We start from the raw sequence: 144,179 nt of genomic DNA, 5'->3' as shown, positions 1-144,179 counted from the left end.
GTTACACCTGAGGAAGGATCTGCAGAGGCAGACCTAACCAGTCTCCCTGAAAAAGAATTCAAAATAAAAATCATAAACATGCTGACAGAGCTGCAGAGAAATATGCAAAAGCTAAGGGATGAAGTCAGGAGGGAGATCACAGATGTCCAGAGGGAGATTACATAAGTGAAACAAACTCTGGAAGGATTTATAAGCAGAATGGATAAGATTCAAGAGGCCATTAATGGAATAGAAACCAGAGAATAGGAACATGTAGAAACTGATGCAGAGAGAGATAAAAGGTTCTCCAGGAATGAAACAATATTAAGAGAACTGTGTGACCAATCCAAAAGGAACCATATCCTCATTATAGGGGTACCAGAGGAAGAAGAGAGAGAAAAAGGGATAGAAAGTGTCTATGAAGAAATAACTGCTGAGAACTTACCCAAACTGGGGGAGGAAATAGTTGCTCAGACTATGGAGGCACACAGAACTCCTGAGAGACAGGATCCAAAGAGGTCAACACCAAGACACATAATAATTAAAATGGCAAACATCAAGGACAGGGACAGAGTATTAAAGACAGCCAGAGAGAGTAAAAGGGTCACCTACAAAGGAAAACCCATCAGGCTATCATCAGACTTCTCAACAGAAACCTTACAGGCCAGAAGAGAATGGCGTGATATATTTAATGCAATGAAACAGAAGAGCCTTGAACCAAGGATACTGTATCCAGCATGATTATCATTTAAATATGAAGGACGAATTAAACAGTTCCCAGACAAGCAAAAGTTGAGGGAATTTGCCTCCCACAAACCACCTCTACAGGGTATCTTAGAGGGACTGCTCTAGGTGGGAGCACTCCTAAAAAGAGCACAGAAAAAAACACCCAACATATGAAGAATGGAGGAGGAGGAAAAAGAAGGGAAAGAAATAATCATCAGACTGTGTTTATAACAGCTCAATAAGCGAGTGAGGTCAGACAGTAAGGTGGTAAACAAGCTAACCTTGAACCTTTGGTAACCACAAATCTAAAGCCAGCAATGGCAATAAGTACATATCTTTCAATAATCACCCTAAATGTAAATGGACTGAATGCACCAATCAAAAGACACAGAGTAACAGAATGGATAAAAAAGCAAGACCCATCTATATGCTGCTTACAAGAGACTCACGTCAAACCCAAAGATATGCACAGATTAAAAGTAAAGGGTTGGAGAAAGGTATTTCATGCAAACAACAGAGAGAAAAAAGCAGGTGCTGCAATACTAGTATCAGACAAAATAGACTTCAAAATAAAGAAAGTAACAAGAGATAAAGAAGGACATTACATAATGATAAACGGCTCAGTCCAACAAGAGGATATAACCATTATAAACATATATGTACCCAATACAGGAGCACCAATATATGTGAAACAAATACTAACAGAATTAAAGGAGGAAATGGAATGCAATGCATTCATTTTGGGAGACTTTAACACACCACTCACCCCAAAGGACAGATCCACCAGAGAGAAAATAAGTAAGGACACAGAGGCACTGAACAACATGCTAGAACAGACGGTCCTAATAGACATCTATAGAACTCTACATCCAAAAGCAACAGGATACACATTCTTCTCAAGTGCACATGGAACATTCTCCAGAATAGACCACATACAAGGCCACAAGAAGAACCTCAGTAAATTCCAAAAGACTGAAATCATACCAGCCAACTTTTCAGACCACAAAGGTATAAAACTAGAAATAAATTGTACAAAGAAAGTAAAAAGGCTCACAAACACATGGAGGCTTAAGAACATGCTCCTAAATAATCAATGGATCAATGACCAAATTAAAATGGAGATCCAGCAATACATGGAAACAAATGACAACAATAACACAAAGCCCCAAATTCTGTGGGACGCAGCAAAAGCAGTCTTAAGAGAAAAGTATATAGCAATCCAGGCATATTTAAAGAAGGAAGAACAATCCCAAATGAATAGTCTAAAGTCACAATTATTGAAATTGGAAAAAGAAGAACATATGAGGCCTAAAGTCAGCAGAAGGAGGGACATAATAAAGATCAGAGAAGAAATAAATAAAATTGAGAAGAATAAAACAATAGAAAAAATCAATGAAACCAAGAGCTGGTTCTTTGAGAAAATAAACAAAACAGATAAGCCTCTAGCCAGACTTATTAAGAGAAAAAGAGAGTCAACACACATCAACAAGAATTAGAAATGAGAAAGGAAAAATCACGACGGACCCCACAGAAATACGAAGAATTATTAGAGAATACTATGAAAACCTATATGCTAACAAGCTGGAAAACCTAGGAGAAATGGACAACTTCTTAGAAAAATACAACCTTCCAAGACTGACCCAGAAAGAAACAGAAAATCTAAACAGACCAATTACCAGCAATGAAATTGAATTGGTAATAAAAAAACTACCCAAGAACAAAACCCCCGGGCCAGATGGATTTACTTCGAAATTTTATCAAACATACAGAGAAGACATAATACCCATTCTCCTTAAAGTTTTCCAAAAAATAGAAGAGGAGGGAATACTCCCAAACTCATTCTATGAAGCCAACATCACCCTATTACCAAAACCAGGCAAAGACCCCACCAAAAAAGAAAATTACAGACCAATATCCCTGATGAACATAGATGCAAAAATACTCAACAAAATATTAGCAAACCGAATTAAAAAATACATCAAAAGGATCATACACCATGACCAAATGGGATTCATCCCAGGGATGCAAGGATGGTACAACATTCGAAAATTCATCAACATCATCCACCACATCAACAAAAAGAAAGACAAAAACCACATGATCATCTCCATAGATGCTGAAAAAGCATTTGACAAAATTCAACATCCATTCATGATAAAAACTCTCAACAAAATGGGCATAGAGGGCAAGTACCTCAACATAATAAAGGCCATATATGATAAACCCACAGCTAACATCATACTGAACAGCAAAAGGCTGAAAACTTTTCCTCTGAGATTGGGAACAAGACAGGGATGCCCACTCTCCCCACTGTTATTCAACGTGGTACTGGAGGTCCTAGCCACGGCAATCAGACAAAACAAAGAAATACAAGGAATCCAGATTGGTAAAGAAGAAGTCAAACTGTCACTATTTGCAGATGACATGGTATTGTACATAAAAAACCCTGAAGACTCCACTGCAAAACTAATATCGGAATTCAGCAAAGTTGCAGGATACAAAATTAACACACAGAAATATGTAGCTTTCCTATACACTAACAATGAATTAATAGAAAGAGAAATCAGGAAAACAATTCCATTCACAATAGCATCAAAAAGAATAAAATACCTAGGAATAAATCTAACCAAGGAAATGAAAGACCTATACCCTGAACACTACAAGACACTCTTAAGAGAAATTAAAGAGGTCACTAACAAATGGAAACTCATCCCATGCTCCTGGCTAGGAAGAATTCATATCATCAAAATGGCCATCCTGCCCAAAGCATTATACAGATTCGATGCAATCCCTATCAAATTACCAACAGCATTCTTCAATGAACTGGAACAAATTGTTCAAAAATTCATATGGAACCGTCAAAGACCCCGAATAGCCAACACAATCCTGAGAAGGAAGAATAAAGTGGGGGGATCTCGCTCCCCAACTTCAAGCTCTACTACAAAGCCACAGTAATCAAGACAATTTGGTACTGGCACAAGAACAGAGCCACAGACCAGTGGAACAGAATAGAGACTCCAGACATTAACCCAAACATATATGGCCAATTAATATTTGATAAAGGAGCCATGAACATACAATGGGGAAATGACAGTCTCTTCAACAGATGGTGCTGGCAAAACTGGACAGCTACATGTAAGAGAATGAAACTGGATCAGTGTCTAACCCCATACACAAAAGTAAACTCCAAATGGATCAAAGACCTGAATGTAAGTCATGAAACCATAAAACTCTTAGAAAAAAACATAGGCAAAAATCTCATGAACATATACATGAGTGACTTCTTCATGAACATATCTCCCTGGGCAAGGGAAACAAAGGCAAAAATGAACAAGTGGGACTATATTAAGCTAAAAAGCTTCTGTACAGCAAAGGACACCATCAATCGAACAAAAAGGTATCCTACAGTGTGGGGGAACATATTCATAAATGACAGATCCGATAAAGGATTGACATCCAAAATATATAAAGAGCTCACACACCTCAACAAACAAAAAGCAAATAATCCAATTAAAAAATGGGCAGAGGAGCTGAATAGACAGTTCTCTAAAGAAGAAATCCAGATGGCCAACAGGCACATGAAAAGATGCTCCACATCGCTAATCATCAGAGAAATGCAAATTAAAACCACAATGAGATATCACCTCACACCAGTAAGGATCGCCATCATCGAAAAGACAAACGACAACAAATGTTGGCAAGGTTGTGGAGAAAGGGGAACCCTCCTACACTGCTGGTGGGAATGTAAACTAGTTCAACCATTGTGGAAAGCAGTATGGAGGTTCCTCAGAATGCTCAAAATAAAAATACCATTTGACCCAGCAATTCCACTTCTCAGAATTTACCCTAAGAATGCAGCAGCCCAGTTTGAAAAAGACAGATGCACCCCTATGTTTATCACTGCACTGTTTACAATAGCCAAGATACGGAAGCAACCTAAATGTCCATCAGTAGATGAATGGATAAAGAAGATGTGGTACATATACACAATGGAATATTACTCAGCCATAAGAAAAAACAGATCCTACCATTCGTAACAACATGGATGGAGCTAGAGGGTATTATGCTCAGTGAAATAAGCCAAGCGGAGAAGCACAAGTACCAAATGATTTCACTCCTATGTGGAGTATAAGAACAAAGGAAAACTGAAGGAACAAAACAGCAGCAGAATCACAGAACCCAAGAATGGACTAATAGTTACCAAAGGGAAAGGGACTGGGGATGATGGGTGAAAAAGGAGGGATGGTGGGGGGGAATAAAGAGGGCATTACGATTAGCGTGTATAGTGCGTGGGGGACATGGGGAGGGCTGTGCAACACAGAGAAGACAAGTAGTGATTTTACAGCATCTTACTACGTAGATGGACAGTGACTGTGAAGGGATATGTGGGGGGTACTTGGTGAAGAGGGGAACCTAGTAAACATAATGTTCTTTCTGTAATTGTAGATTAATGATACCAAAATAAGAAAAAAACAAAACAAAAAAAAAGAGAAAGCATTAGTAAAGAGGTAATAAAGAAATAAAATGGAAAATAGCTAAAATAGTTCATTGAAAGATAGGTGACCAAAAAAATGAAGGAAAATATAATATGTGAGAAAAATAGAAAAGTAGTAGACTTAAGAACAACTCTGTCAGTTACCATATTAAATATGTGGCAGGGGAATTCCTGTTTCAGCTCAGATATGTCAAGAGAAGTTGTCACTCCCATCCTTTGAAAAAAAGATCAGGATAAACTAAAATTCAACAATTTTTCTGAGTCCATCATAGAACTAGGTAGGGTTGCAGGTCAAACCAGCGCTTTGAAATCATAGAATCCTAGCTGAGATCTGCTTCTGGAGGAGAAACTCTTGAAGTCATAAATTTTAGAAACACAAATGGTAATTTTGATAAATGGCTGAAGTTTAATGAACAAGCCACTCCTAGTGGCTAGAGTCTTAGAGAAAGCCTCACATTACCTTGAGTTTGATCTTTATCTTTATCATAAGCTCATATAAGAAAGAAAGACTGTTAGAAAAGGAATAATTGAATAATAATGAATTAGCCAATAAATGTTTTCTTACGTCTTTGGCAGGTTAGGAGTAGAGTAGCCATAGTGAGATATGCCCAGAATCTCCTTTTCCTTGGCCTAATCTCCAAGGAAAAGACTTTATTAAACCTCATATCTAGAGGAACAATGTTTCTCCCACTCCAGGCCTTGTCTAACCTTCCCTTCTGACCTAAAGGTGGGGATAAAAAGCTAAGAATCACTTTTGATGTCACAGAATAGGGACACTAGCCCATTTAAATACTTCAATTATTCAAAAAATTATAGAACTCTTTCCTGTTTTAACACCTTTACCCACAGAGCTCCAGTAAAATAATGGTGCATTACAACCTAAAGAGCTACAAAAACAGACTCTGAGTAGATCTTATAGAAAGTCAGAGGTAACAGGATGCACAAAACAAGGACATTAGAGGAATTCAAGGCTCTGTCAACTATAGCTAAATTCAACATTAAATATAATATATCAAATATAGCCAAGTTACCATAAATTTTCAAAATAAAGACCTATTTATATTGGTTCTCAGTACCTGACACAAAATGTCTATATTTTAACAAAAAAGAAGGCACACTAAAAGGCAATAAAAATACATTCTGAATAGATAAATCAATCTTCACAACCAAACACAGATATGAAAAAATATTGGTAGCACTGTACAATACACCTAAAGCACCCTATGATTAATATGCTGAGTCAACATGGCCAAGGGGGAAAAAACCAGTGAACTTGCAGGTAGGTCAACGGAAATGTCCTAAACTGAAATGAAAAGACAAGAGAATCATTTAAAAACAAAAATAGACCAAGACTGTGAGAAATGTTCAAAAGGTGTGATATATAACTAAAATACCACGAAGAGAAAAAAGAAAGGAACAGACAAAATATTGGAAATAACACCCCCCTAAGGATTTTCCAAAAATAACGAAAGACACCATAGTACCTGTCAAGGAAACTTAGAGAACACTAAGCTAGACAAATACAAAAACTCTACACCTATGCATATCAAAATGAAAATGCAGTAATTGCAGACAAAGGGAAAGTATTGACAGGAACCAGAGGGAAAAGCACCTCATCTATAGAGAAACAAGAATAAGAATTTCATTGTACCTCTTTTCAGAAATTACACAAGTAAGAGAGTAAATATTTCAAACTTTAAAGAAGTAATACCACTAGAATTCTATAGTCAGTGAAATCGTTCTTCAGTAGTGAAGGAATAGTTATTTCTCCAACAAAAATTGAGGGAATATATTGCCAACAGCATTGCCTTGCATGATATTTTAAAACAAGTTCTTCATAGAGAAAGAAAATTATGTAGGTCATACGCTCATGTAAGAAAGGAAGAGTGTTAGAAAAGGAATAATTGATCTTTTATCCTTAGTGATTCCAAAAATTTGTGATTCTTAATTGACATGAGTTAACTTATTTTCATAATTATGGGTCTCCAAATTTATTGTCTTCCTTTTCTCCCTTGTTTTTTGTTTTTTAATATTTCTTTCATAAGGGAGAAAATAGCAGCAGACTCACAGACTCCAAGAAGGGACTAGCAGTTACCAAAGGGAAGGGGTTGGGAAGGGTGGGTGGGAGGGAGGGAGAAGGGGATTGAGGGGTATCATAATTAGTGCACATGGTTTGGGGGAGGTCATGGGGAAGACAGTGCAGCACAGAGAAGACAAGTAGGGACTCTGTGGCGTCTTACTACACTGACGGACAGTGACTGCAATGGGGTATGGGAAGACTCGATAGCAAGGATGAATGTAGTAACCACATTGTTTTTCTTATGAAACCTTCATAAGATTGTATATCAATGATACCTTAATAAAAAAAAATCTCTTTCATATAGTTGTCCCACTCCCACCACCTACCCTTGTCAATCGCCAATCTGTTTTGTTCTATCAATGAGCTTGGTAAGAGAGAGCATACAGTTTTTATCTTTCTTTCACTTATTTCATTTACTATAATTTCTTGAGGTCTATCCATGATATCACAGATGGCAACATTTCACTATTTTAATAATAATATTCCATTGTGTATGTATGTGTATATGTATGTATATACACACACATATAAACACACACCCCACAGTTTCTTTAGCCAGTCATTCATCAATGGACACTTAGGTTGTTTCCATATCTTGGCTATTATAAATAATGCTGCAATGAACATGGGGTAATGTTTATCTTTTCAAGTTAGTATTTTGTTTTTCAGAAAAATATCCAGGAGCTAAATTCCTGGATCATATGGTAGTTCTATTTTAAATTTTTTTAAGAACCCCATACTATTATCCATAGCAGCCACTGCACCAATTTACATGCCCACCAACAGTATACATGTGCTCCCTTGTCTCCACATCCTCATTAACAATGGTTATTTTTTCTTTTTAATAACAACCATTCTAACAGGTGTGGGGTAGTACCTCATTGTGGTGTTGATTCACATTTCCCTGATGACTAATGATGTTGGGCACTTTTTCATGTACTTGTTGGTCATCTTTTGTCTTCTTTGGAAAAAAATTGTCTCTTCAGGTCTTCTGCTCATTTTTAAATTGTATTGTTTGATTTTTTTGGCTATTAAATTATATAAGATTTTTATACAAGATTTTTATATAAGTTGTGTAAGTGGTTAGATATTAACCACTTATCGGATATATGGTTTGAAAATAACTTCTCTCATTCAGTGGGTTACTTTTTAATTTTGTTGATGGTTGCCTTTGCTATACAGAGTCCCAGCTCCTAACAGCATTCAATCCAACACCAGGGTAGAAAATTTTTAATTCTTAATTAATTTGAATTAAAAAATTCTTAACTGATCTGAAAAATATCTGTTTAAAGTATTAATAGTGACAATGTAATGCAAATATTAACAATGCCATCTGATATAATTGTAGCATATAGACAATTAAAGTGAGTGATAGAAATGTCACAACAGAAAAGAGGGAAGAATTGGGAACAGTCTCTTCTGATATAAGACATCTATCATACACATGAAACTGTACAGTGTTATTTGAAGGCGAATTTAAATTAGTAAGAACTGTATATTGCAGATTATAGAGCAACCACTAATTTTTTTTAAAGGAGTATAATTGGAATGCTGAGGGGATAAATGGGACCCCATGAAATTCTCAATTAAAAATTGAAAAGGCATAAAAAATCAGGAAAACGCAACAAAGAACAATTACAAAGAATAGAGAACAGCTTCAAATATGGTAGATACTGATTTAACTAAAGCAATAATCATTTTAAATGCAAATGGCCTAAAATCAGAGGCTGTCAGAGTGAGTAAAAACACAGGATCCAGTTACACCTGTTCTAATAGAAACCCATTTTTAATACAAATATTTAGTTAGGTCCAAAGTAAAAAGATGGAGGAAGATATTCCATGCTTTCCATAACCAAAAGAAAGCTGAAAGTTTATTTCAGACTAAGCAGACTTTAGAACAAGGAAAACTATGAGGGATCCAGAGGGGCATTCCATAGAATCAAATAGCAAATGCTCTAGGAACACATAACCAGCCTAAATGTGACATCAGTGGCTAGGTGCATGCAAAGTAATTGTCAGTGGCCCCACTCTACACTGCTCAGGGACCTCCAATGAACTCGCTACAGTGCCAGCCAGCATACCAGGTGCGCAATCTACACAGGTGACATTCCTGCACAAGGCCACTCCTTCAAAACGGGAGCGGGAGTTATTTTGCCTCATTCATAGAAAGAAACACAGGAAATAAAACAGAATGAGAACAGAGCAATACACTTCAAAAGAAAAAAATCAGACACTTCACAAAAAAATTTAAATGAAGCAGAGTTAAGCAATCTACCTGATAGAATTCAAAGTAAAGGCCATAAAGATGTTGACTAGACTAGAGAGAAGAATGGATGAACTCAGTGAGATGTCAACAAGATATAAAATATGAAAAAGAACCAGAGTTAAAGAATACAGTAACTGAAATGAAAAGTACACTGGAGGGAATAAACAGATTAGAGGCTACAGAATACTGGATTAATGATCTGGAGGTCAAGGTGAATGGCAGAAACAAAAAAGAATTTTAAAATTTCAGATAGGAAAGGGAACTGTAGAACAACATCAAGTGGAGTAACAGGGGTCCCAGAAGGAGAAGACATAGAAAAAGGGGCAGGAAACATATTTTAAGAACAGCTGAAACTTCCCTAACCTGGGGAAGGAAACAGACATCCAGACCCATGAAGTACAGAGTCCCCCCAAAAGATTAACACAACGAAGTCCACACTAAGACACATAAAAAAAAAAATCAGTTATATATACGGAAGTGCCATAAGTCTATCAGCTGATTTTTCAATAGAAACTTTACAGGCCAGAAAGAAGTATCATGATATATTTTAAATGGTGAAAGGAATAAACCCACAAACAAGAGGATTCTACAGGGCAAAGTTATCATTCAGGATGAAGGAGATATATATAACTTCATGGACAAAAGTTAAAGGACTTCATCACCACTAAACTGGTCTTACAAGAAAGACTAAGGGGACTTTTCAAGCTGAAAAGAAAAGGCCATAAATTTAAAAAAAAATTATGAAAGGAAAAAACTTACAGTAAAAGCAAACATACAGAAAAGGTAATAGATCAATCACTTTAGTATGAAGGCTGAAAGACAAAAACAGTAAAATTAATTATATCTGAAAAATTAGTAGGGATTCACAAGATAAAAGATGCAAAATATGTTATCATATACATGATACATCTCATGGTGAGTAAAAATGCTGTGCTTTTAGAGTGTCTGAACCTAAGCAACCATCAGGTTAATATAGACTACTATATACTTAGGATGTTGTAAATGAACCTCATGATAACCACAAACCAAAAACCTGAAAGAGATATACAAAAAAAATGAAGAGAAAGTAACCCAAGCTTAACACTAAAGAAAGTTATCAATCACAAGGGAAGAGATAGAGAGAAGAAAGGAACAGAAAGCTACAAAAACAAGCAGAAAACATTAAAGAAAATGGTGATAAGTACATACCTACTGATAATTTCTTTAAAGTAAATGGACTAAATGCAATCAAAAGACATAGGGTGACTGAATGGATTTTTTAAAAAAGGACCTATCCATATGCTGCCCACAAGAGAGTCACTTCAGACCTAAAGACACATGTAGTCTCAAAAGGAAGGGATGGAAAAAAATATTCCATGCAAATGGAAGCAAAAAAGTAAAAAATAAATCTGGGATGGCAATGCCTGTATTAGAAAAAGTAGACTTTAAAACAAAGCCTGTAACAAAAGACAAAGAAGGCTATTACATAATGATAAAGGGATCAAACCAAAAAGAACATATAACAATTGTAAATATCTATGCACTCAATATAGAAGCTCCTAAATGAAGCAAATATTGAGACACAAAGGAAGAAATTGACAGTAATACAGTAATAGTAGGGAACCCCACTTACATCAAGCATAGATCACCCAGAAAGAAAATCAATAAGGCAACAGTAAGTTTTAGTGACTCCTGAGACCAAATGACCTTAGATATTTACAGAACATTCCATCCAAAGAGAGAATGCACATTCTTGTCAAGTACACATGGAACATTCTTCATAACAGATCACATGGCAGACCACAAAACAAGTCTCAAAAAAATTTAAGATTGAAATCATATCAAGCATCTTTTCTAACCACAATGTTATGAAACTAGATAATACAAGAAAAAAAACTGGACAAAACCTAAACATGTGGAGGTTAAACCGTATATTATAAAATAATCAAGGGTCAAGAAGGAAATCAGAGGAAATATTAAAAATACTTGGATACAAATGAAAACAGAAACAAAATGGATTAAAATCTTTGGGACACAGCAAAGGCAGTTCTAAGAGGGAAGTTTAAGCAATACAGACCTACATCAAGAAACAAGAAAAATCTCAAATAAGCAATCTTAACTCACACCTGAAAGAACTAGAAAAAGAAGAACAAAGGGCAAAGTAAGTAGAAGGAAAGAAATATAGATCAAAGCAGAAATAAATGACTTAGAGACTATAAAACAGTAGGAAAGATCAATGAAACCAAGAAATGGTACCTTGAAAAAATCAAGAAAATTAAAAAACCTTTAGCCAAACTCATCAAGAAAAAAAGAGATTGAACTCAAAATCAGAAATGAAAGAGAAATTACAACTGACACCACAGAAATACAAAGAATTATAAGAAATTACTTTAAAAAATTGTATGCCAACAAATTGTAAAACCTAGAAGAAATGGATAAATTCACAGAAACATACAATCTTCTATGACTGAAAAAGAAAGAAATAGAAAATCTGAGCAGACTAATTGCTAATACCAGAATTAAATCAGTAATCAAAAAACTCCCAACAAACAAAAATCCAGGACCAGATGTTTTCATAGGTGAATTTTATCAAACATTTAAAGAAGAGTTCGTCCCTATTCTTTCAAGCTATTCCAAAAAATACAAGAGGAAGGAAAGCCTCCAAATTCATTCTACAGGTCACCATCATCCTGATATAAAAACCAAACAAAGACATTACATAACAAAAAAATAACTGACCAATATATTTGATGAGCATACATGCAAAAATCCTCAACAAAATATTAGCAAACTGAATTAAAAATAACACATTAAGAGGATCATTCTCCATGTCCAAGTGGGATTTATTCAAGGGATGTAAGGATGGTTCAATATCCAGAAATCAATGCAATCTACCACATAAAGGGAAGGATAAAAATGATGCAATCATCTCAATAGATGCAAAAAATGTTCTGAAAAAAATCAATGTTCATTCATGATAAAAACTCTCAGCAAAGTACTTATAAAGGGAACATACCCCAACACAATAAAGGTCATATATGACAAATGCACAGCTAACATCATACTCAATGGTGAAAATCTGAAAACTTTTCCTCTAAGATCAGGGATAAGACAAGATATCCACTCTCACTACTTTCATTCACATAGTACTGAAAGTTCTAGCATCAGCATTCACAGAGTAAATAAAGGCATCAAAATTGATAAGGAAATAGTAAAACTGTTACTATTTGTAGATGACATGATCCTATGTAAATATACTATATATCCATAAGTAAAAAAATGAACTCACAGATCTTATACCTTTCATAAAATTTAACTCAAATGGATCCCATAACTAAATGTAAAATACAAAACTATATAAAACTTCTGATAGAAAACAGGACAAAATCTACATGAACTTGGGTGTGGTGATGAGTTTTGGGATATAAAACTAAGAGCACAATTCATTAGAGAAAAAAATATTAAGTTTGATTCTATGAAAAGAAAAGTCATATACTGTGACAAAATATTTGTGAAGTATGTACAATAAAGTTTTACGCAAACTATACTGCCATAAAACTCAAAAATAAAAATTAACCATATTTTAAAAATAAGAAAAACATCTGAAAAGACACCTCATTAGAGTCCAAAAAGATAACAAATAAATGTACAAGGACATTAAAAATAATTTGGCATTAGGCAAATGCAAATTCTGCCACCACAGCAACTGTGGATGGCAGTTTGTTTCTTCCAGTGTTAAACAGTCTTAGCACGTTTCAACAATCACACTCAAACCAGCTGATTTGAAAACTTAGGTCCACACAAAACCTGCATACTAATGTTTACATGTTATATTCATAATTAAAAAAAAATTCGAAGTCAACAGATTGTCCTTCAATATGTGAATGGATTGTCAAAAACTATGGTACATCCATACAATGAAATACTATGACTACTAAAAAGTAACAGAGCATTAAAAAAAAAAAAGTAAGAACAAAACGGCAAACCATAGGTACCTGAGAGACATGAAAACAAAAGAAAATGTACTAATTTTTTAAAGGCCCATTTAAAAGCTTGGATAAAGCCTCAACAGGCATTTCTCAAGGTTACCAACTGATCAAAAAGCAAAAAGGTAGGAATACCATTAATCACCAGATACAAATCATTAACACAATGTAATACAACTATGCACCCAACAAAAATGACTAATACTAAAAGGTCTGACAATGCAAAGTGTTGTCACTGTGCTGTTAAATAGCTAGTAAATTGGTATTGTCATTTGGAAAACCATGTCAGTTTCTAGAACATTGAATACTGTATTTTCTATGACCCAGAAATAGTACTACTGAGTATAAATTCAACAATAATCATTCTTATGTTCTTAATAAAAAATGTATACAAAATGTTCAAATCTTTTTTCCTACAACAGTCTAAGTTTAGAATAACACAGATGTCTATATTTGAATAGAATAGAATAGATACACACACACTCGCATATAACTTGTATATTTAGACATTAAGAAGTGAAACATAAAAATGCTAAAAATTATTCTCTGGCAAGTTATGAGTAATTTTGAAAAATTAAATTTCTTTGTTTTTTTCTGTTCCCTAAACTTTCTGCTGTAAGCATGTATTATTCTTTAAAATTTGAAACATATATACAAATCAAAAGCTATCAAAAAAGCAAACAAACAGAAATAGTGAGGTGATGCTTTCTTTAAAAAACTCTTGACCTCATCAGTTTCAGAAGCCTTCATGAAACAAGAAATGACATCCAGAAATGAAGAACATTGCACTTCTTAATTAGCATATGCAATTTCCTCAGCTTTGGGTAAAATAAAAGACCCTAAAGGATTTTTACAGACATTCTTCAAGCCTTTGAGGACAGCCTCAAGCCCAGTGAAGCTTGAGGCTTTTAATGTCAGGGTGTAGTCACACTAAGTTAATTTAGACCCATACTAATAGATGACCGCTAAAATTAGAGTCTTCCCTTCGGAGATGACACAATGACAGACTAAGTGAATTTTGCTCCCTCTTGACAAAATGTTAGGGACAAGCTACCATCTGGTAGTTTTATGTACACATGTCAGTGCATAAGAATTCATCGTGTCCTTCTGAGAATAAAGTGGCTGCAAAACCAAAAATTCTCATTTTGAACAGTGCATTTCACAGGTTTGTTGACTTTACGTAAAATATTCTATTATTTTCAGGAATAAAGGACAATAGGCTACAGAATATATTTCACAACACTCCAAATAATCATGATGATAAATTAGAGTAAAAATTGCACACATCTTGAAGTATTAAATGGAGTCTACTTTTGGGTGGCCAGACATATTTCCAAATATGTTTGACATTTTCTTATAGCAAGGTGATGAAGGTTGATGTATTATTTTAAAGTTATTTATTTTCCATAGAAAAATAAAAAGAATTATTTTTATGTACAAATAATTTATAGAGCATTTGACTACCTATATTTTCCCTCCATTGTAAATATTTATATATATAAATGGCATATATAGAAATACATATATACATATAGTTATACATTCCAAGCTCTTTATGAATGTAGCAATATCCTAACAAAGTGGAAAACAGTAAACTAAAACCAACTATTTAAAATGAATAATAAGGAAGCTTGCAATCATGACAGTTTAGCATTAGAAAATTAATATACTCCACCAAATTAAGAGAATACAATGGAAAATCTCCTGATGTTAATATATTTAGAAAAACAATTTAATAAAATTCAGTATATTTCATGATTTTTTTTTAAGTAGAAAAGCTTGGAATGTCTTGATAATTTTGTAAACAAATTTTTCTTTGAGATTTCTTCTTCCAAGTAGAATTTGGCTGCAGGCCAAAGCTCCTATTGTATCAACAAAATAAAGCCAAATGTATTAAGAATAATATCTTTTTAAAGGTACCACAGGACATATGCAATGCAATGAAGATGGAGATGCAATTAGGACAAATAACATTTCATATCAGGCAGGACCTTTCTGAGGTGAGGGGATAACTGACAGCTGGCAAGCTGATTTTCTTCCTGTTGCTGTTTTTTCCCTTTGGAGGTTTTGTTCATTCTGGGCTAAGGTTGAGGCTCTGGTTTATCCCAGGCAGATGTTGCAAACATCTTATGTTGGAAACTGCGTAAGTTTCAATGAGAATGTGGGGCTAGAGAGGCAAACTGAAAAACTGGAGCCTAAAATTCATGGCTTGTTTTCTGCGGGGGGGTGCGTGTTTTCCACATTTGGGGAGCGCATGGGAGGCTGGGGAGCATGGACCAAAGCAGAGTGGCATCTCTGGCATTTTCACCATGCCTACAAGTTGAAGAATTATTGAGGCTTGACTCAAGCTCCCAATATATCCCGCTTTCAAGATACTCACCAAATTGTTGAAGCTATATAGGGCTAAAGGCTAAGGAGCTTATTTCAAACCCTCTAATTGCTAAATGGTATTTCCTGTTTTGTTTTGTTTTTTTAATTTCAGAGACACAGACCTGCCACACTCCCAAAAAAAAGCTAGAGGGTATGGGGATGAGTGGCACATGCTCAGAATAGGAATATCACAGAATTTAGGGTAGAGACTACTGATCAGGATAGAAGGATGATTTGATGGAAGGAGAAGAGTAGGGGACTCTAACACATTTTCGGTATTGTGTTTCTTGATAGTATCTTGATGAGTATTAACTTTTTAATTACACATTCATGTTCGGTGCATTTCTATGTGGTCAAAATGTCACAATACAAAGTAAAAACAACCTAAGTTAGAATATAAATCATATACAAAGTCAATCTCAAGCCACTTGCCCCCTTTCAGGTAACCTAAGATGACTGAAAAATATATGAGAATTCTTTCCATTTTGCAGATAAAAATACAAAATTTTAACATTGGCTTGTGGTTTCGCAATATTTTGGTTCGTATTTTTTCCCCCAAAATGACTTTCAAAACAAAAGACAACCTGAGAACAATATTGTCCTATCACTTAATTATGATCTAACAAAATAAATATAAAACAGTTATTCATAAGAATAGTTTCTGCTCATTATCAGCCCAGCTGTGCCTTTATACATAGCCTAAAGTTAATTGGCGTTGCCAAGTATCTTAGTCTGCCTGTGTTGCCATAACAAAATGCCAGGGCTGGATTGGGTGACTTAAACAAAAGAAATATTTTCTCATAGTTCTGGAGGCTGGAAGTCCTAGATTAAGGTCTAACAAGTCAGTTTCAGGTGAAAATGCTCTCCCTGGCTTGCAAATGGCTATGTTGTCCCACATGGCCTCTAAGCAAGCTGGGAGAGAGAAAACATATTTCTCTGTTTCTCTCTATAAGGACTCTAATCCTATTGGCTCAGAGCTCCACCCTTCTGAGTCTCATTTAACTTTACTGCTTCCCTAGAGGCCATATCTCCATATCCAACACTATGCGCTAGTACTTCTACATGTGCACTTGCGGGTTTTGCAAACATTGAGACCATGACAGCAAAGCATTTCTTTCCTTTTTACAAAAAATGAGTATACCAACAAATAAGGGTTAAAATCTTTAGGCCAAAGTATCAGTTGACGTTTTATAAATAACTGGTTGCATGTCTGTCTGGAAGAAGGATGAGTGATATTTGGACTTCTCTTCAGTTTCATTTTTGGTGAAGAGTATTTCTCACTTCTCTTTTTTTGATAAATATATTGGGAGAAATTTGGTTTCATAGTATTTAGAATACTGTGAAAAAAAAAGTTGTATTGGATCTTGTTATGAATCCATAGTTCAAACAATAGCTTTCCCAGATAGCAAAGCCTGCCAGGGCCTTGCATGCACAAGTTTGACAAATCATTATTCTTTCCCTCCAGCAAATGTGGTGCCAGCTGGAAGTCCTTGAATGTCCAGATAATTCAAGATGCCTACCTTCAAGGAGAGATTCAAAAGCTATACAATATGTGGAAAGAAAATGGGCCATTCTAATTGATAAGGCATGGGGGTCCTGTGAAACCTTTTGTCCACTCTGTCTTATGGAGTCCTGAAATTGCTGTCTCACTGCAATTACAATGAGCCAACGTATGGCCTCTTCAATGTCCAGACACCCCTAATGTAAGGGTGGGGTCTCAATGATGGTTTTCTGGAATTTAAGTCTTTTTTTTTTTTAATTCTCCTTGCTTATTTTACTGCTCAAGATGAATGCAAAGAGGGTTATAAATTTCATGTCCTGGCAATGTGCTTTTATTTCGTGTCTTGTGGTTTTGTTCAAAGTGAAGGAAGAGAAAGAGAGAAAGGAGATTGTGACTTTACCATATGAATGAAAAGTCAACCCATGTTTAAATATCTTTTTTTCCTCCCTTAAACTCTCAACCATTTTGGAATTTCCAATTCAATCTTTAAACTCTGAAAAATGCTTTAGGTAATTTGGATGGTCAGTGGAAACACTGAAATTTTCAAATGATGTTTAAAAGGCTCTATAATTTTAAACTTTAAAATTAAACTATTAATTTTAGTCTCACTGTTTAGAATGGCAATTAAGCATGTCATATGTTAGCTAACCTGCAAAGAATAAATCTGTGATCATTTGTGGAATTTCCCTCCTCCAGATTTCTATTCCAAGCCTAACTTAAGTAAAGAAGTATCTTGTGAGTTACAGTTGCTACACTTTCTTTCTAGGGGCTGAATTTTGAAGGTCTCAGTGTAATTGCATTAGCATAAGAGGATTTGGTTCATGGAAGGGAAGGGAGACCTAGGGATGATAACATCCTTATCCCCTTTTCATCGATAATAAAAAAAAGCCTTTCCTAAGTATCTTTAACTCACTGAATAGGAATAAGTGTACTACATAGTTTTACCTTAAAGAAATGTATCACCACAAACAGCCACAAATTGAAGTAATAGGTGCATGGAAGAAAAGTCTAGACTAGAAGAGTTAAGAGAAGGGGAAAAATCACACCTTTGCAGCTCATCTTCCCTCCTTTGGGCAAACTATTTTCAAGACCCCACTTAATGTTACTTCCTCCATATATACTTTCCCTGGTCTACCCTGGGCCTGCCCCATGCCCATAGACAGATGGAAATCTTCCTTCCTCTGCTGTTACAGCACTTAGCAGAGATTGGTAGAACTTCATGTTCTGAGCTTTTCCTTTCATTCTATACCTAGAGGATTACAACTCACCAAAAGTGTTTCCTTATTTTATAATTTCCAAAATATACAGGAAAGTGTTGCCCCTTTTTTGCAGGTAAGTGATGTTGGTTGTGAAGTCTAAGGAAAAGGAGGATGGGAGGACAAGAGGTCATTGGACCAAGTTCAGGAGAGAATGTATATCTATCTTGATGCTTAGAGATTAAAATGATATATTAGAAAATTTGCTATGCACTTATGAATCAGGCTATCTCTAATGTTCTCCAAAATATGTTAAGAAAGAAGAGAATCATCCTTTAATTAAAATTTGGTTTTAAATCATGCTGCAAAATAGTAATAGTTCCTAGAGATTAAATCATATGGGTCATGGATTCATAACCACATAGTCACGACTTTATGGACATAAAACATTTGAATGTTATACATTTCACCATACAGTGACAAAATCTATTTAAATTTGTGTAAATTTTGATATGACAACTTCTGGAGCTCTCTTTCCCTATGAAATATCTATCCCTCCATCCACTTTTTATATGGCTGTTCACATTAAAACAGATCAGAGGGATGAAGCAAATGCACAGTAAAAGGGTACAAAACAAAAACACTTGGAGAGAACTTAAACTTGAAAGCAAAAGGTTATAGTATGAATGAAAATGCTAATTTAGAATTCCAAAGGCTAAGCACTGAGAGGAAAAGTTTATACCATAAACAAATATTTGAAAGAAAATACAGATAAGTCTGCCCTCACCCCTAAGTCCTGGGAGTGGTTCTCAATAAGGTTAGAGAATTTCAAGGGACCCTGTACAAAGATAACATGGACCCTCCAGGAGCACGCTCGCAGACTCATTGGCCCAGGAGCCAATGGGGGAGCTGCAGCGTGCCCACAGGCACATCAGTGAACGCCATCTAATGCCTGTATGGAGGTTATAGTCCTTCTGAGATGCGCTGACATTAACAGGCTCACCAGAAAGGTTGTGCACTCTGCCAGTCCTTGTCCAAATTATTCCTTGTCAACAAGGTCCTGCCTTTTTCTAATTGTGCAGAACACCAAAAACATCAATGCAAATAAAGCAGTCCCCAAAAAGTTATAAAAAATCAGTAGAAAATTACTGTCTTTGTTTCCCTGAATTATAAAAGTAATACTTTTTCATTAAAGACTGTATGGAGAGTACAGAAATGTAGGGAAAAAATAAATAAATAGAATACTAGAATACAGGTGGTAATTTGAGAGTAGAAACCCTCAGTTGTACACATATGTGGGATTGTAAGGAATCTGAAACTTTGACCTCTCTTAATAATTCTCAACCAGGGACAACTTCATCCCTTCTACCTGGAGAGATGTGACTCTTTCCAGAGACATTTTTGGTCATCAAACCTTGGGGTGGGGTTGTGCTATTGACATCTAGTGGGTAGGCTCTGATGATGCTGGTACATATCCTAAAATGCACAGAAGAATCTTCCTACAACCAAGAATTATTCAATTATCTGGCCCAAAATGTCACTAGTGCAAAGTTTAAATACAGGCCTAGAGTATGGCCTGGAGTAAAATTAACTTTGTTATGCCTACTTTACATTGGACCATGACTTCCTGAAGGATGCATAAGAAATGTTATTTATCTTTGTCTAGAAACTAAGATGAGTGGTATAGAAGAATATTCTCTGCAAGTGAGAATGAAAACTCCCAGATGATTTTCTTTAAATTCTTCATAAAAATTACCATTATACTATTTTCTTTTATTAAAATATAATGCCTATGAGGAGATACTCTTATCCCTATGTATTATAATAAAATTATTTTTTCCTGAATAACAAATCACACCAAAATTCGAAGGCTGAAAGCCACAGACTCATTTTCTCACACTTGGAGTGAGTTAGGATTCGGTGAGTGGCTTAGCTGGGTCCCTCTGACACAAAGGTGTCTCATAAGGTTACAAACAAGTTGTCAGCCAGACTGCAGACATATCAAGGCTTAACTGGGACTAAAGGATCCACATACAAGAACTCTCATATGATTATCAGTCTTCAATTCTTACAGTCTCAGTTCCTAGTTGTGTAATATGGGCCTCTTCCTATGAGGGGGACGGGGGTGGCTGGGGACTTAAGATGGAAACCATAGTCTTTAATAACCTAGTATCAGAAGTGACATCATATCTGTACCATCCTATTCATTAGAGTAGAAGGGAAGCAACAATTTCAGTCCACACTCAAGGGGAGAAATACCCAACGGCAAGACGGAGAAGTTACTGAGGGAACTGCACACCCTATTTCATTGATTAGGACACTGAGTTTCAGTAAGGTGCAATGAGTTTCTATCACTGTGAAAAATAGATTTGATGTTTGAGCCCAGCATTCTAGGACTATGTAATGAGCTCTTTCTTCTTATAAGTAACTTATTGAAATAATTTGAGTGCTATTTATGAAGTCACAAATGTTATTACTTTAAATTGTACACAACATTATTTTGATGTGTTTTCTACATCTATACTTTGGTTTAGGATTCTCTGAATATACAAGTAACAACATCTAAAGCAATAATTCCCTAAACAAGAGAGACATTTTTTTTTTCTTTTTCACATATAAGAAGTCTGGAGGCAGACAAGCCAGGACAGGTAAAAAGGCTCCACACTACAGTTCAGGACCCCAGGCTCCTATTGTGCTGCTTCCATTCTCAAGGTCACCTCATGGCCCAAGATGGCTGCTGAAATTCTAAAAATTCATTGTGAGACAAAGGAAAACAGAAGATGGAAGGGAAAAAGTATTTTTCTCAGCTGAACTTAGCTCCTAATGAACCATCCTTCTGGAAATTTCACACAATATTTACCTTTCCATTTTGTTCACAATAGCTAAGTCCTATGACCATACATAAATGTAAGGCACATAGGGAAATATAGCCTTTTGTTCTGTGCAACAAGATATTCTGATTTTTTTTTTCAAAAAATTATAATCCTAAAAAGGAAGGGGAAAATGGATATTGAGATAGGCAACTGACTGTCTTTGCTTCCCTGAATTATAAAAGTGGTGCTTTCTCACTAAAGACTATGTAAGGAAAAAAAAGGAGAAAATGTTACCCATAATCCCATTTCTTCCAAATAAGAACTTCTTTACATCATTGTATTTTCTTCCCTTGCTTTCTTCAATATACAGTTTATAGGCTGCTCCTTTTTTAAATTTCACATAGGACATGAGGATTTGCAAAAGTGAGTATAAAAAGAGTGTTTAAGGGGTTCAGACAGTAAAGCTAGATTAGTTGTAAAGATTTATACAACAAAAATAGTTAATAAAGCCCTAGAAAAAAGGAAAGTAAATAGGGCCATTTCTTGCATTCAGTAGGATGCTTTAGGAGTTCTTTCACAAAATACATCTGAAGATGTATTTTAGGAAATTCAATTGGAAGTTCAGAATATGCTAAAGAAAGAAAAGATTAGAAATAAAAAGTTTCACAGTGCAGTCCAATCATGAGATAACAACATCTTAAGGAATGATACATAAAGTACAATGGGAGAATAAGGCAAAGTAACATGCAAAAATAAGACATGATGCAAAGTGTATAAACTAGATAAATAGTTGACTATAAGATTTCTTACACTTGTTTTAGAGTATGGATGTAATAAAATGAGTGGTAAAGTATGACCACAGAAGGAGAAATATAAGCCATAATTTAAGTGTAAGGTGATTAGGGGATCATAAAAGTTGTAAAAACCAGAAGTAGCATTTTCACTCGAGGTGGGAAATTTTTTTGTTTTGATTTGCTTTAATACTTTTTGTCTGGTAAGAACTAGTGTCATGATGAAGACTACTTGGAAAATTACTGCAACATTCTGGGAAGTGAGACATTAGGTGTCTGATGTAGGTAGAAGCAAGGGTGAGAAAACTGAATTAGCAAGTATATTATTTTATTTATGCAGAATATTGTCTTCATTTTTTGAAATGTTCTTTCAAGCCCCTAGCATTTCTCAATAGTTAAATGAATGGATTTTTTTCCCCTGCCAAATGCCAGATGGCTGGTGTCTTATTTGTGGAATTAAAAATAATTGAGTAAATCACCCGCTAATTGTTTTGTCCCATTCTCTAACCCACAAGTATTTCTAGATCTTTATTTCAGACAATGGCTAAACAAATGCTAAAGTTTTGCATGTCCTTGCTTAAACTCCAAACCTGGGATCAAAATTTGAGCCTAAGATTCCAAAAAAAGTTCTTAGGCAGCTGTTGAAGAGTTGGCCTTTTTCATTACTATTAGGGGAGTGATGGACAGAAAATATGATTATTTCATTCTTAGAAATATACCTTTTTTTCCTTGATATATTCTAGGAGTTTGAAAATAAACTGAGTTGGAGTTCTAATTCTTCCAAATGAAAAATTATATTGGTATCTGACTCATGAAGTTTGGGGGAGAATTAAAGTAAAACATATACAAAGCTTATTGTATAGCTCACACTGACTGATCTGACCAGTAAAACCTAGTAGTTCTTCGTAACTCTGGTAGGCCAAATTGGCAATCTGGTATTTATCATATTTTTTCATAGACCTGAAAAAATAGGCTATGCAACCCCTACTCTACAAATTAGAAATGAATGAATAGTGTGATAAAGTAAAATTCCCATGATAACATAGCTAGTGAGAGGAGAATTGAGATTCTATCCAACTTCAAAGAAATTGCTTATTTCAACATGAAATTATACCTCATTTTAGACCTGCCTTCTAAACTTCCCTTTTATTAACATTAATGCCTGTTAAAGCTATAATCCTAAATTCTTAACTTTAAGTAATTGCTTAACATGTCAAGAAAAAATACTAATTATATAATACTTTATTATTTTCATGTCTATTATTACCAAAATAACAGATCCTTCCAAATTAGTATCAAGCACCTATATATGTGTTAGGCTCACTAGAAATGAAGACAAAATTCTGTAGTATACAGTAAAAATGAAGACAAAATTTCTTAAATTTCCTGATTTTAAAAGCATGATGAATTCAAATATTGGTACAGTTACAACAAAAACAGTAATATAATTCAAGATTGCTAGGATTATAAATTAGCAAAATAACTTTGGACAATAACTAGGTGTCATCTCCTATCACAGAAAATTGTGAATTCCTGATCTCAGTTTAGGTTTGTTATCCAGATATTCCTTTGCATATGTGGAAGGAAACATGTTCAAAGATATTTAATGCAATAGTATTTGCAGTAGGAAAAAAAGGCAACATGTTAAAGTTCAATAAAAGTGTCAGTAGCAATTATGGCATATCTATGCTTTGGAATAGTATGGAGCTGTTACAGAGATAAGAGAGATTTACGTATACTTTTCCATGCTAAGAAACCATACAGAGAAAAATGTTTCAGGAAAAGTATGCAACATTTGTTTTAAACACACAGAAAATTATTTTTACTTCCCTTGTTTTGCAAGATGAAACTATCTGCATAGAGAGATTAAATAATTTCCAAAGGTCAAGAAAATCCTGAAAATCTTAGATCTACCTGGCACATAGAGAACATACCCCTGGCTCCAAGGATCACTTATTAGATATGGAGAAAACCTCAAAGATTGTCAAGTTCAGAGGCTTGTTCCATATGTTCTGAAGGGCTTGAGAGGGACTGTGAGGTTAGTAAGAAGAGACATCCTTGGCTCGCTCTTCCCCACCACCACTGCCCCTTCCACTTCAACTCCAAATTTTTTATTGTTTTTTATTGAAGATTTCAATGGAGAAAAATAATTTTTAAGTGTCCTATTGTAGCACCCATGTGAATCCAAATACCTCAAATCAAAAATAAGGAAACTGGAGTCCAGAGAGGGAAACCAGGTTGTCCAGTCACAAAGCAAAGAGCCAGAAATCAGAATTCTGCTCCTGGAGTCTAGGAGGCTCTCCAGTGTGCCATGCTGACTCTTTGTGTCCTCAGAGCTAAACTGGGTGCCTCCCTGAACTGTGAGCAAAAGTCACTACTGGAATATGTGACAGGCAGGAAATCGTAGGGAGCAACCGAAGACCAAACAAACAAGGCGGGCTTGAGGAGGGAACATCGAAGCTGCAGATGGATGAGAAGGGGTGAGGAAACTTTCTTCAAAACATTTTTGCTTTCAACATACATTTCCAGAGGTTCTGCTTTTCTCCTGGAGCTGGACTAAATTTTCAAAGGGGCCTAATTGCACTCTTTTAGGGGAAAAAAAAAGTAATTGCTTCTCAGTTTAATTGAATGAGGATAGATTAGTTTCCGCCAATGGTTTATTTGTCTTCTTTTAGTAATGGAGACTCACTGAAAATCAGCAGCCGATGAGCAGAGGAAACCAGCTCTTAGGGCCCAAGATGATGGTGCCCAGAATATAAAAACTGGTCTCATTTTCTCTGTTGAATTTTTGGGACATATTTGGCTTCCTTTGCACATTCTTCATCAGTACTTCCGGTGGTTTGCACCCATCAATAAGAACTCCAAACTCAGAAATACATTTTTTTATAGCAAAACTGTATGAAAATATTGGGCTAGAAATCAGAACACCTACTTAAATAAACTTGAAAAAATACCTTTTAATCCCACAATATCTCCTTTTTGCCATCTATAATTAGAGCTAAAGAAAATGAATTCATTTCAAGAATATTTATTGATTAGTATTTAGGTAGTAATTCTTCTCTCTCACTTTAGATATTTCCTTCCACATGAAAGAGACTCAGTTAATATACCTGTTGGCTTCTCTCTCCCTTTTTACCTACAGACCCTTGGAAGCAAAGTAACTTTATGTGATTTAGAGTAAGTTAGAAGCATCAACCAGCCAGGTTCAGTTTAGTTCCTTCTTTATTCATTGTAAGCCAGGAGTCTTATCAGATCCTCTGGAGTATATTGCTTTGCATCAGTCCAGTCCCAGTCTGGTATTGCCTGAGATAGGGAGAGAGGGTGACTTACTTCTTAAGTTAGTTGACCTACTGCTTTCTCATCCTAGCTTATAGCAAGTAATATACATAATGCTTTGACCTCCATTTGTCACACTTTTCAATTCTCTCTCTCTGTCCCCTACTGTGGAACACATGTGGAAAAGGTCTCTCAGAGACCTTGACACCTTTGGATTCAGTTACTCTTCTATATCTGGGGATATAATGGTTACATTAACAGATAAAGAATAAAGATGATATATGACAAACCCACAGCTGACATCATAGTCAATTGTGAAAAGCTGAAAGTGTTTCTCTAAGATCAGATACAAGACAAGTTGTGCACTCTCACCGTATTTATTCAACATAGTACTGGCAGTTCTAGACATGGCAATCAGAAAAGAATAGAAATAAAAAGCATACAGATTGGTAAGGAAGTAGTAAAATTATCTCTATTTGCAGATGATATGAAACTATATAGAGAAAAATCCTAAAGATTCCACCAAAAATCAGAACTAATAAATTAATTCAGTAAAGTTGTAGGATAAAAAATCAATGCTTAGAAATCTGTCATTTCTATATGATAGTAATAAATGAAGAAAGAGAAATTAAGAAAGCAATCCATTTATAATTGCTTTAAGAAGAATCATAGGAATGAATCTTACCAAAGAGGTAAAGACGTGTACTCTGAAAATTATCAGACATTGATGAAACTGAAGATGACACAAATAAATGGAAAGCTATCCCATTCTTATGGATTCGAAGAACTAGTATTGTTAAAATGGCCATACTACCCAAAGTAATCTTCATATTCAATGCAATCCCTATCAAAATACCAGTGGCATTTTTCACAGAACTACAACAAAGAATCCTAAAATTCTATGGAGCCATAGAAGATCTCAAATAGCCAAAGCATCTTGAGAAAAAAGGACACAGCTGGAGGTATTATGCTCCTTGATTGCAAACTATACTATGAAGTTATAATAATCAAAACAGTATGGTACTCACATAAAATATATATACATAGGTCAATAGAACAGAATGTAGAGCCCAGAAATAAACGCACACTTGTATGATCAATTAATCTATGACAAAGGAGAAAAGAGTATACAATAGGGCAAATACAGTCTCTCCATTAAATGGTTATGGGAAAACTAGACAACTACATACAAAAGAGTAAAACTGGACCACTGACTTACATCATACACAAAAATAAACTCAAAGTGGATTAAAGACCTAAATATAAGACCTGATACCATAAAACTCCTAGAAGAAAACATAACAGTAAACTCTTAAACATTGGTATTAGCATTTTTTTCTAGATATGTCTTCTCAGGCAAGGGAAATAAAAGCAAAAATAAACAAGTAGGACTACATTAAACTAAAAACTTCTGCACAGCAAAAGGCAACATACTGAATGAGAGTATCTGAAAATGATTTATCTGATATGGGGATAATATCAAAAACATAATCATCAGGGAAATGCAAATCAAATGCAAATCATCAGGAAAATGTAAATCATCAGGGAAATGCAAATCAAAACCATAAGGAGATATCACTTCCTACCAGTTAGAATGACTAGTATTATTAAAAAAGAAAGGAAGGAAGGAAAGAAGGAAGGAAGAAATGAAAGAAAGAAAGAAAGAAAGAAGAAAGAAAGAAAGAAAGAAAGAAAGAAAGAAAGAAAGAAAGAAAGAAAGAAAGAAAGAAAGAAAGAAAGAAAGAAAGGAAAGAAAGAAAGAAAGAAAGAAAGAAAGAAAGGAAAGAAAGAAAGAAAGGAAAGAAAGAGAAAGAATAATAAGTATTGGGGAGTATGTAGAGAAAAGAGAAATTTGTACACTGTTGGTGAGAATCTAAATTGGTATAGCCACTGTGGAAAACAATATGGAGGTTTCTTCCAAAAATTAAAAGTAGAAATAGCATATAATTCAATAATTCCACTTCAGGGAATTTACCTGAAGAAAACAAAAACATTAATTTGAAAAGATATATGCACCCCTATGTTCAATGCACAATTATTTACAATAGCCAACATATGGAGGCAACTTAAGTGTTGATCAATAGATGAATGGATATTAAAGTATTATTGACTATTATTCTCTATGTTATAACTACATTAGTTGGAGTGAGCATTTAATAATGTAGATAACTGTTGAATTACTATGTTGTACACTTGAAAGTAATATAATATTATGTATCAACTACACTTGAATAAAAAGATTAGGAAACAATAAAAAATAAATGAAAGGATAACGATGGTTAGTATATACACACAATGGAGTATCACTCAGCCATAAAAGGGAATGAAATATTGCTTTTGTGACAACATGGATGCAAAGTGAAAAAAGAGAAAGTACCATATGATTTCACTTATAAGTGCATTCTAAAAAAATAAGCTATTCACAAATAGACTCATAAACACAGAGAAGAAACCAGTGGTTGCCATAGGAGAGGGTGGTGGGAGGATGGGAGGATGTGGCAAGCACTTTGTAATGTATATAATTGTCAAATCACCTGAACGATATCAATTATACTTCAATAGAAAAACAATAAACAATATAAGATAATTGTTCTATGATAATGTTGAAAGACAATAACTGGGGGGGTTTATACTTCAGATTGAGTAATAATGGACAGTTGAACTGGGCCTGAATAAAAATTGGGGGTAATAATATTTCCTGCTTAGGAAGAGTAAGTGGAAAATATCTTGGCATGTTTAAGGTACAGGAAAATAATCCAAATATGACTAGAGAAGGTGATAGATGGGAGAAAATTTAGGCAAATAAGAACAATGTGATAGGCAGAAATTTATCTGTTCAAATAAAAGAAATGAAAGATCCATTATTTGAAAAAATAATCACAGGCATGTTTAAATGTAATCATAAGGAAATAGATACTCAGATCTTTTAAGTGAATTTTAAAAGCTTTTGATAAACAAAGAGTTTGATTACTGAAAGATTTAAGTTGCTGCTTTGTTTTACTTATTTTTTTCATGCTCAACCACTCTTCATTTTCAATGTCCCATCTTCCTATGATTATGTAAGGAGCTTATCTGTGACATTTTGTCACCTTACTATAATATACAACCCGAGAGAACCTATTGGAAATTTTAAAGAGATAAAAAACTGACAGCGAAAAGTTGCATCTGGGTTGTTTTAAATTTATCTCTGCCATCAATTGTAGATTTGAATAAACTTTCTTGATCTTAAGTTCTTCATTAAGTAAAAAGCAGGAGAATCCAAACTCTTCCTTTCTCACAGCTACACAATGGAATTAAATCCTTTCAAATCAGTCTCCAAAACATTTCATAAATTATTGTTCTCCTTTCATCCCCATGTTAACTAAACAGAATCTTTCTGATCTTCCTCCTTTCTTTTAATAATATTTGCCTCTTCCTCCATTTTCTTTCACAATTGCGGAGGTTTCACAACAACGTGACAACACCAGCAGAGTGCAAACAGCAATGAAAACGAGCAAGGTTAACAGATGCGTCTCATAGTACAATGCTCCCGTGAGAATTTATTCATCCTAGGAACAGCAGGTTGAGAAAGGTGGAGTAAACAGACTTAAATCTGCAGCTTTGGCATTGAATGGGAGTCGGGGCATTGAGCTATTTAAAAAAGCAGACCATATATGGATAACATAAGAAATATCTTATGTGGCCCACACAGTTTTGTTTTTTCCAAGATATTAGAAGCTAAGATTTAAATTAGAGGAAATTTTTCACAACAGTAAAATATTTAGCCTCTAAAATTTGGAAGATCTGGCAATATATGGTCTACATTTTGCAGGGCAACAATTACCTGATACTAAGACACTGTTCCAGGAAAAAAAAATGCATACTTGTAACTTTGTTCATCTTTACCCTGCTCACTTCATGAATTGTATTACCTGCCTTACTCCTGGAAGCAGGGGGATTTATGTCCCATGACTTAAGCCAAAATAGCAAGATGATTAGATATGGCAGACATGGCTTTGTATACTTGCTCTTTACCTTAACTTGCTGTCACCAGGCACAAACCACAGATATGCTTAGGTTTCCTCATCTGAAATATGAAGATAATATTTACCTCACAATGCCGATGTGTAAATGAAGTGTTTTAAAGTATTTGAAAGCACAGTGAAAAGCAACTTTGACGTTGCTTGACAGGAATTGGAGGAGCAGCGCTGGAGTGTCTAGGTAAGAACTGGTGATCTGGAGTCAAACCTGCCTTCAACAGTGGAATGGGCATCTATTTGGTCATATTCCAGGAACCCAAATACCTTCTTTTGATCTGTTTTTTCCACTGGAGGTCAAACTCCTGCGTAATAACTCTCTGTTTGATTTGGTTCTGATGGTACTGGCTTCACCACTGCCTGTAGGTGTGATGATGTCACCGAGATTTGACCAATTTAAAACATGGCAACCTTCTGCCTCTGCCCTGCCTAGTCAGTTCAAGAATGGGATTGTAGCCAAGCCAGAACTAGCGAGGTAGATGAGGTAGTCACAGGATTTGGTGGAGATGATTAAAAGAATCTTTCTCTCCTTGTCTTATAATTTTGGACTGTCTGAGGCCACCTAGTGGAGAGAACTTGAAACAAAGTGGATCTCGCTCAAGCCAAAACTGGATGAAAAATGGTTTAAAAGACCACATGATATTATTTGAACACAGATTAAGCTGTTTCTGAAACTAGCCCTTCACCTGCACATTCCAGTTTGAATCCTCCTCCCCAGCTCCCTGCTTAGTTTTATGAATATATTTGAAATGTGTTTTAGCTAACTGTAAACAGATTGCTGATTAATCTTTACACTGATTGCCTACAGAACTGGTCATTTCAACATCATTGTCTATTAAGTGTGGATTATTTCTAACTGACCCACTTTATTTCTGAGCATGTTGTTATCACCTGTCTCCAAGATGTAGGAATTTTCATTTTAGTATTCTATTTAATTTTAACATCCACCTGAACTATTGGGGGAGGGAGCAAGTTAATAGATATTAAACAGTCCAGGTCCTTCTCTCACTCAAAGGCACTGAAGTTCCTAGAGCAATTCAAAATGTCCAAAAATCTTTGAGGACACCCCAGTCTTTGCCACCTCAACTTCAGGGAATTACATCACCAATCAGCCCATTTTTTGAACATCTGGGAAAATTTTAATATGGGTTCTATATTTGACATAGAGTTATTAATATTGCTATATTAATATTGAAATAGTAACAGTCTATTGATTAAATAGACAATGATCTTGATTCTTAGGTGGTGAATATGGGAGCTTTTAGAGCTGAAGTGATACGATGTGTGCAAACTATTTTCAGTTTTTAAGTATTTACACCCACACTGATGACAGTGCCTTTCACTTTGGGAAGTTACTCTTCCACCACAATGAATTCTTACATTCAGTTTTCGAGCTCCAGAAGGGCTGGACACAGACCTGACTATGTACCGCCCTCTAGTCCACCCTGAATGGCTCGAGGTGGACATGAGACTGAAGATCAATGAGACATATTCTCAGGACTTTGACTGGCTGTGCTTTGAGTCTGAGTCAGGAGACTCAGAGAAACTGCCAACAACAATTTCAGCAGTTTATAGTGTGAGCCTGCATGAAAATGAAGTCAATACAGAAGAAAGTGTAATAGAGAAATAGAGACTGAAATTGATTCTATGGATCCAGCCATGCCCAGTATCTGCCCCGAATCTTTCGTGTATATCAAGTCAATAAATTCATGTTTTTATTTCATCTAATTTGATCTGGATATTCTCATTTGCAGCAGCAGGATTTCTTAGAATACACTACAGCAGTAACACTTTGCCTTGACAGTTGGCCTTTAATTTTATAGTCCATTATATTATCTATGAATCACTCATGTGAATTGATTAGTTTTGCCTAATTTAGCCAAAAGTGCAAGTTCTCTAGAAGCATAGACCATCCATGCCTTACACCCCTAAAATATCTCCCACTGGATCTTCATTATTATGTAGTAGACACTAAGGAGATGGTGATTCTAATAAATATTTGTTGATTGATGGGGAATAACCATGGATGGTTGCTCTTTGTTAAAGTACATTTGGTGGGTAAACTTGTAACACAAGAGGAGAAAGCTGCCCCTGGTGGGTGCGTAAGGGGGAATTAAATATCTTCCATCTGTACCAGCATTATTCAAAAGTCTAATTTGGTTTATTTCATATTGTTTGTACTCAAGGAGCACTAACATTCACAGCAATTGCCTAAGAATAGTAATGATACTGATAAAAGTTAGCTAACATTAACTGAACATGTTCTATATGACAAATACTCTGCTGGCTACTTCAAATGCACCCTTTTATGTAATAATATAACAATCCTATAAGGTATATAACTTACTATTGTCCTCATTTTACAGATAAGGAACTTGAGGCTGATCATAATTAAAGGCTTTTCTGATGTCTTACAATGGTGGTACTGGTACTCAAACCCTGATATATTTCAAAGACTGCTTTGCAGAAAGTTCCTGAAAATTTTTAGAAGAGAACAGGAATTCAATCAGCAAAGACTTACACTTTATCAGGTAAGAAGGTGCTCTTTGAACTCAAATCATTCCAAATGATCTCCCATTTGTTAAAAATCTGTCCAGCACTTTTTGCATGGTCTAGTAATAGAGAAACACTAAAACCTAATTTTTATTTATATATTACTTGTCAGGAAAACAGCCTAAAGAAAACAGGACTTTTCTGGCTCTGTATACTGTTTTGGCAAAAATTAAGAAGACATAGTTTTTTAGAAAAGAGTGTCCTGGCTAAATGATTCAAAGACTAATGGTTCTTGATTTCTGCAGAGCACCACACTGGCCTTATGTCCTTTACAGGGCATGGACTTGGCGGAGTGAGAGTTCATTAGTTTTCTGATGAATTAGAAACATCTGTGATGCTGATAGACCACTCATGTACAAAGGACAGAGTGAAATACTATTAATTCTTTATTAACAAAAAAGAAGTAGCAACATTCCCAGAAAAACTGTTACATTTGTCCAGCTAACAGAAGGTTTATATTCACTAAATATATTGAATGTTATTTATGAGATTTAATTTATGCCTCTGTGATTGGCTTTTAGAAATAAGTAAACATCGTTTCATGTACTAACATCTAAGTATAGAATTATTTTGGGGGTAATTTAGTTCATTTCCCTACTACGTATCAGTTACTAGACCTTGGAGAATGAATATATACAGAAATCAAAAATATTTTGAAATCACTGGAAAAAGAAAAATGAAAGACTTATAAACCCAGGAGAGTTTATTCTGAGATATTTCAAAAGTTAAGTGTTTTCCTTCAACTTCTTTAAAGAATACTTGGTTCTTGAAACAGAAAAGTAAAAATATGGCCTAAAACCTTTCTGAATCTTAAAAGGTCAAACTTGATTGTATGGAGTTATTTTTAGCTCTCGTTTGTAATATCTTTAGCACTCAAGAAGATAGATTTATACTTCTACTTTTATCTCAGGCAATACAAAGACCAAAACCTGGTATTAAATTTTTATTATTAATTACAGTGTGTGTATTTATAAGGTTTCTTCTCCAACAGGCATTCAAAATGAAAGTGATTTCCAGAGCCCAAATAAAAGAGGCAAACATGAAAAATATTAGCGGAAAATGATCTGTAATCTGTTTAACTTGTTATTTTAAATGGACTTTCCTACTGCAATACCAAAGTAAAGACTTTCTTAATAAAGCTTAAGCAGATTATGGATTCTTTATGTAATTAAACCTATTTCATAATCTAAGGTCTGAGTGAAAAAGCTAGACTCTGGTACAATATAAAACAGTCAACATTTTAGTAAGGGTGAAGGCCATAGAAAATCTGATTAAAGGAGGCTTTTAAAACATTGATTTTAAAACTTCATAGCACATGAAGCATATGTCAAAATAAGTCCTGTGAGTGTGAGCCTTGAATAACAGGATTATGACTTATGTGCCATTGGTATTTAGGTGGGTTTTTCTGAATAAGAACACATTATGTCTTTACATGGAATAGCATTACAAAGAGATCTGTGTTCTTTCAAAAAACTTTTGAATATCTTCATAAGATGACAAGGCTCCAGATTCATGATCTTAAATATAAGAAAATCTAATATCAGTTAAAATGAAACCTAAGAGTTGAAAGCAAAACAAAGTAAAAGTAATTCTACAAAACAAGTACTCTTAATAGCTAAATCCCTTAACACCACATTCTTAAAGTAGACTTACACAGAACACATATACACAAATTTTCAGAATTAAGTCTATTATCTAAAAACTGCTAGTAATAAGCAGTGTTGATATTGGAAGATGACAGGTTTGGAGCACATTTTTAAAAAATGTTACTCCCGACATTTAGAAAGAAGACATCTGGGAACTTAATTTGAAGAAGTTTTTCCATCACCTAGTGAATAGATGCAGAAATTGTGGTATATCCAAGCAGTGGAATGCCACTGACAAATAAAAAGGAATGAGCTACTGATATACGTAACACTATGGATGAATTTCAGAAACATCACACTAAGTTAAAGAAGGTAGACACAGAAGATTATGTATGATATGACTTCATTTATATGAAGTACAGAAAAGTCAAGGCTATAGTAACAAATGCAGATCAGTGATGGCCAGGAGTCTGAGGTAGGGGAAATTTTTCTGAAGAGGGCCAGGAAGGAAACTTCAGGGATTTTCCTGAGTATGGTGATAGTTATATGACAGTGTTTCTCTCTGGTTAAGTGTATATACATTCACACAAACACTGATCGAAATATTCACTTACACTGGTGAATTTTACTAAATGTAAATTCAACCATAATAAAGCTGACTTTTTAACAAAAATCCAAACTCCAACTTAACTACATCTTATTCAGGGAATTAACTGGATTTTACAGTCAAAAATTTAAGATGGTACTTCAACATTTTATTTTAATATTAATACTCTCCATTTCAATAAATGTTTAAGAAGGCACTATGACTTATTAGGAATGTTCCAAAATTTTAGATGATATTTTATATAGAAAAATGTTTTTCCCTCAGAGTTGCATTAATAGTCATTATAGCTATTCTTATTTGGATAGCTACATAATGTATATGATAATGATATATACAGATGATGCCAGAAGTTAATGCGATTTATCTTCCTACTTATCAGTATGATTCATTCAACAAGGTAGGATTTCCAGAAATGATTATATCCATCTTATAAATGAAGTAACAGTTTTACAACTATACATAGAGTCCAAAACCTAATGTCTGTTCAGAAATAGGTATTCAATGAAAATAGTCACTTGCCATTTGGACACACCAGGGTGACTGAGTATTTGATTAAATATTTAGGTTAAGAACATTTGTTTTCTAACTTGATTATTTGATAGCTATTAAGTACAGGAGAATGGAGGTTCCTCCACCATTTTATTTGTATTAGTTAATCTCCTTGCTACCATTTCTTTTCAGTTCTGATTAAAGAAAGTGTTCTGACTTTGATAAGAGGGATGGCAAGGTAAATATTTCATTTCCCCTTTTGAAATAATGGGCTTTATTATCCTATATCTCTAAAGTTAAATGAATTGCAGTTCTTTTAGTTCAGCATGCTAGAAGTAGATGACTTTGTGTTTTCACATTCATCTTTAAGGGTAAACTTTATTTTATATTATCAGACCAAAGATTTCCCTGTATATCAAAAGGAATGTTACAAGATAACACATAAAAGAATTATTTTCTGCCATTTTGATATTCTGGTTCCTTCTGATAAGTGTAGAAAATGAAAAGACATTCTTGATAAAATCCGTATTTTAAGTAGTGAATTATCAACTCTTTTTTCATAAACTAACAAATATAAGATTGTTATTGTGTGCATTTCTTTAAAGCGTAGAATGTAAATGAATGCTTTTCTTTTCCTGGGAACTTTTGGGTTCTGCTAAAAGCTCTGGAGCAATTATGCACTCCTAGTCTGACGTCATACTTGTCTTGCCAATGAATGACTTAAATTGAAGCTGGGGAAGTCCGTCTCTTTGCATCCGTTGACCCTTGACATCACTGGAGCATCATCAAGGCCTATGAAATGGTTATTTCTCAAAAGAAGGAATCTAAATAGCAAATTTAAGAGAATTCTGAGTAATTTTTTAATGTAGTTAATAGCAATGCATACTTAGGATACAGATTTCTTTATTCCTATTCCAGTAAAGTGTCTATGATTTCCTAAAATCTTTTGTCTTTTCTGAAAAAAAAAATACAACTTTGCTAAGAAAACAGGACCAATGTTCTCAGTAGAATGGATGTCTGTGTCTAGCCTGCCAAAGACTTATATTCACTAAGTGCATTCAGGGCTTTTTCTGAGATACAATGACTTTGTTAGTGAAATGAGCATTTTTATTAACATCTAAGTATACATTTTTCTTACATGGATTGAGTTATATTTTTCTACTGATGTGAACCAGTTGGGAGGTCTTGAAGAATAAATTGTGCCCTATACCCTAAAAAAAATCAAACTTGATAGTAAGGAGTTATTTTAGTAATTAAAGGAGAAACAAAATAAGATTTCAATCATGTATCTTAAAATCATAAATTTATATTTAAACATTTTTAAATTTCTATTTCATCTTCTGATAGACATTCAACTTGCTTCTGCACTTTGGCTATTAATAATGGTGCTGCAATGGACATTAGAGTGCTAATAGCAGTAGTCCCTTACAATATCTTTTTTTTTTTTTGTAGATAATTATTTTTTATTGAAGGGTAGACAATATCTTAATGGCTATTTTTTTTTATACGAAATAGAAAACATAATTCTAAAATTCATATGGAACCACAAAAGACTCTTAGGAGCCAAGACAGTTTTAACAACAAAGCTGAAGGCATTATGCTCACTGACTTCAAAATACGTTACAAAGCAAGGGTAATTATAAAGTGCAGGACTGGAATAAAAAGCAACATATAGACCGACCAGTGGAACAGAACAGAGGGCCTGGACATAAACCAACACATGTATAGTCTTCTAATCTTCAAAAGTTGCCAAGAACACATGATGGTGAAAGGAAAGTCCCTTTGATAAATGGTATTGAGAAAACTGCATACCCACATGCAGGAAGATGAAACTGGAGCTATACATCATACACTGAACCTTACACCACCAAAAGAAACTCAGAATGCACTAAATACAAATGAAAGACCTGACACTGGAGAATTCTTGGAAGAAAACATAGGGGTAAAGCCCCATGACATTGGTCTTGGCAATGCGTTCATGAGTATGACAACAAAAACATAAATGAACAAGGGAGATTTCATAAAACTACAAAGCTTTCACATAGCAAAGATGATCAACAGTGTGGAAACTATCCTACAGATTGGGAGAAGATATTTGCAAATAGTATATTGGATAAGGGGTTAATTTCCAAAATTCATAAGGAACTCCAACTTAATAACAAAAACAATTCAAAACAAAAATCTAATCAAAGCCCAAGACTTTAATAGACATTTCTTTAAAGAAGACATACAAATGGCCAATAGGTGTGTGCTCAATACCACTAATCAGGGAAACAGAAATCAAAACCACAGTGAACTACCACCTCATACCGGTTAAGACAGCTATGATATAAAACAAAGACAAGTATTAGCCATTATGTGGATAAATTGGAACCTTGGTGTACTGTTGGTGGGAATATAAAATGGTACAGACATCATGGCAAACAGTATGGAGATTCGTCAACATAATGAAAAATAGAACTATCATATGATCTAGCAATTCCACTTCTGGGTATTTATCTTAAAAAGCTGAAATCAGAATCTTGAGAGGATATTAGCACTCCAATGTTCACTGCAGCGCTAGTGAATTCTACTTTATGAATTTTGAGACATTATTACATGCACATAAATCCGGCATTGTTATGTTTCCCTGTTGAATTCACCCTTTTCTTTCCATTATGGAAAATTCTTTGTACTTACAATATTTTTTTGCCTTAAATTCTCTTTTATCCGAAATTACCATAATGAAGCAATTATTCAGCTTTCAGTGCTTTAAAGGTAAACTTACATCGTCTGCCTTACATCCTTTCAAAATGCTGCTGTGGGTTGCTCCTTTGAAGGTTTGTGTCCTTTTCTACCCCAACTCTATCACTTTAGATTTCAGAAATTTTAACATGTTATGCCCAGGTGTTCTTTTCTTTGTGTTTATGTTACTCAGGGTATTTAGAGATTTTTAATTATGTGGGTGCATCTTATTAGTTTTAAAAAACAGAAGCTCTTCAAATATTATCTCAATGCATCCACTTTCTTTTTAATTCATGACTTTACAATTTAAATGTATATGGATTCTATATTTATTTCAACATTAAAAAAGCATGAGATACTTTCCCATGTTCTAAAATATGTTAACTCTCTTTCTTGTGTTTTTTCATCATTTTACTCCTTTCTAGGCTTCAATCTGGAAATTTTCTACAGGCCTAACTTTCAGGCAACTTATTTTTTTCTGACATGTCTAAGGAGCTATTAAAATTGTTCATTGCATTTTAACTTCAATATAATTATTCTTTCTTTCTATACTCTCCTTCTAATGCTTAGTGTTTACTTAGATGTTTAGTCATTTTAGCCTCAAAAGCCTCTCATTTTCATAAAATGGGAAGTAAAAAAATGTCTAAGTTTATGCTATTGATTCCAACAGGATGTATTTTCCTTAAATTCTAACTAGAATTTGATATAATTCTAATCAATAAAAGATGAGCTTTCCAAACTGAATGGAAATAAGTTCAGGGTGCAGGTGATATTTATCTTTTCCCTGCTCTATTTCTAGCACCCCAAAGAATGCTTGGCACAGAGTAAGTCCTCTCTATTTTCTGAATTGGATAAATGAATCCATGAATCAAAGTAGAGTTCAGATAAGCAACTCCTATTTTACCCTCACATTGAACAAGATATCACAATAAATTAATCTGTGGGAGCCATTTATAATCAATATAAATAGTGACATTAAAAAATATTGTAACATATGAATGATCTTGATATAATTAGTATCAATAAAGATTTTATGATAAGGAATATTACCAGAGATAAAAATGGCTTTTCCTAATGATAAAAATCAATTCATGTAGAAAATATAAGGTGGAATATGCATGTATTTAGAGAGAGATTCAAAATATATGACTGAACTTGATAAAACTAAAGGAGGAAATAGAAAAATAGACAATCATAGGTGGAGATTTTAATAGCATTTCTTAGTGTATGATATATATATATACAAGAAAACACCCAAAATAATATTGAAGATTTGAAAAACACCTACCAATTTGTCCTGACACTTTAGAACACCACACTGATCTGTAGGACACACATTCTTTTCAAATGCATAGGTAATATTTTCTAATATAGACCATAAGGTGGGCAATTAAACAATTCTCAATGTATTTTAAAGGGTTAAAATAAAGCAAATATATTATCCTGCTAAAATGATATTAAGTTAGAAATCAACAATTACATACCTTTAGAAGTCTCCATATATCTTGAAATTAAATAATACACTTCCAAATAATCCATTGTTCTATGAAGATATCACAAAGGACATTTTTTAAACTTATGTTCCGGGTATTACTAAAGCTGTAGTATTGAACTGATGTCAGTTTGGAGCCATGTATATTCCTTTCATGGCTTCCATTTGTTCCATGAAATGAACTTCAGCAACCTTCTCCAGTACTTGTTAAAAAAAGGAAAGAGGACTAGGATTACAATGAGAATTGCAAAGATCTAGGGAAAAACATAAATAGGAAGTAGCCTGAATGAAAAAACTGTCCACTTGAGTAACATATATGCCATCAGAAAAGGGTCATGACTACTCAATACCAGCCAAAGAAGGTTTGTCTTGCAGAGATATTTGAAAGACACTTTCCAACTGCATTATTTAGAAATACTCTGTGAGGGTAAACAATATATATAGGTGACCTCGCAGTTGATGATCTGTAATAGAGCATGTCATCACCATCAACATAAACTCTTCACAAAATGTATCAACAATAAATCTTGCAAGGGAATTCAAAACGTTTTTGGAAAAGACACTTTTTGATTTACATTATTGGAAAATAACAAGAATTTCATACCAGCTGAAGACATTTCTGAAGTTAATGTTTATTTACAGGATTAGTATTTGCCCCTCCAATTAAATCAATGGATTTTATTTCTCCCTGATCTGCTTTAGTGACCTGGCATTGGTTTATTTTTTTTCTGGATATCCCAAGGCTCAAAAAATACCATCTTTTTACAGGCCCTTTCCTGACACTGCGTAGGTGGAATTGATGGTTATTTACCATGTGTTCAACAAATGCTCTCCACTCTGTTATAATTTATTTCACCAGAAACAAAATATGAGGCTCTACTAGGTATTTTAGTTGTATTCACATTTAATATTCCCCAAAACTCGCATGATACATAGTATTGTAGCATTTATACTTTATCCCAAAGAGAACATGAAGCACATATCCTAATTTGTAATGAGCAATAAGGCCCATGGATAGGATTTTAAACCAGAAGACTGAGTTCAGAACTGATGCTCTTCTCCACACCACATGAACCATGTACTCATCTATATGTTAGAGAAAGTAAATGCACATATTTACAGCAATTATAAGAAATGAAAACATAAGTATATTGTTACCTATATATTTTTTTATTCTTTCAATCACACCCATCTCCAATCTCCAAATTCTCTAATATTTTCCATCTGATTCTCTCACTAATTCTTTTGTCCAGAACAGCATCCATCCCCCCAGAAGAACCCCTTGCGATTTCCGTCTAACTGACAGCTTTGCTTCTGCTCTTGCTCTCAGGTAATCTATTTTGCACACACCACCAAAAAGGGACCCTCTAAAATACAAACTGTATTATGTCATCTCAAGTTCACAGAGGTCAATGGCATGCCACTGCGCTTTATGTACGATCTGACTCAGTCACATTTTCCAGCATCATCCTGCACTGCATAAACCCTCACTCAATATTCTCCTGAAATTCTGGCCTCCTTTCTTTCCCAAAGATTCCAAGAGTCCCCCCTTCCTCCAACTGCTACTGTCCTTTCTGCCTGAAACATGATCACGTTCAAAATGACTGACTCCTCCAACTCGCACACTCAGATCCACAAATGACTATTTCCTCTTCCTCATTCAGATCTAAAGTTACCTACTATCTCCTCAAAGGCTTACATTGGTTTCCCCATCACAGAGCTACGTGCAGTTTCTCGAACAAATGCGTTAAACCAGCAGGCGTTTGCAGGGCGTCCCTGCCCTCAGGCAGAGGTCCACACGCATGGAACCAACCCCTGGGGACTCCAATTCCCTCCCATGGACCGGCGGTGGGCCTTTCTCCTGCAGATGCCCCTTTCCCAAGATGCAACCTCCAGCTACCTCAGCAATTGTTCGTTCCCACCTCGAGATTTCTGAGGTGAAATCTAAAACAGATCCCCATACACAGAGGATGAGGAGAGACTGAAAAACAAGCAGACCACTCTGGATTGGTAGGCAGAGGGCTGAATAAGCAAGGGAACTTACGGAGGAGGCTGGTCTCTGAGGGCTGCAGGACAAGATCTCCGTGCCTGCCCACCAGGATCTGAAGTTGCTACAGAGGCCTTAATGGACATTAGTCACGTATAGCATCCTGATGGTCTCAATGACACATTGCTCCTTCACGCTGCGTCTTTGAAATGGCTTCAGCTGTGGGAATGGTGTGCCACAAACACTCCAAGGACAGGGAGAGGGCGGGGAGTCTCCGATTATCTGGGTCAGCTGGAGGTCATGTCCTCTGAATTATCTCCAACACAATAGCACTCCTCGACATTTATGGCAGAAAAATGAAACCCTATTTCCACTCAAAACCCTTACAAGATTGTTATACAACTATATGTAATAGTAAAACAATAATAACTGAAATGGTGCCTACAATATCTCAAGTAAACAGTGATACATCCATTATTGGAAGCGTACTTAGCAAGAAAAATGAACAAATTATTTATCTTGTGCAAAGGGAAAAAAACACAACCTCAAAAGGTCAAATGCTCTATGATTTCATTTATATAATAACCTCAAAATTCCAAAACTGTAGAGAGGAAAGCAGATTAGTGGTTACCATGGGTTAGGGATAGTGAAGTGGAGGGGTTGGATGTGACTATAAAAGGCTAGTACCAGGAGCATCTTTGTGGGGCTGAAAAAGTTCTATATGTTGATTGTAGTGGTGGTTAGACTAATTACACATGTGAAAAATGATATAGAACTGTATACACATGTTTCAGTAATGTCAGCTCCCTGGTCTTAATATGGTACTACTATGATGTAAATATTAGGGACACAGGACCTCTTTGTGCTATTTTTCAGTTTTCTGGGAATCTATATTTGTTTCAAAATTTAAAAAGAATTAGGATACATGCACTATATGAAAAATGCTGAAACATTTAACAAGCAAATTGACAACATTCCGGGGGTATTGAGTCATGCCATTAAGATTTGTGTAACCTTCAACACTCAGAAATCCTATGATGTTTTCTAGCAAGAGCAACAAAGGATTACTTTTTCTAAAATTGTGGTTGTGGTTATATTTGCAGGTGGGAGTACAGGTGTTGGGGTTTGAATACCATTATCATTTCATGAGTAATTCATTTTAATAAACTCAAAAGACCTACATTTTCCTCCCAGATATTTAATTTTCTAATACATGTCCACTGAACCTCTAAAATGAGTAGTATTTGATTAAAGATGTTCAGTAACACAATCTTATTAAATTCAAAGTTAACATCACAAGACATACTGTAATTTATTGAGGGCAGTGTAATGGTTACTTAGTAGCATGAAATTTTGGTGAAAAAAAGTGATAGAAGAGGACAAATTAAGCTATTATGAGACAAGAAAAAAACTAATTAAAATCTAGCATAGCTGAAAGTAGTTTAATTAATACCAGCTTATCTACTGTGTGTTTTAGCTCCAAGTAAATTTCCAATGACTTTTTAATACACCATTTTCTAGTTTAGTAATTCTTCCATCTGCACTTAAATTTATTATACACTTTTGACCAGATATCCCCTGGACATTTGAAACTGGAGTTTCCTTGTACTTGATATTGAATAATCATTCAATCTTTAAAATTATATTTACTCATTTAGGATATCATTAGTTATTCCAAATAAAATTTAATGTTCCTACAAAACATCAGGAACACAATAATAACTAAAATAGGCTTGGCTTGTGACCTCAAGTGGTTTACAGTCCAGTAGAGAAAGACAGATTTAAAAGGCAATTACCTTGTAGTACGATCAGAATTAAGCCGGGGAAGTACGGGGTACCACAGGATGTCGTAGAAGGTCAGTTGACAAAGGTTGGCAGTAGGAGAGGAGAGGGGTGATACCTGAGCTCTAATCAAAAGTGAAGTTTTCCTTATGGAGACTATTGTAGAAAGGATTTCAGGCTGAGGGAAAGCCTGTGTCAGGGTCCAAGGCCAAAGCCTGACCTTCAGTGGGGACTTAGAATGCTCTGCAGAGAGGGGTGAAATCTGGTTGGTGTGGAGTTTAGAAAGAACAGTATCCATGGAGCTTTGCCTGGAGAAGACAAGGTCAGCCTCACTGCGTGGAGTCAGAAGGCTCTGCAGACTAGGAAGGATGATTGCAGTGGGAATACAGAGAAGTACATGACTTTGTAAGATGATTTGGAAAGAATCAACAAGACATCAGTAATGCTTAGGTATGGTTGAAGAGGCTTGAAAGGTTTCAAGGATGAAGTCCAGGTTTTTGTTATGGTATCTATTATGCCAACTGGTTTGATGATCAAACTAAGAGTATTTATGGAAAAAGAAGTAACAATCACATTTGGAAATAACTAAGCAAACAGTGGTGTGTATGTGTGTGTGTACACACACATGCATGGGACAGAGAGAGGGGGAAAGAGTCAAAGAGGGTAGGGAGTAAGAGAGAGAGAAGGAGAAGGAGAAAAAGAGGGGAGGGAGAGAGAGAGGAAGTTTGTTATTAAACTATAGCAAATAATTGGAAAATATGAAATGCAAATGAAGGCTGTGGGAGGGTTTATAGAAGAACAGCTTTGTCCTTTCTAAATGATCTTGTCCCCTCAATCAAAAATGGCAGTAAAGCTGAGTTTTCAATCTGAGAATGTTCACTGGCTGTAGGACTGCAGAGTCTGGACCCAGAACCTGCTGGAACTGCTTAGGAAGTTCGTGCCCCACACGGTCCGCTCAACCAATGAGGCACAGAGCTAGTGGGAAAATAAGCCAGCTCCTTCACTTTTCCATCATTCTATGGCCAGCTGTGCATAGTCGTCCAGGGTGTGCCCAACAGAACTGAGCCCGCCACCCACATTAAGAACCCACTCATTAGTATACCCTTTATTGAGGTTTCCCTCTTCCTTGCCTCATTTCACCCTTTTGTCATATATCCTTAGATCATATCTCAAGTAAATCGCTTGCAACTAAATCCTTGCATTAGTTTCTATTTCTGTAATTTTGTATATATGTTGTCTGATATTTTCTATTTATTTAAAAATAACAGATTTTCTTGGATTAGAAAACAAACAAGTATACGTAGATAGGAAGCCACAGTTAGGGTAATTCACTAGGTTTCTTCTTTCAGAAGTAACTGCTGGAGAGTGAAGTACAGTATCTTTAATGGGCAATATTTCATTTGGTTGAGAATATTTGGTATATCATTTGACTTGTGATTCACTTTCATTCTGCAGGAACATTTTTTATTCTAAACTTTTAATACAGTATGTATTTTTCGAGTGCCTACATTGTTCATACACCAAGGGAATACCAGTGAAGTAAAGGACTTAGTATATAGCCATGTAAAGACTCAAGACTCGCCTGTGAGATAATTAGGATACCATCCCAGTGTGATTTAATTAGAGCCAAACGTCCAGCCCAGACCAAAGGCAAACATAAAACATTTCTACCGTCTAAGAGAAGGCATTTACTTCTTAAGTTTTCTTTTTCCTTTTTGAAGATTATAATGGCAGGTACGTCCAGTATGGGATTAGAACTGTGTGAATTCTGTGTCCCAGGAGTCTGTCACCTCCCTTTATTCACTCGTACCTCACTTTGGTGCTGCAGGAATTTTGATTTCCTTCCACTACCCATTCTGCTCATTCCCTTTACCCCCAAGTCTCTAGGATAGGTCTAATCCTCCTTCAGAATCCTACTCTTTCAAAACAGTCATTTCTGGGTCTGACCAATGTCAGGCCCCTTTCTGTTGATTTCTCTGTAGCTTGTGTTCTGATCCCCTGGTGTCTTGGATTTGTTATTAGTTCCCCACGCAGCTGGCACTTTTTTCTGGAAGTACTTTCACCTGCTTTCCACCATCAGTGGCCCCACTCAGTGTAGGCTCCACAGCAGGCTGTACCTTGGGCATTTATCTTCCTACTTCCGTGAAAATCGGGAGTAGTAGCACTCTTTGTAATTTAATTATACTGCATGAATGGGCTTATTACACTGCATGAATGGGTTCTTTGTTTTTGTTTTTGTTTGGAATCTCTTATAGTATGGTTATTGAAAAACATTTTAATTTAATTAGCTGACATTATCCTATGAACCTGAAATCCCGCTTTTAAGAATTTTGTTGCTTAGCTAACTGGGGCATCAAAGAACAGACAATATCAATATCACTGGAAAAAAATATAATCGGATACCTCTTAGTATCAAAAATGACAGCAATAGTAACAAGCTCATTTTTCCAATTTCTCTTTATGTTTCCTCATTTGATTATTAGAATGGGTAAAAAATGTCATGGTGGGAGAGGTCTGGGAAAAAATTTTGTGAACATTTTTGACTAATAAATATTGTCACTTGATGAAAACTGTATTTCTCCCTTTACTAGCTGTATAACCTGGGCAAGTTACTAACCTCTCTGTTTTTGTAACATCACAAGTTATTGAGAAATAAATTAGGTAAGTTATACACATTCTTTGAAGCAGCCGCAGTACCTGGTAAGAGTTCAAAATTTAGTAGTTATTACTGCATCATATGAAAATCAGAAATAAATTATTAAATTATATTTGAGTAAGAATCTGAGTAAATTGTCTGCTTAATCTCAGGTTTCTTCCATTTTCTTTATCTAGCTATGATTCTTCTGGCACTGTCTCTAAGTGATCCAGAAAAATGCAGTTGGCTCTTTGTTCAACTAATATGCCTGAAGAGGTCCTCTTCCCATGTACAGCAGAACCATAGTGTGTAGGCTCTGAGATGCATGCATTAAAACAAAAAGGAAGACACTTCACTGTCACATGGACAGAGAAAGGACAGAGAATGCATGTGTTTTGATTTTTAAGGTTCAGTATGTTTTGTAGTGCTGTGAAAATGACTACTTCTGAGGCTTGTCAAGTTAAACCCAGTTAGGCCAAATATTGCCAGAGCTCCTCCTAATGGAGGTAACTATGAAGGCGGGACACTTAGTAAAATCTAATGTGAGCAATTCTAAGTGAATAACTAGTAAAAATTTATTTCTTTTCCTATTTGCGGTCAGTGGAATAGTTCAAAACAAGACAAATTTCCTTGTAATATTAGATAAAACAGTTCTGGTTCTCACAATGAAGAAAACTGTCCAGTTTTATCTCTGGATGTAGAAGCACAATTGCTTTGAACAGAAAGAGAGCTGATCGAATGCCATCTTAAGATAATCATGGACATTTTTATCAGCGGACTCTGTCATCCCACAGCAGTTCGTGTATAAGATATTCCTTTGCAAAGTAAAAAAAAAGTCTGTAAGCACACATTCATTTTAAACCATAAAAGACTGTCCTGTTAAATTTGATGTAGGGCTCATACTAAAATTTCAGGATTTCCTGTCCTACTTCAGGTCAGATGTTGCATTCTTTTTTCCACTGTTGCCTCTTATAGAGGGGCAAACACAGGCTTAAGTTGAGCAACTATTTCTTTTCCAGACAAACATCAGGCATATTGTTTATAATTAGTGAAATGGTGTACCTAGACTTCCATCTTTGTAGAAGATGATTATTTATTCCCCTATTCAGATGCTTTTGTTTTTCTCCTTCTGAAAAGGAAAGAGAGTCATCTTGAAATACTTTCTGAATAAATCCCTCTAGGGAAATAAAAAGAAGAGTGAATTACAATCTTATGAAATATTTTGAAATGTCTATTCCTGTTAGATGTATGCAAAAGGACACAAAATAAGTGACAATCATTTATATTATACAGGATGGAAACATAAGCATTTAACCCAAAATATCATAATAATTGTTGTTTTCTTTCTCATATGCAAAGAAAACAAAATGTTGGCCTTAATTCCAGAATCAAAAGGGACACCATCATTTAGGAACAAGGACTTTATATCTGGAAATTCTATGGAGAAATGCTAAGGCCTGCATTTAGCTATACTTTACTTTAGAAAGGACTTATCTGATTGGTTCTAATTGAGGATAAAGTTTTCTTCTTAAGGATAAACACCCACATAAAATTGGAAATAATCAATCCATTTCCTCTTTAATCAAGAATCTTGAACCAGCCTTTTAACTGAGTTTCTAAATTTCAAAATGAAAATACTACGTATTTTCTATGGTATAATACAGTATTTGAGAACATAGATTATGTGCCTTGCAGTTAGACCAGGTTTGAAGCCAAATTTTGCTACATACCAGCTATACCACTTGGGCAAGTTACAGGGCATCTTTCTGTATTTGGTTTCCCCCTAATACTATGGGAATGATGATACACATACCTGATAGATATTTTGAGGATTAAATTCGTTTTTCTGTCTTTCAAATGAGAGTCTGGTAAATATCAGTGCTTCACAGTGCTTGTTAAATGTAAAAAAATGTAAAAATTAACTTAATTGAAATAAAAAATGGCTGTAAAGCCAAGTAGAAACTATGTAGAAAGTAGGTGCTATCCTCAATAATCTCATGATATTCCTATTTTTATGTCTCATTAATTTTATCCTTAGATTCTGTGCTTTATACTAAACTACTTTTAGTTACTATAAAATTTCAATATTGTTCTCAGTGTCTGGCCTCATTACTTGTTCCCACTATCTGTAATCTTTTCCTCTCTATATTCTTTTGCCTCCATCCTTACTGCTCACTATTGTCACCATATATTACATATTATTATTATCATTATTACTTGGCTTGAACTTTGCCCTCACTTTCTCCAGGAAGTCTTGCCTGTCCCGTTTGAGGTTGCCATGGCAGTCCTCCCTCTACGTCCCCGTGGTACCCTATGCTGGCTCTGTCATAACACTTCCCACATTCTCTACTGCAATTGATTTCCTCTTCTCCTCCCTGCTGTTTCTCCTTAGCTACACGTATTTCACAAAATATTCCCTCTCCCTAGCCCTATCACCAAGGGTTAGTTCCTGACTAGTTCCTGACACAAAGCATTTTTTTTCTGTGTGCGTATCGAGTAAATGGGATCTTGCTCTCTTAGTTGATTGACACCAAAGTCTAGATCACTGGTTCCCAAAAGGTGGTGTGTGGAAGTATGTTCTCAGTAGTGAACAAAGTAAGAAAATGTGGTCAGTTTTCACAGAGGTAAATTTAATTCATTTTTTTAAAGTTCTGAATTTATGCCCTTCCTATTTTTCATGATAAAATTATTTCTTTTATTAGAGGAAAGCAAAAATAAATAAATTGATTTATTTGTGTTCTCTTCACTTAGAAAACTAAAAAGCTGGCAACTTATCCCTACTGGGATCTCTGTTTTAATTTAGCTTATCCATGAGATCCAAAATTCTGGTGTAAAGGAAATGGGGCATAGAAATAAAGACGTAAGTGGATAATGCAGGAAAATGTGATAGTGAAGAGGCTTTAAAAATGGTACAGATATGGGATATCATTTTTTTCATAGTATTGCTTAGAATTAGTGGAAATTTTGTGACAGCCATGTATGTTAAGCTTTTCATTGTAATCTAAGTGAATATTCTATTTTTGTACCTGTCCCAAAACCTAGGTTTCATAGACCAGAAGTCATAGTGCTTCTGCATTTCACTAAGGCATTTGACAGAGTTCTAAGATACATTATTGGACCAGGTCTAGAAATATTTCACACCTAATAAAGGGGAGGGATGGAGTCACAGCCTACAAATGATGAATGTAGGACAACATCAACTTGAAATATTATGGAATTGTTTTTGGCTATTGCATATTCAAAAGTTTATTAGTGACTTGAAGACACTGATAGCTTGCCTATCTAATTTTGAGGTGACAGGTATTATAAACAAAAATGACTGATTATAGTATCAGATACAAAAAAGTCCTTGAGAGGTTGAAATAATTATCCATTTTAAAAAGAAAAAAAATTAAGTGGCAATACAAACATAAGCTCTCTTGCCAAAAGGAAATTCACAAGAACATTAAGCTAGTTATCCATTAAAATAAAAGTAGAAGAGTTGTATGAGTCTTAATTCAATATGAGCTGATAGTGGAAAATACCTAATAGCTGTGATATCCTTTTGTATTAATAAATGAAATAATAGGGTAAGCAGAAGGGAGAAAACAATTCTTTGGTTTCGAGTAGTGGATAGAAACCACATCCCAAGATTATTCGATAAAGGAAATGCATGTATAGATGAGCTACAAATATAGAGGAGAATTAACATGAAGAGAAAATTCAGGAGAATTTTATCTACATTTTCCAAAGTTTATTTGATTTAACTTTATTCTGAGGAGCATGTGCATGCATGTGTGTTTGTACATGTGTGTTTATATTTTGTCCAAATTTAGGGATTATAGAGAGCTATCTGTGAAAAAAAATGTTTTTCATTTATTTGTAAAAATATTGCAGATTATGTAATGTCAAAGTAAATGGTTATAGAAATAGTCTATTACAGAGAAATGTAATAATGAAGTCATTTCCCTGCAGTTGAAGGTCAGAAAAAATATTTTATTTCCTCCCAAGAGGCTGTTGAGAAATGTAATTACCATTCATACTTATTTAAATATTGCGAGCTGTGAAATATACATCCATTGTAATAAACTTGCATTTGATTTTGAAATAATGTAAGTGAAGGTTTGAGCCATATTTAGAAGACAGTAGTTCAGATTTGAATACTTTTATACATTTCTGCCTCGGAAAGTGCATTTTATTCATGACAACTAAATAGAGCAAGTAATAGAGAGCTGAAAAAATGACTTTATAAAATATGTTTGTATTTGGTTAGTATTGACTGCAAATTCAGACTGGCAACTGAAGAAGAAAAAGAGGTACAGTAATAATCTGTATGTTTCTCCAGACATTTTCTTTAACCCAGAAATTGTCTTCCTTATTGTTCCCATTTATTGTAATAGTTTCATGGGATTAAACAGGTATACTGGTAAATGTGGAGTTACTATAGTAGGATACTCTCTAACTCTAATAAATAGACTTTCTCTCTTTTTTGCAACTTTTTGTTTACTATGGATGTCACACCTTATTGGTTCACCCTACAGGAAATGTGGCACCGTGATGAATGCCACCCACTTCTATGAAGCAATGCAGTCTAGGAACAAAAGGGTTCCATTACAAGCTGTAATTCATTTCTGATTTTAAAATAAATTGGTTGAATGACCTTGAGTAAATTAAGTCATGTCCGCATATTGGAGTTTTTACTACATCCTTGCCTGCTTCATATATACCCAATGTATTGCCTATGGTATCCTTTCAACATGAAGAGTAAAGGTTGTCAATAAGACAGTAGCAATTTCGCACTATGTTATAGCTAGCAGTGCTGATTTCCTGACTTCATCTTAATAGCTAGTTTCTCTACCAAGATTACAGGAATGCTTTTTTTCCTATCTGTATGTTTATGTATTTATTTACACCAAAAAAATTTTCTTTTCTTTTATTGAGCTATATGAGGTATAATTGACAAATAAAATTGTAAGATACTTAAAGTAAATCTCCCACCCCACCACCACCAATGCTTCCTGCTAGAGAAATTCACCATCTATGAATATACAATATGTCTACAAATGTGTGTATATTTCTTTATTAATTTCAGTGGTATTCAGCTCTACCTGGTCTTACACAACTTGTTTATTTTCACTTAATAAATAATATATCTTTGAGATTATCTCATATCAAGATCATGTAGATAAGCTTTATTCTTTTAATGACTACATATTCTTTAACTGTTATATCATAATTTATTTAATCAATTCCATAGTGGTGGACATTCAGATTTTTACAATATTTTGTGTTTATAAACTATCCTGGAAAAATATTCTTTTTTTAATTTCTTTATCCTCTAGCTTAAAAAAATTTTTTTTATTGAAGTATAGTTGATATACAAATTATATTGGTTTCAAGTATACATAGTTATTCAACAGTTGTACACATTATTAAATCCTACTCCCAACTAGTGTAGTTACTATCTGTCAACATCAAAAGATGTTACAGAACCTATTGGAGATATTCTCTATGCTGTCTTTTCATCTCAGTGACTATTTTATACTATCATGGAGATTTTGTGCTTCTTTATCCCCTTCACCTATTTCCCCCATCCACCCCAACTCCTCCCCCATGATAACCTCCAGTCAGTTCTCAGTGTCTATGAGTCTATTACTGTTCTGATCATTTTTTTTTTAGATTCCACATATTAGTGAAATCATGTGCTTTTTGTCTTTCTCTGCCTAGCTTATTCCACTTAGCATGATACCCTCTCAGTCCATCCATGTTGTTGCAAATGGTAGGATTTCTGCAAAGAATATTCTTGATAAATATATACATATATATTATTTTTAAAAATTGTTAGGAGTGGGATTGCTAGGTCAATATGTACATTTTCCATTATGAATGATATTGCAAATTCTTCTCTAAAAATTATATAAATTCATCTTCCACTAAAAATGTTTGAAAATACCATTCCTCTTACACTTATTAATAGATATTTGAAGACACTAATTGAAGACATTTTAAAAAATTCTTATGAACTTACCATCCCTTAGTATTACTATAAAAATAAATTTTATTTGAAAATAATACAAAGAATATTTTAAAATATAAAAATAGTTCATAACTTTGTTTCATTTATGTATACTTTCCCATTATATATACAGTATAGTGATGAAAAATTAAATAAAAATTACATTGAGGTCTTTGGCTTTTTAATCTGACCACACACTAGTAAATGCAAACTTAAGGATAATAGTCATCATTTCAATACTTTGAAAAGCAAAGTAGCCAGGTTGCTGGTGTTGCAAATCTAAAGGTCATTGTTAAATAATTCATTTTAGGTGTGTGAAACCCTCACTGCATTTTCTTAAAAAATTTATGGAGAAAAAGGAATTAGCCACCTTACAGAATGTCATTTAAATATACTTCTGGGACTTTTTATGTGTTCGTGTGAGAATCTCTGGCCTTTGAACAATTGGTAGAACTGATATTGTGGCCTGGTAAGGCTCAAAAGAGGGGAAAATAGTGTGTGGTTAATTTCCCTCATCAGCGTAGTAGTAGTTAAGTTAGTTGCCTTTTTAGTTACTTAGCTTCAATCTTGTTTCAATAGCCAGGAATAATGCCACCAACTGTAATTCTCAAATCTTCTCTTTATATATTTAGAGGTATTGAATTGAATAATTATGATTCCATGTGTATACAACATTGATAAAGAGTTCTGAATCAAGAGTTTGACAATTATAATGTAAATTTTATCTCAGCCTCTGACCTCATATGTAACTTTTGTCAATTCATTTAACAGAATCTCTGCCTTCTCATTTGTAAAATTGGTGTGCGGAGGATTAAATGAGACAGCAAAGTAATTAGCACAGTTTCTATTAAGTGCTTACCATCACTGACCCATTTTACAGATGAAGATATGAAGATCAGAAATATAAAGTTGAATCCATGGAGAATAAGTCAAGAAGTCCAATTAAAGTTAACAGGAAAATCCAGTTGTAATTATTTTTAAAAAGGAGTAGAAATAATACCTGAAACTAAAGTGAGATATTATTCTAAAATTAGGTTTTAGTTCTAAAAGAACCCTACCTGATAATTTTTATTTCTTCGTATTTATTTAGTTGTGTAATAGGAATTTAAATTTATATCTAACTCCTGAATCCATCTGTTTGGATATTATACCATCTAGTATATAACCAGGAAAATGTATTTAATAATTTGGAATAGTAGAAAGAAGAAATATTTGATAAGACAATTGCCATTATTTTTTAGTCATTCCAACTAAAATAAATAAGTTGGGAAAGGGAAAAAAATAACATTTCCAAAGAATAAAACAGAGTAATGTGAAAGTCTTACAAACTTACAGAAAGCCTAAGAATTAGAATTAGATTTAGTTGCAAGGTAGTGACACACATTACTGTATGTTATCAGTTATATGATACCAGACACCAAAATTCTAGAAACAGAGTACAATGGTGGTTAACGGAGGCAGGGGCAGATGGGAGAGAAGTAGGGGGGCAGATGCTCTTCAAAGAATACAAACTTACAATTAGAATATGATTAAGTTATGTGAATCTAATACACAGCATTGCAGTTACAGTTAACAATAATACATGATATACTTGAAAGGCACTAAGAATAGATCTTAAATGTTCTTATCACACACACAAAAAAAAGGTAGTTATGTGACATGATAGAGGTGTTAGCTAATAGTATGGTGGTAATTATAATGCAGTATATAAAGGTATCAAATTAAAGGTGTATAAATTACACCTCTAATTTATACAATGTTATATGTCATTTATATCTCAATAAAGCTGGGGGCAGGGGACAAAAAATAAAAAAACGTTCTGAGTTTTCAAGCTAGACAGAATTTTTTTAATGCTTTCAATAAAATGGAGAGATGACATACAAAATGTACCAAGCACAATGCATGATAAGTGGCCCTCAGTAAATAGTAGTGATCATTAATTCTAGACATAAGGTACAGACTTATATAATTACAACCTCAGTGGTACAATCTATAAAAGACTGGTAATTTAATAATGGCAATATATTCCATACATTTCTGGAAACAAATGTAAGTATGCAGTTACATATGAGCTTGGGCATATTGGATACTTAGTGTTTTTGTCAAGAGCATTTATTCTTCCCTCTGTTGGGGGGTGGTGTTCAGGTAAGTCTGATACCATTTTCCTCAAGGTACCATATGATTCTGTCCAGAGTAATCAGAGCATAACATTCTCTATCCATAGTTATTGTCTCATGACAAACACATGGCCCAATAAAAAATACTTCTTACTTTTATTTGCAAGGGTTTTACAATAGAAAAACATTCTTTTTCCCATACCACTAAACCTATAGATGTACATAAACACAGTCCTGCAGGGAACTATTTCACTTTCATGGGGAGACTTAGAACAAAGCTATTTTGTCTGAGCATCTGAATCTAATATATGAAAATAAATCATCCTTTTTATTTGGTTAAGCTGATCATCCCCTCTGCCTTCTTAAATCCTATCTTTTCTTTATATTTTTAAATATCTAGTTCAGATTTTAATAACTCTGTTCCCCCAATTCCTTCTTTGAATTCCTAGAGCACTTGTGGCTGGAATAACACACAGCTAGAGCTCTTTCCTAGTCTACCTTATTTTGTAGCATAGCATAACTTGTGTTCATTTCTTACTATTACTCCAACACATACAGTTTATCCCCATCACACACATGTGTACACGTAAATGCATGCACATACACACACACAACTTGATTAAAAACTCAAACCAGCACAGGAAATATACACATTTTTCCTCCCACAGGGCTGATACCTGTTAATTTTACCTGACAAGATGGTTAGAAGATACTAATGTATTTATAAGTATTTCTCAATATTTCTTGAAACTATATTTAAAATTGGCCAAAGTGATGTGTGATCCCATTATGATATTCAAAAGTCTACATGGTTTTATAAAAGGGAATGTGTTCCGGTATCAAAACTAACTTGAAGAAATGAAAGTGCATCATTAATATCATGTGAAATGTGATATCCATAGACAGAGAGAGCCTCCTTGAGCAAATGCATATAAAAATAGGCACCAAAGATAAATAATGAGAAAATTCACGGGCTGAAACCTTCTTTGGAATAATGCTATAATTATAAATACAAAGGCAACTACATTACTTTCAAGCTATATTTAATACTTTCAAACATTAAGTGATTTTTAGACTAAGACTCTTAGAATTAATGAACCTGCAAAAAGAAGAGTTTGGAATGTTACAGAAACAGTTGTGTCAGCCAATATATGTGTTGTCATTCCATGAAAATCAAATTATGATGAATAATATTGCAACATGAAATACATTTAGGCCTAAATGTACTACGTCTACCAGCTATTTGTAAAGATATTATCTGGAAAAAAAGTATTTCATTTCCTCTTACTTTTATTTTCCCACTTTTCTCATCTTCTACCAAGTAAGAGATCCTAGCACTGATTATAGTTGTACCTTTACCTTAAAGATGCATTTGCTAACTTCTGTGCTTATCATTGATGTCTTTTACAACTACCCAATTTTAGACATTGCATGTGAAGAAAACCCTGAAAATTGAGTAAGATTTTTAAATGATAATCTGCTTTTTTTCCTTTGAACAATCCTAAGGACAATTGGAAGTTAAACAGCAATTTCTACTTCATTAAGTTTTCATGAAAATACATTTGATTAACATAAATTGCTTATAACTATGTTTTCTCATTAAGTCTTTGCATGGGAAGGCCAATTACTGCAGAAAATAATATTTTTCTTGCCATATTGATTTAACACTTCATATTCAGCCACCTCTTTTTTTTACACTTGATTTTAATCATAGTTTATTTTAGATTATGTTATAATAAATCCTAAGTGGTTTGCATATCCTACATTTGAAAATCTTTAAAATGTTATCTTTTAATGATTATAATCTAGGCTTAAAAATATAACTGATCCTTTTTTAGATTCAAGTTATCCTTTAGTGTGTATCTGTGGTAATCACAGGCATGGTTAAGTGTAATTAGAATTCATTTCCACGGGCAATGGGTAACAGTAAGCAAATAAATAAAAAGAGTACATTAGTACTTCAAATATAGGGTGGGCATCCTGCACACATAGCTCACTAGTATGTCTTCCATTCTTACGCATATAGCTTATAGTGGTAAAATACTTAAATAATTTCATCAATTGCCTATAGTGGTATAGAGACTGTGCTGATATTGGAAGTTGTATTTTATTATATTATTATGTTGTCTTTTAGAAGACATTATTCTGTACTGCCTTAAATGGAGATCATTAGTTACTAGTCCATTTTGAAAAGTTACAAAATGTATCATAAATATTATTGTATTACAAATAACTCAGTGTTTGCATGACAGTTTTATATGTCTTTTATAAAATGTGACTTTTATGCTAAGTTTCATATTTATTACTAACCCCTCAGCTGCTTCAATCTCAAGGCCCTGGCTGAAAGCCACCACAAAGGGAGGGCATTGTATGGATTCCGGAATTAATATTAATTTTATTAAAGATGATGGTAATAAAAACTCAACATGTAATACACATGGACCATATACCAAGTATGGTGCTAAGTAGTTTTATGAATGATCTCCTTGGTCCACATAACAACACAAAGGGTATAGTAAGGTTCATCCCCCAATTTTAAACTGGGGAAACGTTCAGCTATAAGGATCAAGTAGCATAAAGAATATCCTGCCACTAATAGACGACAAAGCCAAGTGTGAACTTAGGTTTGTCTGGATACTTGAATGGTTATAAATGGAAGAAATGCATCAATAATATAATGGAGCTTTTGTTTATGACAAAACATGAGCACAGGACACATTAAGTTCAACAGCATTCAGTAGGGTTTCTTTCTTAAGCTATAAAGGATCTTACTTTTTAAGATGGAAAATACGACAGTATTTTATATAAAAATCTCTAGAACTAGATTAAGTTAAGATTAGAAGCAAAATATATTAGACATGTAATTTTATTTGATGTTTTTTCACAGCTTATAATTATTAAAGAACACTGCCGACCAAATGTATTGCACAGCATGATGCTTTCATTCTAGTATGAATGGGAGACAAGTGGTGTAGGAAATTTTGACCCCACCATTTTGTTCCAGAACCTTTTAACTCTAAGTTTATTAGGGAACATTTTAACCAAATTATATCCACATTGATGAATTTTACCAAAAGGTGCTTTCCAATATTAACCCAATCAACAAATGTCATTCTTTGGTCAATATTATGAATAAGACAGTTTAAGCATGCTTTTCAAGAGTAACAGTTATTTTCTGATATACTTGACAATGAAGATTTGTTTAACTTAACTGAATTTTTGTTTATTCGAATCTTAGTGATTGTAATTTCTGTGGTTTTGTTTCTGTTTCTTTTCCATCCTTCATATTATATATTCCCAAAATGAAGTTGATAGGATGACAGTTTCATAAAGAAACAAACCACAGAAAAGTACTTTTTTCAGACACAAGTTTTGTCAGTAAGAATGATTCTTGTGTTGGTTTCAGGCAATACACATTTTACCAAGTAGCTCTAGAAACTGTAAGTTTTAGTCACTGTTGATTGTTTCTATAAAGTTAATTGTTTTCTGTGTCAATTGTGAAATTTTAAATGAGATTGACATTTTCTGATTTATATCAAATTTTATTGCCTACAACACTAGCTACTCTCTATTTTAGGTTGATGTCCTTATGTAGTTTCTGGCCTTTGAACTGAATAAAATATTTATGATTTGTATTTTATTTCCTAGCTAATTTATAAAGATGTTGAACAAATTATCTCATGTATTTTAGTATTGAACTATGATTCAAGATGAATAGATATTATCCCTGTGATAGCTTTCCTATTTATTTCTGACCACTCTGAATTCTATACTTGAAATATCCAGGCTACTTTCAAAACAAAAAGCAAATGAGTGATGAGATAAAACATTTTCATTAATGTAGGTGGAAAGACAAAATCAGAACTTGGCTTCACTGGAAAAATGCATGCCAAAGTGTTCAAGGTGATCCACCTTGGTCTGAAAGGCACTAGTACAGTAATTCTATTTTCTTCCTTTTAATAATCTTCCCTTCCATGTTTTCTGTAATAAACATGTATTACTTTTGAAATAAGGAGAAGAAATGAAGCAAGCAAGCAGACAGCAGAGACAAATGATATATAGACTTAGAAAGGCCTTCTGGGTGTTTAGGAAATGACAGTACACAACTGCAGAGGCAGAATGAGGTTTTGAAAGGATCCGTAGCTACAAGGTGCAAGGTCCCCAGCAACGGACCATTCCAATGGCTGGGAGTGCAGGTTAGTAGGTGATCAGGGCTTTGTGGGGGAGGAACGATGACTCCTGGAACCGCAGAGGTTTCAGAGATGGTGAAAGGTTAGCAGGCTAACAAAGAGCTATGGCAGAAGGAAGACTGAACCCAGAAGAAATAAGAAATAAGAAGTGTTCAAATGGAATGGGTTCATCTTAAGCCTCTCAACTGGCTCTCTGTCTCAATAAATAAATAAATGAAAAACACCAAAAAGAAGCAAAAAAATTAAAAGAAATAAATGATTACGTTATGAAACCTATAGAAAAAAGTTCTTAGTATCTCTAGGTATTTTCACTGGATCATCTGAATTTCTCTGGAGAAAACTTTTCCATTTGGCTCCCTAAGATGTGTTGGAAGTGGGGGTTGAGGGTTCCACTCCATTCCTGGATACTGGCCTTTTGAGCAATGAGCAGAAGAAAGAGGCTGGGAGGTCTCAAGGTTCAGTATTTTTACTTCTGTGTAACCTGTAATATTGTTATGTGAGATTACCTAATAAAAGGGAGAATTTTCTGGCTTCCTCCCTACCTCTCACTACTTCTATGATCTGGTCAGTGAGTGTATCAGAGGGAGCTGGTTGTGTCAGCACCATCCTTTCTTCTCTGTTTTGATGGGGGCCAGAATGGTCACATGCAACCTCCAGGTGTCTGTGCCGTAACTTTTACAATGGAGAAACCTACAGGGGAAGTCATAGTTCTGACTTTGACAGAGAAGGTAAGTTATGTAATTCTTGGGAGAAGAATTAGCAAGCCTATTTTTGTTTCATATCAAAAGGCACATCTTACCATTAGCTCTTCTGCCCACCATAGAAATTGTATTTTGATTTCTACCTGTCTGAATGAAGTATGTCTATATCCCAGATGGTTCTAAACTCAGGTAGCGAAAGAGGGTTGTTATTTATTAGGACTTCTCATATTCCCAAACCAGTGTTCTTAGAATGTTGCCACACCTGTTTCTTGGTGCTCTAGGGTGGAGCTTCTCAGGTTCAGGTCTTCCAGAGAATGAAACTGCTGTCTGCTATCTGGCTGGAAAGGAGATTTCTAGCTGCATGCGGATGTATGTGTATTGGCGGGAGAGAATGGAGGTGGGTAATGAAATCTGTGGGATCCTAAAGCTTCTTAAACAGATTTTCAAGCAGTTTGATTTTTCAGGTCCATTTCTCAGGTCCTGCAGTCATAATCTGGTATCTCCATTCATGAACCTTTTATGGCCTTGTGCACACTAGACTGCTCCTCAGTGAGAAAAATTAAGGGCATACATGGGCAGCTTTCTCTGCTTGGTTACGTCAGTTACCACTTGACCATCTGTTTTCTATCTCTCAATATTCTGTTAACACCCCAATCCACAGTTGTTTTCCTCCTATCTGTTTTGTTATTGTAGATATGTGCCTATATGATTTGTTCACTGACATTTTAGTGGGGAGCATGGAGAGGGAGCAATGTTGTAATGCAGTGGTGAATCTGCCATATTTTCCTGGCGGTCGTCAAGTGTCATTGCCAAGTGGTTAGCTAGCCAGAAGTGAAGAAACCAAAACTCTTTTACAAATGATCATTAATTAATAATAAATTTTAACAATCATTGGAAGTACTTTATATCTGTAGAAATGGTGCTCATATGTATGAATTCTAATTTCTTATTTATCACTTTGAGCTGCATTCTTAAAAGGGTGTTATGATCTATGATCCATTATAAAAGGTATCCAAGGATAAATAAGAGAAGTTTTGTGGAATGAGTACTGACTCTGGAGCAAGAACCCCAGATTCCATCCTGGCCCTCTTCATGAACTACTTGTACAATTGTGAAATTTTGGACCACAATTGTGGTGTAAATGGTAAAGTGAAGGTGGGGAGGTGGTTACAATAGATTGCTTTCAGGCTGACTTTTACTTTAAATTTCGGTGGTTTATTATGTGCCAAAATAAAAAATTTGAGTACAAATTACATACTCATCAATAAAAAAAAGACTAAATAATAAACACTAATATTTATTTAGTAACTACTTACTATGTGCTAGTTTTCTATGTATCTTATTCTGGTTAGGATGTTATAACAAAACACCATAGATAGGATGCTTTAACCAACAGACATTAATTTCTCAGAGGTCTAGAGGCTTGGAAGTCCAGGGTGCTAGCATGATGGGGTTCTTGATGTAGGCACTGTTCGTGGCTCGTAGAATGGCTGCCATCTCCCTGTGTCCTCACACATGTGAGAGTGAGAGCTCTGGCCTCCTCCTCTCCTTATAAGAAAATTAATGTCATTCAGGGGCCCTGCCTTCATGACATCACCTAAACTTTACCACTCAAAGGCCCCACCTCCGAATACTATCACATTGGGGGGTTGGGTTTCAACATATAATTTTGGGAGGAGACAAATATTCTGTCCATAACACTATATACTATACATATATTTATTTATTAATTATCTTAGTAAACCTGTGGGACTAAGACCTTTTAATATTCCCCCTTAGTAGATGAGGAATTGAGGCAGAGAAATGGAATAATTTACCTTAGATACACAGCTGGGAAAACTTGTACCCAGAAATGCAAGTTACAAAACCCACATTTTTAATCATGGTGCTCTACAATTGTGATTGACTTTATTTTGTAGCTACTCAGAATACTAAGTTAACTATGTGTCTTTCACATTAGAGTTGTCAATAATATGGCATTTTATTCAATTTAACAATTAACTACTTTCAGGGACTGGAATGATCCTAGATGTTGAGTATGCCATGACAATAAAATCTAATTCTTATTTTAAACCTTGTGCTTACTGAGATGTATAGATAAAAGTTTAACATTAAAGTTTTCCAAAAGCAATATAGGTTATAATAGAACATACAGCTCAAAAATGATAAGTAGCATTTCTAATGCCACCATCCAGAAAAAAATAATCACTGTAATTGTGTGTGAAAAAAAATACTTTAGAGAAAATAATTTCCTAGCAGCTAAAATGCATTTAATCTGAGTTTGTATTTTAGAAAATAAAAGCAAAGATATTTTTTATTTAAAATCTAGTCAACAAATATTTGTTCTTATTTCTTTTTGCCTACATTGCTCATTTTAGTGATGGATTTAAATGCTCTAAACTCAGCAGTAAAAGAGGCTTCACTAGGAAAACATTTATTTTTTCTGAACTATCATTTTATTAGTTTTATTTTATTCTCTCCCTTTCTCTCTTCTCACCTCTCCTCTTTACAAAGAACAATTTTCAATTTTATTAATTCCCAGATCATTCCATCTGACAACTCAGTATACCTTGAAAGAAAATGTTGAAATTACATGATTTTGTCCATTGACTTCTGGAAAATGCTTCAGATATGATTTATGATATAATGATAAGATACTTTTTCAAAACATTATAACCAATAATGGAATCTGGGGCACTAGAACTAGAATGAAAATATATGGTAACTTGTTGATAGTATGAGTAGTAAGAAAAATCCACATTTAAAGTCTATAAAAGAAGCAATTTATCTCCAGATGCTTGAGTCTAGGCTCTCCATTTTTAAATCTGACTAAAGCATTGAAGAATTAAGCAAAACAAAAACCCTACAAAAAATAATGAAGGCAAAATCCTAGTAAAAGAAATTGATTTTAAGTATGACTAAATAACTAAACATTTTATGTATTTAAGTAATGCAAATTCAACTTTAGTATCCATAGCTGATAAAACTACAAAGATATGTATGAAAGTATGTAAAGTGAATATGTAAATGTGAAATATGCTTGAAACCTATGCTGAAAATGAGTCTCATTAAAAAAAGTCATAGATATAAGTGTTACTGTAGCCAGCAAATAAAATGAGTAAATGAAATTAATTCTGGTATAAGGAAAATTGTGATTTATATGCCTACCCTTTGTTTCTGTACTTTTCATAGACATATGATACAAAGAATTGTGATTTTAAGATGTTATTTTATTCTATTATAATGGTTTAATATATTGAACACCTGTGACTCACCACATGCTTTACAATATTTAACATTAGTCAATTTGCTTCAAATGTTTAGCAAAGATAAAAGGCAAAAATAAATTTTGAAATAATTGAAATTCCCAGTGTAACCATTCCAGATCACCCTAGGCATTGTTCTAAGACTTCACATATATTATGTATACTGACTTATCAAATGTTCATAACATTTTTATGAATTAGCTTTAATCATTATTCTCATTTTACAAATAAGGAAATAAAATCAAGAACTTATGATAATTATATAAGAAGGATTTGAACCCAGGCTGCCTGACTGCATGAGACTCTCTACACGTAACTCCTTGAGCTAAGTTTATCCAAAATCTACCAGATGTTGCCCACAGCTGTAGCATCAATTGACACCCCCTCATGTCAAGTATGAGAGTTCATGATTCGCAACATCTTTGTCTGCAGTTGGTGTTTGCAGACATTTTAATTTTGCAGATTTGGTTACGTTGTATTGCTGCATTTCCCTAAGTCCTAATGAAGTTCTATACTATTAGCTATAGAATGTTTCTCTAGATTTGTCATTATTACATTTCAATTAACTATATTAATGTATAATTGAAAAACAAAAAAGTATACAGTTAGTTTCAATAAGTTATGACAGATTATTAACCTGTTGAACCTCAATGAAGCTCATTGCCAGTCTCTCACATGTTTGGACCCAGGTTAACACTGACCTGTTTTCTGTCACTCTCAATTAGATTTTTATTTTCTAGAATATCATAGAAATGAAATCATACAGTCTATGCTGTCTGGATTCCTTTACTCCATACATTTTTAACTTTCATTCTTGATGCTATGTGTATGAGTACTTTGCTTCATTTATTTGTAAATAGTATCCTATTGGATATATTACATTTATCCATTCACTTATTGATGGACATTTGAACCACCTCTCAGTTTTTTTTTAACTATTATGAGAAAGTTTCTATGAATATCATGTACAAGTCTTTATGTAGACATGTGTTTTCATTTCCCTTGGACAAATACCTAGGAAGACAATTGCTAGATATGGTGATTTTTAATTAAAATTTAATTTTAGCCACTTTAATGGGTGTGTAGTGGTATTCATTGTGGTTTTAATAGGTGTTTCCCTGATGGTTAATGATGTGGAGCATCATTTCAACGAAGGCCGACCATCATGCTCTACTTAGAGTCATGCTTCCTGGACTATTAGAAAATTGCTTCTGAACAGAAATCTGGGGTGATACGGGGATCACCTCACTGGTTCCATTTTCTCAGTGATCACATCCTTGCTGTCTGTCCTCCAATGTCTGAATACTGTGGACTTTTTGTTTTTCTAGTTTTCTGGCCTTTTACAATGAGAAGGTAAGTTTGATACAAGTTACTCCATTATAGCTGGAAGCTGGAGAATCTCTATCATTTTTTTCAAAATAAATCAAAACTAATATCTTAAAACAATTAATAGTTATTCAAATTTAATTTTTTAATGAAATCAAATTTAATTGAACTATAGTGAGCTTAGGAGTTTCTCTTTATTCATTATTTGTATTGACTACTTTCCTTCTGGATTATGGATTTCACTGATTAATAATTACTTTAGTAAGGTTAATTTGGTGATAAACTCCCACATTCTTTGTAAGCCTGAAATGTCTTTTTCTCTCTTGAAGTACTTTAAATCGGATTTATCAGTATTTTTTCCCCAGCATTTTTAAGATGTTAGTTCCCTGTCTTATATACATTTCTGCTGATATCTTCTTCTCTGTCTTATCTTTTTTCTAGGTTTTAAGATCATTTTCTTAAACTCAATATTCAGTAGAGTAGATTGAGAGTAGAGAGCAGAATGGTGGTTCCTATGGGTCAAGGGGTGGGGAAGTGAGGGGAGATGTTGGTCAGAGGGTACAAACTTGTAAGTAGGAGTTGAGTAAGTTCCAGAGATCTAGTGCAAAGCATAGGGATTATAGTCAACAATATCATATTCTATGCTTCAAAGTTGCTTAGAGACTAGATCTTAAATATTCTTACTACAAAATAGAAATGATTAGTATGTGACATCACAGAATAGTTAACTAAGGCCACAGTGGTAATCATCTTACAATGTATAAATGTATCAATCAACCTCTTATACCTTAAACTTGCACAATATTATGTCAATTATATATCAGTAATTTAAAAAAGAGTAGAGGGAATGAGAGAGAGGAGGAAAAAGGAAAGGTTTACGGGAAGACTGATGTATGACATTCTTTCAAATTTGAAGAGTTCATTAGAATTGTAACACTGTGCCAAAACTTCCCTTACAATCATATTTCCTTAATCAAGAGTAAGCTTCAGTTCTGAAAATAGATCATTTTTTCCTCTTTGAGGTCAGCCTGTTACAGATGGAACAGCGGGGCACTGTGTTTATACTGAAATGGGTTTCTGAGTTGTGCAGGAGCAGAGGTGGTAATACATGGCATGCTTACATTTAATTTATATTTCAGTTCTAACTCTCTTGAGTCCTGGCTCTTCTTTCTCATTTTCCTTTTTTGTAAGAGTGGCGCATAGGGTGATGACTATAGATTTTCATCAGTAACCCCCAAGCACCTCTTGGAGTCAGTATGCTACAGCAACCTTTGCTCTAGGATGTTTTAGAAATTTGGTGATGTTCTTTTTCCCTTGCTCATTTTTCTCTGTTGCAGAAATGCAGTTATCTGAAATTTGGGCAACCATTATATGCTAACTTAGCAAGTGAAATGATTTAACTAATTTAAATGAGATTACACCGAAGTGTTAACACCCATATCTTCCATTTAATTGCTGTCAAATTCCATGTCCAGAGGCAATTTGTTCTGTTTACTCAGAAACAAGTAAAGAACATTTCTGTGTTTGTTGTGGAAGAAACTGTGGAGAAGTTGAAATATGAGCTTTGTAAACCACCGTCATTAACAAACCTAAAATTTTGGGACATTTGTCACAATTACTTTTACATGTCCTCTTACCAAGGTTTTCTACCTTGTATTTTAAGCAATGCCTGCAAGTTTGGAACACTATTCTTTTCTACATGTTTCTTTTCCTTCTCAGATGTAGATTGTGCCTCAAGTGAAATGATTGCATTCTTCCTGTGAATGAGTCTGTACTTAGTTATACTTAGGCAAAACAAATAGTGAGAGTAAAGGTAATTATTATAAATGATGTGAAAAATGAAGAACAAGTTGGTGAAAATGCAGATATTGTAATGCATAGAATGTAAACTAATGCCAAAATCAACTAAGTCCCTTCTAAGCCAGAGAGTTCTGCATTTATCACACTGAAAGATACTTGCTGAGCTCTTGCTTTGTTCCTGGAAATACACTGGCTGCTGTAATGCAGAGTAACCCCTTGCCCTCGTCCCTGTACAGAATTACTATCTTAAGCCAAGTTTCTTCTCCGTGTCTCCTACACTTCTTTTGTACAAGTCTCCATCCCTCATCACACACCTATGTGCCTGCAGGCCTCCAAAATGGGCCACCCCTAATCCAACCTTCTTTGAGCTTTCCCTTGAATACAGACTTGCTCCTGTCCTTCTCTGCTATTAACCGTTCAGTGTCACCCTGTTAACCTCAGTTTTGCCTCAAGCTTCTCATCACGATAGAAGCATATTTTCAGTCTGTCGCTCTTCATCCCTTACAGCTCTGACACAGCACCCCCACCCCCGCCATGCATGTTTGTTCTGGGGAAATGAACCCTTTCGTTCAATAGTGTCTCGTTAGAACCACCAACCACAGTGTCTCTTCAAGGAGTGTGCACATGACCCAGGCTAGACCAACCAAAACCTAAGAAAGGGACTGGGAATAAAGTGCCAAAAAGGACCGAAGGTGATTGAAGCTGAGTCAGTGAAATGCCTGTCACTTAAATAAAATTCCATGAATTCCTGCTACTGAGTTCCCAGAAATCAACTGGTTCCTATATTTTATGTGATCTGGGGACATAGCTTCTCCATCAGTTATGTGATTTAACCAATTCCTTCATTTTTGAAAAGTTATCCATAATTGGTTTTGATTGCTTTCAAGGACACTTATTAATAGCCCCTTCACAGATCTTCAGCCTCATCTACAATTCCTCCCCACCTTGCATCTGAGACTTACTGAATTTTCTGTCCTTTATTAATTTACCATTTCGATTTTTCCCATTGTTCTTACAATATGCCCTGATTATCTGTCACCAGGCTCTACATATTTGCTCCTCTTTCCCCCTTTCCATAGAAAGCCCACTCCTCTTAGCTGTACTTCTCTAATTTCTGTGTACCCTCTAGAACACAACTTTCATTTTCTTCAGGAAGCCTTCCTTCAGATCCCAGATCTTTCCACTATGTGTTTCTATAACCCATTTATAATGCTTTCCAGTTGTTGCTTACCCGCTGTGAAAGAGGAAGTTCCGGAAGTATAGAGTCTGTGTCCCTTATTCATAGTGCCTGGCTCAGTGCCTGAAAACAAATTAGCAAATATTATTAACAAATAAATATTGACTGAATGAATGAACATAAGAAAATCCTGTTTAACTTTACAAGACATTGTATAATCATGATGCAAATTGAATACAGGTAAGGTCCCTGCAGTGAGCCTTCTGGGAAAGAGAGAATGAAGGAAAGGAAGGGAGGGAGGGAGAGAGGGAGGAAGGAAGGAAGGAAGGAAGGAAGGAAGGAAGGAAGGAAGGAAGGAAGGAAGGAAGGAAGGAAGGAAGGAAGGAAGGAGGAAGGAAGAGAAAAAGGGAAGAATGCAGGAAGGACTTGATGGGGCTTAACTTGGTCTGTAAGACAGGCAGGATCCAAGAAGTTGCAGAAAATGAAGAGGACATTTTGGCGCCAGTACTGCAACCTTTGCATTTCAAATGGTGTTTGCAAAATGTAGAGCTTTTTTACTAGGGTAACATTTCATCACTCTGTAAATGGGTTAAAAATAAGCTTTTCTCACATGTCAATTCGGATATTTAATGGGACTATGAGGCCTCATCCAGTCTGGGCATGAATGAGTATGGTGACTGACAGGCAATCTCTGCCTTGGAAGAGGAATGAGAGAGTTGGACCAGGAGTGATAGGTATTTCTCATGCATATGCTAGTATAATCCATTATCCTCTAGTTGCCTTTTTGCATTAAATGGTTCTGGGAATTCCTCAGGAAGATATATAAAATGCCAGTTTGACTGATAAATCTATTGAGAGTTCACATAAAATTATAAAACATAAAATTGTTAAGGGGTCTCAAACATATCTATTCATTTTACAGATTTGGAAGTCAAGTGCTGGGGAGGATAAGAGGGCTCACTCGGGAATGCCCACCAACTGATCAGCAAGAAACTTCTTTTCTATTTCCTGGTTTGGAGTTGTTAATCGAATTTAAGTTTTCTTTTTAAATCAAAGACTTTGAATTAATAAAAGTCAGTTATTAGTTGTGATGACTTGCTCAATTTACTTTAGCATCTCCATTTTTAAATAAGTAAAATAAAGTTAACAATTGGGTCACATAAGATCACACTTTATGTTATTAGCCAATACCTGGCTTTAGTAAGAAACTAGTAAGTGCTAGATGATATCGCTATTGTGACATTTTAGTTCAAGCATAACGTTTACGTGGCTCAACTTCTAAATTGCTTGAAAGAACTTTGTGTCAGTTTTCAAGCCTTGGTAAAATTAGCTATATTTAAGAGAATAGGGCCCCAACTTATAACGGCAACCCATCCCACTGTGACTTCTTTACAAAACCTTTTCCTCTACTTCTTCCAGTGAATGGATGAAGACACTAGAAAACTGTGGATCGGACTTGGATCACGGAAGAAAGCAGAGAGGATGCAATGATAGGAGGAGGTCTGGAGAAGGCAGAAACATGGATGAGAGACCACAGCATCAGGTATGGTATTTTAATTGAGGTTTTCTCCATTTCCATCTCTTTTGTAATCTGGTATTCCTTTTTTAAGATTAGGTTTTCCTTTTTTCAATATAAATTGTATGGATTATTACATTTTATTTATACAAGCAGAGATAGTGACAGCAACAGACATGGCTTTGAGCTTTTCTCAACACTCTAAACCATTACTCTCATTAATAAAATGATCCTCAATAAGCAGAGCTAACAAATACAGTGTTGTATGCCACGTCCTGAGATAGTTGCTTATTTACGTAATCTTGGTTATCATTATAGTAAGTTTATGAGAAAAACCATACTCATTTTATGAGTAAAGAAAATGAAGTCTGCAACAGTTAACCTGCCTAGAGTCACAAAGGTAACAAGCAAGTATAAAAATACAAAAACTCCATGTCTCCAAGGCCTGGTCTTTAACCATTACAGAAGACTATGAATCCCTCACCTCCTTTCTCTTTCTGCTTGTGACTTTCAAGTAGAAGGTAACAAACTCCACATCCCCACTGGAACCAGGGCTGAACAAAAGGCAGATCTTGGGGGGCCCCCAGCACCATCTCCTGTCCCGTTGGGTTGTGCTCCAGGGCCACCATTTGGCTAGACCACTCGGGACTCTTTGGGGGGACTCTGTATCTACTGTTCTTTGTGCTTGGAAGATCCTCCCTCAATCTTGTCTGCTCATTAGTTCTATATGGTGGAAACCTTACCTGACCTCTCAGGCATGAAGCAGTAAGATCCACAACCTCTCAGCCCCTGGGGCACTCACTCCACTGTGGAAGAGGCAGGTCATTTGACCTTACCTTCATTACGTTGTGTGTGATATGATATTTAAAGCATCAGTTAACTTAGATAATGAAGTGAGAACAAGAACTTAATTTTACTTATCTTTCTATCCTTAGTGTTCAATCCAGCGAACAAAACTTCATAAATGCTCCAAAAAATATTGGATGAGTACCAATAACATAATTAATAATAATATAACCACTGAATGATTCCATGTGCTAGGCATTAGGTTTTCCATGCATTACCTCATTCAATTTTTCCAATCAGTCTGGAAGTGAAATAATATTATTCCCACTCTAAATCAGGAAAACAGGGCCTGGAGAAGATATGGGATTTACCTTTGTTCACACAGGTAGGTAGGGCCAGAGGAAATTTGAATTTTGCTCTCACTAAAGTAGAATCTATGCTCATAAGCTGCACCTTATCAGATCCCTTCATAAGTGGAAATAATACAGACATCAAGACACGTGATTTTAGAATGTGATCTTAACAATGTAAGCTTCCCCTATTCCTCCCCACTTAAATGTTAAGTGGTTTAAACAGCCCATTTTCTCAATACCCTCACAATACGCCCCAGTTGTCTGTTCCGACACCTTTGCCCTCGTGGTCTCCTTCTCATGTCTGCTACGCCTGGTCTGCCTCTAGCCTCGCCTGTCCTTGGGTAGCTGAAGGAGCCGTCTGCCCTAATTTCCTGGGCTCAGACTGATACACTCACGTCTGAACTCTCAATGTATTTTGTCTCTTCTGTTCATCCTTGTTCTTGTGGTTTTAGCAAAATTCTGTTGAGTTTAAGAGCACAGTCTTTGGGAGTCCATCAGAGCTGGGCTTGTAGGTGACTCAAGAGCACACTAGCTTTGCCTTTAAGGTAATGTGGACGTGACATGCTGGATGCCTGCGCGGTGAGTCACTTGGCCAGGAAGAGTCTCAGGATCCAGGGACTGGTGTGAATGAGGCAGATGGAGCCTGAAGCAGCAGGCCAGGGCGTGGCCAAGGAAAGCTGGGCTGCTAGGGAAGAAAAGGAGAATAAGGAAAGACAAACTTGCAGTTAAATGGGAGAAAATAAGAACTAAAAATTAATTTAAAACAAAATTCTGTCCATAGAGGCCAGAGAAGACTTTGGGTTGGTTGAGGTGTACCCTGTCAGCGAAATATTCACAGGGAGGACACGTTTTGGTCCAGAAACTTTACAAAGGCCATGCAGGAGACCATCCAATTCAGGAGAGGGAAAGGTTATAACACATCTTCTCTCTATAGAAATCTTTGGCTTTATGCCTATCTCTGCTTCTGACAAAATAGACTCTTTTAGTTTAGTTTAGTTTTAGTTTTAGTTTTTATTAGGTGTGTATTTATTTTTTTACCCTTACAGATAAAAAGAAGGTATTTGCTCTCTCCTGAAAGCAGATCCCCTTTGCTCCAGAAGACATTTGAATTGAATGAAGAGGAGCCAAATGGAACAGGTGGAAAGGGAATATTCCCTTATTTCTCCTGCGTATATGAGGATGCCCCAATCTCCACACCACCTGCATCCTTTAGCCGTCCTGCAAAGAGCTCAGGGCTTGGCAGGCTGTGGGAGGCTGCTCCCTGGTGCTGCCGGGACTGCCCTGGGCTGCTAACAGCCTTACAGGTTCCAGGCAATCTGTCATTTCTGCTTTGTCCCAATAACCTTTGGCAACAGCAAAAGCAAGCAGGTACCTGGAAGCCAGGAATGCCAGCACGGAGGATTTGCCTTTTCCTTATTTTAAAAAATGCGGCTGTCATTGGCACCACTAGAAGTCATTAGCTCTTGAGAAGATTCATTTAGAATCAAGATCACCTATGGACTTGTAATCCTAGATGAAAAGTATATATGGTCACCATTTTTGTTATGTTTTCTTCCCCCCTTTCTTCACTAGGTTCTGAGATTAGGAGGAGATATTTTGGGAGATATTAACTACATGTGTGTGTACGTATGTGCGTCTGTGTCTATATGTCTGTGTATAGAGAGAGAGAGAGGCAGTGGGGGTCGGAGAAAGATACAAGCAGACACACACTACCTAACACGCATACATACATACACAATTATTTCCTCAAATATAAGAAGAGAGAGAGAGACAGAGAGGAGAAGTTAAATATCCAGATATATGAAGAAGGCGCTGCCTGAAAAGTTTAAGGGTTCAGTTTCTACTGAGATGTGCCTGACATTACAGACTAGGGCTTCCATGTGCCTGCCACGTTCAGGGAGGTGATGCCCAGGATGGAAGCCAGGCCCGTGGGCACCAACGCTGGAGCGGGGTGGCAGCGTGAGGAACTCGTAGGTTCACACCCAGTCTGGGAAGGGCAGTAGCCACCTACCTTTAGTTCACTGTTGCCTTGTAAGATAAAGATCCTGTGTTTCAAATATTTACTGACACCTTCTCCTTTTCTAAAAGAAAAGAATAAATTGTATTTTCTGTCCATCCTGGCCTCTGCTCTACTAGATTGACCTTTTACCAATAAAATGGTCCAGTCATTGGCACTGATAAGTATAATATATATATTCTAACAAGTGTAACTTAAGTAACTTTTTCCATGTTATGGATATTGCTAGCATTGTAACTTGTAGTTTTGTCACATGTGTAAAAGAATCATAAACCTCTGAGGATTTGACAGGGATGTGTGGTTCAAATAAATGACCCCATAATAGCCTGTCAGACAGTGAGATAAAGACCTGTGTTTTGACTGGAAACCTACATGCTTTTTCAGTGAATAGAGGTGGGGATTTAGTAACACCCTAGTGCCACCTATGAGAAAGCATTGCTCACCGAGACATCACATTACTTTTATAAGCCAACGAAATACCTGCAGTACTCGGACTCTGCCTCTGCCTGCGCTGTCATGCCATGAGCGCACAAGGCTGCCTTCTCTGCCATGTGCTGTGTCCTCTTCTGCATCAAATCACCCCATGCTTTTCTTACAGTGACTTATAAGGACTTGTCATTGAACCTAGGGCCATTGAACTTGTCTCATTTTTGAGAACCTTATTTCTGCAAACACCCTTTCTCCAAAGAAGGTCAGAGTCACAGGTTCCACGGGTTTGGTGCGGTCCTCATTCAACCTGTTACCTTTTCCCTCATATTTGTTCCTACAAAAACCTCTTCATGCTACTTATGTGTTCTTAAAGGGAGAGATGTTTCTAGCGAGAGAGGCCACATTATAATTATTTTAGATTGCTAGTGTCTAGCACATATATAACAAGTATCTATTACATAACACATAACTCAACTCGTAATTCATATCTATGGATGAATTTCTCATAATAGTCATTGCCTTCTCATCTTGGTTGGACTAAAGATTCTTTTGGTATCATTTAGATTAAATATCTCTCTTCTCTGTGAAGTATAAGAGTTAAAGGTTAAGACAGTTGAGTGGAAAGTCCACCACAAAAGAACAAGTTCACATTTTATTTCTTATTAGAATTCAAAAATGTGTCCTATAATCTTAAGTCTACCATTAGCAGGGAGCTTATCCACTATGGATTCCTATAGTTTTTATTTATAAAAGATGAATTTAAGTAACCTTCCAAGCCCATTTAAGCTCATAAAAAAATGACTTCATCAAGAGTTTTAATCATGTTTCTAATCCTAGTTTGACATTTTTAAGCTACACAACAATGGGTGAGTTCTATAATCCCTTTAAGCCTCAGTTTTCTCACTTGTAAAATGGGGATTGCCATCACTGCATCATAGGGATATGAGAATAAAATAATATATGAAAATGATATAGTGTAGTCCCTGAACCTAAAAAAGTAATCCATTATTGGAAGCTATTAATTAGTGATTATCATCACTGTTGAACCATACAATGGTTTATTTTCCTATGGAAAGTTTGAGTATCCATGGAACACACAGATGGATTGAACCTAAGGTTTAACTGTTTACGTGGGGCACCAGGCAAAATTGGTTGTGGAGAAAACATCCCTTTTCTTTGGGCCACATCACTCTTTAATCTTACCTTTGAATAATCCCTTACTCAAGAAAATAGCTTTTGAATAAAAAATGTTCCTGAGAATACTTCTTTAACGTGTATTACCTAAGGCTTGATTTTAAACACAGTTTGGGTATATTATTTGTTTCATTCTTTCTGTTTTTGCAATGGCCATGAAGGGAAGAAGCTGGATTTATGTGAATAACGGACCTCTAAATATGCGGATTCCGTTCCCACATGTCAGTTCCCCAACTCTCAGTGCTAGTCTGTGCGGAAACAGGAGTGCTGAGGAACAGAGAATCAACAATAATTATAAAAACAGTTTCAAAGTTTACCCTTCAGTACTTAAATAACTTTGTTAAAGAGAAGTGCTCAACAGTACTTTGGAGAGACTCTTATTGCACCCCTCAACCTAACATACTTGTGAAGCCAGAAATCCAAAGGATTTTCGACAATGTGGTTTCACAGTCTTTAGTGTTATAACCAGCCAGGCAGCGTTTCATTATTGTATGCACATATGACACCCTCTAAAACTAGATCATTCTGGGCATAAATTATACATCATTTTTCAAGATCATAAAAATTTATAATTATAATATCCACAGACATTTTCTTGCTCTTATATCAGTTGGAAACTAGAGCTAATAGGCAAAGCAGAGATAGCTGCTAACAGCAGGAGCAAATGTTACTGCTTGACCTACACACAGCTGTGCCGTAACATAGGGGGAGAATATAGTCTCATTTACAATGTCTGTGATTGAGTTTACTCTTTAAAGGCCATAGCGATCTAATTTTAAAAAATATTTGAGTTTTATTATAGAAGAAAAAAACTTTTGCTTAAATAGGTTTACTGAATTGTTTAATTTTATTTGTAGTCACTTTCCCATTTGTGGGTGGAATTTTTTATAGTTACTGATTTTATACTGAATAAGAGAAAATCGCCACAATTTATTTTAATAAAACTTTGAACTCCTTATCACTGACAGTAAAATGTATATGTTTTTCCCTAGTAAAGCCATGCTTCATTGCTTAAATCCTGTCTTCCTAACTTCCTCACTGCCATGTACTGTTGGTTTATTTCTGAAATAAAATTAATAAACTGGTAAACATAGGCTGTGGGTACCGTTGATGCCACATGCAAATAATAAAATGATACCTCAAATCCACTTATGTACTCTTCTAGTAAGTTTATCACTTCCATTACTCTTTTATCCAAGCCCAGATTTTCCCTTTAGATTCACCTTTTAAATGACTTCTCTTAAATTGAGATTCTCTATTTAATGTGTCATCATATTTTTATTATTTGAATGTAGCATTTTTTCATTTTTCAGACACACCTATTATAATGCTTTGAAGTCACTCCGCTATGGTTGCTTATTTTCCTCATCTTCTTGTTACATTCCTATTTCTGGCTCTCTGCCAGTCTTTTGATTGTGATTGCGGTTACTTTCTGTATCGGCCTTCCTGTTTATTTGACTACAAGATTGCTGCTGTTTCCAACAGTATCCATAGGTATGGAACATTTGCATACTTTGCTCCAAATTAAGTGAGAACTGGCTCCCTTACCCAAGATCTTTATTTTTATAGCTTGTCCTTCACTAGTAGCATTATTGCAAAAGTGGAACAGAAGAGGTCATAAGTACAATTCCAGGTTAAAAACATTACATGTAAACATTCTTAGAAAAGTTTCAGTAATATTCTTTGAATAAACATTCTTCACTTTCTTGCATAGCTTTAGTTGATTTCTAGAATCCTGGAATTACTGTTTTAGAAAACCTATCAAGTTTTACCATTGCTTTTGTGGAGTGGATTTGATCAAGTCCTTACTCTTCCATTCTAGAAATGTCCACATTATTATTATTCTCATTTCCTGCATAAATGAGGCTCAAAAGAAACTGCCCAATGGGCCAAGTCAATATTTCAAGTGTGATTTCTGACTCCAGTGGCCATGCTTTTTCTGCTACAGTGGGTCCTAGGGTTACCCTCATCATCTCTAGCTTATTTTGAATAACTTTTCCTTTTGACATATAATGACTATTCTTTTCATCTTGTTTGTAGTATTTCGTAAGATTAATTTTTCAAACAAAATATAAACCATTAGTATAGGAGATTCAGTGTAAAGTTTTTTTAAAAGATGAATTTGAAAGTATCAGCTTTATAATGAAGTACAAAAATGTTAAAAATCTGGCAACATCATTCACTTACATAGTATTTTAGGCAAATTAATTGACCTATATGAATTTCTTCCTTTATAACTGAAATGCTTATGATAAGAATCAAAGAAGAAAATATTGATAATTATACTTTGATGGACTATTAATGGTGACATTATATTTTTTATAGTAACATGTGCTGTGTGTTATAGTTAAAGAAAAACAGATAAATTATCCACCAAAACCAAAAAAAGCCTAAATATTTTACAATTCCATGGAAACTTTGACCTCTCTTTAGACCATTAATGTTTTATTGGAAAATAATGTGACTTTTGAAAATGCAGATAATCTGCATTCTTTCAAAAAGAGTTTTGACATTTGCTGCTAATGAGTAAGACTATCATCCCTTTCTCCATAAATAATACTAACACCAACCGTAATATAGCTGCTCAATGAATGATTATCTGTATAGAAATTCTGAAAAACAGAGATCACTAGTCAGTTGAATAAGCCAAATTCAACTGGTTCCTATATTATTTTGACAGAGTAGTTATGAAATTGGAGTAAAAAAGAATTTCTGTATCTTTTAACATTGGAATATATAGCAATACATGTCCCATTTCCCCACATGGCATCAAATAGCAGGAACTGAGGCTAAAAAGACTGCACATGTGCTGTTTTCCACAGTCCTCAATGCTTCCTTGAGTGTCATGTTTGATCCACTTCACACAAGTTTGTTTCCTAGCCCCACTTTGTGACTCTGTTTTAATGTGTTACTATCTTTGAATGCAAGGTCTGTTCCTTATCACCAGCAGCCATCTCCGTGCTGAAACACCTAATAAATATTGACATCCTTCAAAACCAAACTCAGTTAACACTTTTATTTGTAGACTACCCTCACAGCACTTACCAAATATAATTGTCTTATACCTTTTACACAAATTTATAGTTGTATGTCTTGCTTAAAGTGTTGTAATTTTAGGTTCACTTGGATTGTCTATGAAATTATGAATTTCCCAAGAGCATACTGTCATCTTCATCTCTGTAATCTCAATGCCTAGCACAGTGGCTAGAAGATTCCAAGAGGTCCATGTGTTTAGTCAGCTGTAAGTGGCAAACAATTCATAGGGCTGGGTTACATCCCAAGTCTACTGATGTGTGGTCCAGGATCACCTCAATTGCTTTTGTATTTCAAGTTTCATCTTGGATGGTATTAATTCCTTAAGATTTAATTATCTGACCTTATGAAGGGTACAAGTTTCCCTGCTGTATGTTTCTTAGCATCCTATTCTCACAATTTATGTTATTATCTTTCCCTGACTCTCTCCCATCAGAACTTGATTTCCTTAAAGAAAACGGCTGTTTATCTCTACATTCCTATCATCTAGCACAGTACCTGACACAGTGTAGAGCTTCAGCAAATGTTAGAATTTAGTACAAGTAAGTGAAATTAATATTTGGAATTTATTTGACTGAAATGTGGCTGTAATGTAATCAAGTCAGATGATCACTCTTGTTGGTCACAAGAGCTAGATAGATTTTAGAAAACTCCAACAGAAGGTCTTAACAAACAGGTATAATGAAATTCAAACAGATGGTCAGCAATAATGCCAAGTCCATTCTTATTCTGATTCTTTAGATAAATATTATGGTGAGCTTTGACATGGATGTAGTTCAATAGCCAAAACAATCATCATTCACTATATTCATTTTTATGAGAGCCAAGAAATCAATGAATGTGACGGTTCAGCTAGTTTACATGGGCAGTTTTATTTAGATTGAATAAATCATTTGGTTGGAGGATTTAAAAATTATTAATTTTTCTAGGTACTGAATCATTTTTTAGGAAGATGCCTGTTTATTTGTAGGAATATAATTTACTTTGGTTTTGTCTGGCCACCATCTGACACAAAAAGATTTAACCTCACATGGTCTCTTCTGTAGAATTCAGATAGTTTTATGCCTACCATTGAAATGATTTTTCTATTGCTGTCTATATATCTATTGCTATTAAAGTGAGTATAAGTATTTTGTACTGTAATCTGACTTTGTGTTTATAGAAACAATAAGGAATGTAATAGCTCCAAGGGGCTTTTAAAACAATCCCCAAACTTCTCCTCCCAAACAAGCCAGAGTCTGCTGAGATCAGAAAATTAATTTGCTATGTATTATTAATAGATATGAACAAACTACTATCATTTCAGAATTTTGATTCTGTTTTCTATTTTACAATTTTGATTTTAAGTGCTACAGGTCACCAGATACCGGGTGTTTAACCATTTTCCCTTTTAAAAGTGATTCATTTAAAAAGGAAACATCTTCAAAAATCTGAGTTGTCTTGGTAGCACTTGGCATTTTAGGTGCTCCTACCAAAAAATGTTTTAAAACAGGGCAACAGTAGGCTTTACTCGTAATATGAAGAAAGAGTCACACATTCCGTTTTGTTATTGAATAATATTAGTTTTATTATTATGATAGAATACAGTATAACATAAAATTAAGAGCTTTTGCTAAACTCTGTAAAGCAATACATGCATCTGCCATGAACAATCTTAACTCAGGTTTTATTGCCACTTCACTGCACTAAAGTGCAATAAACATTCAGTGTCATCTTTAAAAAATTTTCTAGGGAGTAAATAAGAACTGTCCTCTATAAGAGTGTATCTTCATTTTCAAGGAAGACTTAACTACTATTACATGGTTTAGCAAAGCACTGTATAAAAGCTACATAGAATAATTTGTCTTTGATAAATTGTGCAATTAATTTATACAATAGAGTACTACCCACATATACTAACAAACTAAGAAATGATAGAAGTGCAGTCATTGCATAGCAGAAAGCACACTAATAAGAAATACCCACATCTAATGAGCAAAATACAGACCGAATGTTAGCCATGAGGAATCTGGAAGATAAAAGGCTCTTAATAAACACATTAGGTTAACGTCGAAAAATAACAAGATAAACAACAACACGGAAGTTAGAGCCATATTTTATTTTGTTTTCTATACATGATATCTACACATGATACCAGAGGATGAGATGTCCTTGGTTCAGCCTTTATTGGCCTAGCTCATTGAATTTAGGCAGGACCAAATCAAGCAACAAAGCACATTTAAAAAGAAAACCAGAGTTTGTTTAGGAAAACACAAACTGTGAATTTTCCTACATCATTGGATAGCAGCTTTTTGAGAAAAACATTGCTCAAAACTTGGGTATGGATCCCAACTGTCTTATTTGGTAATTATGCTGACAGGTTTATGTTGTAATATTCCAAACGTAGTTAGAACATGACGTGTGGATTCTGGATACTAATTTTAAATATCTCTGAATTTCTATCAGACAAAAGGAGACTTCAAAAATACCTTCTGCATAAATATTTATCTCTAAAATATCTGGGAATAATGAAACAGACTAGAATTTCCATAGGGAGTATTAATGGACCTCTTGTAGTCAAAGCCCTTACATAGTATACCTACAAATATATTGCTACAGTATAAATGAAATGTAATAATATTACTCAATAAAAGCTATTTCCTGTACATTTGTTCATGTATTGTTATATTTAATGCTACATATGGTACAACACTTACTGAAATAATTGGTATCGGCAAAGATAACAATAATGTACAGTTGATTTTCTAGCTCCCACTAATGCTTTTCCATTTTCCTTCTCTAGTATCAGAGCCTAAAACAAGGAACTGCAGCATGACTTGAGCAGATAGCAACTGACTCGCTACTGTTCACCAGACAACAGTTTGAAATTATAGGCTTTCTCTATGTAAGTGGACTTTATGCCCATACAGTTCAAGTTCCATCTGATTCCTACATACTGTTCTGTTCTTAAATGCAGGCTCTAAAGGTACTTCTGTATCACTGAACATTCCAACAGCTAAGAGCGGTGAGTCCTACACAATATTTTGAGAACACAACTTTAAAAAAAGGTTAAAAAATGTACAATCTCATGCTGTATATTTACATATATAATTCATATATTCTATTTTTGTTTACTAGTCATAAATTTCAATCTAAAGCATTTAAAGCAGTTATATAAAATAATACATTCAACAATTCTAGAGCTTGCAAAATATTTTTGCCCCTTTAAAAACATCTTCATAATGAGAATCAAATGATTATTGGACCCATGTGCTATCTGTATATAGACAGGATAAAAAGGAAATATTTTTAATTGTTTTATTTAATTTTAATTTTTTTTTTTTTTTTTTTTTTTTAGTTTTCATTGAGCATCTGTTAAAATGAGAGCTCATTGACTCTCATGGTAAAAGTTCAGATGACAGTGAAGTAGCCTATTTATAGTATTTCTTTCCATTGGATTAAATGTGTTCTACAGTGAGGAACCGCACCTTTGCCTATGCAATTTCCATGAATTTTAAAATAGCATTTAATAACAAAATAATGCATTAGGCATTTTTAAAAAGACAAAGAATGGGGACCTTTAGCTTTGAAAGCAAAATGTTAAAGCTATACATCAGTTTGAAAAACAAAACAAAATGTAAGCACACTGTAGTTAGTGCAAAAGACATCGCTTTTTAAAAACATTTCTTCATTAAACATTTATAATTTATTCTCTTAAACACCTTCACATAAAAATATTTTTTACATATACAGTATCCTTATTTTTAGAATATTTGGAAGTATATATCTACAAATGACTTGGAGTTACAGAGTTGGGTTTTATTTTTCATCTACTTTTCCTTTGGACCTGCTTCTCCCCACCTTTCCCTCATTCTGTCTCCTTCTGTCATGATTTGGCTATCGTGCCCTCTCAGAATCCTGCCACAGCTGTATGCTCTCTGCTCTGGACTGCTGGGCAAGGGTCTGTTGTTCTTGTATGAATTATGGAAATAAGGAAACTTTCAAATTCTTTAAGACAGAGGCAATAAAGCAGATGGGAATCACTGCGTTGAGGAGAGAAAGCAATTCCCAGGGCAGAGGACCAAACAACAGAATGGGACTCGGAGAACCTATTGATGTGGGGTGGGGGCTTTCAGCTGAGGCTCTCGGTTTAAATATGTAGCCCAATAGACCAAGTTAAAGATTCCAAATAGCAGCGGGAAGGCTATTCTTGACAGTCGGTCAATTTTGCTGACACTGTTAAAGGTTTTCTTGGGTTCTGGTGGTTTTGTTTCCGGCTTGACTTCTTTTGGTTCTATGGTCGCACTTTTAGCAATAGTGGCTAAGCCGGGGTCACCCCTGGCCAAATTAGGGGTGTAGCTGGTTGCTGTGGGAGCATAAGTGTTGTTTTTCTTTATGAGAGGATCCTTCACCTTCTTTGGCTGTGGGAGAGAGTAAAAGCATTGTGTTTAGTAAACTGTGGGAAGCAAGTTTTTAAGTTGCTGAGCAAAATGACCTTTACTTTGGAACCCAAACTTGTGCTTTATCTAAGAAATGTTCTTATGACTGTATCATTGGGATGAATTAAAAATGAAGACACAAACATCCAGTTATAGGATTGACAAGTTTGGGGATCTAATGTATAGCATGATTATAGCTAATAATAATCATTATCATATACGTGAATGATGCTGAGTATAGATCTTAAAATTCTCACAACAAAATGAACTGGTAACCATGTGACTAGTTGGAGGTGGCAGCTAATGCTATGGTGGTAAGCAAATCACAATATATAAATCTACCAAATCAATTACATTGTATACCTTAAACTTACACACTATTGTGTGTCCATTATATCTCAATAAAGCTGGGGAAAAAATGCAGACAAAATATTTTCTAGACTTTCCCATTAAGAGGTAGAGTCTATTTCCCCACTTGTTAAATCTAGATTTGTGGCTTCGGCAGAGAAGTGCTGTGCCAGCTTGGGAACCTGTCCTCAAGAAGCTTTGCAGCCTCAGCCTTTTCCTCTGGAAACAAGCCACTGACATGTGAAGACACCCAAACGAGTCTCCTGAGGGACTGGATGCCATGTGTGAAAGGCCCAGCCACGGTCAGTCCCCAGGCAGGTGAGAGAAGCCACTGTGCATCTTCTCACCCTGGTGGAGCCTCCAGTTTACTGCAACCAGGTGCACGAGCCCAGGTCAGACTGATGGAAGTGCCCCCGGGTTGGCTGCAGCCCAAATGCTTGGTTGTTGCATTAAGTCATTAGGTTTTAGGGTGGTTTGTTTTGCAGCAATAATTGCTGAACCAGTTATAATTTGCTCCTATTCCCCATGTTTCAGGTGAGCAAATGATAAAGCAGGGCTATTCAGGGTATGCTGAATTTAATTCTTGTTCACTGGTAGCTGTTCATCATGTCATTGGTGCAATGATTTACAACTGCAGCATTTCTTACAGACAAGCTTCTGTCATATAGACATTTCTAAAAAATGAAGTGGACCCTTGTTTAGAGGTTATGTGGTTTGATGCAGTTGCCACTAGCCACTTATGACTATTGAGCACTTGAAATCTGCCTAGTCTGATTTGAGATGTGCTGTAAACATGAAATACACATGAGATTTTTAAAGATCTATAAAGAATGCAATATAACTCCTTAACCATGTTTTGTATTGTGTACATGTTGTAAAGCTATTTTTGATATACTGGCTAAAGCATATTACTAAACCTAATTTCACCAGTTTTTATTTTTTAAAGAAGGCCATTAGAACATTTTAAATTACATATATGGATTACATTTATGACTCATGTATTTCTGCTGGACAGGCTAGTCTAGAAGAAAAATTCATATTCTTTTGTGCCCCTTAAATCACCAGTGAAAATTTTTTTAAGTGCAGATGTCTTCGGCACAATCTCATATTTTTGGATCAGAATTCCTAGGGAGTGGAGACTGGTTATTGATATTGCAAAAAAGCCACACAAAGAATATTGATGAGCAGCTAAATTTAACCAATCAAACTCCATGCTAGTTTGATAGATTTCATCTCTCCCAGTGCTAACTTACCATAATAACCCAGTGCTAAAATTTCGTAAGTGCTTTAATTTTTTGCAACATCATATTGAATAAAATATTGAGAAATATGCAGTTGGTTTATTAGTAAATAATAATTAACAGTTTTTGTTATTTCTGAAGATTTTGAGCTCCCTGCATTCTTTAAGAGGTTGGTATTTCTTTCAGCAATTAACCAACCATATGAGGATGGATGTTAAACAGGCTACTGTGAGCTCCCTTGATAATGTGATGACTTATGGGAATTTTCTTTTTATTTTCAAGTTATATCATGTTAGAGATTGGAAATTTAACTCTCTTGAAAACACTCACCTGGTCACAGAAAAAATGTTTTATCTGTCCTGTCTGAATGTTGAAATGAGACCTGGATCACACTGTGATCACAGTCCCTGTAATAAGCAAATCAAACTGGCAAAGCCTTGGGGAAGATTTTTACAGAGGCACAGATTATTTATAGAATATATTGCCTATCATTAGGATGATATAGATATAGATGTATCATTTATAAATATATATGTATATATAGACATAGATAAAATATAATATACCTGTATCTACATATGTGCACTGAATAACATGGACTGTAGATAGACTGATTGATTGGATATTTAATTTGAAACACAGTATGTGAAAGACTAATATAAGGTTATACAGAGATAAACATAAACTGAATTATGAGCCCACCAATGCCTCAACCCAAATTCATGCTTTGCAAACTAAATTGAATTCATCTAACAAGTCACTAACAACTGATACTGATGCACCAGAATTAGAAAGACACTGGCCTCTTGCAGCATGCAAAGAGAGTATTAACAGAAATGTTTGCATCTCAGGTTACAGTTGCACATCACCAGTTTTTGCATATCATTAATTCTGAAGAACTTTAGTAGAGCTTTTCAGTGATTCTAAGATGTGCATTTAAATTTTTTCACATGTATGACTCTGGGCTATGTCTTGCAATTATGAGTGTCTTATGATCACTCATCTCCAGGTTTGGCTTGCTCTCCTTAGGGCTGCCCTTCTGTTTTAGGAAAATGGAGGCCATCAATAGCTAAGGTAAGTCTTTGATGATGACCCTGTCCCACTCTCTCACACCTTTGTCCAACTGGTAAATATAGTCCCTTTGTCTTGTCTCTTCTCATAACTGAACCTGAGCCAAGGCTCTTAGTTTGCAAATTCAGAGACTTTTTTATACTGGGCAAGGGTGTTCAAGGCAAGGTGAATTATGAGGGCCTGGTTCTGACAATGCTGGTTGCAATAGTGCCTCCTGTACAGAACCTTCTTTGCTTTTACTTGTGTAGGAGATCATAGGGGTGTTCAACTAACTCATTTGTGGCAGAAGGGTAAATCTTTTAAAAGCTCTTTTAAGAGCTTTTACTTGCGGTATATTTTTCTGCTTACCTATACATATTTTAACAGTACACTTTATAATCAGTACACTAGATGTTTCCACCAGAAAGGATTCTTTATTCTAGTACATTTCTGAAACTATGGGAAAAACACTGTTAAGCTGATATACCCTCTTAGAATCTTTAATATACTGTGACTCTGTGATACAGTATGCAGTATTATTCCAGTGTATTTGACCACACAACTGTAATTTCGGGGACTACCTCAAGAGACTAGTATTCTTGAAACAGAATTTGGGAAGCTGCTGTAGTCATTCCTCCTAGATTCCTTCTAGATGTCACAATCTCCGTGTCTCTGACTTTGCTCTTCTTTCCACACCATTCCAAGGCTTACTTGCATTTTGACATATTTTTCCTTTAAATCCCATAAATAGAAATACCCTACCCAACTGTGTTTTAAAATTCACTCTAAAATATGTTCTTATTGAAGAAGACAGAGATATTCTTGAGATGGTTATTTTCTAAAATGAAGAATTTTTCATGTGCTATGAACCTTTAAGCAAACCTTTATTTTGGAGAGAGAAGATATGTTTCCTGACCTTTGCTTCACTGAAAATTGGAGATAATATATTTTGCAAACTAAATTCAATTGAGGTAATATAATAATAATATTTATGACCAAAGTGATCAGGCTCAGAAAACAACCAAAATACTATGATTTTAAAGTTATTAAAAATTATAATGGTGTCTGTAAGTTTATTTGCTCCTGTCAGGTTTGTTAAAGCTGTCCTCAAACTAACAGAGCCCACAGGAAAGCATATTTGCGTGGAAATGTTTGCCTTTGTGGCTCTGTTACCTCCTTCACTTTACTCTGCACATCTATCCACTCGAATAGCCTCTCTCCTTAACAGTAGCACAACTTTAGCACTTGTTTATGCTTTAAGTAAAAGAAATCCTTGTTACTTTGTCTCTGCATTCTTCATCCACCATCTCTCCAAGTCTCATAGGTTTAAAATAATAATAATAATATATCACAGGGGATATTAAAGCATTTACCTTTTCTGGAACAACGCTTTTGCCGTCCCATGCATAACCTCTCTTGGTGAAGTAGTTCACTGTGGCAAACTCAATGAGCGCTGAGAACACAAAGGCATAGCACACGGCAATAAACCAATCCATCGCGGTCGCATAAGCCACCTTAGGGAGGGAGTTTCTGGCACTGATACTCAAAGTTGTCATGGTGAGCACAGTTGTTACTCCTGTAAAAGAAGTACTTCAGTGAATTTGTAGATTCCTAGTACAAAATTTCATCACCGGAGGTCAGACTACTTGCACAAAAGAAAACCAACAGTGCCGCGGACAGAGCGTGTTTTCTAGTTCCCTACAGTCTGGTTTGCGATGAGTGAGTTTCCACTCATGCAGGCTGCAGTTCATGGTATGGCAGTATTGAAGGGGATCTCTTGGAGGGATAAACTGCTTTGTTATTGGGTAGGTGTTAGGATAGTGAGCTCAATTAAACGGGAACTTTGAACACGGTGTCCCACGTAGGAAAGGAAAAAAATATCCCTGCACTATAACCAAATCTTTAAAAAAGAATACATAGATCTTCACTGTCTCTGATCCACAAGAAATCTCTGAATCCTCAGCTTGTTTAATATTCTGCCTGTGTACCCCAAATGTATAAATCAAGAAGCCAACAGATTCTTGAAAATTGGTAATTGAATAATTTTAGGATTACATTTTGTTACATTGTTAATTCTTCTGCTTTAATACTATTTTTCCCCGCTGATTCTGAAATAGCTACTCTTTTGAAGAAGTTCCTGAAGTAAGTCGCATGTAACTTTCTTGAAGTCATACAACTCAGAAGTGGCAAAACCAAAATTGGAACACAAGTTTGACTGATTCAAATGTCCATACTCTTTCCCTTTCTGTTAATGCTGCCTCATCTTCCCTATTCTGCAAATCCATCCCTAGTAATTAAAACTTCAAAGCAGTTTTCAGGACAGTTGCTTTAGCTTATTTAGATAATTATATGAGTTGGTATGAGAATGGTGATATCCACTAGTGTTCATTTAACAAAATTACAAACCTACTCTATGTAATGCACTACACTAGTTAGAATATTTTCATGTCCTTTTTAGCCATTTGAAAATGTATAAAAAACAATTCACAGTACTCTAGCGGAGATGGCCCGGGCTTCATGGTGTGAAAAAAAAATCCTAACCTCTTCTAGTGACTTGTCCCAACCTTACTATTTATTGGCTTAGTGGCCTTGAGTAAATGAACTTCTAGGGACCTTAGTCTCTGTATCTGTCAATGTCGCTGTTGAAATTCTAAGAAAGAGAAATTTTGGCATGGTTATTCACAAGATTATTTGAGGATTAAATATAATAATATGTGAAAGCATTTTCAAGATGACAAATAAATTATTGCCCTGGCAGATAGTGTCATTCCATGTGTCTAAAACTCAAATTTATTATTTCTCCTTTTGATTTTTAGAAAACCAGCAGAGTCACAGAGCTAACAGGTAGCTAATTTCCTAGGCTGTTTTAAACCATCTACTATTCCCTAGTTTTCTATGAATTTCAAGGTAGGTGATCTGTGTATTAGGAAGTAATAGGATGAAGAAAAAAAAACACTGAGACTTTTATTAAATCATATTTTTGATAGCTGGTCACAGCTGTAGTTGAATAGACTTAATGTTGAACTTTCGAGGTTTTACAAAAAGTTCTGGGGTACATTTGTATTACATAATCAACAAATGGCTTAAAGAATATTGGATGGAAAACAATCCCCTCAAATTTACATATTACTATTAATCGAGCAAAGAGCAATGCAACTGAATATCAGTATTTGGGGAACAGAGCAACCGAGTTTCAAATCCCAGCTCTGTAATTGCTGAGTGACCTTGAGAAAACTGCCCCACAATTCTGAGCTTCTGGGGTTTTAAAAAATTATTTCTTATAAAATAATTTTAATAAGTCTAACTCAGAAGGTTAAGTATTAAATAAAATAGTGGAATAAAAATGTTAGCACTTAGCCTGATACTTATTAAGGGCATATTAATGACTGTTATTGACAACTTCAGTACTTTTAAATAAATCCCTGCTTAAGTGAATCTCATTATTTTTTCAAATTTTGGTTTATGTAAGTAGTTATCAGAAGTAATTTGGGAATGGGTGTTCTTAAACCAAATGTATCCATAAACTGAAAGCAGTTAAGAATAGCATAGGAGAGGGTGTGTGTGTGTGTGTGTGTGTGTGTTTTATGTTGTCTTACAATTCCTGCCAAATGGAAAGGCAAAGGAATAAAAATGTGTTGAGCATCTATTAGTTCCAAGTACAGAGTCTGACAATTTATATATTTTATTTTATTTTTCTCAATCTTTTAAATAGCACTATTTTACTTTAATTATACTTTCATTTTATCATCAACTGGATCTTAGAAAAATGAAGATTGAATTTAAAGCCTTGCTCTATCTGGCAGCAAAACTACATGACCATATAGCCACTAAGTGAGAGGGTCAAGAAGATGATCCTTTAGACATGAAAGAGGCTTTATTCTTTGTTGTGTTCTGGATGCCTTTCAATAAACTGCTATAAAGCAGTAAAGCACAACTTCTGTGGGTTTTTTCTTTTCTTTTTGTAGCTTTTCTACCTTTTTTTCCTTTTTGTAGTTAAATACCCCTGATCCTCTCAGGCATTGCACACAGCTCAGAGGAAGGTGCTGGGTTCAGACTAAAAAGAATAGAAACATGTGTATTAAATAAATGTTAAAAGGCTAAAGGTCTTATAAAATTGTGTTTGTGATTTTATTGAACTTAAAGCATCAGAAATATATAACTTGATACACAGAATTACTTGCCACAGCTGGTATGTAGTTATGTTCACCAAAAGGGCATGAGTCAGCTGAAATACCAGATCGTTGAAAATGTTAAGCGCAAGGCTTTTCACTTTTAAAACATTCCTAATGCTTTAGAGAACTTCCAAAGAGGAAGGGTAGGATTTGTTGCGGTGAGATGGAGGAAAGTGAGCATTTAAAAAAAAGTCTTTTTCAATACAGTGTGGTGCTTGTTCAAAAAAACCATAAAATATAAATATCTTTTGTATTCTAATTTAAAAAATTGATTTCTAGTGAATAAAAGGCTCAAACTACAGATGCATAAAGAAGTATCTTCACAAAAGTTAAATTTTCAATTCTAGTAAGTCGCTTCAATGCCAGTTAATATTGAGAAATGATAAGAAAAAAAGAATTTTGAAATGAACTACTCTTTTGCTCTCCAGCTGGAGTCATTCTGGGTCTTATTTAGCTGTTTCCTTAGGCGACCATCAGAGCAAAGATTCTGTGGTTTCCAAACTGGAAACATTTTGCTAAATTCGGAAGAAAAGGTTCTTTCTTTTAAGCACTTGTAGCAGAGTCTTGTAATTGATTTTGAGATAATTGATTTTTCATACCTTGCATATTATGGAAGGCTGATACCATCGAAATCTCTGCACACAAATAATCCTCAATTTAGACTGTAAACTTCTTACGGCTTTTATTCTGTAGTAAAAGTTCATAAATATAGCATGTGCCCCGTTCATTTTTTAGAATTAGCATTGATAATTGTGTTTGGCCAATGAATGTTGCTCGTTACATCCAAATGAATGATACTGCTCACAATGTCATTTCTTGTCTTGTCATGCGGCCTGATAGCACATTGCTAGTGGTACAGTGTGGTCATTTGGGGCACAGAGTCTAGATCTAAGAGTTTGGGTCTTACTCCAGAATCCTTCACCTCACAGCCTCTGACCTTGGGCAAGTCACTCAATCTCTTGTTCCTTAGCTTTCTCTTCAATAACACAAGGATAATAATTGTACATAGGATTTTTTAGTGTTAAATAAGATAATATAGCTTTATTTCATAGAATAGTGTATGATATAAAAGCACTCAATAAATGTAATATATGATTTTTGTTGTTATTCAAATATTACACTCCACAATGTGACCTTCATGCGGGGAGTGACCACTGCTTCATTCTGTGCCCAGAAAAGAGTTCACGGTAGGCTTCAAAGAAAAATTCACTGAATCAATGAATGAATCAGTAACTTTTTATAATAGAATCTTTTGTTTTTATTAGTATGAAGCACAATTAAAACAGTGTACTATGAAACAGGAAATACCTCTTTATATGAAATACAAATTCTAAAATAATAAATCAGGGGATGAGTATTCCTATTAGTAAAAGGTTATTATCTTTTCGGTAATTTTCCATTGGAATCCGTTAACTTGAAGCATCTAGGGCTTTTTAAACATTTGCATAGAAAAAAAGTGTATTTGTAACTCTTCAGAAGTGCACACATTAGGTAAAATGCGATATTCCTGTACTAACAAGAAGGGCATTAATAAGGTCTTCCTGCATAAGGAACCCTTGCTTTCATATATGAAAGGAAGGAGTTCTGCTGATATTTTCTCAGATTTTCAATAAATACCCTGATACATGGTTATGTATTCTAAATGTATGGTTTAAATATTAATGTTTCTATGTGTGTGTGTTTTAATCTGTCATGATGCATTTTAATGTCTGCTTCATTCCTTTTCTCTCCCAAAATATCAAATCACATGCTTATTAATCCCATCTATTTATATGCACTAAAACAGCCTGTTATTTAAAGAAGGAATTTTAAAAAGTCATATCATAATGAGAATGGTAATTCCTTGAACCTTTCTATTGTACTAACTTCAGATATTAATGTATAATTGTTCTTCATTCTATTTGCAATGTCACTGCTACAATACACCTTCCCCTACAGACCCTTGCACGCATGTCTTGATTAGTTGGCACTTACCAAAGACAGTCCTTGCCGGTACAGACTCTCTGTTGAGCCAGAACGACACTTGGGAGAGAATAACCGTCATTATGCATGGCAGGTATGTTTGAATAACAAAATAGCCAATCTTTCTCTTCAGGTGGAAATGAGTGGTCATGACAACATATTCTCCTACAGGGTGAAACAGACAGTAAGGTGAGCAATTTGACCTTGAAAAGAAGTTATCTCTTGAGTTTTTCCATCAGCATCAAAAACCTGGAGATTAGATGTACCTCTTTCCATGTGACATCTGGTTCCTGGAGAGAAAAGTTTTTACCCAGGCAAGAAAAGTGACATTTTAAAAACACACCACAGTGGCTCTGAGGATGAAATTGAGGTGTCAGAGATCTCATGGATATTTTTACATCCTAATACTGGTATATCATTTAAGAGACATATCTGAGCATATGTTTACAGACTGGCTTTAATGTCCATCACAGAAATATGCCAGATCCTGATGACATCCTCCAATGGGTTAGGACAGATTCCTAGCTTGCCCACTGTGTGAAAGATTCAGGTTATCTAATGAAAGTGCTTTAGTGTCTAAGTTTGAGAGCTGAATTATAGCTTCAGAAAATCCTTTGAGTTGCTCTCTGATTTGGCTTAAGTCATTTAGCTTAGCCTGCAATGAGGAGTGTGGGATAGAATCCACTTTCTCAAAATTTATTTTGAGTAACACCTTCATCAGAATTGCCTGGGAAGGTTTGTAACATGCAATTCCCCAGGTCCCATCTAGATAGACAAACCATTCTTTAAGATGGGGCCAGAAAAATCCACATTTATAACTAGCTTTTGAACTTGTTCCAATTCAAATTTCCAATCCCATAGCCTGGTGTGGGAAACAGTGGACTAGCTAGGCACTTTCCATGGTCTTTATCTATTCTAAAGTGTAGTTTCATTTAGAGACCCCAAATTGTAGGAGTTTTTTTTAAATTGCTACTATATTTGCTTAATTACAATTATTAGAAGTTTTTACCTTTATTCACATTCAATATATACTTAACTGTCTGTGGGTGGGTAGGAGAGAAATAGCAGATTTCTTACTATAATCACTTTTTTCAGTATTCACCTATCTCTACTTTCTCCTTCTCTTCAGCTCCACACTTTTCCCTACTCAGCCTGTGATTTATGTCTCAGCACATGGCCAACCAGCTTCAGCCATTATATTGTTGTCAAAACTGCTTGTGATCTCTTAATATCCACAGTGAGGATCTAGTCTTAAGGAAGATCTCAGTCTTCAAACTGGCTGCTCACTTTCTTTGCAGCATGAAGAATTAAGCAATGCTGTCTGCCCCTACTGTCCTGATAGCTCTCTCTTTACTCATATTCCCTCTTTATCTCTCATTTTCAGTTTCTTTTGCTAATTCATTGATTATTTCAATCAGAGTATTTATTGAGTTCTGTCAGGCACCAATCATCATCTTCCTGCAAAGTAAATGTAGAGGTTCCTGGTGTAATTTTGTTGTCAGCTTTCCTCCCCATATTTTTTCTTGACTCTAACAAGGCATTTTCCTAGTCACCTCTGCTTTTAAGTGTCATTTTTGTCCCGATATCTGCCCAAGTACATCTCTAAGTTACACTGCTCTCAAAAAAATCACACGCTGTCTCCAAATATCTAGATATATCATAGACATAGATTTTCATTGACATTATCAACTAAATATGTTAAAACTGACAGTAACCTTTTCCATATAAAATAATGACCAGCACAAAGCAGTGCTGCTTTTCCACTTAGCTTCTGCCCAGTGGCCCTCGCATCTGTCTATTAGCTCAGGCTCAACACCTGGAATTAATGCTAGGATGTTAAGTAGGGCTTCCAAAAGGGAGAATGTGGACGGTTGGTCATTGCAATTTTAATTTCACCTGTGCGGTATCTCTCAGTCTGTCTCTTATCTGTGGTCACTGCTTTTATTTCCTTTGTAGATTTACTCTTTTGTAGATTTACACTGTAGATCTGTAAGAATCTTTCAACTGTCTTGTCTGTCTCCAGTCACTTCCTAACTCCAATTTTCCCTAAATTTTGATGTCAGTGGTCTTTTTTAAAGCATACCTAAATACCTTGAAATACCTTAGTATATTCCCATTATCCACATCAGGGATTTTCAACTTCAGTGTACTGACATTTCTGACCAGATGATTGTTGTAAGGTTGTGCTGTAGGACAGCTGGCCACAAGCAAACACTCCCCTCTCACAGTGACAATCGACAATGTCTCTGGTGTTGCACACTAACAAGCAAACTCCCCAACCTGTACTCAGGACTCTTCTCATCACAGATCTGATATGCATTTCAATATTACATCTCACATCTCACCACACATATCACTTCTCTGTATCCTGACCCACAAAATTCTCTACTTGACATCTCATTGCTGAATATTTTGTTCAACTATTGGGTTCATTCCATAGTGGAATTGGAAGAAATGTACTGTAGAGGAAAGTTTATTAGCTTTGGAAGAGAATGAGTTTGGGTTCAAAACCCAGATATGTTATTTTCTTACTATGTAACCTTGGGCAACTCAAACTCTCTGATCTACAGCTTCCTCACCTATAGGATAGTGAAAAGTATATTGTGGGTAGAATAAAGAATAAGGGCTCTAAGATCATGCTTTACAAGAGTTTTAAAATAAATTTTACTTCCTTTCTCCATTTTCTTCTCTTTCTCATCCAATCGAATTGGTAAAAGTATTGGTAGAAGAAATGCATTTACTCTCTTAAGTAGAAAGTCACCCAAACATTCATGTATGCTTTCATTATTAATGGGTATTAATGGTAACCCCTGCCTGCCATTACTGATCAATAGTAACTTCAAGTTTACTAACAGCTCCTGTTTACATTTATAATATCTCATACTTTCATTTTAGCTATTTACATGCATATATCCCACCAAACTGAACACTAATTGAGAAAAGGGATAGTTCTTTGGATGTAGCATTTCTTTACATATCCTAAGTATTCAGTACCCACCTATGGTGAAAAGGGATGCACTCAGTTTTAAGGATGATCACCTAAATTTCAATCCATGAACATCTCTCTTTTAAAGGGTAAATAAAATGTTAACTCATTTCATTTTCTATAGATACTTAGGTGATGTCTCCAAGGCCATCTGAAAGATATAAGTGATTCAAACTCTAGAAAAATGCAGAAAATCAGTTTTCCCAGGGTTCTGCTAAAATGGAGCCTTGTGTGGCCATAGCCATGTTACATTTCAACTCCCAGAAGCATGCATTATTATTCCTAACCATTCATTCAGTTGTAGCCTGAAAAATGTCAACAGCTCAAAGAAAGAAATTCCATCTTTCATATAATGTCAGAAAGATGAGTGTCTATATATATTCCATTATCATCTTCTGTTGTTCACAATGTGACATTTTGGGCAGATTCTGCAAAGAATATTATTTTGGAGGAGCTATTATTTGACATATTTGTTCTATAAACCACTTACTCACTGAGAAACTTGAGAAAGAATAGGATTTCAAATCTTTTGAAATCATCTTCCTAAATCAAATAAAATCTAGGAAGTTTTGACATAAAACATTCAAGAAAAGGAAAAGGCAGCAAAATCAGAATCATGCTTTAATGGTTTAAAAAAATTAAAGAAAACACAACAAAAAAAATCAGTTTCTTAAATTTGATTAAAAGAGTATCTCTAGACAGCAAATGATTATGTACTAAGCATGTTGAATTCTTTTCCTCTAATTCAACAATCTAGAAGAATTGTAATTCAAATACCCTTGCACATCACATAACCCTGAAGGAAGCTTGTAAATTAGATGTGACAATATTTTTGATACTCTACAGTATAAAACTAAGGAAAGGAGAAGAAAAGAAGCAGGGGTATAATTTTGTAAAGCAGCTCTGATGGTTTGTTTAGACCTGGCTTCTATTTTTTGTTTTCTCAAATGTTAGTTATTTGAAGAGTAGACACCTTGCTTAAAGTTATTTGACTTCAGTTTACTTGTGTGCCCACTTAAAATGATAGTGTTTTAACTGTTTCTTCGGATGTTGTGAAGATAAATGATAGATGTAAAAGTTACTTAAAAAAATTCTAAGTCACAAGCTGATTTACAGTGTAATGATAGAAGGGACAGAAATATATTCTGTTAGTCAATTGTTCTATAACATGTTTCTGTGTTGACAGATAGTAACTACACTAGTTGGAGTGAGGATTTAATAATGTATATAACTGTTTAATCACTATGTTGGATAGCTGAAACAGAAAGAATATTGTATATCAACTATACTTCAATAAAAAAAACAAAAAAGGGAAATTCTCTCTCTAGCTCAAGAAATTAACCATTCACTTCTTCTATAAAATTGTAGCAAACATTGATTCCATGTAAAACTATTATTTTCCTTCTAAGTATTTTAAACTTTGTATTTTCTAAAGTGCACTTTAAAAACACCATTTTTAAAAGAAATAAGGACTCAAAAACATCATTGAGGAAGTTGTTATTTTAATATCTACTTCAAAAACCATTTAAAAAGAAATAAGGAAACAATAGTTAGAGTTTTAGTTCACTTAGGCTTCCTGGACCTGTCTCCTCATCTGAAATATGAAAAGGTAGACTAGATGACAATAGAAGTTTCCCCTTCCACACACCAATTCTTAACATTTTATGGTTATAATTATTTCTCTGGAGATCATGTACTAGGCAGCATAATGGGAGCCCTGAGGGTCCCTTGATGAATGTTGATCACCACTGCTGGCCCCTAGTCAGGGAAATCAGTTGCTTTCCTCCCCCCTGACCCTCCAGGGTCATCCTTAAATCAACTCATCCAGAGAAGACTGTCTCCAGGAAAGAGGATACAACAATATTTCTTGGTCATCTGTTCTAAAGAAATAATGGTCATTCATAAAGAAGATACATTCTTTTTCAGTAAAACTAACCTACATTTCCTTTGATCAAATCTGCCTATTGATTTAGGTAAATCAAAGACTTTTCACCAATCATTGTGTATTTTAAAAAGGCAGTACATATTATTACATTCTTTCATTTTCCAGCCAAGATATTATTCTTCCGCCTAGTGGCTAATTTAGTTATTTTACTTCCCTGTGCAAGTCATATTTTCATGCCCTTTAAAATCACTATTATAAATTTTGCATGGGGTCTCCTTTAAGAATTACTCAGGAAACATAATGTGATGTACTGGAAAGAGACAAGGGGCCATTGTTGGGGTCTACTTCCAAACTGCCTTCTCTGATATTTCAAGCAGAAATGACCTCCTTTTCTTTATGCCATCATGTAGCTCTCTTGTACTAGTTCTATCATTATTAATAATAGTAATAGCTAATATTTATTAGATACTAATTTTTATATGTCAGATACTCCACTAACAGGTGACATGCATTTTTCTGATTTCTATCTCACAGAAGCTCATGAAGTAGTCATCTTACTATCTCCAATTAGTACAAGAGAAAAAATGAACAGAGTAATGTCTTGCCAAAGGTCACACAGTTGACAAGTGGTAAAACCAGCATTCAAACCCTCCCACTGTAATTCTAGACTCCACACTCTTAAACTCAATGTTGCACTACATTGTTGCATTTTCACACATGTCTATCTTCCTCTTACAGGTTTGTCATGCAGTTGGGAGCACATATTCTGCAGCTACCCAGATTCAAATAATCATATCCCAGATCTGCCACTGCTCAGGGTGTAACCTCGGAAAAAATTGTTAAACCTCTCTGGGTTTAGCTGCTCCATCTGTAAAATGGAGATAATAATACCTACACCCTGGAGTTGTTATGAAGATTAGAATAGTGCCAATGCATGTTAACTACTTACATCACTCAACTATGAGCTTCTTGAGGGTAGGAATTATGTGTCCTTCATCTATCTTCTCTAGGCCCAATCACAGTATCAAACACACGAGCAAATAATTGAAGGAATAAGTGAATACATAACAGTGCTGGATTTAGAAGCTGACTAGACTCATTATTCTGTGTGCCTGTGAAAGGTTTTCCTCTGCCAGGTGAATAAGGGTACTTCAAACTAAGTATCCAACTCATTTTCTCCTACCACAGCTGATGACAGACTCCAAGGAAGGCACTGAACCTCTAATATGGTTACACTGAATTAAAAAATATGCAAGTATTCAAATGAGTCTCATACTTTACCCTCCTAAATCACTGAAGAGGTATCTGGCCTGAAAGCGGTCGGGGTAATGTGAGTGTGTGTTCGCATGTGTGTTGGTTTCAGGCAAGTGGGCTACACCTTCCAATCTTCTAAGAGGTGATCTGCATTGCTTCTCTAGCCTCAGAGAATTTTAAGGTAGAAGATGCTTTTTATCTAATCATTCTCAATGTGTGCTCTTTCCTGCCGTCATTCCTTGTCTTTTGGCAGAAACAGGGAAGTAATAATACTCAAGGTTGCTTATCTTAATGTTTACAGGGCTTCAGATGTGAAATAGTGGGGTTGAAGATCTTACAAAGATCTTCACTTCTTCCCACAGAAATCTATCAAGGTGGCTTTTTATGAGCTAAAGTAAACCCAGAGGAAGTGTAGTTCCGTGTCTTGTGGAGTTTAAAATGAACACCATGCTGATCTCCCACATTTGAAGATTTGCTTATCACTCTCCTCATCCCCCACCTACATCCACTAAGGGGATGACAAGGAAAAGCTTTTGTTTTCACATATCAACTTGCTGCTTAAGCACAGAATGATGACTTTTAAGGGATCCAGCTTATGAGGTCCAGCCAGCTTGGTGGTGTCGGGTCGAGTCACTGCCTCTCATCCCATACTGTGACTGTGCATTGTTTCTGAATAACTAGAATGTACGTGGGCTGAATCCTTAGGTTGCCAGAGGTGAGGTAGGGCTCCAAGTTCATCAGACCAAGCCACTCATTTTGCAGACTTGAGAACTGGGGCATAAGGAGAGATACAGTGACATGACAAGGTCACTAGCATTAGAGCCAGAATGGAGGCTCCCACCTCTGAGTAACCTTTGTGGTCTGTGTGTACTTTCCCACTGCGTGCACGCCACTTCCTGTGAGTGACTGCTTCCTTGCCATCTCCCAACCTCCATTCTAATGAAATGAGATGGAGAATTACTCCAGGGAAAGTTCTATGTCTATTATTTTGAATGTTCTGGGCCTAGAAGAGTGATTGTTTCCCACAAAATACGAATTAACAATGTGAAAGTCAACCCCTATAGCAATCCTTCCTTGATTATCCTAGGCTGGATCCACTTATTTTTTTACTTGTTAATTCAAAATATTTATTTAATACCTCCTCTGTTTGGGTTATTATATTAAATAATAGGGATACAGAAGATAGACATGCTCCCTGCCCTCACAACAGTGTTAATGACAGCATTTACCACCCATTTTGATAATTATAGTTTATGTTTTTCTTCCCTTAGATTTCAGACTGCAGGATCTCTGCCCTGTCTATCATTGATTCTCTAGTGCCTGTATGAATATCCAGGGTATAATAGCATTCAATTTTAAAAAATTAAATAGTGTTCATTTTAATATCTTTTCCAACATAACTTGTGAGGAAAAAAAAATTCCGTATTTTCCATGTTTTGGGATATTTTCAGGACTATAGCAACAAATATACCTGCTACTTTGAGTCTTTACTATGTAACTCTTCTAAGACTTTTATTTATCTCATCTTTAATACAAAATTATAAAATCCCCATTTCTTAGAAAAGACCAGAGTTTCTAAGAGGAAAAGTGACTTTCCTAAAGTCACAAGGCTTCTAAGTGGCAGGACCAGGACTTGAGCTCACAAAGATTTGAGTTTTTCTCACTGCAAAGCCTAAGGTCTTTCCATTATGTCACATGCATTTCTAATGTGGATACAGCTAAGGAACAGTCTTATCTATTTTTCAAAACAAGAAACATAAATATTTGAGCATCTAGAATAGCCACAGGTCGTATAAAGTAAGCAAAAGATGGATCCTGTTAAGCAGGATTATCCAACAATGATCAGAGTGGCCTATTCCTAATAGCTAAGTTCAAAATTTGGATTTAGTCCAAAACCTAAGGAAGAAATTTCTTTCTGAAAAAAATAACACTTTCACGCCCCTTTTTATTACTAAATTATCTTTTTTAAAGAAATTAAAGATCAAAGTGAATGAACTCTTAAAATTTAAAGACAGCCATACAATTGTTGACCTTTGCCAAGCTTTCAATAATTGAACAGAATTAAAAATATTGGGATGGGGGAGTAACTTTTACTAATTGTTACAGTCCAAACTTTATTATAATTTTTTGGCTTATGATCAAATTTCATTTCATCATAAAATGGATATCTGCATAACTAAACTCTTAGTTTTTGAAAGAACTTTGAAAGCATAAAATTTGATTTCAGCTGCTTAACAGTATCTGATCTAGCTCTTAGTATTTCATTGGTAAAACACGCCTTCTTCTAATTCCAAAGTGAAGTGATCAGTAATGTTATTATGTTTCTGTAGGTTTTAGCTGTGGGATATCCTTGGCTAGAGATAATGAATGAATTTGGAGAGGGAGTTAGCTCTTTGGTATCCATGTGTGATGATCACTACAAATTCACCAAGATTCACTGAATCATGGCAATAAGTGGGGCCTAGATGATATTAACAGCTAACATTTATTAAGAACTATTTATATGCCAGGAGCTGTGATAAGTACTCTTCATGGTTTTAATTTATTCCAATGACCCTGTGAGGTGACCACAATCAACTGGCAAGGTAGAAGAGTAAGGATTTAAATCCTACCTTCTTCATCTAATTGTTAATATATATAAGTACTGTGCTATGCTGTTCACACAGATCCAGCAACTTACTTTGCGGACAGAGACAGAAGCTAAAAGTCATTAAATGACACGTCCAAGGTCACAGGCCTACAGAGTTTACACTAGTTCCTAGCTCAGCTGTTCCCTGTGTTGTGCAATTTTCTCTCTCTGTGTTACTGAAAGACTGACTGAAATATTACATCCTCACAAAAACTCTGTATGGTCTTTCCTCCATATGTGAAGTAACAAAATAGCACTTACCTGTACTAGACTGAACAATTCCAGAGTCCACTGTTTGTCCAAGAAGATCGTACTGGTTCAGGCGTGACCCATCTTCTGCTACAACCACTGAACGTGCTGGCTCTCTGGTCCACTCATAAACAACTTCTGCTCTGGTATAAGCATCTAAAGGAAAGAATGGGAAGTGGTCCGCATGTTATACTACTGCAATTCAGCTAATTAGCTAGTATATCCAATCAGTTTCATATTTTCTATTGCATGTTCCAGAGGGAAGGCCAGGAAAGGAGAACTCATATCCCTTAGCTTAGGAAAACAAAACCATATTTTCCTGATTTGTTCAGTTATGTATGTGTTCAATCTTACAACAAATAGTTACTAAGCATCTACAAAGGATGAAGTACCTCGCTGAAAATACAGTAGTGAGCATAACACACACGATTCCCTGATGTTGAAGAACACATATGGCAGTAGTGGGGACAAAACTTGATCATTTAATGACTATATAATTTCACATAGTGTTAAATGAAATACAACAGGTCAGAGGATAGAGAATGGGGGAAGGAGGAGGTATTTTAGGTAAGGGACTCAGAGTCATTGAAGAAGTGACCTTTCTATGTGTGACAGAAATGAGACAGTGAGCCATCTCAGTCTTGGGGATGAGTTCCCTGGGTGGTAAGCTCATATGTTTTTTCCCATAGGGAAGGTAAAAGCTTGACAATCTTGAGGAAGAACAGGAATACCAATCTGGCTAGAGCAAAGGGATGAGAAGAAATAAGGCTAGAGGGCAGTAGCCTGGGTCCAGATTGTGTCAGACCAGGGAAAGTCACAAACAATATGGAAAGTAACAATGGAAATTTTACTAAGCATCTATTTTTCAAAGAAGACTGATTTTACTTCCTTTTAATTTAATTATATTTTTTATGTGGTGGTGAGATGCTGATGTGTGGTACCATGCAGCTGTTCATACTTCTCAACCATTTTATTTGCCATGTTGCTTTTTAACCTTGCCTTCCTCCCATAGGAGAAGGTGGGTCATAATCCTGACCTGTAATCCAGGAAGATTTGGGGAGGAGGGGTATAAAGTGAGAGAGAGAAGATTAAGGAGAATGAATTTCATAGCTTTTCTGACTTCCAGTCATAGAACACCCACTTCACATAGGCTGGAATGATGGTATACACTCTCTTCTGTTTAGATGTGGAGTGATATTAAAAATTTAAAGAATATTGCATTAGTAAAATCAAAGTGTTTCCAGGGTTTTTGAAAGAAAGGTCTTATGGCAAAGCTGGCCTTATGGAAAGCATTACCCTCTGGCCAACATCTGCATTAGCTACAGTAAGCACAGTGTCCAGGGCCCATACGGAACTTGGAGATGGCCACAAAAATGATTTAATTTCTTTTAAAAAATCAGAAGAAAAAATGAATATAACCCAACTTGGATTATATTAATCTTTATACCAATATAGTTCTAAAAGAAAATGAAAAATACAAAATACAAAATAAAATATAATTTTTATGTATATTTTTGGAGGAATGGCACACAAAGGCAAAAGTGCCAAGGGCCCATAAAAGTTATAATGACCCAACCCCCACCCCAAGGTAACCATCCTTGGGTGTTTGGTCCAAATCTATATTTGACCAAGATAAAATATCATGAGATGTAAAATGAGGGTTGCCTTTTTACATGAACATGAAGCTGCCTAAAGATAAACGTGAGTCATGCCCCTCATTCCCTGACCCAGTGCTTCTCCAAGTGACCACGTCTCTTTGGGCTGGAACTCATCCCCAGGAAAAGCAGAGACAGCATTCCCTAGATTTTACTTGATCATCTTGTCTGCTCTATCATGTTTACTATCATTTCTGCACCAAGTTGCAATTGGATATCTCTTTTTGAACAAATTTTTCCAGAAGTTTGAAAGAATACACAGGGAATTAATTTAGTGCTTATCACCTCTTCTGTGAAACATGAAAGAGTGAGAAATAGATAATTTTGGAGTTTGCTCTCATCTACTTTTCTTTTTTTAATTGTGGTTGTCATCACTGGCTTTTTTTTTTTTGTCACTGCATTAGTCTTTTATTTACTGATTTACTATTTATTTATTTCCAGCTTTTTAAAGTTATAATTGAGAAGAAAAATTGTAGGATATTTTAAGTACACAACATGAAGATTTCATATATACATACATTGTGAAAGGATTCCTCCCATTGAGTTAACATATTTCCTTGACTTAAAGAAAAAGCTTGAAACATTTCAACAGTGTACACAATAGGTGGATTACAGTTGTTAGGAGGATCTAAAACTTTACTTAAAAAAATCCCCTTGAAAAAAGCACAGCACACTAGTTTGAGAAGAACCATATTGCTTGCAATTTTTAGGCACCTATATCCAGTAAAATGTTTTCCTGATCATGATAAATTCTTGTTTTTTAAATGTAAAGATCTTACCTAAGAAAAAATATTGAGTTTATGGTAACACAGAATCATTGACTGTTAACATGGAAGGACTTTAGAAGTCATGCAGTTTATCTCAATTTACAGATGACACAGAAACATTTGAAGACTTGTTTAAGGGCACATGGCTACTGGGTGGGAAGAACGTAGAATACTATTCATTCTATTCCACTGATGTTGATAAGAATTTTCTGGGGAAAACTGTGTATTATATGCTCAAAAGCCAAGCTAGGATACTTGGTGGTCACATAATTAGTGATGAAGCCAATTTTAGACCTTGTGTCATTTTGTAGTAAATTAAAGCTCTTGCTACTGTATTGGACTGTCATTACTAACAGTGCCTGCATCCTATTTTTTTGTGCCCTGTCAGGTATTGTTAAAGGGCTGCTAATACAGTTTGAAAAGGGAAAAAATGTGTTACCATAATTTCTCATTTCAGATTATTCAGTGTCTCATTTCTTGCAATTTCTTAGAAACCCCATTATACAGGAAATCTACCATAAACATGACCTTGTTGTTCATGTCTCTCAATGGAAATCTCCCAAAATGTACAGTAAATTCATATGATGAAAGATGGTGTCTTAACACAGAGGAGACAGATATGCCTAAGGCCTCACAGTAGGTGATCAGCTTATTGTTTCTACATTTCCATATCTGGAAAGTACGTCTGATGAGAACTTCCTTGCGTTGAGATTACTCAACATAAAGAAAAGAAGGTTAAAAGAGTTTTCAACTATTTAGTTAAAAATGTTAAGCTCAGATTTCAAAAAAATCATAAGATTAGCTAAGAAAAATTTTTTTAAAGACAAAAAGGTTTTGGTTGGGTTTATGAAAGAACTCTGGGGTAATACCACACTGGGAGTATGGATTTAATATCAGGAGAGCATCTACTGATTGACACTATCACTTCATTTTTAGAGGCCTTTACTTTTCCATTTGTATGAGACAGATGCACTAAATAATTTCTAAAGTTATTTGTTGTTTAGAATTCATTTAAATCTGTGCTTATCCCTCTCATTATTTGCAAGGCACTGCACTTGATAATTAGTCAGGAAACAATCATTTATTAAGTCCTGACTAGATCTAGCACTTGCCTAGATCTTATTGTCAGAATATAATCTGAATCTCTTCTTGTAGGATCAAACCCTATTTTGTATTTTCCTCAGAAAGTCATTAAAAGATGTCAGCTGCATCCTGCACACAGTCTTCTGGATATCTGGCCTTTTGAGGAGGGCTCCACCCCTAACAAGCAGAGAGTGTGATTTAACACTGACAGCTGGAATCTCATGCAAGAGCGGGAAGGGAAACATCTGCTTTCCTGGGTTGGTTCCTATCAGCATGTGGATGAGGTTGCTTCAGATGCTTCATGAACATTTATTACACAGTGCTCCACTGAATTACTGGGAAATCCTCTTGCTTAGCCTCTTCTCTGATATTTTGGCAAGATGTTTGCCTCAAAACCTGGGTCAAGCAATTTAGGCCGCTTTTATCTCAGTCTCTTCATCTCTGAAGTGCGCTGATTAGGTCGGGTCAGAGGAAGGACTACACAGCAAATGAACCGCCATTGCTTCTCCCACCAGAGGCAGGCAATGGTGACCGGCCACGGTGCTCTCTCCCACTGATCTCAGATATCTACCCTTCCATGCCAAGCCTTCTCTCTTTAAGTTTCATTCCCCACAGGTCCTAAACCTTTTTTTCAGAGGCTACCTTTGCTGAGACTTACACATTGAAGGGTTATTTAAAATGTGATTATTGCAATCTTTGTCCCCTCAGTAAATTTTTAATGAGTGCCTACATTATACTAGGCTCTGTGCTAGGAGATGCTGAACAAACTAGATCTTGATCTCCTGGAGTTTATAATCCCCAGACAATAAAAATGTTAACCAAGAAATAAAACAAATTATTATTCAGTGATAATGGTATAAATTAAATGCATATTGTGATCAAGAAGACTGGTGGATCTGTATGTAAATGTAAATAGGTCATCAGGGAAGGCATTAGGAGATGACATTTATACTGAGATGTAGAGACATAAAAGAAGCCAGCCACACTAAGAGCCAAGGGAAGAGTAAGCCCCGTATGAGAAGAGAATATGTGCAAAGGCTCTGGGGTAAAAAAAAAAAAACAGCTTGTTTTTCTTTAACTTCAGTTTTTTTATATGAGGCACTCTTTGTTTTCTACTCATTTTCCATTTCCTCCTTCCTAAAATACCTCCAATTTTCTTCAGGCTGATAATGTGCCTAGTTAAAATATTTCTTCCCAGCCTCCTTTGCAGTTAGTACTGGCAATCACATCTTTGTGATTGGAATTACAATCAATATTCACTTCTTTGATTAATGAGATGTGATAAATGTCTGTTAGAATTTTAGGGAAAGCTTTTATCATTTTGATACAGGGGCTACTTCCTTCTTCTTTGTCCATTATTCCTCTTTATGTTCAAAGCAAATGCAATGACTGGAGTTGCAGCAGCCATTTTGTAATCAGAAGACTATATAAGGACATCATCCTTGTTCAGATGCTGAACTACGCAGCAATCAACTAGCAATACATCTCATGTGAAAATACGAACCCTTCTTTTTTTCAGTTATACTCACTGCTTGAAAACATTCCTGACTTGACTAGTATGCTAAACATGGAATTCATTGTCCAAAACAAGGTATCTTTTAAGGAGAGGGTGTTAGTAATTACATCAGATATTAGGCATAAATCAGTACTGTCCCAAACAAACTGGGATGTATGATCTTCTTAACTGTACAGTTATCTTGTGGATTAGATGAGCTAATGCATATACAAATGTTTAATATACTGCCTAGCAGATAAGTAACACAAAATATATAACATTATTGTCAAAAATGAAATTGATAATCAGGAGAAAACTAATAATAATAATCAATAGCAAAGAACATACATTAAATTGGGAAAAGAATGGGGAAGAGGGAGTTATCACCAAAGGCTGTTTAGCTGACAGTTTTTGAAGTAGTTTGTCCTTGGGTTTCAGTATAGAATGAGGTTTATAAATAAAGTTGTCTCTCCATGATTAGTGCTGCTAGGAGCCTGAAGGCCCTTTGCTATTTTCTTTGCTTGCTGTCTTCCTACACTACCACTATTTTTCTTCTATGAATCATATTTTCACCAAAATAGTTGTTCAGACTGCCTGTCTAGTGAGAACAGAAAGCCGGTTAGGTAGTCCAGGAGTCTTCTCAGTCCTTGTCCGTAACTCCCCTGCACGAACACATTACTCCCACTCACTTTATGCACGCACATTAGTCAAAGACAGAGGCTGGAGGAAGGCCAGAGAAACTCAGTCTGCTGGCCAGTTCTCTTAGTTTCTTCAACTTGTGTCTACACATTTTCAAACAGTAGAAACCCAGAAAGTTATCATAAAGGTATCTTTTGAAGGATACCTTCAGAAGTATTAATATACACATGAATTTCATGGGATATCCAAACAGATCTGGAACTTTTCTGAAGACTAAGACTAGGGCAAATCCTTTTCTGGGAACATTTTTTATCTGTAGGCTTCATTATTAAAAAACACCTAATACATTGTCTTTTGTCACCTACAAATATTTCCATCTAATAAAAAACTTGTATTATTCTTGAGGTCAAATAAAGGTCAGGAGTCATATAAAAATAAACACAGTGATCCCCATTTACTGGAAGGCAGATGTTATTATGAGGTAAAAGCACCATACTCCACTTATTTTTCTAAGACTATAACTTCAACCCAAATAGAATTTTTCCACTAAGTAGTTAAATCCATTCTTTCTAGTCAAAGGGATAGGGAATAATTCCTTCCTGAAAAAAACATTAAAAAGTGAAATTGAAGATCATTTCTTATAGAAAGTACTTGTAGCAAGTCCTTACTTAAACTTTCATGATGCTCTATATTTGTCCCCCTAACAGACATAGCTAAGTGGAGATGCCTTGTTTAAAGACAGGTCTCTTATAAGAATAAAGATAAATTAAAACAAATTTACTCACAGCTTCCAAATTTTAGTGGGCAGGCATGGGCATCCATAGGGAAGTCCTCCAAATGCATTGGACATTCAGCTCTCACTGTCAGCCTTATCAATTAAAGGAAATAAAGGATACAAACAAGAGCCTTATAGAGAGGTCCTGGTAAATACAACGGGGATGTTATTAACTATAGCAAATATATTAACAAAGCAGAAAAGACAGACACAAACTGCAGCACTATACTGAGCTGTTAATAATCAAAAGATCTAAGAAGGATTCCTTACAATAATGACTGAATTCTATCCATATTTTTTTTTTTGTTTAAGAAAACAGGTGACACCCAATTTTGTAGGTGGGCAAGCATTGCTGATGTTTTCCAAGACAAACATCATCAACAAATCCATGCAGCTACAGCTAGTCTTCTGAGAATAAAATTAGATGTGAGCAAATTCTTCATAAATACTAATACCTCCTTGGTTGAGAAGAAGACATGGATGGCAAGGAAGAGAAGAGAATTTCTCCTTCCCTTGGTGCAGCTCTCCCTTACCTCCCTCCCTAAAATAGCATCAAATACATAAAACAACAAAGGAATAGGTGACAGAAGAATTGTCCTCAGGCTTGTGATTGTGGTTGTGATTAATGTAAGTCTCCTTGAGAGTTTCTATGTGATCTCACTATATTCCAACCATTTAGTTGTATTTATAAATCCACTGCCTAACTGAAGCCAGGACTCTGCTGTGCTTCTCTTTACTCCCCATCTTCTCGGAATGTGAATTCTATTTATATTTTCAGAAGGATAGTTAAGGAAGGAATTCACTGAGATACATTTTAGAAATACAAATTTCTCCTTTCATGGAATTATTAGGGATTTTATACCCAAATTTCTCACATGAGGAAAATAGAAATATATTTAATACATTTAATAAAATATAGAAATACAGAAAATACATTTGCCCTTATTTTAAATAGCTTAAGAAATGTGGTAGGATGGCTTTATAGCCAATAAAATCATAAAGAGATTTCAAAGTTGATAAAAGAAAATATGAAATTGTAAATTAATGATTAAACTCATATTCTTAAACTATTAAGGAAATTGATAATACATTAGCAAAGATGGTCAGAAATTTAGGAGATGGGAAATACAGGCTAGTTATTGATGAAGAACATGGCATACATCAGAAACCATTAATTGGTAAAATTTGCAGTATATACAAATCCCTCCCCAGAAAACTGCCAGCTAGGAGGAAAGAAAACTGGATTTAGGCTTGAAAACAAGGTAGGATATTTTACGAGAGGAGAATATTTCCTATTTCAAATATGAATAGATCCTGCTTAGATGATCTGGAAAGGTCTCAGCATATCCATGAATCCTTGTTTCTTTATCTCTTTGGGGCTTTTTCATTCATTGAGTCCTATTACACTTTTACTACTTGAGTCCAACATCTAAATGACTCTTGAACCATTTTTTTTTCTTTTCATTTGGATATTTGTGTATAGAAAGCAAAGAATTCTGGCAGCTTTATCAAAGCTAAAATATCACTCTATTCTCACGGCTAAACAGAATCCACTAAGTCCTGGATTTTGCCTTAATTACCTTTTCATACCAAAGGAATAATTGGATGGTCTGAATTACCAAGCACTGGTCAGATCTACAGAAACAACATTCTAAGAAGTCCTCTAGATATGAAAGAACTGCTTCCCTTAATTTCTCATAACATAGGAATGTTTTTAAGCATCTCTCTTTTTTTTCTCTAAAAATATCTATAACTTTAATACATGCTTCCTTCATTCAACTGTAAAGAAATTATTGGAATCTAGAAGCTGGGCTTTTCAGTAATCTCAAAATGGGGAAAGGTTTATAAAATAGAAATGTACTGTAGAGTTCAACTTAAGCAAAATTAAGAATATCTATATCAGTCTAACTAACAAAATCATTGAGAATTCACACACTTCTTCAAAATGTATTATTTCACATGAATCTATTTCTTAAAAATTTTGAATATTCCCTCAATTTTTTTCCTCACATTTAAGTAGAAACATTTTGAGATATATACCTTGAGACTGTTTCTAGAAATTTAACCTAGACCTTACTGAAATGCAGAAATATATGAATTTCATAGTAGGCAGAGGACAACCATAAAAAAGAATGAAATCATGCTATTTGGAAAACGTGGATGGACCTATAAATAAGCCAGACAGAGAAATACAAATACCATACGATTTCACTTATATATGCAACTGATAAAGTAAAACAATTGAACAAACAAACAAGCAATCAAAACGGAAACAGACTCATAAACAGAGAACCTGATGGTTGCCATAGAGGAGGGGGCTATGGGAGTGGGTGAAATAGATGAAGGGGATAAAGATATACAAACTTCCAATTATAAAATAAACAAGTCACAAGGTTGAAAAGCACAGCATAGAGAATATAGTCAATAATATTATAATGTCTTTGTATTAGGACAGATGGTAATTACACTTAACCTAGTGAGCATTTCCTAATGTATATAATTGTCAAATCACTGTATTGTACACCTGAAACCAGTAGGTTGTATATTAACTATACTTCAATAAAAAAATCAGGGGAGAATTTCCTCATATTGAATTAGAGCATTTTGGAGAGATAGAGTGCATTACTTAATAATATATTGTAAACATTTTTAAAAATATTATCTAATCATTTTACTTAACACTTTAATACTTGTAGAATACTTCAGCCACTTTATTTTTCATAGTAGAGTAATTACTAACGTTGAAAGACAGGGAAGCAGGAAACCAGATGCCCTACCACAGCCCACCAGCATGATGGTCCCCTACATAGGGCAGAGAAAGAGGCACAGAAGATTCGCGAACGGCAGTGCGGTGGCCCGTACCTCATGGTGTACAGCAGTGTGCCATCCTCTGTGATCCTCAGGAGCTTATTGGGCATGGTCATGTTGTGTGCCACTGACTTCTTTCCATTGTGAAAAAACGTATCCGGAGTCCAGATCTTACTTGCCATCAGGTTATTTAGCCGGAGAACTGTCATGGGTCCTTTAAATTTTAACCTTTCATCCTTCCAGCTTTGACGGAAAAATACATCTATTGTATATTCCTAGGTAATTTTGGAAAATAGCAAAGAGTTCACTGTGCTGTATTTTGCAATGCAAATAGCTTACACAGATGATGCATAATTTTTGCAATTTTAGAAGTGAAATATGAGTTAGGTGATGGTTCTAGAAGTAGATGTTTGGTGGCCTGTACATCTTGGCATCAGGTGAAGCATTTGCTGGCATAATCATTTTTTAAAATACCTTAAATTCCTGAAGTATTTCTTGTTCAGAATAATTCTGCTGATTATTTCCTAGGATATGTGAAAGGAAAGTAACATCGTACTCCCACCTGCCTCTACTACACCCACGTTTGAAGAGATCAAATACTCTTTAAATAAAGTCAATGTTAAAGATTATTACATAGAGAAAACTGTTTAAATTGGATTATTCCAATTATAAAGATAAAGCATGATTGGGGGACCCTCCCATGGTCTCTGAAAACCTCCCACCTAATCCCAAATCATTCATGGATTTAATGTGGGGGTGACAATTCCATCTCTTTTTTGACCAATAAACATTTTCTTCCACGGAGAATGTATATAGGCTGTCAGTTCCACACAGTGAAGAAGATTATGAAAATCAGGAATGTTTCACTGGTAATGTGGATCTTCCCCGCCCCCAAAAAGAATGGAGAACATGCAGGTGAGTGCGAGTGTGTGTTTCTTATATGTGTATAAGACACATGAGAAATGTGTGAAGCTCATCATCATTCACAGCCAGGGAACCTATTTATTTGAATAAATACATAATTCCTTATGGCAATACCCAGAGACAAACATCTGCTAATCTGAAAACAAGCAGTGATTTACCAGCTCCTAACACAGAAAAGGGTAATATGTCCATCTTCCCTGCAGTACTTACTACACTGACATTAAATTTGAAACTCAATGGTTTAAAATAAAGATTATCACATTCTCTATTAATCTTACCATGCTCCAAACTGGAAGACTAACTTGAAAACTTCAAACTACATTTTCTTAATCTCATAAACCATGATGCATTAGAAAGCTTTTTTTTTTTAATCTTATACCTATCATCTTCAGGACATGCAAAATAAATAATGTCTGTGTTTGGGTATTTTGTGGATGAACCCCACTGTCTTTAACCCAGAGTTTAAGCAAGATTGGGTAAAGAATGAATGAAAGTTCATCTTTCTGGTGCACATTTGTCATTGCCGAGTCCTTACTGATCAAGTAACTAACAATTTTTATTAGAGAGTTTATAATGCATGAAGTGTAGTACTACATGCTGATTGAGATAGAAACAAGGAGGTGTAACATGATGCCAGTCGTCTTTGTAGGCCAGAGAAGATACCTTACTTGTTTAGGTTTTTCTGTCTCGGGAAGTGGCAGATGAAGGCACTGAGTTATGTGACATAGGACTCTACTCACCAAGAAACATTTGTTAAGCATCTGCTAAATTCAGCAGAGGGAGAACCTGTTTAGATTCGGATGCTGTAAGAAAAACTCACAGAGGAGTAGGACAGAGTATTTTTGCATGAAGGGAGAAATGGGAAGGGAGTCTGTGAATTATATCAGGAAGTGACAGAGTCCCAGTGCTTGCCAGGGAAGCAGAGTGGATGGATTTACTCTGGGCTGTGCATGTTCTCTTTTCTGGACAAAAACAAGCTCATGCAATAAGGATATGGTAATGATGATATTTCTGTTATTCAGGAATCAGCCACATTAGCTCTATTCTGTGTCCAGCTGAATTCCTTTAGCCTTGTCAACAAAAGAGGGGATGACCACATGTAAATTTAGGTTCCAAGGATGTTTAAACTGATCCCATGAATCTAAAAACTTTGTTCATTTATTTCCTAGATCCAAGATTTTTTTAAATAAAATAAATGGTCAAAATAAACATAAAATACATTTATTATCAAACCTTTGACAAGATATTTCACAAAGGCAATGAGTCCAAGAAATTATGTCAAAATTTGCCACAGTCTTGATATTTATGTTTATCATATTTCTAGCCAGCTTTATTTACCTGTGCTAATGGCAGACAATAAACTCCCTAAATTTATTTAAGATATGCTCCCTTCAGATACTGTACTGGGCACATAAGTTTTGAAGAACTTGCACACACACACACACACACACACACACAGAGCAAAATTAACTGGATAAGCTTCCATTTCAATGTTCCCCTCTGTTAGAAGTAGAAATAAAAACTGAAATAAAAGCAGTTGAAAATGATCAGATCCTGGCTATTCAAGAGGGTAAATATATTTGGTCTCCCATTTCCTGAGAGCTTTCCTTGCAATATCGCCGTGGTAGTGGCAGGCGGCTCTCAGTAGGACCTCACCCTCATGCTCACAGTTCCTTAGACCAAGATGGGCCGGGGTTCCTTCTTGAGGAAGGGGGAACAGTTAGGAGGAGAGGGCAGAGCCACAGCAAAACGGTTATGGATGTCAGTTCTAAACCTGCTAACTGGAAATGAATTGTCCGCCTGTCAGATGAATGTCCTGGGGTCATTTCCTTACTTTCTCTAAGCCCCAGTTTCCAATCCATAATGTGGGATCATGACTGTACTCATTGCTTGCCTATTGTGAGAAGTGAGTTAATACAAGTGAACAGCTTGAAGAAATGTCTGAAATATAGGAAGTTCTCAATACATGTTAGGAGTTGTTATTTGTCTCCCATTTTATGTTTTAATTGCACAAATTCCTATTAGATTTCTATGTAGCTGGGAATGAAATTGTGCTATGTCTTTGGAAGGGTGGTAGGACAGAAAACCTAAGGAAAGTGAGAAGGTGGTTATTAACTAAGCAAAGCAACAACAAGGCAAAAGAGAAGACGCCACAGAAGAGTGAACAAATAGGAAGCTCTGGTGAAGAAGTTGTTCAAGGATTGGTGTTTCAGCTGCCACTCTAGAGAATAGTCCCTCCAAGTTACCCTGTTCAATCGAGTAGGTCCCTGGGGAATGTGAATCTTATTCTGAAGTCTGGAACAAGCCAGCTGTTATGTTCCTAAATAAGTATCGTTTTGAAGTGTTCCCGTTTGCACCATTTATCACCACATACAGCTGTGACTTCATACATTTTAAGCACTGTGGAAAACAGGGCTTTGTGAATGTGCTACCTGGATATTTCTGTCAGAACCTAGTGCCCTGGGAATGGGCTATTTGATTGCCAATTAATGGTTTTAAAAATAAAGTTAAGGAGTTGCCCTAGTTTTGTTTTCTATTCCAGATGAAGTTAGACACCTTGAGACCTGTGGAGTCTCTAGGGCCAGACAGCCTGAGTTCAAACTACTACTTAGCTGGGTCACTGTACTCCTGGAAAATGTGGATAATAGCAATACTTAGCTACAATATTTGGCAAGAGAATTAGATGAAATATGATCTATAAAACCCATAGCATGGCGCTAACATATTATAAACATTCATAATGTTGCATGTTGTTATGGTTATTATTATTAATTAGATTCTTTTTAGTTCTCACTTTAAAAGCTACAAAGCTTTTCCTAACTTGAAAAATAGCTTTGTCATTCTGTCTTCTAATTTTGATAACCTCTAAATCATACTGCTCTTTCTTATGCATAATTTTCCCATAATGTGGTTTAAATGATTAATCTTCTCAAACAATGTGCTCAGGTGTAATTTCTATTAGCCACTTGGCAAATCAGTTACAGACTTATGGCTAATTTGATCCTTTGATAGAACAATTCAATACTGATTCAAGAGTTTTAGGCAATAGGGAGTATCATTAGCTTAGATACTCTGCCCATTCTTCCTATCTGATATTTGACCAAAGGCCATATATGAAAAATAATTCATGATAATTACAGACTTAATGGTGTATCAAAAATCCTAGCGTGCTCCTTTAAAAAAAGACATTGGTTTTTTAAATAACTAATCTAAACCAACAATTCAAAGTCATGCGAAGTATTTTTAGGAGAAAAGTTTTTGAAGGCATATGGGTTTATTTGAGCACTGCCCCTTATCAACTCCTCTTTGTGAGGCATTATGCTAGGTGCCAGAGACAGAGAGAGAAAATAGCCATTTTAAATTATTATTAGTGGTAGTACGTGGAGGAGGAGAAATAATATTATTGGTGTGATGTTTGCAATGCTGCAGCCCCTCTCTTGATGTTTCCGTCGAGAGCTTCATCAGTGTAAAGCTTCTGAATGCTCTCCATTCCTTTACACTCTTTTATTTGGGGAGGGAAGGAAGGAGGAATCATTTAATTTGATGGGTGAATCTGGAAGAAGAAATCAGTCCTGCCTATCTCAGTCTCTTCCTCTTTTCCATTTTGAATGTTGGCTGTCCATAAAACTCACAAATTCTGCTGTGTTCCTTGATGCTAGGAGTTCTACATGGATGGTCTACACCCTGACAGAGGGAGGCCAACACTGCCTGTTAACTGAGTGGCTCAATCAGGCTGATCCTGAGGTTTACTCCCTGGAAACCCATTTGTCTGCAGATATAAGTCACCTTCTGCACTCTCATCACTATGAATAATAAGACATTGACATTTTCCGTATACCTTACTCTATTGACTTATTTCTCAAAAAGTTAGAATTCAGATACGAAAGAGAGTCTTATTTATTGATACCCATAATAGCATAATGTTTTTTAAAGATAATATAGAATCCTAATTAACATATCACCAAATAGTAGTACTTCAACCCTTACTATAAACCAGCAGCAGTAAGGGATGTCAAAGAAGTATGTCTTTATGTTTTTTGGCATCACTTTAGAAATTAAGATACTTGTATAAGAACATGACTTTAAAAAACAGTGTTATATATGAGGCCAAAAGCTAAATTGTATTTTATAGTCAATAAAGGTTAATAGAATGCAGAAAGGGAAAGTTAATTTGTTATTGGATTAATAAAAAAAGTTATAAAGCGTTTGGTTCTTGTTTGGGCCTATATGGAAATACAGGACTTACATGGGTGGAGAATAGAGGAAATTACTGTGAAGGGTACATGGTATGACAAGAGGTTCAGAGGCAAAAATGATAAAAGCTATTTATCGAGTCCTATCAATAGATATTATTTACATATCTCATTTAAAGTTCCTAACCATCTTACAGGAGAGGTAGTTAAAGTAATATATTCATTTAAGAGAGTTTGAGCCTTATAAGCCTGAGTGATTTGCTAAGGTCATAGTGAGATTGGAATTCAGTCCGTCCGAATCCAAAAGCCAGTTTGCTAACCCCAGTTGGTGCTGCCTCACAGAAAGCAGAATTTAAGCAGATGACTAAAGTCAATAGTCAATATTGGGAACAACTGAAAACAAGTAGTAAGATTACTTATGGATTATATGGAATACAGGCAGAGAACTAAATATGAAATCTGTTAAGTATTCTTAATTAGAAAAGTAGCATAGGAGAATAGTGTGGGAAGACTTGAGTTCCAATGTGGGAGAATCACAGTAGGTACTCAGAGAGCAATCAGTTTGGCAAAAAATATTGTATCACACAGCATTTCAATAAAGTGGTTTACAGACTGACCACAATGATAAGATGAGTTGCCAGAGGAATATATCTACAATAATGGCTAGCTTGTATATTTCTATTTCTTGCATAGTAATAATGACTGACATTTATTGAGTGTTATTTTATGCCAAGAATTTTTAAGTGCTTTACATGTACTAATTCATTTAACACTTGCGATAATCCAATAAGGGTTGTTATTATTACCCCTCTCTTATACATGAAGAAATTGAGGCAGGGAGATACTAAGTTCCCCAAGGATACACCCTTATAAATGGAGGAGCTGGGATTATAAACCCAGGCATTCTGGCTGAGAAGTCTGTATTCTTACCCACCTCTCTGCTGTCTCTCATATATTGACTCTACTTTTCATAGTTGGTACATTTCATAACCTGTCTTAAGATGTAAACTATCTAATTATCTTGAGCCAGTATTTCCAAATGTTTGACTCACAGGATACAATTCTACAGAATGCCAACAACTGTAGCATGAAGAAACAGGGTTTTGGATAAATACAAACTGCAAACGTGAAATTAAATGTACGTAAACCGGTTTCCTTACTTCAGGATTTGTCAGAGCTTTTACTCTGCCAAGGTGGGTGTCTATGAATTTCCACACTTTGGGAAATGCTGGTCCAAATTGGTATTTTCTGTAATTTTTATTCTGAATCATCTGAGCTACTTTGAAATCAAAATATTTTATATTAAAGTGGTATAAAAGAAGCACTAAAAAATAATGCCTTTAATATATTCAATTAATATACTTTGAAATATTCACAGTGATGTGTCTTCATGGCCTCTTTATTTTTTGCTTATATAGAAGCTTGACTGTTATGAGTTCAAAAATACTACATATCTTACAAATATTTTCTATAACCCTACTGATTTACAAATTTCCATCAGATAGAAAATAAATCCATTTTACTTTCTTTGGGTTGGGTAAAGAACAGGCATGTGTTCATTCTAATCCCACTCTTGGTTAATACTTTTATGAATGCCTTTTGCAGTGAAGCTGAACATTTCCCACTGGTGCATTTTAACTATTTCTCTAATTCTGGCCAAGTATGCACTCGTTTTTTCTAATCATTTCTCTTTGTTAGCCAAAAATAATTCAGAAATCATGATGTTTATGGCCATTCAAAACAGCGCTGACTACCCAGCATCCTTGAATCAACACATTCTCCTAACTAAAATGTAAGGTAACTTGCACTATTTCACTTACAGAGTTAAACCAAGTCAAAGCAATCATTTCAGGGATGGGGAAAAAAAGAAGAATGCAATGGTTGATAGCCACAAATAGGCCTGGTCTGGGAAATTAATGGTTATTTTCTATGATACAAGTATTACATATATTATATATTATGCACAAATAGACAAAAAGATACAGCTAAGTTACTTCAAGTTGCTTCCTAAATACTCAGTACATATTTTCTCTTAACAGTTAAATTTAGAAAATATCCCAAGAAAACAAAAAATGCTGTGTCTCTTACCATATCATGGTCTGAAACGGGTCCGAAACTGGTGACGAAGATGTCAGTCTTCACTTCAGTTACACGCTCTGATGAAGCAGGAAATTGAGACAGTGAATATCTATCAACAGCCCTTATTAGATCTCACCACACCCAAATGGGAAATTTATTGGCTTTGATTAGCTATTTCTAAAATTGATCCACTGTGTAGTACTGATAATTTACTGCTTACACATGAAATTTCACAGTTAATATTTTTCAATGGAGAATGGAGCCTAAATATGCCACTTTGGGAGGCAGAGACTTTATGGAGAAGTCAGCTGCTGCTTAATAAATTCTCCAAGAATGGACAAACTTTCCTAAATGATCCAAATCTTTCACATTGTAATACAAATATGGCAGCCTGTGGGTATGGTTTAACCTTAAATATTCTCACACAGCTTGCCGGATTCTCCAGGTATTTAGGCTACTCTTGGAAAGTACACAGTATACTGCGGCAAGCTTTATTAACTCTTGAAAGGCTCAAGGCTTTGTTTTATAAATGATTACTTTCTGGCCCTAAATCATAACTGAATTATCTAAATTATTCCCTGGGAAAAATCTGACCAGTCTATATAAATATCTTCAGTTTTGACATACTACGGCACAGAGAAGTTCATTTAATGGATTGTATTTCAAGTTCAATGTGATTTTATTTTATTGGTCTCTGAGGCATAGATATCAACCAATAAAACACACTTATGGTTTGGTGACAACTCACCACAGACATTTTCAAGGAAATAACAGTCACTCACCAAAAAAAAAAGAAAGAAAGAAAGAAAAATGTTGCTTATATAAAAGGGAAAAATTTCTTGAGACGTAAGAATGAAAAAAATGATTTTGTAATTTTGATGTTTAGCTCTAACAACAGTCCAGTATCGTAAGCAATTCATTAAATTTATCAGGACTTTTGTGTCTGTGGTCATTGAAAAAATGTTCTAATACATGAAATGATTAATTATTTTGAAAATCAAGAATTTTATCCCTCAGCAACTCACTTTTAAACAGTACTTTCAGTATAACTTTCTCTTAAGGAGGTAATGCTATACACTATATATAATGTATACCTCAAGTGATAAATTACTTTGGAGGTAGAGATGGTTCCTTGAATAATCAATCTAATATTTTTTGTCTTTTTCTTTTGGCAAACAATTCCATTGGCTTCAAAATGCTTAAATGAGCTTCTTGACATAAGAATTATCTGGGGTTTATCCTTTAAAAACTTCAAAATAGAAGACATCTTTTGGGACAATAAAAAAACACAGTTGTGTTTTTAGAATTCACTTCCAACTTCAGCTCTAACTGTGCAGCCTGAGAAGAGCACCATCAGTGATGTGTCAGCAGTATTAACCATGAGCCTCTCAAAACACTGCTCATTCTCACCCCTTACAGTAGCCATTTCCCCAATAGTACATCTCTCGCTATTGTAGACCTTCTTTCCATGTATATATTTTTACAAGACTGACTCCTTTTCTTAACTTAAACATCTGTTATTTCTTAAAACTCTGTCAAGAGCCCACAATTCATTAGAATGTCAGAACTGACTTTCAATTAAAACAATAATAAAAAGAAAATATATGTTACCTATTTACAAAAACTAGAATTTATCTTATTAATTGACCTCATTTTTCTTCTTTCTCCTTCAGTCCTTTCTAGATCAAATAAAGGAGCCATCACTTGGATTTTCTTTGATATAATATGCAATTATTGTTATGGAAAAAGGACAAAAAGAAAGACAACAGACAATAGAGAACTGGGCATATTTTCATTCCCTGTGAACCAGGTATGCCCCTTATTGGAAATAATTTTATGTCTTTTTTTATAGATTCATTCCTTGGAATTAATAGCACCCTAAATTGCGTGATCAACAAGAATTAATATCTACATTTTCTTCTACATAAGTCTTGAGATAATCAGACACTCTTTTCTTTTTTTTTTTGTCTTTTCAAATTGGTTAACTCCACTTCATTTTGTTTCCAAGGTTGAGTTTCTTTCCAGATTATAAACTATAAGGTTATGGTAGGTATTTTATGAATTTGAGTGGCATCTATGGAATTAAATGATGTCTGTTCTTTCATTTTTATTTTTTGAGCAGGATCAACCATTAAATGCATACTCTCCTGGGAAATAAATATATACACATCCCTGTCTGCATACTTGGAGGTGGCTGGCAGCACGGGACAGCTCTCCTGGCCTTTATCACCATCATCTATTTCTTCAGTGTAAGGAGGCCATAATTTCTTCACTTTGAGGTAACTCCTCAAGATGGCTAGCTTTACAAAAATTGGCTTACCAGATGTTTTATGAGTAACCAATCTGTTTTATCTAGCATGATAAAATGCTCTGAAGAAGTGAGCTATCTTCTTGCCAAATACATGAGCCATTTGTCTCTGCTGTTTATAGATGTTGGTAAATGACTATGCTACATAAGAAACAATTTAGAAAGGCCAAAAAGCCTACTTATAAACATTCCTGTACCAATCAAATAGAATATAAAGCATGGTTAAGTTTACATACATTTATTGCCACACATAATTGTTACTGTGCCACACAGGGATTAGGCATAAGTGGAAAGCAGTTCACATAAATGGTTATAACCACATTTTAAAAGTCTATTTCTTTAATCTTTTATCTATCCTTGTCCCTAAATGCATATGTCATACCAGCTCATCATCTTCAAGTGCTTCATTGTATTTTTTACTAGCCACCTCCTTCTGATATTCTCCAAAACTCACCACTGTAATATTCCAAGGTATGTATCCTGACCAAAAGCCCTCTCCTCAGGAGTCTCTCAGATGACCTACCCACCATGTACACTAATTATACAGATTTCCTTAAAAAGCTGCTGATTTTTGCTCTGTTTATCCCTTTTCTTCCCAACATATTCACAAATCCCCAGCTAAAGGTAACAAAATTTCCAAATCCCCAAAATGAAGGTTGCCTATGGGGGACTGTAGTGACATCTCAACTATTAAATGGAAGAGGTGAGCAGAGGCATTAGAAGAGAAAGCACAGTGCAATGAAATCAGGGATGCCATCTAGAAGAGGAGAAGTTTCCCGTCTAATATACATCCCTTGCCACACACCCAGCTTTCCTGGTTTGTCATCAGCTGTTAGTGAGAGTCCAGGGGGACAAAAAGTTCCTATTGCTGGAAATCTCTGCTTATTATATATGCCTCTGGTAGATTCGTCATGAACATTAGCATGCTAATGTCTCTAAGAAATCATGTTTCAAATAAATGTGCTCAACCTTGCTTACCCTTCTGTTTCCCAAACTTATTTGGAAATGCAACTCTAAAACATTACAAAAGCTTTAGGGTAAGCCTGAGGTGAATATAATACATTATGTTGTTTATTGAAAATAAAACAAAATAGATCTTCATAGCATAAGTTTAGAAATTTCAGAAAAATATGAAAAATTAAACATTCCCTAGAATACCATCCACATAAATCCACTGTAAAAGAAGTTTCCTTACTATTCCCCTAGACCTCAGCCAAAGCACATATGAGCACATCTTCTATTTAAGCCTGGTGCTGGACCTAGGGAGGTCTTGACTTCAAACCACCATTTCTTTGCCAAAAAAAGCAAACTTTATCCTAATAACAAACTTTGTTGACTTAGCCCTGGACTCTAAAGTGTTATCAGAAATACCTAGAAAGTACTTAAGGCCTTTCTATGGATCACATGAGGAAAAATCCAGCTATTTTTATGCTTTGAAGTATCTTATTTAAGAGCATACAACATGAGTCAGGAACTTCTAATGCAGTTCAGCCAGAACAATCATACACCTAACCGAAGTTAAACATGAATGAACACCTTATGTAACTAGGAAATTGCCTGAAAATGGAAATCAATTAAAATAACTCAGTTGGAAGAGATATTCAAAGAGCAAATTAATTAGCAAATAATTTTTTCAATCAAATATTTTCTTCACAATAATCCTTTCTTGTCCAATGTAAAAGAAATCAAAATTCTTTAAAATTAGTGTAAATGTACATACACATGCTCAAATTTTCAAGGAATAAACATGGACTAGAGTTATATAAAATGAGATTATGATGACTGTTATTATTAAAGTGATTGAGTTATTTTAAAATAGTACATTAACATAAGTTAAATTTTTCATGATAAATAAACCAATTAAAATCAATCTTTAAACAAGCACATCCTTCAAAGATATGCTTTATATATATATATATATATATACACACCATACATATGCATATACTTACATACACACTCTGTATGATATATTCTATAACTACTAGACAGCAGACCTGTTCTTACTGGAGATTTCTTACAATGTTGATATCCTGCTGATATGTATTGAAATAACATGTTCTGAAGTGATAATTCAAAAAGATGATTTAGTGATTTAGTGTTTGAGGCAGTAATAAGAAAAGCAGCATAGTATAGTAAGGAGTAAATATGTTGGATTAAGAGTCAAAACACTTGTATTTCACTCTGATTTTCCTAGAGAAAGGAGAGGAGAGAAAAAATCTGAGGTGAGAATAAATATGTTATATATAAGGCACAGAAAGTCCAGTATATCTGGATCCTGGTGATACCAATGTTCACAGTACAAGATGATACTCCAGAGACAGGGGGAGCCACACCTAAAGAATTTTGTGTATTTCACTAAGCAGGTGACCTTTATTCTAATGCAGTGAGAATCCTTTGGGTAATGAAGTGAACTAATGTTACTTGCAGTTTAAGAAGATAGCTGATGTTGTATGAATAATGGATTGAAAGAGTGCAATAAAAAAATGGAAGAGGGAATCAACAGTGAAGAATTATAGTAGTGTTTTATTCAGAATCCCTATCATAACAATTTATTAATATGGCAGTCACCATATTTTCATAAGAAATGCTGACTACTAAGAAACTCAAGTATAATATTCACTATGACCAGTTCTGTGGATTCACAATTTATGGAGGAGGTTTATTGCCTCCTTTAAGCTACTTTGTGCCTACTAATTCACAGAAGCCATCACTATGTGGAGATTAACTGGACTAACATTAGTCCTCATAATAAAGTATATATTAAATCCTACTTTGAAATGATCCTTATTGGAAATTGAAAATATCCTGGGCTCCCTACAAAATCAATGTATACTCCTGGATTGGACAATGTTTAGGTCCCTGCTAATCTGTCTGGAGCAATATTTTGCTCCCTGTACTTCAGTTTCATTCCCTTAGTTCTTTAGAATAGTTGGCAATTTGCACCAATTGATATTTACAGCTACTTACTTCTGGCTTTGTTCAGCTACTAAACTCGGATACAGGGAAGAAACCATTTCAAGGTGTCTGACTAATCACTGATCCTTCTGTTTTCAGATTCCAAGAATTCACATAATACAAGCATCTCCCAGGAAAAAAGAGAAACTTTATCGTGGCAGAGATCGATCTCATTTCTACTGAGAATTTCTGGCCTTCCCTCTATATTGTAGGCAGTTTCTATTGGAAGAGGACTGACCTTAGGGAGGAGTGTAATTGCTGTGTTGGAGGAACGGGCTTCTTTTGGCTATATAAGTCTTCATCAAAATTTGCAGTAGCTTTCAGGCATTACACTTCCTGTTCCCATTGCAGCATTTTAGTTATATGAGAATAAAAACATAACAATCTTGGACGGATATGGCTTCTTCTCAGCACTTTGTTTTCTCTTAAGTTTTCCAAAATGGCAAGTTCATGACTATTAACAATGAGATTCTCATCTCTGAAACACTACTAATGTTATTTTTCAAACAAAGAATTCAGATTCCACCTGAAAAGAAAAACAATAATCTACAGAAAACCTTTAAAAAAATATTCCAGATTGGTTCTAGAATCAAGATAGGAAATGGAAACTATATAAAAAGGTCAAAAGTTACTGTACAAGAAAACCCTGGTAGCCATTTACTGGTAATTTGGCCTTTATAATTTAAGCATTGTCTCAGTGGCTACATTTTGTCTTAGGAAATTCTTGGCGCTGATCAGGTAGATGACTTACATACAACAGGAAAAGATGGGCATCAAACGTTCCTAAATATGCTACAACATCCCATTGGGTGTCTAGGTTGGACTCATTAGACAGGCTGGCTTCATGAGTTGACTGGAGAGTTCAGTCAGTAAAGGCTAAAAGGTGCTCTCTGTTCATTCTAATAATTCATCTTGAGTTTTTGGTAACTGCTTTTCTTCTAAAATTTTGAATTATGGAATGTCTAGATATAGTATTTCTGTGGAAATGGATCGCATTATGCCAAATCGGAGCATCTGCTCCACACCTTGCATGAAAAGCACCAGATAAAACTATGGCAAATTCAAAAGGAAGCGTTCCAGAGTAGAATCTCAAAAGATAATACTAAAAGCTATTATCTGGTAAATACAACAACAATATATTGAATAAATCTATTGAAATGTTTTTTGGATATTGTCAATAATTTAGAATCTTTTTATTTTATTGAAAACTACCACCTGTGACAGAAATGTGTCCTCTAGATTTTTGAAATTCTGGCAACTTAATATAAATACAAAATGTGTATTTTAACTTTAGTTAATATGAACAAAATGGTTGCCTCCAATCTCAACATCACAGAGGATACAAAAAATAATAGCAAAAGATCACGTGAATGTCAGATATCTCATAATCTCAAGATAGAACAAAGCTGTATTTTAAAAAGTATTAAACTATACTGCTTCCTCTAGTCACTTAAACTTTACAAAGGTGCACAAAATTTCTCAGAAGTTAAGCTGTTTTATTTTTCCTGAAGCATGCTTAGTTTTCCACTCTTACTTATTTTGACATAAAGAAACATAACCCAGGATCCCAAGCTAATGCACCACAAGCAATACCACTTCGTCAGTGCACACGTGTGCAGCCCAGTTATCCTGATGAGCTGGAGATGCTTTTATCTTAAAGCTGAGATCTTGTACAATAATCAGGCTAACAGACATCTAAAAGGTCTTACAGAGGCATAAAAAAAATCCAAAACTGGGAAAATCAAGAACGTTTGCTTTGAGGCAGAGATTGTTAAATATGTTAGTGCTAAAATACCTTGAGAGAAAAGCCCAGTTACACTCCAGTGACAGATACTCATCTGATATCATCAGTTAGTAAAATCTAACAACAAAATCCCAAATCTTTACCACTTATAGCAAAAAAGGAGATCTTATCTAAATATCAGTTAAGGGTATAGTAGGGATAAATTAAGTCCATTCTCTACCTACATTCCTACCTACCTGTTTACTTCTCTACTTTTCTCATCCGTCTGGGAGTGTCACAGGATGAATACAAATTCATCTCCTTCCTTATCTATATGGTTTGATGATAAAATCTTTGAGAGGCACCCACAATCCTATACATTATTTATAGATATAAAACTTCAGGCAGAACTTAGAAATTACACCAGCATTTCCAGGAATAATTACCATTACTAGGGAAGAAGAGGGTAAAAAGTTCTGCAATTCCTTTAAAATGAGTTTCAACCAAGATCTCATTCCTTTGGCACTGTCTTTGAGTTCCATTTAAAAATGGTTTGGCCCTATTCTGTTTCCTAAAGAATGAAGTCCAATTGTTCATACAAGAACAGGTCTTTTGTAAGCTCTGTGTGTGAGAATAAGCCATTGCATAGGAGGAAGGCTAAGCCCTCAACCTGGTCGTGTGTCCCAGGTAATAAACTGTACAACGTCAGCCTGGCACACCTGGGGTTTTGTCATTTCATCAATAAAGGGTAGCCTGTATATGGCGAAGGGAAGGGAAAGATGGCACTTGAAGGGCATTTCTTACCCTTAAAACCCTGAAACCTTCCTTCAGAATTCAGTGTTGGAACCACATTTATGGGTTGTTTTGCCCCTCTCATAGAGGGCAGAGGGAGCAGATATGATGGCAGCTGAAATTTTACTCATATGGGTGCAGTTCAGGGAAGCCACATTTGGTTTTTTGAAAGTTGGAGAAAACCCAGGCCCGTTTAATTTATTATAATCACAGCCAATAAAGAGAAACCTTGGGAAAATGAACCTTCTCAGGAAGGTTTGGTCATTATTTAAAATGAAAAAGAGAAATCTTGTTACACAAGGAGTGCCTGAGCCTAGAGACCCCTTCCTTCGCCATCTTCCCTATGCTGCCCTCCTTCAGCTTCTCCATCCCTCTCTTGGATTCTCTCTCCTTATTTTCAGTGCCCTCTTTTGTTCACCTTTCTTTTCTAATCTTTCCTTTCCCATCTTGCCATTTTGTCTGGCTTTTACTTTCTCCCTCCCCCAACTATTTTATTCTTTCATACGGTCCACACTTTAGGCAAGAGACTCTCAAATACATTCTTCACCTGCTGGCTGCAAGGAAAGGCACACCTCATCCTCCACACCTTGCCCTCAAAGAAAGAGATTTTAAATGCGAATGAATTCCATGATTACTGACAATTTTGGCTTGTATTTTCTGGCTATTGATTACTTCTATTTAGATCTATTTAAAGGTTTCTTCATTAACTGTACTTAAGATATGAACATAACCAACTTGTTTTTCTCTTCGCATTTCTGAATAGAGTGTATTAAACCATTTGAATTCTATACATTCTATTCCTTTTTATATCTTTTATCTCAAGGAGAAAAAAAAAAGCCCTTCCAGGCTCTCTTTCTTTATGTTACCCTTTTAATTTCATTTTCTCAGTATTGCTCTTGGCCCTGAATAGGCAGCCTTTTTAAAGAGTGTTACAATATCCACGTACTGATTTCTATCATCTGGATGAACCAAGTGATAATATTTGTTTCTTCATTATTGGACCCAGGGTGTATATCAAGAAGAGTAATGCTATACCTTCTGATGAAGTGTGTATTTCTGAAAAACAGGTCATGATGAATTTACGCAGACAAGAGTTTCTTAACATTAGTCTCAAGTTGAAGTTTATCACATATCTCTATTTTCTGAGGACATTCAGAACAAAATATTCTTGCCTTTTGCACAATGTTGTTATTTTTATAAAAACCAGACTCTTGTCATAACAAAGAAGAGAGTGGGCCCCTTTCTCTTGGAAAAGATTTTCTCAGCTGTGATCATAAACCTACTAAGAGGAAACGTTTACCCCCTTACAAGCTAATGACAATCTTTCAAGTATTTCCTATTTATAGTCTTTACATCTGAAAGTAAATGGGTCATGTGGGGAAAAAAGAGTCCATTTTTGTAATGGAGGTCTATTGGAATGCATGTCACACTGAACTTGCCAGAAATCTATGATAAAGAAGTGAAATTAAATAATTCTGCAGAGAAATTTATATTGGACAACTTGTAGCACCCAGAAATCATGGTGCTAGTATTTTTCTCTAACTCTGTAGCTTATCATTTTTAAAAATACTTAAAAACCATATTTAATAGTTAAAGATACTGTTTCCTAAAGATGGAGAGATATTATAAAAACGTACTTAAAAATGTTATATGTAATAAACAAATGCCATTATAACCCTCATGGCTAAAAAATGCACTCCAACAAAACAAAAATTAAGTTAGTATTACAGCTTTTTCATAAATCTCAAATCCATCAGATTTAATTGCTGCTGATATTTCAGGATGCTATATAAAACAGACATGGAGTAAATAATTGAGCTATTTTTTAATTTGTTTTAATGTCTATAATATCCTCAGAATCATTGTTTCCAGGAATCATAAACATCAGAAAAATTATCTTTAGCAAAGATTAAAGCACACCCATTCTTTCTAATTTTCCCAAGTCCTTGAATTCTCTATTCATATAGCATATTATATCCATTTCAATTAAAAACCTCTGAGACACTAATCGCATTTGGCAGCCTCGGAAGAGACCCATGATCTACATCTATTTGATTACACTACCAAAAGTATTTTTTTGGTATTATTAATCAACAATTACATGAGCAATATTTTGTTTACTAGACTCCCCCCATCATCAAGTCCCCCCCCACATACACCATTACAGTCATTGTCCATCAACATAAGTTGCTATAGAATCACTATTTGTCTTCTCTGTGAAATGACTCCAAATCCATTTTGCCATTCAGTTTTAATATCAAAAGTTGAATTCTTAAACTTCTTATTGTTTGTTTATCTTTGTAGTCTAAATGAAGATAAGACTTTATTAATGCTGCCATTTAATTTTAATTTAAGTATTGCTATTAAAAGTCTCTACAAATGCTTCAGAGAAGGTGCAGCCTACATTATAGCTGTAATCACAGATACTAATCTTGGTTTCCTGTGTGACTTTTTAACACTAATTTATTTCCTTGCTTCACTTGTTTACTCAGAGACCAATATTTTGTTTTGGCTTCATTAGTCATTTGTTTGAATAAGATGGGTTGATTATCTTATTCAAGGGCTATTCAAATAAGTGTGTAATGTCTATTTTACTTTTTACTATTTACTTATTGTTATAAATATATCATTAAGTGCTACCTGCTTCCTAAGTAGAAATTGATAAGTACAAGCAACTAATTGTTATACAAAAACACGAATTTTTATTACAGAAAATTAGGGTTTAAGTTCAAATGCATGGTTCAAAAACACTACCATCTATCTTATTCACCTTTTATTCTAAAGGTGGTGGTAATCTAATGAAAAATAGTGGATCAATATGTAATATTCCAAAATAAATGTTTAGAGCAATAGATTCAGTCTTTGGGATGGAAGGGAGACTATTACCCTGTATAACCAAATCATTATTCAGATATAATTATGATTGTTAAGTAAATGTAGCATTTCTTTTATGTCATTATGGGAAGTTTGTATATGCCTTTTACTGCATATACGTACATGCATCAAACTATCATGATAAATTAAACTGAGCAGCCTATTAAATATAGGATTAGTCATTACACTACATGCTGCCATTGGGTTACTTTACCATTCAGAGAGAAAGCAAGGCTTTAATGGTAAAGGTTTAATATTGTTCTCTGAAATAAAAACATAATAGTGCAACCTACCTCCCAATCCTGGTCTCAGGCGATTGTCATAACCGTCTAGGAGTCGATCCAAAATCCTGGTGAAGACGGTGGTATTGTCTTTAAGTTCATCTTGTAGTGAGGGTTGTCCATAGCTGAAGAAAGGATAAAAGGAAGCAATATCTAAATTGTACATTTCTACTTAAACATTTTTACAAGTAAAGCCTTCCCTAGATTTTTCTACCTTCCTTCCTTTTTATAGAATCTTGATTTGAAAATTCCTCCTGGTAAAATTTTTTTCACTGTCATTTTTAAATTCTCACCATTTTCTCCTATTTTTTCTTATAGATTATAAACTCTTTATAATATTTATGACTATGGAAAGAAAATTACAGGAAATGAATTGTCTCTTTACATGTATGATTCTCAGCACGTATACAATGCTATAATAGATGTTTTGTCTGGGCAAGCAAGAATATAAATGCATGCCAGGAAAAAAAATTTGGGAAAATTTCCCTCCCCGAAAAAAAGTATATGTTTGTATGATCACCAAAATAATTAATAGTTATATTTTCATTTAACATGAAGCATAATTCTAAGATATCACTTACCAACATCCTATCCTTCATCCAGTTCTTAAATACATGTGTGTGTGTGTGTGTGTGTGTGTGTGCACATTTTGTTTTTTTTATATCCCCTTTTGGGACATTTTGATGAGAATAAGACAAAACTTATTTTTAGGATAACAAGATTTTTACATCAGTGTGCAATTTCCATCCTCCTTAAAGTTTATGAATCAATTTTTATAATTTGTCGTTCAAACCTCTAATAATTGAGTTATTGCCATTTCTGGTCTTAGAAGTAAAAGATACCTTGAAAACGATAAGGTCTAATATTCTTAATATATGGTTTACTAAACTATAGTGTAGGATTAATGTTTTGCATAAGAAAACAGAACTATTTGTGAGATCTTGAACCAGAACCCAGTTTTCCTCAACCTTCAGTCTAAAACTTTATTTCCATTTTTCTATATTAATTGTTTTTATTTTAATTTTTCTAGTTGAAGGTATAGTTTTTGCCCCATACCATTACTAGTTTTGAGTTTTAAACACACAGCAACTGCAGTTCAAATATTGTGTTATTTCTTACATCAATCACATTATTATCTATGTTCCTTGAATTATGTTTTATGTAATGATTAGGATAACACCTCCAAAATAATTTCAGAGAAGAACTTTCCATCTTAGAATGGATCACACTTACTGATATATAATAATAGCTCTGATCTTGAGTAAAAAAAGAATGAATATAGAGTGTAAACTAAAAAACTATCACAAAAATATCACTTTTGTACTTTCTATTTAATATGTTTTTGGCTTCACTATTGTGTGTTTATGTTACTGATCAATCTGAGAAAAATAGTAACATTTGAAAACAACATTCATTTATTTGACGGGAGCAAGAAGTATAATGAAAGTATTTCAAAAATAAACTATTGTTTATTAATTTTATGTCAGCAAAATTCCATGGCCATTTTTCTAATAAAATTTTAACAACACTATTATAACTAAAAGCTATTTGTAATATTAAATATATGAAATGCACCTCTACCAAATAATATTTCATTTTTCTTTATTCAACCTTAATAACATGCAGATGGAGGATTTACTCTCCTTTGGCAAAACTAAACATCTTATTAGTTTTTTAAATCAAATTTTGAATAAGCTCTAGTCTCCAGGATGTCCCATTAACAGATGACAGCAGTAAAGCTAGAACAGTTTTCTGAATACAATTATTTATAAGAACTTGTCTCAAAACCAACTGCTAACTAAGCATGTATCTTTCAAGGATATTGGAAGGTCATCTTGATGAAGGTGGAAAAGAAATGCTAGCACACCTTAATTTGTGAGGAGGGCCTGATCAAAGAGTCTAAGGAAGAAAGCAATAAAATAAGAAGGGGGAAAAGATGAGACGAGGTGACATGATATAATGCAATGAGACTGTTAACCTGATTCCAGAATATGGAGCTGACTATCACCTTTACCTGCTTTCCCCCTGTTTTTACAGCTAACGTTAAATTCAGGAAATTCTTTTTTCCCTTGGTTTTATCTTATAAATGTTGTTTTCACCAATTGTTTGCATTGGAAAAGAAATGCCAAAATAGATTTTTCCCTTTTTCCCAGAAAACCAGTTCTGCTGTCCCTACTGGAATGGTAATCTTTCTTTTATGTGATTTTCTAATCAGGTTATTCTTCTTTACTTCTAATTTCTTATTTCCAATTGTAATTGTCAGAAAATAACTCTAAGATCAAGATCAAGATTATTTACTGCTATTAAATACTCAAACCAAAGTAATGTTTCCTAAACTGCATATATAATTTGAAGAGAAATGTCAGTTACAGTACCTGATTCCATATGAACCACTATATAACAAAACACTGTGCACTATCTCCATCTACAGGTCATTACAATAGTAACACTTCATATAATTTTTCTAAAGCAGTGAAGAACTCCTTGAATTAAGAGTATCTGGCAATAATGCATTTCTTGTTCTTCTGGCAGTTATTATTTATCACATACAAGAGCAAAAAACAAAAACAGACAACTTCTCAATTTCAAAAAAATCCTAAATTCATATCTTTCCAGACTATTCCATCTCTCTGCCTTAACTCACAAGGGTTCCTTTTCCATTTCATTTTGAAGAATCTTAGGTTTTTATAATATATCTAAGGCTTATGGGCCAGAGGAGTAGGCTATGCAAAAAATATAAAAGCAAATAAAGATGAATCAGAAATATTTGGTCATTTATATTGCTGCTACTTTAATATGTTTATATGACTGATTGAATCATTAGCAACTACTGTAAGTGTAGTTAACCATATTATTAAATTTTTCTTATAACTTGTCTCTAAGGTATTTGCACTTAAAGAGATGTTCAATTTTATCTAATATCTCAAATATCTGTTTGGTGTATTCTACCTCTATTTGTTATAGAAATAATGGTTTCAAAACATAGTATACACATGCATTTTTAGAGACTTACGACTTTCAAATTACAGATACTATTTTAAACTTTCTACTTTCATATAGTTACAGGATACTTTATGATCTTTACAGTTGGCTAGAAATTTTCTTGTTAGAAAATCAACTCACACAGTACAAGATCAATTGGGGTAACTTTTTCTATGAATTAGGAAACCACATGTTCTGTTCAGTTACAACTGAACAGTGAAAAGTTCAATTTAAGATTAAATAGTTGAATTAATGCATTTCTTAACAATAGCGTGTTAAGTGTATTCTAACTGACATGCAAATAAGATGATTATTTTCTCATACTGCTCTTCTTTATTCTTAGCTGGAATTTTATTGCAGTTAAGTTTTTGAATTCCCTTAGTCATGAACTCATCCAAGGACAATTATCTTCCCCCTGAAAGAATAAATGAAAAGTTACAGAAATTCTCATGCAGTTTTAAAATAGTGTCCCCACCTTCTTCCAGTCAATGTGCTCAGAAGGAGGGTCCAGGCCCAAAGATAGTCAGAGAGACCCGGACTTTTCTTCATCGCGGGCTTGTGCAGCTGAAAAGTAGAACAAGTAGAGATCAATGTCTCTTGCAAGAAACATCAGGTTATAACCACTAGGGCTGACTGAGGCAGTTCAGATGAACGTTTTGAAGTCAGGAAATGACCTCACTGGGATATGACACCTCATTGGAAGCAGTGGAAACCTGGACCATCCATTCTCCACTTTCCCTTCCATTTTTCCATTCAGAAATCTACCAGTGTCTTAAATTCTCCTGTAAAGGAATACAAGTTAAAATGCTTTCAGGTAACAATATTGCTCAACATAAAAGCTGTGAGTTGTTTTTTTTTCCTCTAGGTTTTATATTTCCAGTATAGTTTCAATTACTCTTTTCTTGTTGTTTATCATCTGAAAATTTTGACCTTTCTGATTTGAGTTCCCACAATCGAACTGTGCATTAACATCTTTAAACTGGTGTCTGTAAAAGGGAGATGTTTAGGGGCTGAAATGGGATAGGTTAATATGCTTTGATGACTGAATTCATCTTTGAATTCTGGATGTACCTTGATTCAGAAGCAACTGTATTGATATTAAAAAAAAAAAAGGAACACACTGTTGAATGCCAAAGTCGTGCTTATATTCTCTGTCTGTGATTGCCTTGTTAAATATGCTCACTAATGCTTCTGGGAGGCTAAAGGACACACTTTATAGTCAAACCATGTGCTCATCTCTCTCACACATACAAACCGCACCACACAAATGCACACAAACCTGCCCACATATATCTTTTAAGCCCTCTCAAATTCTACCAGGTTGCTGCTAGAAAATGTTGCCTCTTAAACAGTTGGAAGCTGAAGTGCTTTGCTTTGCATGAATAAGGGAATCTTTTCCCTCCTCTTAGATAAAGTGCAATCAATCACCATCTGATTGTTGAATTTAGACTAGGTAGTGGGATGCTGGAGGAATGCAGAAGTATGGAAAGCTTAGGAAATTTTTAAAAACTGTCATGTTGTGGAGTCGATTTTTAAAAATTAATGCACTACCTGGTTAAGGAGCAGATATGGTACCACTTTTTTAAATGTGATATAATGAATTGCAGTCATAATATGAGAGATGTTCAGGTGTTTGTTAGTACTTCCTTGAATCTATACTCCTTAGTAGGGTCAGTGATTAATGGATTGCTAGTCTTTTAAAGCATATTTTTCATTAAATACTCTTAAATACTCTATAGTTTAATGTGGTATGCCTTTAAATACATCTACACCAATTCTTTCCACTCTCTCGGGAATCATTTATATCAGTAAAACCATTACAAACAGGCATGTAAGCAATGAAACATAATTAATGTGTTTAGAGTGAAATGGTCTATATCTAGAGATAGGAACTCAGAACTTCATACTTTTTACTTAATTTAATGACTGTTTTTGACATAGACAAGTTGAATAGGATAATAAATGTTGGATGATATTGGATACATATTAGATAAATATCATGTTAAAATATTGCATCTAAACTGTACAATTATAACTCACCCTATTATTAATCTTCAACATCTGTTATGAAGGAATTTTGTTGGTCTTTATAAAAAGAGGGGGGTAATTCCTGAAGGGGTAAATGAAACAAAACAAAACCCCTAAGGCAAGGTACCATAGCTTTTTGTCCTCCTCTGACATTTCCAAAAGAGAAAAACAAATCTATCATGGCACTTGAGTTGTTGAGGAAGAAAGTTTCTTGCATATACAAACATACTACTTCACAAGAAATGCTAAGCCACCTCCTTACCCCTTTCCATCTTCAACATCCCCCCACCAAACACCCACATCCCATGCCACCCATATCAAGTAAGTTGAGTTTTTCATGTTCAGAGTGGGAGAGACCCCTACACCAGAGGGCATTTCAGCAGTGTGCACTGAGAAGAGGCATTTCTGCAGCCAGAATTAGAGTGCCTTCCCTAGATGGAACACTGAGACAGGTTTGCTGTCCCAGCATCTTAACTTTAGAGGATGCCCCCAATGCCCCTCCCCACCTCATCCCAGCTCCTTCTTGCAAAAAAAAAAAAAAAAAAAGACCACACCATGTCACCATCCACCCCACGAAATAAATGCTATTCTGCTTAAGAAAGGGGGAAAGAAAAAAGAGAGGCCAAAAAAAAATAAATAATGTTCCTCTACGGTTGCGGTTTTCACCCTGAAAGAAAAACATTCGTTGTACCTGCTACGGGATCAGGCTCTTGTCCTGTTCCCTCTTTCTCCTTTTTGTTCAGCATTTTTGTCTCTCCAGCTAGGAAAAGCCACGTTCAAAGCCTAATGTGTTGCGGTCCGAAGCCGCACTTACCTCGGGCCCCCTCTGGGCACAGGATCGCTCAAGACCCGGGAAAAGTCTGCGAGAGAAAATCGTGGAGAGCCTGGAGCCGGCGCGAGTCGTCCGCGAGTCCGGCGCGCCGAGAGCGGAGGGGCGTCCTCGCGCTGCCTCGCACTCACTCGGTCTGAGCCATCATGGACTCTGCGTGCTCCTTCGCTGAAGATTTCACACCCAAATTTGCTTCCCAATATCCAATCTGCAGCTATACAACAAAAGATTTCTCTTTACCAAGACAGTAGTAATACGTCCCAGGGCAAACCGGATGTGAAATAGGCGGTGACTTCATGCCAGAGAGATTTTATTTTAGAAAGGAAGGTGGTACCAGCCTCTGGATCTCGAGACCAATCCGCCCATTTTTTATATGCAGCACAATTTAACTTGCACCGCTCTGGCCCTAATCCCCTTCTCTCTAGCTGCAGACTCAAATCCTTCCACAATCTGCTGCAAGCTTTCCTTTTTTTTGGCGGGGGGGAGTTAAATGGGGGAAGGGTAGAAAGGGTTAGAAACGCAGGCTATACTCAGAATCTTCTACACTTTCAATTTATGATCACTCTTATTTTAAGGTTGCCTATTAAAAATACAACTGATCGGTATAACTATTCCACCTTTGATCAAACATTTAACCACTGAATGCATAATGAATGAATACAAGCTGTGAAAGATGCAGGGTTACACGTGTGGAGAGCGCACTCTCCTCTCGCCTGTCTCGCTCGCACGCACTCCCACACAAACACGTCTGAGTCCCTGTGTCTTGCAGAGTCACGAATGGTGAAGGATGGCAGGGAAGAGTTCTGGCCAGTAGGGACTCGGCCCCCGGTTTAGAGAATCCTCCGCAACTTCACAGGTTGTGAGCGCTTTCCACCCCACCTTAGGCGGTAGCTTAGAGGACAGCAAGAACGGGCTCCAGCACCGGGATTTTAATCTTTGGAGGTAACTGTTTATGTTGTAATGGAGAAAACACAGGCTCCTTTGAATATGAATTGCTCTGGGTTCCCAGGACGAGAAGTATTTAACTTTAAATAAATCACCCAGATCATTTCTAGGTTTGAGGGTCATATCTCCATTTCCGGAATCATTCCTTTGCCCCGAACTCCCTCATTCTCAGGATTAAGAAAATGGGAGACAAGGAGAAATTAACAAAAATATTCTTAGAAGTAAAGACATAACCCTCTTCTACTTTTTTTCTTTGCCCTTTCGTTACCTTTCCTGGTGGCTCTCTACCCACGAATATACACTTAGGGAAGGAGGGTGTGTTTCGACGTCAGTCTAACTAATTTCCAAGGAATCAGGGACTGTAGTTTTCTTCTCGGATTTTGTGAATGGGTGTTCAGGGCAGAGAGAACGGGGATGGGTGCTGCCTTCCTGGGAGCGCTTACTGAAATGACCTGAAGCCATGGGAGCTGTCCGTTCAGCACTTTCTCTCAGACTGGGTAGGAGGTGCTGAAAAGACAGGATGCTTCCATGTAATGCTTCTGGTAAGTGAGAACAGAACTTTAGCGAGCTCCCTAGCCATTTTCTCCAGGGACTTGTAGCAGAGGACACGGTTGGGATAGGGGCGGAGCTTGGCCAAGGGAAGGAAAAAAAACCTAAATGGCCAGTCCATACCACTCATGGGTTTGCATCTGCAAGATTTCTGCGACCTTGTGCTGCAATACAATCAACTTACATGATTAAAATTTAAGACAGGTGCTAGAAATGATAAGGAATATAAAATTGAAGACCACATTCAGAGTTGGGTTTGGTTAACTTCTTAGTTTTGAAAGGGAAGTGTTAGTGGGAAATGATTTTAGAAATAAATCTTCAAGGAAGAGAGATTTGAAGATCTTATGGTACCCCTGTTTCCTGGTGGTAGTTGCCTGTTCTATTCAGACATAACAAATGTCAGTGTATTCTTAAAGATATCCACTTAAGAAACATCATAGCTCCTCTTTGTGACATTACGCAATTCTTATTTATTTTCTTATTCATCAATTCACTTATTTATTGAGCAATTCTGAGAATAAAACTAAGTTTAGTAAGGTTTTGAAACTTTGGGTTAACCATTAGTAACATTATTTTATTACATAACAATATATAATGCAATTCCATAGTTTTGTTTTGATTCAACAAAGACTAATAGTCCTAAAACTATGATCTTTTACTCTTTTTTTTCCTCCTGGTCAACGTGTCAGAGCTCCTTTTACTCTCCTCTACAAATGGAGAAAATCTTTATAAATCTACAATGAATGACATACAACCAAAGCATCCTGATAGTGGTTTTTCCAAGCAGTAACTAAACCTTTATCATTTGAACAGTAATCTCTGAGAACAATGTCAATCACTTCTTGCTTCAGTCTAAATGTGTTATGTGACTATCCAACAGGACATAGTTATACAGCATTTCCACACATTTTTAAACAAAGTTCTATAAATAATTATTTGGTTTATCTTAAAATTATAGCACACATAAGGAAATGTCCACATTATGATTCTCTACTTAAAATACCACAATACTCACAAGGTACTTTTTGCTAGATTATATATATGTAATTTATTTGTGGACATGTATATTTTTGATAAATAAATTATGGGTGTTTAAAATAATTTATTCCAAAAACAGTGATTGTAACTCTAGATTACGAACGTTTTTATTATTTCCCATCTAAGGTGTTATTACATATACACATAACGACAAGGGAATTAAATATAAGAAATTAATAGCAAGGAAATGTCTTATTACACTGAACCTTTTAGATAATTGTTGACATTCTAGTTTTTCTTTCAGTGAAGGGAATAAATCCCTTCAAAGTGTGTGTGCATCTGGTTTGAAGTAAGTCATTGAAATAATAATAACCATGATGCTCAATATCTTGAAGTTTGCTTGGTTTGAAGTAATGTGCTAATCAATTTGGATAAATAATTCAATTTAATTCTCAAAACATGGCTGTGAGAGAGGGTCTTAATATCCCTGTCTTACAAATCATTCAATAAATTATGGGTTAGAGAGAGTGAGAGGTTTGCACAAGGTCACCCAGCGAGTGTGTTCATGCTAGAAGGCAAACCCAGATCTCCTGATTTCAAAGCTTATTTTCTTAACCACACTTTTCTGTTACTTTTTTCCTTACTATGTGGTTGTGAGCTCATGTTAAAATATGTTTTATTCATTTTATATCTGTTTGGCCACTTAATATCAGTCATAAAACCTACTTCTGAGTTTTTTTAAACATTTATTCAAGACAAGATTTTTTCTTTTAATGTTCTAGTGCATCCAACTGTAACATAGTTTCAGGTTTACTTCAGGATTTCAGAGTTTTCTGCTATTTTCTTTCTGTCTTATGAGCTAGTCACAAAGGACCTCCAAACAGTCACTAGCACTGGACAGAGGAATTTAAGGTCAAACCTAGGACCATGCATCCTGGGGAGGCCTAAGAGCTCTATTTCCATGTGGCAGTCTGGTACATTCTGCTTTCTCTGTCAATTTTAAATGGCAGGAAGCCCTGACCTAATTGAAGAAGTGGTACTGATTCTTTTCAACAGAAACGTTTTTACTTTCTCCAACTAAATGTGAACCGAATGAGAAAAAAAATAGCCAGTGTTCTCAGTAATTCAGTGTGGCTTTTTATCATTTACAAAATAATTTGGGGTGAGGAGGAAGAGACAAGTAAAAATAATAAAATATCAAATAAGCTTCAGCTGAAATCTGGAATAAAGTGGTCTTTTAAAATATGTTTGCATGGCTCAGATATACACATTAAAAGTATATTTCAATTATGTTAACATACTGTGGGACATGGTTATCAATCTGCAGTATTAAATATACAGGTTGCAGTTAAACATGATTCATATACATTTATGTATATATACTTGGATATTTTTATGGAATATTTAGACTCACTAAACTAGTTCCCTCTTCTAATTTCCTTGTATACTATACAGACCATCTCATTAATGAACTACCCTAGCACATCCAGAGGGCTATACCTTCTTTTGTAATTGGTATTGAAATAATAGTTTAGTTGAGAAAAAGAAAAGAACAGTGATTTAAGTAAGTAATAGAGTAATTTCTGTACCTTAACTTAGATACTTTTATCATCTGGGTTACTCAGACCAATTCTTTATCCCAGGCTGAAAGGCTAGTTTTACATCTTAGCATAGTGAGGGACATGGTAAGTACAGTAAAACCAAAACCAAAATATTCTTATATTTGTCATAATTGTTTGGCACTCCAAAGGGACTTGGAATTGTTTACCCTAACCACTTCGGCAGATCGCAGAAATTACACAATTTTTCCTGTGATCTTTGTAGGAGTGGAACCCAGGTTAGCAAGTCTAGTAAACAGTCATACATGGGTATATATCTGAAATCACTGACACGTAATAGCTGTGTGACCTCTGGTACATTGCTTAACTTTTCTGAACTTCATTTTATGAAGTTAAAATAAGGTAATGTTTTAATTCAGATAATGTTAAATTATATTAAAGTGTTAAACAATGAAGTAAACTTTTAAAACAAGGTGGCATAATGTGGGAGAAGAAATGTGAATCACAAAGTCCTCTTGTATAACACCTAACAGGCATCCAGTGAATGCCAATTTCCTTCTCTCCCATCTCAACACAAATTCACTATTTTTCAAGCATTTTAGTGCAATCTCTACAGCAAGTTCATGTAAGTCATAATACTGATTGTATTATACACACTTTGCGTAAGTTTAATTGAAACATAAAATTATTATGAGACAAGATATTACAAGTTAGCTGATACACCATCTTAATCGTAGGCCCACATTGTCATTTCTATGGTGTTCTGAGACTTTCTCTCAATACACCTGCCTTAGGCCTAGAGTATTTTACATATACTCCAAACCAGAAAGATTTTAGGGGAAAATGCTCCAAGACAGAGCCAACCACAGCATGTGTTTCAACAGCAACTTTTATAGTCAGTCATAGACTCTCCAAGAATTACATTTCACAACAGTATTTTTCCATAAGATTTAAAATGGACCCAACTAGTACCTATCAAGAAAATACACACACACACACACACACACACACACACACACGTATGAAAACTAGACTCTATTTAATGGTCATGTAAATAGGACACTACCCAATTTTCTTCCATGGCAATTTTCAGTTTATCAGCAACTTAAATGTAACCCAGATTCACCCATTTTCTTTCAAAGTCTTTTCTTTTCACAGATGTCGAACACATTTATCCAAGCAGGAAAATGCAGATTTATTCAGAGTTAAAAGAACTGATGATAAGATTAGCTGAAAGAAAATATTTATTTTAAAATACCAAATAAATATCAATAATTTTTGATACTTTGAAGAAGGAGTTTAGACTCTTTAGATTCTTTTGACAATGTGAACATTGTAATGTAAATAAGCAGGGGGGTAAGAAAATGAGCATATCTTATTAAAATGCTGTCACAATGATAGGCTAGATATTTTAAATTCTGTATCCTACATGATTGAGGAAACATGAATTCTCTATTTTTATGGCAAAATTAAGGCATTCAGGAGGTATATGTGTTTCTGTCAGTAAATTTTAAGTGTGTGTATGCATACACATAGTCTCTGCATGCATTCCTTTAAACCATTAGAATGTTTATTTATCCCTATTTTTCTTTCTTTAGGTGAACATAGTGAATAGATATTCAATCAGTATCATTTATTAAGTATCTAGCATGCAGAAAGGAAAAATAAATATCTGAGTTTCAGAATCAATTTAGAGAGATCACTTATCAGAAATAATTGAAAAAAAAACAATAAACATGTCGGTACCAAGAAACTGCATTTGCTTTACGCAGTCTTCTGGCATGATCAGGAATATGCCTCGTTTAGAATATCTGAGGCTTTTAATGTGGTTTCATTATCCTGTTGGGTAGTTGCATTTGCATATTAGTTTGAAATTATAAAACACTAAAAGTGACACAAACATTAAAGCAGCATTTAAAAAATCATTCATCATGCCCTGAATTGCCATAGGATTTGTAGAAATGATATGACATGGAAGGATTTACTAGAACAAAGATCAAGAATTAAGACACTAATGCTCCATCTGTTCAATAGCTCCCAATTCTTGATATTTACAATAGTTGTGCTCTGTGGGATGAAATGAAAACAAGTTTGTAGATATGGTGCATTTTATATAACAGTTGTTTGTAAATATATTCAAACATAACTAATGTCTTCATCTTAAATGTAGAAAATAGAAACAATTAGGTATTTTTTACCGCAATTTATAACTGAAGAATCTCTTAACCTAATCCATTTCCAAGTTTGCTTATAACATTCACCAAGCTTAATCTTAGAGAAATTTTAAAACCTCCAGTTTTATTACATATATGACTTTGGACAGGGGTAGAGAAGAACTAAAATGTTTTAAAGATGTGTAATAATAACTTTTGAGTAATTTATTTATAAAACAATAAGCCCAAGCAAATCTCAGAAATGTAAACTGTCCCCCACAAAAACGGGAGATTTGGCCTACTGAAAGCATTGTTCTGGAGGAGTAAAAGTATCCAATATCAGAAATGATATAGTCCAATAACCAACTTAACATAAAGAATCAAGATGACAAATGAAGATATATTTACTTGTTCTACACTTCAACTGCTTATAAAGATGACAGCACATTACTGCCTTTGAAAGATGTAAAGTGCAATTCTGAAAGCAACTGAGTGGGATTACGGTTTGTCCCTATTTACATTCAGTGTTAGAATTTCAACATAAAGTAGACCATTCTTAAATTTCACTTAAGGAGATAAGAGAATGAACTCCAAATACTATTCCTTTCCCCCATAAAAGAGATTTCCTACTTAATAGCTAAAATATACCAACCAGTGAACTGTTTTTTTTCCACCACATAATCTTTGCAATTGCATTCTCACAATAATGCTATTTACAGATAGAGAACCTAAGTTCAAAAAGAATAAGGGACTTTCCCAGAGACACATGGCTTATAAATCAGAGCCTGGGTTTCAACATATGGCTTTGTGGCTTCCACAAATTCATGATTTTCCAAAAATTCATGATTATAAGGTAAATGAAGGTAAGTCTCTTCCACATAGCTTGGGAATAGAAATGTTACGAGAGATTGATAAAAATGTTTTTTATTACAAATATTTGCAATCATAAGAAATGTAATTCTTATAAATTGAAAATTTTATAAATGTTTAGTATAAGCAAGCAGAACAACATACTTTCTTTCTCTGTCAAGTATTTACTGTTTGGCCACTTCTTTGAACTTCAGTTTATTTGTGCTAGAGTACGAATAATTTCATTTTACATGGAATAGTCATGTGATAATACCTGCAAAGTTCTTAATACATTAAAATATTTTAAATAATTGGTAGCTATAGCTATTATTAACACAGTCTTTACACTGTCACAATCTGTGATAACATGTAACTTTTCTTAGAACATTGCTTGGTTTTTCAAATATTGAAATTAAATTCTTATACATGCAACTAATTAAGCTAAGGCTTTGCAGTTGAACCAACTCACTCAGCCAAAATTTATCAAATACCACATTGACCTTTTGGGTTTTTTAATCATATAGCTATAACCTGAAGCAAGGAAGCTTTGTCTTTTGCAAGGAAAGTGGATTCATTTTTCCAGAAAAATCTAACTCAGCAGGGGTTAAGGCATAAGACATAAAATGCTTAAGGCCAAAGCAACTGCAAGACTCAACCATAACCCCACGACAGGAGATGAAAAATATTCTCTCCATCCAACTTCTATTCAACTATTTTGCCAATAAAACCATGTATGTTAATGTAAATATAGGATGGCTTAACATTGAAATCAGATAAAACAGAATACAAAGTAAGTGGGACAAAAATTAATAAATAAATAAGAGGTTAAAGAAAATTACCTACTCTTCCGATGCCTTATTCTTTTCTGACAACTGGAGTAGACATTGCTGAAGCAGGAAGCAGTTCAGAAGTTCTAGAAGGGAACACTGAAAGACAAACCACTTATTATGGATTCATTAAATTCTGAAATTGTAAAGGAACTTTTACTAGATAAAGAAAAGATCAGGGAAAACTCTTGTGGAGATTCATTTTTATGCCATGCTTTAATACTTATTTATTTGTGTGGGAATATTTCAATAGGGAAGTTCATTCTGTGATGAACCAAGTGAATCATTTCAATGTTTTGAACTTCAAATTAAAGACAAACATCAACTATTATTGAATTGAAAATCATACAAAATATTTTTTTGGCTTAAAATTTTTTATATAGACTGATTTGAGTCAAAAGTATGCTTTCCTAAACTATCAAAGTAGAATAAAGCCAGAAGTTAAAAACAGTGTTTGAAAAACAACTGAACTAGACATATTCTGTCCTTATTCTTTATTTTTAGCTATGTGAGCCATGTTAAAATACTATATAGTTACTCTTTGGGTGACCTTGAGACACTTGATACCTCTAGGAAAACTAGTTATTTCAGGGATTGAATTGTCCTAAGTTAGTCTGACAGCCATATGTTTAAATCATGATTTCAGTGCCTGGAGAAATTTTTGTCAGGCTCCCAAGCAAGTCAGCAAATTCAGGAGAATTGCCTTGTGGCTTTGGAAGAACATAGCTGGGAAGGTCAGTCAAGGTTCAGAAAGCCTTTGTCAACGTCTGAAGGAGGATGCAAACACAAGCCCCGTTCACAGACAGAGTAGCATCCATCTCCCATATATATGCTCATGGAAGGCCCCATAAATTTTGGGAAAAACATCCATCACAAAATGTGACCTCCTTTCTTCACATTTCCTAAAATCAATGTGTAATTTCACTCAAAAGATATATAAGAACAGAATAAAATAAAAAACAAAAATAGAAGATGGGCTATAACCTTTCTAGAGAAGAATTTGTGAGGCACCAGGACAATGAAAGAATAAAAAAGAAAAAACATTTTAGGGCTAAAGTTATTTAATTTGTATAGTAGTTTCTCTATTATAATGTATGTGTACAGGTAGAGAAAGTGTTGGTAAGATTTGAAATTGTAGTCCCCAATTTTATCATTCATCCCCTTTGAAATATCATGCTTACTCTAAAGCTGCAAAAAAAAAAACCCTTTTTTGAAACAATTGATTAAGACATATAGAGAAGCATAGTCTTCAGAGCTCAGCACATCAAATATCATGGAAAAAGAAAGCCTTATGTAAAACCTTTAAAACAATGACTCCTCCACAATATCAAGTAGTTACTTGTTAATGCCATTTTTACCTATGAGGCCTCAGTAACCACCTTTTGTACACACCATTTTTTCTATCTAGTTTCCAAAGCCAAATACCAACTTGGAGATCTCCTGACTTAACAGCATGCTCTATTTATGGACACACATGCTCAGGCTTACTAGTTCCACTTTCCTCATGCCCATTTGCAGAATTCATATCTATACCTATTACTGCCTTAAGAGTTCCCAGAATTTATTTCATACAAAATCTTTACAAATGTACTGAATAACCTAATTAGATTATTTTTAGAACTGGTTAAGTCAATTCCAAAGTTCTTCAGAAGGAGTAAATTTGACAAAATCACCAAGAATATTTTTGGGAAAAAAATCTAGACATAGGGATCGTTTCATCGGATATAAAAACATACATGAAGAGACTACAGTAAATAAACTCAACAGCTCTGACTCAGAAAGACTTGTACCACTTAAAAAACAATGAAGAACCCAGAAACTGACTCATGCATACCTGAGAAATCTTACATGAAAAGGTGGTATTCCAAATCAGTGTGAAGTAATTGATTATTTAACACATGAACCAGGATTATGAATTATACACTAAAATAAAGACAAACAAAAAAGACCCCTTATAATTAGACTTGCACCTCCAGCTGTAAATAAAAAAGTGGATTCCTGGTGAAAAAGCCAATAAATCAAATAAATCAATAACAAAAAACAGACAACTCACAGAAAAATGCATACAAAGGATGAAATGGTACACACTAAGGAGATTCCACTAATAGAAACATGGGAGCAGATATTCAACTGCAGGGAATTGCAAATTAAAACAATATGATATTATGGTTAACAGACTGATAAAACCTTTTAAAGGAATTGATAGAACTTAATGTTCTTCTGGATTGTTGAAAATAAAATTGTCTATCTGTTAGTATATATCAAATGATAAATACATACAAAACTTAAATCAGTAATCCTACTCCTAGGAATCCATTCTATAGATGTTTTGGTGCAAATATGGAAAAGTATCTGTAGACTGAGGTTTATTATAGAATCATCTGTAAATGTCTGAAACTAGAGGCATATTTAATGTCCCCAAACAGAGGAATGGTTGAGTTCATTTTGGTATATTACCATTATGAAATTACATAGTGTTTTTAGAAAATGAAGTACATTCTTACCCATTGATGCAAAAAGATTCTTGCAATGTATTGTTGCATCAAAAAGCAAGTATCTAAGTAGTATGATTCCTGTTTTGCAAAATACATATAAACAAGATAAAATATACATCTGAAATGCTATACATAAAACTGTCCACAGAAATCTTTTTATTTTATCCTTTCCATGTAATATGATTTTTTAGTTAGTATGTCTGTCTTCTGTAAAATTTTTTGTAAGAGAATATTGAAAAAAAAGAGAAAAGTATATGATTTAGATTTCTAGATACAGTAGAAACAAATCAATGACACTGGAGCTCACTTAAAACACAAGGAATCTGACTCCAGGTCTCTAGAGACACATTTGTTATTATAATTATCACCCTGGAAGAGTTGGATTCTCAAAATTGCTGAGATTTCATTCACTTCTCTTAGAAATTGAGGAGAAAGTGACAGCATAGTGCTAGAAACTCATACTCACTTTCTCTGTCTTCCTAATTATAAAGTCATCCAGGAGTAACACCTCCCTTCAGAAATAAGATACTTGGTTTAGAATCTCAGGCACTGCTCCACATAATGGGTTTATAGGTTTACTGTAAACTTAACAAATGATCAATAAATTGAGGCTGCCAATCAACTGAACAGATGTTGAGCATGAAAGATTCCCTAGTGTATGAATTGAGGCTGCCAATCAACTGAACAGATGTTGAGCATGAAAGACTCCCTGGTGTATGTTATAAATACCAGATCGTTTTTATAGTACTACAGTGTGGAGACTTACAGTTACTTCTCTTTTGTTTGTTTTGTTTCAGGCAGAATTCATCTTGTGCCTGCTAAATACCCTAGGGAGCATATGTTCAAGTATATTAGCATCACATTGATGGGACCCAGAGCTCTCCACCTAATTCTGTCTATAGGTTTTGGAACTCCTCACTAGTCACATAATTCTCATAGTCTGATTGTTAAATGGATCTCCTCTTATCCCTTATGTTGAAGGATGTGAAAGTCTGGCTGTGTAGTTTTACACAACAGTTACGTAAGTTGACAGCACCAAATCCCTACCAAGCATCTTTTTTCTCTCATATGGAAGGCTTTTTTCCCCCTCCCACATAGCCTCAGCAAGGAGAGTAAGTTTTAAAAAGGAGAGTAAATTTAAATGTCTCTATTTTCTTCATTCCCACCACTAAAAAATGTACCATCATAAGTCCAATGTTTATGGGATCATAAAAACATGTAGTTAACCTCATAGTCAAGAGAGAAGTGTTAACTCTGCTTTGTACAAAGGAACAAACAATTATTTTATGTATGAATATACCTTACATTTTTCTGTTTCCTATGGGTTGAAAATGCATCTTTCTATCTAAAAGATGAAAATATAGGACCCAGTCATTGATGAATAGATTTGCAGGATTTTATTTAAATACTTATAAGGTTAAAATTCTGATCCTTACATTTTACTATTGAGCCATGGTAAGTGATACTAGCATTTCTTATTTCTCACCTAGTTTGAATAGGACTGCATCACAAGAGTAGGTAAGCAAAGACAAACTTGATACTACTTCATTGTAGTATGGTACAGTGAAGTGTGGCAATCATCAGTCTCCAGCTTGGTTATAAAGAAGACAATTTCCCTTCTAATCTTGAGATCCAATGAAAGTAGAGGCTGAAGAGAGGTCTAAATGTGCAATTTTGAATGGGCAGAAAGATGGCAGAGAGGTTTCCTTCAAAATAAACTCAATGAAATAAGTATCCAAGTGGAGGTGTAACAGAGAAGTTTCAGGGAAACATAGGTCATGTCCTAGCTCAGCTGATTACTGAGCTGAGACATGTTACTTAAACTTGTCTTAATCTTAAATATCTTAAATGTAAATATCTCTGATTTTTTCACCTGAAAATTAGGAATAATAGCCACTCGAAATTTTTTTCTTATGAAGCCTAATGTGTTTTGCATGTCTCTTGTTGCAGTAATTAAGCAGGAAAATAATTTCCCTACATATTAGCCATACAACCCCTTATGCTAAGGGAAAAAGACCTTGCTGAACATTTTCAGAAACTTGGCAGCTCAGGAATTGGTACCTAGGCTTCTACTGGTCTAAAATATTCCTCTCGCAACACACACTCATCCCGATTGACTGATTACATTCTAAACTAAGGCAGGCTTATTCCCAACAGTAGAGTAATAGCCATGCTGATTAGGGATTTTCTGATTACTACAAACATCAATAACAATAATTCACATGAGGGGTTCTCCTTAGTGTAATCATGCTTTAACTTCTCCTGCTGGGATCATTATTTGTATATAATAAAATATATAAAGAGATATTGCATATAAAAGAATTATGGGAGGGTTAAAGAGTAAACAATAGCTGGCAAGTCCCTTCCTTCATGTTTAATAAACATTTACTTTGCACTAATTGGTTTGCTCATACACTGAGCACTTTCCATGTGGCTGGTGTTCCAGGTACCAGATATACTGACTATGATGGACCAAGTCCCACCTATCTTGCTGCATGCCTGCTAATAAGGAGACACAAATATAAATAGGTGAATAAATAAATATTTTAAAATTTCAGATGGTTACAAATGTTATAAAGCTAAATGAAAATGGTAATGTAATTAGGGTCAGTTTCTTTAATTAGGGTGGTTTGGGGAAGTCTTTCTGAAGTGAGAATTTTTGGTGCAAGGGCTGCCATGCAGAATATTGGGGAAAGAACATTCCAGAAGGATAGGGAAAGGGAGAGGGAGAGTTAGAAGGAGGTAAAAAAGTGGGTCAGGGGCGGGCAGCATGAGTAGAGGCATGGAGGCTTGAACAAGAAAAATAAAAGCAGTGTGGTTTGGAACATAATAAATGAGGGAAAGTGATAATGATGAATTTAGCATTTTGTGCAGGAATCAGATATTGGAAATTATAGACTACAGTAGGCAATCACATGAGGAGATGCTGTCTCTTTTCCTTTATGAAGTTAAATTGCCTCAATTTCCTCATTGTTTGAAAAAAGACACAACATTTTATTGATATCATGAGTATTCTGAAAATAAGGAATACATTTACACTGTGAAATGTAGGTATATGAATTTCTAGAAAAAATGAGAAAAAAATGCCTGTATATAGAAATTTCTGAAGAATAGAACTAAACATATTTTCAACCAACTACTACTATTACTATTACTACTAAAACACTAATATTTCTACTACTACTAAAAAAAATATATATATATAAAG

General features: G+C 35.0%; 1 protein-coding gene across 2 annotated transcripts; it reads right to left on the bottom strand.

The window, feature by feature from the left end:
• Positions 1–76,770: 76,770 nt before the first annotated feature.
• Positions 76,771–131,224, bottom strand: GABRA1 (gamma-aminobutyric acid type A receptor subunit alpha1). 2 transcript variants are annotated; one of them, XM_036920196.2, is made up of 10 exons: positions 130,602–131,224; positions 128,235–128,323; positions 124,790–124,902; positions 113,851–113,918; positions 106,700–106,920; positions 103,848–103,930; positions 97,436–97,579; positions 88,433–88,585; positions 83,660–83,862; positions 76,771–79,629 (listed from the first exon to the last, which is right to left on the bottom strand). In XM_036920196.2, exons 2-10 carry the CDS (start codon positions 128,306–128,308, stop codon positions 79,318–79,320), a joined length of 1,371 nt encoding a protein of 456 aa, XP_036776091.1. In that variant the 5' UTR covers positions 128,309–128,323; positions 130,602–131,224; the 3' UTR covers positions 76,771–79,317. The 2 variants fall into 2 exon arrangements, with proteins under 2 accessions (XP_036776091.1, XP_036776171.1); XM_036920276.2 differs by lacking the exon at positions 130,602–131,224 and adding an exon at positions 130,479–130,568.
• Positions 131,225–144,179: the final 12,955 nt, after the last annotated feature.

This window comes from Manis pentadactyla, chromosome 2 (genome assembly GCF_030020395.1).
Source record: "Manis pentadactyla isolate mManPen7 chromosome 2, mManPen7.hap1, whole genome shotgun sequence".
In the NCBI taxonomy this organism is placed as follows: Eukaryota; Metazoa; Chordata; class Mammalia; order Pholidota; family Manidae; genus Manis; species Manis pentadactyla.
Note: the sequence above shows the minus strand (reverse complement) of the source record. Positions and strands in the feature narration are given on the sequence as shown.

What these genes read in the sequence shown, in the direction of transcription:
- GABRA1 (XM_036920196.2), bottom strand. Translation starts at nt 128,308, where the DNA reads ATGAAGAAAAGTCCGGGTCTCTCTGACTATCTTTGGGCCTGGACCCTC. An exon ending in AGCACATTGACTGGAAGAAG is followed by an intron (nt 124,903 to 128,234) that starts GTGGGGACACTA and finishes TCCTTTCTTCAG; the next exon opens with CTATGGACAACCCTCACTAC. An exon ending in AAAGCGTTGTTCCAGAAAAG is followed by an intron (nt 79,630 to 83,659) that starts GTAAATGCTTTA and finishes TCTCTCCCACAG; the next exon opens with CCAAAGAAGGTGAAGGATCC.